Source organism: Macaca nemestrina, chromosome 7 (assembly GCF_043159975.1).
Source record: "Macaca nemestrina isolate mMacNem1 chromosome 7, mMacNem.hap1, whole genome shotgun sequence".
NCBI lineage: Eukaryota > Metazoa > Chordata > Mammalia > Primates > Cercopithecidae > Macaca > Macaca nemestrina.
Genome location: NC_092131.1, coordinates 85,831,154 through 85,971,240, shown reverse-complemented (window position 1 = coordinate 85,971,240; position 140,087 = coordinate 85,831,154). Strand labels below are relative to the sequence as shown.

Here is a 140,087-nt window from a genome sequence, read left to right as displayed (position 1 = left end):
GTCTTGTTGTAGAAAAATTCTTGATAAATTAATTGAATTAAATTTATGTACCATAAAATGTCATGAAGAGATGGAAGTGTCTTGGTCCTGTATCTTAGCATTTTCAAACCTCTCCATTGTTTTTTTTAATGTATAGATTTCACCTGTGTAAAAATGAAAAATAAGAAAACTGATTCTAATGCTCTTTATGAAAGGCAAGAAAAGCCTTCTTGGAGAGCAATAGTTATGGGAGAGTTCTGCCAGAATGTGTTCTCAGTATGACATGAGAACAATTTTATTCTAGGAACCAGAGGTGCTGAGGACTCAGCTTCTGACTTACCCTAGATCATAAACATCACTGGACTAATGACCAGTTGAGAATAATCTAAGCTCTTGCACTTTTATAACAGACCTGGTTATGTCCTAAAAAGTAAGAGCATTTATAAATAAAAAAGAAATTTTAACAGTTCAATAGAGCAATGGCACTTTCCAGGTCCTCCCTGAACAGGTGTCATCTATTTCCCCATCCCTTGGATCTCAGTTGGCCTTGTAACTTATGTGGATCCATAGAATGCGGCAGCAGTGACAGTTGTGCAAGTTCTGAGCCCTCACCTCAAGAGCCTTTGCACTCTGTCACCTGCTCTCTTGGACTTTGGCTTTTTTCCACGTGAATCAACCAAGGCTAACCTTCTGGAAGAAGAGAGACCACGCGAAACAGAACCATGAAATATCAGCCTGAGGCCCTGGATATGTGAGAAAGCTGAAGATCAGCAAAGCTGACCTAAAACTGAGTCACAGTTGACCTCAGATGCATGAGAATCTAGCCAAGGCTGAAAACATTCAGTTGAATCCCACCTCAATTTCTGACCCAGAGATAGCAACTAATGTACAATATCATGACTATTATGCAATCATTGGAAAGAATGTATTAGATAAATGTGTATTGGTCTGGAAGAGGTATCAACTAAGCATGCTTAATGATTATCCATCTTAAAAAAAAATACAGAAATAGGGTTGTAGAACAAGGTTCCTGGCCATACTGAGCTTACTTTTCTGTTGGTGAAATAAAACACTTAATGAAATGACAAGGAAATAATTCAACCAATAAGAAAACGCTTTACAACCAAGAGACTTATTAAATAAAATGGGTGCACCTTTTATGTTACCCATAAGTATAATAGTGCCCTAACACAGCAGACACATTTCTGTTGTCTGCAGTCATCCTTCAGAAAGTCTTCATGGGAGAACCTTTAAATGACCTCAGGGAGTGAGGGTTTATGTAAATAAAGAATTAAGTCAGTGTGGGTAGAGGTTCAGCACCAGGGAGAAGGAAGTTACATGAAGATTGTGGTGTGGGGCTCATATCTAGAAACAGAGTAGCCCCATGTCAGCCTATGAGGGAGGAGCCAGGCCCCGTCTCAAGGGTCTCTTCAGGAAGATCTCTGTGGGAAAGGAGCAGGCGTTCCACGTTGTTGGCAAAGCCTGTGCTTGGGCAATCCATCAACACAGTTAGTCCAGGGCCCACCGATGACCTCTGACCCTTCTCACATTTATTTTCTCTGCCTGGTACTTCCTCTAAGGAGCATCCTGCCACTCACCAGCCCCTACCAAACACGCGCGCACACACACACACACACACACACACACACTCACTCTATTTGCTCATAATCATTCATCAGGTTTTAACTTAGACAGCACTTCTTCTGGGAACTTTCTCTGCTGAGAGATCCTCTTATGTGACTCTTGACCTACCAAACCAGAAGCAGTGGTGCAATCAGCGATCATTATTCTCTTACTTATTATAGTATCTCCAGCACTTAGCACAGTATCTGCAGACAGTGGGCACGGACTGAATAAAATACTTTTTGAATCAATGGATTAAATAGCTAGTTTTCATTCACCCTGAGAAAATACCAAGCATTGGTCTTAAGAATATCACAGGCCTGAAGGTATAAAGGAGGAAGCAAGGAAACAAAATCAACAGACAGAGCCTTGGCAAAATCTGCTGTTTGCCTGTCCTCCCAGAAACTCCATTTCCCGTTCTGGGGAAGCAATGCCAAACAGCTCCAGGAACTCTGTATATGGTCTGTCAAGTATCCAAGACAGAAGGGAGACTTTCCAAGAGTGGAAGCCCAGCCTGCTTGCTCCAGTCTGGACTGTGCTGGTCTTTATTTTCCTAGTCAGGGATGGCCCCAACCAGGAACTGTGTCTCTTCTCAGGCTCTGAGGCCTTGGAAATGGAGGAATGTTGTATCTGCCAGTGGTTTAGGTCTACATTGTGAAGAATTAACTTTCCCAAACAGAGATCTGGCCTTCGCCCTCAGCTACTGGGTGGTGATTCGTAGGCTCCTGGAATGTCCTGTCAGATAGGAGTATCTATGTTTGTCTGGGGGCTTTGGCCACCAGTCAGTCTAACAACATGATATAGGATGGGGTTTTGGAACATGCCATGTGAGTTCTGACCTCTGGAGGAACCAGAGACCATTAACTAGAACCTCCAGGAGGGGCTGGAGGTTAAAGATCAGCCACGTGGGCAGCATGTGATAAAGCTCCAGAAAAAACTCTGAACACCAAAGGCTCAGTTGAGCTCCTATCCTCGGCAACACTCTGTGAGTTCTGTCACACAACATGGCTGGGAGGAGGAACACACCCAGGTCTCCCTGGGAGAGGACAACCAGAAGCTTCACGTTTAGAACCTCCCAGATTTCACCTAATGCTTCTCTCCCTTTGGTTGGTTCTGATTTGTATCCTTTTGCTCTAATAAACTATGATCATGATCACTTTCCTAAGTTTTGTGTGTTGTTTTATGGAACTATCGAGCCTAAGGGAGCATGGGAACTCCCAGATTTGTAGCCAGCTAGTCAGAAGTAAAGGCAGCCTAGGAACACAGAACTTGTGGCTGATGTTTGCAGTGAGGGCAGTCCTGTGGAGGACTGTGCCCTTAACCTGTGAAGTATGGCCACCTCCCGGCATTTGCCGTCAGAGCTCATGGCAGGGCCACGCAGCGAAGTGTGGGAAATTGAACCAATGAGGACTGACACAAGGGCTTCCTGACCATCCTCTAGGAAGTCTGTCAGGAGATGTCCTTGTTCACTTCCCTGTAGGTTCCAGCAAGGCTCAGAGGGTCATCAGTTCCACCAACAATATCTGTGCAGAAGAGGGTAGCTGTGATTTTACTTTAGTCTGAAAGAACATTTTGTTGATTAACACTTAAATATTACAAACAGCCTCTCAGTGTGAGAAGATTTATCTTATTCTCCTGTGTAATTAGAATGATTATTCAACAAATGGATGTTATGCAGTGAACTTCCAAAAAGAAGCCAAATTTATCAACCTCATCAACTCACACTTACAGCCCAGGGATCTATATTCCTGTGCTCTCAGAGCAGGCATGCAGCGTGGACTGATAGCCAAAGACCAGCAAAAAACCCAGAAGCCAGTCAAAAATGCAGGATCCTGGAAAGACCTGAAAACACACAAGAAAAAGCTGGGAAATAGGAATGGGGAGTGAACCTCTGCGATCTGGAGAGGAAACTACTGGTTATTTTAGGAAAAACATTCCCACAATGGGGCTCAGAGAAAAGAGAAAGTAACGGTATCCAGGCCTTATTCTCTCTTTTTTTTTTTTTTTTTTTCTTTTGAGACGGAGTCTCGCTCTGTCGCCCAGGCTGGAGTGCAGTGGCCAGATCTCAGCTCACTGCAAGCTCCGCCTCCCGGGTTTACGCCATTCTCCTGCCTCAGCCTCCCGAGTAGCTGGGACTACAGGCGCCCGCCACCTCGCCCGGCTAGTTTTTTGTATTTTTAGTAGAGACGGGGTTTCACCATGTTAGCCAGGATGGTCTCGATCTCCTGACCTTGTGATCCGCCCGTCTCGGCCTCCCAAAGTGCTGGGATTACAGGCTTGAGCCACCGCGCCCGGCCAAGGCCTTATTCTCAGAAGCATTCTTCTCCCTGAATCCAGTACCTGAGGTAACTGGGCAGCAGATAAAAATAGTATTTTCTCAAAACCAAGCAAAACATTAAAAAAAAAAAATAGCCTACTGTCTAAGCTTTGTCTCCAAGTGGAACTCGGGAACCAAGCCAACTTCTCCAGCTGTGCATCTTGGCTATGTGTCTCAAATGGAACATTTCTGACTTCATTCCCTCCTCCTCCCACGTCACTCGGTAAGGAGGGTGGGCCAGGACAGGCAGCTCAGACAGCTGTTCCTACAACTGGCCTTACTACAATCCTCCAGGCTTCATATACAGGCACCTCTGGACTCTGCCTGCCTGCACTAACCCATCCAGCCCAGTGCAACAGACCATTCTTTCAAGCTGTCTGTCTCCTCCTCACAATCATCCCAGGACTCCTCTTAAAACTATTTTTTCTGAGAACACATTGTGCTTTGCCACAGTGTTCCATTTATCTCTTGGTGGCCGTTCCATTTGCCTCAACAGCTCTCTATCCCATTTTTTAGTACGGAAATATTACCCCGAACGAGAAGGCAATCTCATTCACCTTGCCAGCTCTAAATCCTTATTGCAATCACGTTGCTTTAGATTGCATTTATGTGTGGATAGGTGTGGATGGGTTTTAGCACTGTGTTAGATGCCAAAGATACAATGCTAAGGAAAAAAAATACCTGACAACAGATTTTATTATATTCTAACGGGAAAGATAGGATAAACAGATACATAAACAGTATATATGCAGAGTAGGATGAGTATCATGAAAGCAATAAATAAGGGGCTGAAGGGTTCAATTTAAATGGGGTGGTCAGAAAATGCTTTTCTTTCTTCTGAGAGAAATGAGCGAGGGGCACAGGGAAGCCTGAATTGTTACACTAATGAATATCTCTGTGCTTGAAAACACAAAACAAGGGGAAATGAGGTTCCACTCAAGAGAGGTATATACACCTCAATTACATGACCTGGAAAACCTGATCCATACACACCTTGCTGACACTGCTCCATAGGGAATGTCATTAGGACTTGTGCACATCTACCACACCTCCATTTTCACTCTCTCTGAGATAAGAGGATGTGCATTTGCACTGTGTCTGCCTAGTGAAACTGTATTCTCTGCTGAATAAAGCACAGTTAGTTGATATTCATGAGCACCAAGCCTCTCCTTATAATGATACTTTAGAGAGCTGTGCTAACTGACCAGCATTCTGGATACTTACAAGCAGATGTCTGGTAGTAACAGAACCTTTCATGACCACCCAGCCTCTAAATTACTGTTCCGCTCAGCAGCTCATTATCACCTTCCTGGAGTTAGAGCTCCAACATAAGAATAAATATCTCCATCTAGAATTATCACTTTTAAAATCAAAACCTATATTCATCTTGAGAGTATAAATATCAAAATTCCGGGGCATTTTTTCTAACCTTTCTTGGGAGATTTTAGTAAAATTCCAGGACTGATTGCTGAAAGTACAATCTCGAAACAGAAACTAATATAGTGTCACATCATATGAAGTTAACCTTTTTTTCTTTTGCAACTCTATCAAACTTCAAGGAAATTCTTTGGAAATCTGTGCACCACTGCATTTAAAACAAAATAGATCTATCATTAAATGCCTAATAAAGGTTGATCTTACAGTGTTATTGAGGTGCCTTGCAGATCTGAGACAGGTGGATTATTCCAGAATGGGAAAGAAACACAGGATGAATAAGTCGCACTAATGGCAATAGCAACTTCTGGGAAACACCATTTTCCAGCAGCTGTTGCTTTCATCAACACATTCTCAGCAAAATTGCCACAGCCATTTCTGAGAGCTTAGAAGCACTGCTAGGAATCTCTAATAGGAGTATCTATGATGGGAATTCCTATTGACTAGAGCCGCCTTTGCAAATAGGAGATAATGTTGAGCTAAGGGAATCTTTCAACGATTCATTCAAAACATGTTTATCTACCATGTGATAAACATTATAGTCAGTGCCATAGTATAAACTTGAATAAGACATAATCCCTGCCCCCAGGGAACTTACATCCTTGTCCACATACCTAGCACAAAAGCACAGAATTATAATAAAAGTTGTCAAGAAGAAGAAAAGCATGGGGCATTATGCAAGCAAAGAAAAAGGGACTGCCTTATTCATTTAGAAGCACTGGCCCTCTCTAGAGATTGTTGGTCTTCCAGCACATCTAAATATTCTTCAATCAAAAAATTCCATGAAGCTAGAAGTACAAAATGCTGTGTTATCAGTTAAGCACCCCCCTCCCTTTTATTTTTGAGACAGAGTCTTGCTGTGTCACCCAGGCTGGAGTGGTGGCACGATCTCAGCTCACTGCACTGCAACCTCCACCTCCCAGGTTCAAGCAATTGTCCTGTCTTAGCCTCCCGAATAGCTGGGATTACAGGTATGCACCACCATACCCGGCTAATTTTTGTATTTTTGGTAGAGACCAGGTTTCACCTTGTTGGCCAGGCTGGTCTTGAGGCCTTGAACTCCTGACCTCAGGTGATCCACCTGCCTTGGCCTCCCAAAGTACTGGGATTATGGGATTACAGGTATAAGCCACTGTGCCCAGCCAGTTAAGCTTCTTAAAAAATGTCTTGAATTATAGCAAACACATGATGCCTATCTCCCCCCATATCTTTATACTGACAAAATTGGGTTTAAAATCAAGGCATGGTCACCAGAAATCAGGTCAGAGGGATCAAGAAAACATGGACAGGCCGGGAGCGGTGGCTCAAGCCTGTAATCCCAGCACTTTGGGAGGCCGAGACGGGCGGATCACGAGGTCAGGAGATCGAGACCATCCTGGCTAACACGGTGAAACCCCGTCTCTACTAAAAAAATACAAAAAACTAGCCGGGCGAGGTGGCGGGCGCCTGTAGTCCCAGCTACTCGGGAGGCTGAGGCAGGAGAATGGCGTAAACCCGGGAGGCGGAGCTTGCAGTGAGCCGAGATCGCGCCACTGCACTCCAGCCTGGGTGACAGAGCCAGACTCCGTCTCAAAAAAAAAAAAAAAAAAAAAAAAGAAAAAAAAAAAAAAAAGAAAACATGGACAGTGAAGTACTTTCACTTCCATACAGGTGATAAATATTTCCTAAAATACAGGTAGATGTGTCACACAAAATCTCCAGACTTTGAGTATCAAAGTCCCTCCTAATACCAGAAAGAAAGGTATTGAGATGATTTGTCATCTCAATCTCAGATAAACACATACTCAGAGGGCCTCAGGAACATATGTAAACTAAACAAAAACCATGAGAAATTGAGCAGGGGCCTGAGTTTGGGCTTCCTTCAGTGGGTACTGTATTAATTTCCCATAACAAAATACTATCGAATATTACACAGATGTTTCTTTTCTCACATTTTTGGAGGCAGGAAGTCCATGATCAAGGTGTCAGCAGGCATGGATTCTCCTGAGGCTTTTTTCCTTGGCTTGCAAATGGTCATTGTCTCTCTCTCTTTTCACTTCATCTTTTCTCTGTGCACAGGCATTCTTTGTATCTCTCCCTCTTCTTCTTTTTTTTTTTTTTTTTTTTGAGATAGAGTCTCACTCTGTCACTCAGGCTGGAGTGCAGTGGTGCCATCTCGGCTCACTGTAAGCTCTGCTTCCTGGGTTTATGCCATTCTCCTGCCTCAGCCTCCCAAGTAGCTGGGTCTGCAAGTGCCCGCCACCACGCCTGGCTAATTTTTTGTATTTTTAGTAGAGATGGGGTTTCACCGTGTTGGCCAGGATGGTCTCCATCTCCTGACCTCGTGATCCACCCACCTCAGCCTCCCAAAGTGCTGGGATTACAGGCGTGAGTCACTGCGCCCAGCCCCCTCCCACTTCTTATAATGACATAAATCCTACTGGATTAAGACCTTACCCTTATGACCTCATTTAACCTCTTTCAAAGCCATATCTCCAAATACAGTCACACTGGGGACTAGAGCTTCAGCATATGAATTTTAGGAGGACACAATTCAATCCGTAATAGATGGGGACAAGGCTATTCTCTTCCTAAAGTAAGCCTTCCCTTAGGGCCATTTACAGGGAGATAAACAAACCCCAATTTCTTCTGAGCAAAAGTTCAGAGACCCTGAAATAACTGTAGCTAATAAATGAGAAAGACAGAATATTTTCAAAATCTTCAAGTCTAATACCTAGAAGTGATAGAGGCTTATTCACATTTTTCTCCCATTTTCTTATTCTGTGTTTATTTAGCATTTCTGTTAATGACACCATTATTTTCAGAAATCAAAATGAAATCTTAATGTCATCACTTCCTTGCCTTCACTTCAATCATACTTTTCCATGTCTATGTAAGTATTCTTTTGACTATTTACATATTCATCAGAAACCAATTCAGCTCTTATTGCTTTTCATGAAGATCACTAAAGGAAGCCACCTATTATTCATGCTTCTAGTTTAGGTGCTCCTAATAGGGAAACTGTATAGCTTCAGTTGATCTATAACCCTTCACCCCCCATGTTTTGTAGTTGTTTGTATATACACTTTCACACATATAAGTGCTAATGTGTTCATTGCTATTATCAGTTGTTCAAAGCGGGTCCCTCACCCATGAACAGGTTAAAAGCCAGAGCTCTCATCTCTCCTACTATACTTGCTCCTTGTAAAAAAATATTTAATCTTTGTGATTAACAAAGATTCTTCCCCCTACTCAAATACTCCCAGTTACAAACATTTTAACTTGTTGTTTTAAATGGTTCCTGGTCAGCAATCCCTTCTGTAGACTCTTCCAAAAATTGCCATGGAATACCTCTTGTAATCAATCTCACACCCAAGAGAGGAGATTTTAGAAAGGCATGGACAACAGAATGCAGAGATCTATCTGTCTACCAGAGTCCACCATCTGGCCACCAATGACTCACATTACCCCCGCTTGCAGAAATACATTCACACACATCCCCAAAGGTCTCAAGAATCTTATCCCACAGAGCTTTAGCTCAAAGTCAAAATTTTATGATTTAAATCACATCTAAGTTCAAACACAGGTCCTGGGCATAATATGTGAAGTACAGCTCCTGGAGTATAACTTCTCTTCTTCTGTCAACCTGTAAAACTAAAGAGACAAGTGATCTGCCCCCAATACACCCATCATACAATGTTGAAACAGACATAACTGGAAGTCATGGGATAACAGTTATAGACATATTGGTTCAAAGGGAGGAGGGGAAGAAGATAACAAAGAGTCATTGGTCCATAGCAGTTCTAAAATCTAGCTGGGCAAATGTCGGGAGTTCAATGATTAGGTTTTAGAGCCTAAGATTAATCTCAGCTATCAGGGAAGCCCCCAATATTTCAACATAGGTTCTTTTCTATTTTCCCTGAGTGTTGGCCAGTCTGAGAAATAAAGACAAAGAGTACAAAAGAAAGAAATTTTACAGCTGGGTCTCCGGGGGTGACATTACATGTTGGCAGGTTCCATGATGCCCCCTGAGCTGCAAAACCAGCAAGTTTTTATTATGGATTTCAAAGGGGAGGCGTGTACGAGTAGAGTGTGGGTCACAGAGATCACATGCTTCAAGGGCAATAAAATATCACAAAGCAAATGGGCAGGCAAGGTCACAAGGCCAGGGCAAAATTAGAATTACTGATGAGGTTCCCTGTCCTGCTGTGCACATATTGTCATTGACAAGCATCTCAACAGGAACAACTGGGTTCAAGAGCAGAGAACCAGTCTAACTAGAATTTCACCAGGCTGGAATTTCCCAATCCTAACAAGCCTGGGGGCGCAGCAGAAGACCAGGGTGTATTTCATCCCTTATCTACAACTGCATAAGACAGACACTCCCAGAGCAACAATTTTAGAGACTTCCCCCTGGGAGTGCATTCTTTTCCCAGGGCTGTTCCTTGCTGAGAAAAAGAATTCAGCAATATTTCTCTTATTCACTTTTGCAAGAAGAGAAATATGACTCTGTTCCACCCGGTCCTGCAGGCAGTCAGACTTTATGGTTATTTCCCTTGTCCCTGAAAATCACTGTTATCCTCTTCCTTTTCTAGGTGCCCAGATTTCATATTGTTCAAACACACATGCTCTACACACAATTTGTGCAGATAACACAATCATCACAGGATCCTGAGGCGACATACATCCTCATCTTAGGAAGATGATGGGATTAAGAGATTAAAGTCAAGACAGGCATAGGAAATTATAAGAGTATTGATTGGGGAAGTGAAAAATGTCCATGAAATCTTCACAATTTATGTTCTTCTGCCATGGCTTCAGCTGGTCCCTCCATTCGGGTTCCCTGACCTCCTGCAACACTCAGCTCTACCCTCTTGGCTCTTAGCACCACCCTCTGTCATCCACCTTCTTTAATGTTTGCAGTTGAGTAGTTTTATCAGCCTGTTTCCTGCCAGTAGAAATGTCGGGTTCTGACAGCCTCCTTTATTTCATTTTGTACTTTTTCTATCCCTTTCAGTCCAAGCCAGTAGTGTTTCTGCTGAAATAATTTTCTCAAGATCTTTGTGCATCTACCATGGATTTCAACGATGTTCTGACCATCAAAAACAAAAACACACCCACAGATCTTTTCCAGACAACATATATTTTTGGCTCCTTCTCAGATGGCTGAGGGGCAATACTCTTAAGCTTTCTAGAGGTCCCACACTTTGATTGAGTGGATCCAAAAGGCACATTCTTAATCTCTTTAAGGAGTCCTTTGTGCAGTTAAATATTCTCACTTTTTTATCTTTGAGGTTTTTTAACTTTTATTTTGAGTTCAGGAGTACATGTGTAGGTTTGTAATGAAGGTAAACTTGTGTCATGGGGGTTTGTTGTTCAGATTATCTCATCACCCAGGTATTAAGCCTGGGTGTACCCATTAGTTATTTTTCCTAATCCTCACCCTCCTATCACCCTGCACTCTCAATTAGGCCCCAGTGTCTGTTGTTCCCCTCTATGTGTCCATGTGTTCTCATTTTGCTCCCACATAAAAGTGAGAAAATGCAGTATTTGGTTTTCTCTTCTGTGTTAATTTGCTGAAGATAATAGCCTTCAGCTCCATCCATGTCCCTGCAAAGGACATGATCTCATCATTTTTTATGGCCACATAGTATTTCATGGTTTATATCTATCACATTTTCTTTATCCAAACTGCCATTCCTGACCATTTAGGTTGATTCCATGTCTTTGCTATTGTGAATAGTGCTGCAATGAACATATGCACACATGTGTCTTTATGATAGAATGATTATTATTTTTTGGGTATATACCCAGTAATAGGATTGCTAAGTCAAATAGTAGTTCTGTTTTTAGGTCTTTGAGAAATTGCATGCTGTTTTTCCTAATGGTTGAACCAACTTACACTCCCACCAACAGGATATAAGTGTTCCTTTTTCTCCACAACCTCACCAGCACATTATTTTTTGACTTTTTAATAATAGCCATTCTGACTGGTGTGAGATGGTAGCTCGTTGAGGTTTTTATTTGCATTTCTCTAATAATCAGGAATGTTGAGCTTTTTTTCATATGCTTGGTGGCCATATGTGTGTCTTCTTTTGAAAAGTATCTGTTCGTGTCCTTTGCCCACTTTTTAATGGATTTTTTTTCTTGTAAATTTGCTTAAGTTCCTTATAAATGCTGGATATTAGACCTTTGTTGGATACATAGTTTGCAAATATTTTCTCCCATTCTGTGAGTTGTCTTTTTAGCCTGCTGATAGTTTCTTTTGCTGTGCAGAAGCTCTTTAGTTTAATTAGATCCCATTTGTCAAATTTTGCTTTTGTTGCAATTGCTTTTGATGTCTTTTGCCATAAAATCTTTGCCTGTTCCTATGTACAGAGTAGTATTGCCTAGGTTGTCTTCCAGGGGTTTTTTTTATAGTTTTGGGTCTTTAATCCATCTTGAGTTGATTTTTTTGTATATGATGTAAGGAAGGAGTCCAGTTTCAATCTTCTGCATATGGCTAGCCAGTTATCCCAGTACCATTTATTGAATACAGAGTCTTTTCCCCATTGCTTGTTTTTGCCAGCCTTGTTGAAGATCAGATAGTTGTAGGTGTGTAGCCTTATTTCTGGGCTCTCAATTCTGTTTCATTGGTCTATGTGTCTGTTTCCATACCAGTACCACACTGTTTTGGTTAGTGTAGCCCTGCAGTATAGTTTGAAGTTAGGTAGCATGATGCCGCCAGCTTTGTTCTATTTGCTGAGGATTGCCTTGGCTATTTTGATTCCATATCAGTTTTAAAATAGTATTTTTTTCTAGTTCTGTGAAGAGTATCATTGGTAGTTTGATAGGAATAGCATTGAATCTATAAATTGCTTTGGGTAGTATGGCCATTTTAACAATATTGATTCTTCCTGTCCGTGAGCATGGGATATTTTTCCATTTGTTTGTGTCATCTCTCATTTCTTTGAGCAGTGTTTTGCACTTTTGCTTGTAGAGATCTTTCACCTCCCTGGTTAGTTGTATTCCTAGGTATTTTATTCTTTTTGTGGCAATTGTGAATGGGATTGGGTTCCTGATTTGGCTCTTGGCTTGACTGTTATTGGTGTACAGGAATGGTAGTGATTTTTGTATGTTGATTTTGTATCCTGAGACTTTGCTGAAGTTGTTTATCAGTTGAAGGAGCTTTGGGGCCAAGTCTATGGGTTCTTCTAGATATAGAATCATGTCATCTGCAAAGAGGGATAATTTGACTTTCTCTCTGCCTATTTGGATGCCATTTATTACTTTCTCTTGCTTGATTGCTCTAGCTAGGATGTTCAATACTATGTTGAATAGGAGTAGTGAGGGAGGGCATCCTTGTCTTGTGCTGTTTTTCAAGGGGAATGCTTCCAGCTTTAGACCATTCAGCATGATGTGGGTTTGTCATAGATAGCTCTTATTATTTTGAGGTATGTTCCTTCAATACCTAGATTATTAAGAGTTTTTAAAATGATGAAGTGTTGAATTTTGTTGAAAGCCTTTTCTGCATCTGTTGAGATAGTCATGTGGTTTTCGTCTTTAGTTCTGGTTATGTAATGAATCACATTGATTGATTTGCATACACTGAACCAACCTTTCATCCAGGGGATAAACCTTGCTTGATTATGGTGGATAAGCATTTTGATGTGCTGCTGGATTTGGCTTGCCAGTATTTTGTTGAGGATTTTTGCATCAATATTTATCAAGGATATTGACCTGAAGTTTTCTTTTTTTGTTATGTCTCTGCCAGGTTTGGGTTACCAGGATGATGCTGGCCTCATAGAATGAGTCAGAGAGGAGTCCCTCCTCCTCAATTTTTTGGAATAGTTTCAGTAGGACTGATACCAGATCTTCTTCGTACATCTGGTAGAATTTGGTTTTGAATCCATCTGGTCCTGTGCTTTTTTCAGTTGGTAGGCAATTTATTACGGATTCAATTTCAGAGTTTGTTACTGGTCTGTTCTGAGATTTAATTTCTTTCTCACTTAGTCTTGGGAGGGTGACCAGGAATTTATTCATTTCTTCTATATTTTCTAGTTTATGTGCATAGTGTTGGTTCATAATATTCTCTGAAGGTTATTTATATTTCCTAGAAGAAATGGACAAATTCCTAGAAGCATATAATATGCCAAGACTAAATCGGGAGGAAATAGAAAATTGAAACAGAAAATATAAACAGACCAATAACAAGTAAGAGGATTTAATCAGCAATTTAAGAAACAAACAAAAGCCCAGGACCTGATGACTTTGCTGGCAAATTCTACCAAATATTTGAAGAAGAATTAATGCCAATCCTTGTCAAAGTCTTCCAAAAAATTTGAAGAGGAAGGATCACTTGCAAACTCATTTTATAGGAGCAGAAGTACTCTGACACTAAAGCCAGACAAGGACATCACAAGAAAAGAAAATTGCAGGCCAATAGTACTAATGAACAAAAATACTCAACAAAATACCAGTAAACTGAATTCAACAGCCCATTAAAAGGATCATAACACCATAATCAAATGGGATTTATTCCTGGAAAACAAGGATGGTTCAATGCATACCAATCAATAATGTGATATCCTACATTAATAGAATGAAGGATAAAAATCATATGACCATCTCAACAGATGCAGAAAAAGTATTTCACAAAATTTAACATCCTGGCCGGGTGCGGTAGCTCAAGCCTGTAATCCCAGCACTTTGGGATGTTGAGATGGGCGGATCATGAGGTCAGGAGATCGAGACCATCCTGGCTAACACGGTGAAACCCCGTCTCTACTAAAAAATACAAAAAACTAGCCAGGTGAGGTGGCGGGTGCCTGTAGTCCCAGCTACTTGGGAGCCTGAGGCAGGAGAATGGTGTAAACCCGGGAGGCAGAGCTTGCAGTGAGCTGAGATCCGGCCACTGCACTCCAGCCTGGGCAACAGAGCAAGACTCCACCTCAAAAAAAAAAAAATTTAACATCCTTTCAAGATAAAAACTCTCTACAAATTAGGTATAAAAGGAATGTACCTTAACATAATAAAGATCATATATGACAAGACCACAGTTAACATAACAATAAAATTGCAAAATACAAGATCAACATAAAAAACCAACAGTTGTATTTCTATACACTAACAATAAACAATCTGAAAAATAAATAAAGAAAACAAATCAATTTACCATAGTATCAAAAAAGTACACTGAAAACTGCAAAACATTGATGGATTAAATTTTAAAAGACACAAACAAATAGACACCCCATGTTCATGGATTGGGGGATTTAATAGATGTTAAAATGTCCATACTTCCCAAAGAATCCTAAATATTCAATGCAATTCCTATCAAAATCCCAATAGAAATTTACAGGAATAGAAAAGACAATTCTAAACTGCATATAAAACCACAAAATAGCATGAAAAGCCAATCAATCTTGAGAAAGAAAACAAAGCTGGGGATATCACACTTCTTAATTTCAACATATACTGCCAAGCTACAGTAATCAAAACAGTATAGTACTGGAACAAAGACCAATATATACACCATGGCACAGAATAGAGAGCCCACAAATGAATCCATGTATATGCAGTCAACTGATCTTTTACAAGGGTGCCAGGAATACATAATGGGGAAAGGACAGTCTCTTCAATAAAGGGTTTCTGGGAAGACTGGATATCCACATGCAGAAGGGTGAAATTGGACTCTTATCTCAATAATGTACAAAAATCTACTCAAAATGGATTAAAGATATAACATAAGACCTGAAACTGAAAAACTACTAGAAGAAAACATAGGGAAAAAGCTTCTTAACATTGGTCTGAACAATGATTTCATGGTTATGATACCAAAAGCACAGACACCAAATATAAAAATAAGTGAGACTACATCAAATTTAAAAGTTTCTGCACAGCATAGGGAAAAAAAAAACATGGTAAAAAGGCAGCCTATAGAATAGGACAAAATATTTGTAAACCCTGTCTCTGATAAAGTGTACAAAGTTTCTCTCCCACTTCAGTCTAGCGAGATAGAACATGTGCACAATTCAGACAAAGTAGATTTATTATTTACAGATAAGCAGCAAAAATAAGCAGAAGCCTAAGATTTGTTATCGGGGGAACCAGCCCCCAATATTTCAATTCAGGTTCTTTCTATTTTCCCTAAGTGTCAGCTGGCCTGAGAATTAAAGAGAAAGAGTACAAAGAGATAAATTTTACAGGTGGGCCTCCGGGGGTGTCATCACATATTGATAGAACCATCATGGTGACCCCGAGCCACAAAACCAGCAAGTTTTTATTAGGGATTTTAAAAGGGGAGGGGATGTACGAACAGGGAGTAGGTCACAAGGATCACATGCTTCAAAGGGCAGTAAAGATCACAAGGCAAAGGCAAAATTAGAATTACTGATGAGGGTCTACGTCCTGCTGTGCACGCATTGTCATGATAAACGTCTTAACAGGGAACAGCATTGGAGAGCAGACAACTGGTCTGACTAGAATTTACCAAGCTGGAATTTCCCAATCCTAGTAAGCCTGAGGGTACTGCAGGAGACCAAGGTGTATATGAGTCCTTATCTCAACTGCATAAGACAGACACTCCCAGAGCGGCCATCTATAGACCTACCCCCAGGAATGCATTCCTTCCCCAGGGTTGTTCCTTGCTGGGAAAAGAATTCAGTGATATTTCTCCTACTCGCACATCTGTCTATAGGCTATCTGCGAGAAGAAAAATACGGCTCTATTCTGCCCAACCCCGCAGGCAGTCAGACCTTATGGTTATCTTCCCTTGTTCCCTGAAAATCGCTGTTATTCTGTTCTTTTTCAGGGTGCACTGATTTCATATTGTTCAAATGCACATGTTTTACAATCCATTTGTACAATAGTGGCCCTGAGGTGACATACATTTTCAGCTTATGGAGATAACACGATTAAGAGATTAAAGACAAGCATAAGAAATTATAAGATTATTGATTGGGGAAGTGATAAATGTCCATGAAATCTTCACAATTTATACTCTTCTGCCTTGGCTCCAGCCAGTCTCTCCATTCGGGATCCCTGATTTCCCACAACAATTCACGGCAGGAGCCTAGGGCAGATGGAGTCTCACCTACATGTACTTGACTTCATATTTTAATGGAGTTATTTGTTAAGTTTCTTATAGATTTTGGATATTAGACCTTTGTCAGATGTATAGTTTGTGAATATTTTCTCCTATTCTGTAGGTTGTCTGTTTACTCCATTGGTAGTTTCTTTTGTTGTGCAGAAGTTCTTTAGTTTTATTAGATCCTGCTTGTCAATTTTTTTGTTGCAATTATTTTTGAGGAGTTAGTCACAAATTCTTCCACAAGGCTGAAGTCCAAAACGGTGTTTCCTAGGTTTTTGTCTATGAGTCTTATAGTTTGAGGTGTTACATTTAACTCTTTACTTCATCTTGAGTTAATTTTTGTACCTGAGAGAAGATAGGGGTCCAATTTCATTCTTTTGCATATGGCCAGCCAGCTATCTCAGCAGTATTTATCAAATAATGAGTCCTTTCTCCATTGCTTTTCATTGTAAACTTTGTCAAAGATAAGATGACTGTAGGTGTGTGGCTTTATTTCCAGGTTTTCTATTCTGTTCCATTTTTCTATGTGTCTGTTTTTATATCAGTACCTCATTGTTTTGATTACTGTAGCTTTATAGTATCCCTAATGAACATAGACTCAAAAATCCTCAGCAAAATATTAGCAAACTAAAACCAGCAGCTTATCAGAAAGGTAATCCACACAATCAATTAAGCTTCATTCCTGGGGTACAAGGTTGGTTCAACATGACATAAGCAGAATTAAAAACAAAATCCATATGATTACCTCAATAGGTGTTTAGAAAACTTTTGATAAAATTCAACATTCCTTTACATAAAAGCCCTCAAGAAACTAGGCATCAGAGAACATACCTCAAAATAATAAGTACCTTCTATGACAAACCCACAGCCAACATCATGCTGAACGGGCTAAATCTGAAATGATTCCCCTTGAGAATTGGAACAAGACAAGGATGCCCACTCTCATCATTCTTACTCAACATAGTACTGAATGTCTTTGCCAAAGCAATCAGGCAAGAGAAAGAAATAAAAGGCGTCCAAATAGGAAAAGAAGTCAAACTATCTATCTTCACTGACAATATAATTCTACCATAGAAAACCCCAAAGACATCACCAAAAGGCTCCTGGAACTGATAAATTACTTCAATAAAATTTAAGGATACAAAATCAATGTATAAAAATCTGTAGCATTTTATACAACAGTAACATTCTAGCTGACAGCCAAATCAAGAATGAATACATCTGATTTACAATAGCTGCAAAAATAAAAATAAAATACCTACAAATACATCTAACCAAGAAGGTGAAAGATCTCTACGGGGAGAACTGCAAAACACTGCTGAAAGAAATCACAGATGAAACAAACAAATAAAAAAAAAACATTTCATGTTCATGGATTGGAAGAATCAATATTGAAATAGCCATACTGCACAAAGCAATATACACATTCAATGCTACTCCTGTTAAGCTACAAACATCATTTTTCACAGAACTAGAAAAACTATTCTAAAATTCATATGGAACCAAAAAGGACCCAAATAGACAAAGCAATCCTAAGCAAAAAGAACAAAGCCAGAGGCATCACAGTTTTCCTTATTATGTGATGTACCAGTGTCAAGCCATCCAGTGGAGCAATGACTTACGTGATTTATCTGTATTCTGAAAAAGAAAACTCAAGGGAAGGATGCTATTCTGTGGCATTTTAGAAACGAGGCAAAGTCCTAAAGCTCACCATCTGAGCCTTGATGCCTAGAGACTCAGCTGTCCATTTCTGTGCTATCAGAGATTCCATGGTGAGAGCAGTAACAGAGACAACCCTACAAAAACATCCAGGGCTCAGCAAGAGTCAGTCCCCTGCTTCAGGAGCATAGGAGAGAACAACCCACAGGACAGGAAGAGGGGAGACATGAGGCACCGTGGGTGGAACCATAGAGTCTAGAGAGGGAATTAATATATGTTTCAGAAACAATCTTTCCACATTTGGTACCAAAGAAAGAGCTGTAGTTACAAGACCCCAGCCTCAAGAATATTTTCATCTCCAAATCTAGTGCCTAAGGCTGATAGGAAAGCTGATGGAGTTGTGTGTGTGTTGTTTCTGCCTGCTCAACATCCATTCTCCCATTTCTGGTGACAACACCTTGATTGATTTTCCCTGGATGAACCAAGGCTCCCCTCCTCTTACCTATGTGTGGGTGTGGAGGTGGCCTGCCCCACCCTTGGACACCCTGATCAATTGACATAGTTCATCTTCCTGACCACAGTAACTGGTCAAGGATGAGCACATGACCCACTTTCCAAAACTTTGTATGAAATTATTCTCAGAAATGATTTTGGGAAGGTGAGAGGCTGGGATGTAAAAAGTTGGGAGGTGATTCTAGGAAGCATAGGAAGAGAGACTTGAAGGGAAGTCAGCCAATAAAAGGGTCTTATCAAGCCAGCTGCCACTGTGGGCAAGTGGCGCTTAATCCTGCCACGGAAACTCAGGAACCAGTGTGAAACACCTGCCACGAGTTATCCCACCTGAGGGCACAAGGAGCTAAGGTATTGATATCCCAAATCCTGCATGCCTTTACTCGAGGGCAGCTCCTGGAGATAGGAGCATTAATTCCCAACACTTAGGTCTGCCAAGCAGGCTGTGGCAGTAAAAGAAAACCCATAGGCAAAGAAACTCAGGTGCTGGCAGGAGAAAGCTGGGCAACGTGCACTAAAGTCATAAGCACAAGGAGGTGTAGGTGGACACAACAATGTAACATAATAAAATTTTCTCTTAAGCTATTGGGAGTTGAATTTTCTATCACTTGCAATTAACAGAGATCTAATTAAACATACCAGTGAAGATAATATTGTGTAAAATAAACTAATCAAACAAAATATTTTTAAATTGCCTTTTTTTTAGCTTGTTGCATTTCAAAAAGTAAACAACTCCTCCAACTTTTCAGATTAGCCCGTTCAGCTCTTTTCTCCCACATAACCTGGTGTGGCAAGGAGGAGGAACAAATTTAATACCTTTATCTGTATGATTACACTGGACTTTCAGCTGTTGTCTCCCCTTTTAGACTCTTCTTGCTCAGAATTTCTCTGCTTAGTGCTGCTAGATTAATGTCCCTAAAGTGTCCCTCCAAATAACCTTCCATGCCCAAAATCCAGATTCCCCATGAGACTGCGTTTTTCCCAACTCCAAACTTTTGTTCCTGCTGTCTATTTCACGCAATATGTCCAGTCTCTATTTCTCCCTTTCAAAAATCTCTGCCATGGTGCTTTGGGGATAATCCCAGTTAAAACTCCTTCCTCTCTCCATTGGTTTGCTGGGCCAGCTGGTACCTGCTGGGGAGCTGAGTGTGCATATCTTTTCCCAGTTCTACCTTCAGTGATGTTATGTTAGCAGCATGAAAATGGCCATGCTGAAAATATACAATAGCTGCAAAAATAAAAATAAAATACCTACAAATACATCTAACCAAGGAGGTGAAAGATCTCTACGAGGAGAACTGCAAAACACTGCTGAAAGAAATCATAGATGAAACAAATAAAAAAAAATTTCATGTTCATGGATTTATACCAGGGAAATCAGCAGACATTATAAATCAGGACTTTAACCCCATGGAGAGCTGACTTGCCAGCACATCACTACCTCTCCCTCTGCATTGCACCTTTACTGCATCCCAGTTACGTTAGCTAACACTGTGTGCCTTGCATTGCACTTCTCCCTATACTTGTCTTATCTTCCCTTTGGCCTTCAAGCCCCCTGAGGACAAATACATCAGTCAACTGTTTCTTTGTTTGTTGTTTCTTTTTAATTTCTCTCATTACTTAGCACAGATCATGTATACCATGTGTGTTTAATATCAATAGAATATTTTGGAGCAAGAGGTTGTTTTACTTGGTTTTATGCTTTCACTGTTGTTGTAGAACAGCTGGGTTAGAAGACATTATTAAACACAAATACAACTGGTAAAATTTCCCAGCCGAAGAAATGCTTTAAAAAGATCTCCAATCACTGCAGGAGTTCAGAGAGGCAACAACTCCTCCAGCTTTTGTTCATCAAATAATTGGTTTAGTTCACTCCTTCCACATCACTTGGAGCAGTGGGGTGGGTGGGGAAAGCTTAATGACCAGGAAAATCTTTCATAAACTCATCATCAATGTTCTTTATAACCTAGTGTCACTTCAATAGTCCATGGTTTTCAAATAAATGTTCTACCTGCCCACAGACTGAACTTTTGGCCAAATAAATCCATAAATTTAAACATATTGACAATCAAAATGGTAAAAAGAGCTTTTATTTTTAACTAGTAAAAATGGTTTTAGAGGTTATCCGGAAGAATAAATGAGATATATAGTCAACAAAAATTTAAATACTTGCTATATCAGATATTAGAATGTGTTCTAAAGCTATGTTAATTAAAATAATGAGATACGAATACAGGGATAGGTAGGTAGAGCAATAGAAGCATTAAGTCTAAAATTATAAGAGACTCAAGTTATAAGTTATAAGAATTTGACATATGTTAAAGTTAGCATTTCAAGTCAGAACAGCATGTCAATAAATTGTTGGAAGACACCTGGATAACCATCTGGAAAACAATTAAATTAGATCCTTACCTCAACAAATAAATTCCAAAGGAAAACGACTTATAACACTTTTAATTAAAAAGCACTGGAAGAATATATAGATGACCATTTATATAACTTTGAAAAAGTAAAAGAATGTTATAAAAATCACAACAAAGGCAGAAACTATAAAAGATAAAATTGACAGACTTGACTAAATGCATCTTTAAGCATGTGAATAATAAAATACCATAAAAAATTAAAAGGCAAATGAAGTAGAAATTGTCTAAAATACATATCAAAGCAAAAACTGCATACTGGTATATAAACTGCACACTGGTATATAAAAATACTTCCAAATCAGCAAATACAAATTGCATACAAATAGAAAATGATAGAAGACGCTAACAGGCATTTCACAAAAGAAGACTATAAATGACTGATAAATCTTTAAAAATGTCTATTACTACATAATTAAAGTAATTGTGAAACCAATAAGGTGCGATTTTCTGCCTAATTCTAGGGATTTATGCTTAGGAAAGAATTTGTAATAAAGATCCACACATAGGATATTTATCAGAATGCAGTATATAACGCCACAAATCATAAATGAGTCAGGCACAGTGGATCATGCCTGTAATCCCAGCACTTTGGGAGGCCAAGGTGGGAGGATCACATGTGGACAGGAGTTCAATGACCTGTCATTATGACCCGCCTGGGCAACATAAAGAGACGCTGTCTCGAAAACTTTTAAAAAATAAATGACTTAGGCCAGGCGCAGTGGCTCACCTGTAATCCCAACACTCTGGGACACCGAGGAGGCTGGATCACCTGAGGTCAAGAGTTCGAGACCAGCCTGGCCAACATGGCAAAACGTTGTCTGTACTAAAAAATACAAAATTAGCTGGGCATGGTGTCATGTGCCTGTAAACCCAGCTATTTGGGAGGCTGAGGCTGGAGAATCACTTGAACCCAGGAGGCAGAGGTTGCAGTGAGCTGAGATCATGCCACTGCACTCCAGCCTGGGTGACAGAGCAAGACTCCATATCAAAAAATAAAAATAGAAAAATAAAAATTAAAACTAAACAGTTTAAATGTCCAACAATAGTGACTTGGTAAAATAAAATTTAGCACATACACATAATGTAATGCTATTGTCAAATGAAGTTATTTACGGATATTTGTTGACATGAAGAAATGTTTGTGAATCATAATATATTAGTCAGTTGGAAGACAGTTGCTGACATAAACTGATGTTTGGCTAAATTATAAGTACAGATGCATACATATAGAACTATGGGTATATATCAGGGTTAGTATACATATATACATGCTTCCTTGCTCTGCCAGCTGAAAAGCAATAACACTCCAGTAGAAACAAGCATGCCTAGGTCCCAGAACTTCCTTTGTAATGCCATTTTCCAATAAAATAAATCAGAGCTCTTTGGAGAAATGTCTGATTCTAAGGCTGGGACAGGGAATATACAACATAGGTCTGGAGAAAGTTACAGTGCCAGAAAGTAAGCAAGTGCTCAAAAACAAAGAAAAAAAAAACTCACAGTGATGGGAGTGTGTAAAAAAGATGTAAGAGCCAATTGGAAACATTCCCTTTGGCTAAAGCCAGAACAATTGGAGCAATAAAATAAAGTAGCATTGAGTAATAATCCAAGGTGTAATACAAATATTGTGTGTCAATACTGATATAAATAAATGATTCAATAAATAAATGGGGAGAATAGACAAATCTCCCATGCAGAAGAATTCCAAATAATTTATGTGGAGCATAAAGTGATAGAATGTAATTCTCTCCTCAAGTGTGGACCATACACAGTGATGTCCTTCCAAAGAGCACAGTATGCAAAGGGGTAAGAAAGAGCAACTTTACAGTGGTAAAATTTGGCAAACATGGCCTCAGTCAAGTGATCGAGGTTGACATCAACAGTAGTAAGTCATGTTGACAGTATGAACCTTGATATGGTGTGAAAAGAAATGGCATGCTACCTACGGCATCTTCATCCCAAAAATGTATAACCTCAGTGTAATCATGAGGACATCATCGGAAAAATCCTAATCAAGGGAAATTCTACAAAATACCTGAAAAGGATCTCTTTAAACAGTTAAGGTCATCAGAAACAAGGACTCTGAGAAGTTGTCGCAACCAAGAGGAGTCTAAGGAGACATGATTAAATGTAATGTGGTATTCTGGCTGGAATTCTGGAACAAAAAAAAATTGGGTAAAATTGAAGTAAATCTAACAAAGTATGAATTTTAGTTAATAACCATGTATCGATATTGGTTCATTAACTATGGAATATGTGTTGCTAGTTAGTAAGAAGACACACTGGATAGGGGTTTATGGGAACTCTGTGTACTCTCTTCACAACTTGTCCATAAATCCTAACTATTCCAAAATTAAATTTTTTCTTTTAAAACTAAGTTTCATATTATCAGGGGAAACCAGCCCCCAATATTTCATGTAGGTTCTTCTCTATTTCCCTAAGTGTCAGCTGGTCTGAGAAATAAAGGGAAAGAGTAAAAATGAGAGAACTTTTAAAGCTAGGTGTCCGGGGAGACATCACATGTCAGCAGGTTCCGTGATGCCCCCTGAGCAGTAAAACCAGCAAGTTTTTATTAGCAATTTTCAAAAGGGAGGGAGTACACGAATAGGGTGCGGGTCACAGAGATCACATGCTTCAAGGGCAACAAAAGATCACAAGGCAGAAGGTCAGGGTGAGACTAGAATCACTAATGAACTTCCATGTCCCGCTGTGCACGCATTGTCAGGGTTCAAGAGCAGAGAACCAGTCTGACTAGAATTTGCCAGGCTGGAATTTCCTAATCCTAGCAAGCCTGGGGGCGCTGTAGGAGACTAGGGTGTCTTTCATCCTTATCTACATCTGCATAAAGCCAGACACTCCCAGGGCAGTCATTTTAGAAGCCCTGCCCTGGGAATGCATTCTTTTCCCAGGGCTGTTAATTATTAATATTCCTTACTGGGGAAAGAATTCAGTGATATTTCTCTTACCCGTTTTTGCTAATAAGAGAAATATGGCTCTGTCCTGCCTGGCCCATAGGCAACCATACTTTAAGATTATCTCCCTTGTTCCCTGAAAATTACTGTTATCCTGTTCTTAAGGTGCCCGGATTTCATATTGTTCAAGCACGCATGCTCTACAAACAATTTGTGCAGTTAACACAATCATCACAGGGTCTGAGGTGACATACATTCTCCACTTATGAAGATGTCAGGATTAAGAGATTAAAGAAATCACAAGAGTATTGACTGGGGAAGTGATAAATGTCCATGAAATCTTCACAATTTATGTTCAGAGATAGCAGTAAAGACAGGCATAAGAAATTATAAAAGTATTAATTTGGGGAACTAATAAGTGTCCATGAAATCTTCACAATTTATGTTCTTATGCCACGGCTTCAGCCGATCCCTCCATTCAGGATCCCTGATTTCCCACAACACATATGACTTGATTTTTGTAGAGTGAGGATTACAATTTTATATATAGCTAAGTCATTATAGATATAGCTATAGACATAGATAGAGATATATAAAAAAGCTTTAAGCTGTGCTGTCTAATACACAGCCATTACCTAGATATAGCTATTGAACACTTGGATTGTGGCTAATACAAATTGAGATGTGCTGTAAGTGTGAAATGTACAACAGATTTCAAAGATGTAATATGAAGAAAAGAATATAAACAATATCATTAATGTTGTGTTTTGAGACAGGGTCTCACTCTGTTGTCCAGGCTGAAGTGAAGTAATACGATCACAGCTCACTGCAGCCTCAACCTCCCAGGCTCAAGCAATCCTTCCACCTCAGCCTCCCAAGTTGCTGGGACTAAAAGTGTGCACTGCCACACCTAATGTTTCCATTTTTATTTATTTTTTATTTCTAGGTTTACTCAAAAACAAGTTATTTACTCAATTTGTAAAATATTAATTCAGTTAGCTGGTGCCTAAAGACTGAAAAAAATTGTAATTTTCAAGGCATTTATACTTTGGGGAACAAAAAACATGAGACCTACTTGAAAAAAATAGAGGCTAATAAATAATTAAGGATAAGGCTCTAAAAAAAAAGAGTATTACAAACTATTTTTAAAAAGAAAATATTTGATAGCAAAATGTTTCTCTGACTTTGTAAATGCATAAGAAAGATCAACAGTTTTATCACTTGCAGACAAGGCAATTAATATCATAGAAAATGTGATGATAAACTTCTAAGAAACTGTTAATGTCTATTTAACAATAGAAGTTTTACCTATTACCATTTACTATTCACATGTCGACAGCAATCCCCTTCTCTCCCAACTAGGCCTTTCACAATTACGGACTAAAGACATAAAATATTATTGCTAGATACATTTTACAAAATAAAAATTAGTAAATGGAAAAAAGGCAAGTTAAAGTAGTTATATATATTGAAAAGTAGGTGAATGAATTGAATTACTTTCACTAAAGTGACTATACAATAGTTAATGAATTTCTTATTTATACAAGGGGAACACTGGATATAATATATCTCTGACATTACACAGTCATAGAAAAATGTTAACTTTAACCTCATAAAATTCTTTCCCCACATGTTTTACACTTTGGATTTTCTTTCAATGTTTATTTTGGATCCAGAGGGTACATGTTCAGGTTTGTTACATTGGTATATTGCATGGTGCTGAGGATTGGGTTATGAATAATCCCATCACCCAAGTAGTGAGCATAGTACCCAATGAGCAAATTGTCACCCCATGCCCCACCCCACCCTCTAGGAATCACCAATGTCTATTATTCCCATCTTTATGTCCATATGTATTCATTGTGTAGCTCTCACTTGTAGGTGAGATTGGTTTTCCATTCCAGCATTAATTCACTTAGGATAATAACATCCAGCTGCATCCATGTTACTGATTTGTTTCTTTTTAATGGATGTGTAGTGTTCCATGGTGTATATGTACCACTTTTTTCTATCCAGTGTACCATTGATGGGCTCCAAGGTTGATTCCATGTCTTAGCTATTGTAAGTAGTGCTGCAATAAACATATGAGTGCATGTCTCTTTTTGGTATAATGGTTTCCTTTCCTTGGCGTATGTACCTAGGAATGGGACTGTTGGGTCGAATGGTAGTTCTGTTATAAATTACCCAAGCAGAGGTCTCCAAACTGCTTTCCATAGTGGCTGAACTAACTTGCATTCCCACCAACAGTGTATAAGCATTCCATTTTCTATGCAACCTTACCAGCATTTGTTATTTTTTGACTTTTTAATAATAGTCATTCTGACTGGTGTGAGATGGTATCTCATTGTGGTTTTGATTTGCATTTCTCTTATGATTGGTGATGATGAGCATTTTTTCACATGTTTGTTGACTACTTGTATGTCTTCTTCTAAGAGGTGTCTGTTCATGTCTTTTGCCCATTTCTTAATTGGATTGCTTGAGTTTTGCTTGCTGATTTGTTTAAGTTTTTTTTTCCTATTTGGATGCCTTTTATTTCTTTCTCTGGCCTGATTGCTCTGGCTAAGACATTCAGTACTGAATGTTGAATAGGAGTGGCAAGAGTAGACATCCTTATTTTGTTCCAGTTCTCAAAGGCAATGGTTCAAGCTTTTAAACATTGAGTATATTGCTGGCTGTAGGTTTGTCATAGATGGCTCTTGTTATTTTGAGGAATGTGCCTTCAATGCTTAGTTTTTTGAGAATTTTTATCATGAAGCGATGCTGGGTTTTATCAAAAGCTTTTTCTGCATCAACTGAGATCATCATATGGTTCTTGTTTTTAATTCTGTTTATGCGGTGAGTCACATTTATTATTTATATATGTTGAACCAACCTTGCAGCCCATCAATAAAGCCTACTTGATCATGGTGAATTAACTTTTTTATGTCATGCTGGATTCAGTTTGCTATTAACAGTATTTTTTTTTAGATGGAATCTCACTCTGTTGGCCAGGCTAGAGTGCAGTGGTACAATCTCATCTCACTACAACCTCAACCTCCTGGGTTCAAGAGATTTTCCTGCCTTATGGAGTACAGTGATGCGATCTTGGCTCACTACAACCTCTGCCTCCTGGGTTCAAGCAATTCTTCCACCTCAGCCTCCCAAAGTGCTGGGATTACAGGTGTGAGCCACCGCACCTGGCCAGGGATTTGCTAGTATTTTATTCAGGATGTTTGTGTCTATTTTCATCAGGGATATTGGTCCGAAGTTTCCTTTTTTTGTTATGTATCTGCCAGATTTTGGTATTGAAATAATGCTACCTTCATAGAACGAGTTAAGGAGGAGCCCTTCCTCCTTGGTTTTTTGGAATAACTTCAGTAGGATTGGTACCAGTTCATTACATATCTGGTAGAATTCAGCTGTGAATCCATCTAATCAAGGGCTTTTTGTTGGTCATGGTGGGGTTTTTTTTACTAATTCAATTTTGGTACTTGTTATTGGTCTGTTCAGGCTTTCACTTTCTTCCTGGTTCAATCTTGGGAGTTTGTGTGTTTCCAGGAATTTATCAATTTCCTCTAAATTTTCTAATTTGTGGGCATAGAGGTGTTTGTAATAGTCTCTAAAGATCTTTTGTATTTCTGTGGGATCAGTTGTAATGTCATCTTTTTCATTTCTGATTGCACTTATTTGGATCTTCACCCTTTTTAAAATTTCTTAATCTACCTGGAAGTATATCAATCTTGTTCATTCTTTCAAAAAATCAACTCTCAGTTTCATTGATCTTTTATATAGATTGTCTCAATTGTTTTATGTTCTTCACTGATTTTATTTATTTCTATGCTTCTGCTAGCTTTACTGTTGGTTTGTTCTTATTTTTCCAGTTCCTCTAGGTGCAATGTTAGATTGTAAATTTGGGATATTTCTAACTTCTTGATGAAGACGTTTAGCACTAGAAACTTTCCTCTTAACACAGCTTTAGCCGCATCCCAAAGATTTTGGTAAGTTGTATCTCTTATTTTCACTAATTTCAAAGAGTTTTTAAAATTTCTGTCTTAATTTCATTTTTCACCCAAGAGTTGTTCAGGAAAAAGTTGTTTGATTTTCATGTTTATGTGTAGTTTTAAGAGATCTTCTTGGTATTGATTTTTATTTTTATTGCACTGTAATCTAAGAGTGTGCTTGGTATGATTTTGATTTTTTTGAAATTTATTGAGACTTGCTTTGCAACCAAGCACGTGGTCGATCTTAGAATATTTACCTGTGTGGATGAGAAGAATGTCTATTCTGCAGTTGTTAGGTGGAGCGTTCTGTAGATGTCTATTAGGTCCAGTTGGTTGAGTGTCATGTTTAAATCCAGAATTTCTTTATTAGTTTTCTGCCTTGATGATCCATCTAGAGGTGTAAGTAGGGTGTTAAAATACCCCACTATTAGTGTGTAACTGTCTAAATCTTTTCATAGATCAAGAAGAACTTGTTTTATGAATGTGGGTGCTCCAATGTTGAGTGCATATATATATATGTATATTTAGGATAGTTAAGTATTCTTGTTTAATTGAACCTTTTATCATTATGTAATGCCCTTGTCTTTCCTGATTGTTCTTGGTTTAAACTCTGTTTTATCTGATATAAGAATAGTGATTCCTGCTCTTTTCTGTTCTCCATTTGTGTGGTAGATTTTTCTCTATCCCTTTTCTTTGAGCATGTGAGTGTAGTTACACACGAGCTTGGTCTCTTGAAGACACCAGAAAATTGAGTATTGTGTTTTTATCTAGCTTGTCACTCTGTGTCTATTAAGTGGGGCATTTAGACCATTTTACATACTGAATTAGTATTGATATGTGAGATTTTAATCCTGTCACTGGGTTGATAATTGGTTGTTTTGTAAACCTGATTGTGTAATTCCTTTATATTGTCTGTGAGCTATGTTCTTGGTATGTTTTTGTCACAGCAGGTATTGATCTCTCATTTCCATGTTTAGCACTCTCTTAAGGACTTCTCATAAGGTTGGTCTGATGGTAACAAATTCCCTTAGAGTTTGCTTCTGTGATAAGGATTTTATTTCTCCTTCACTTATGAAGCTTAGTTTGGTGAGATTTGAAATTCTTGGTTGGAATTTATTTGCTTTGAGGATGCTGAAAACAGGCCACCAATTTCTTTTGGCTTGTAAACTTTCTGCTGAAATGTCTGCTGATAGGGTAGTGGGGTTCCTGTTATAAGTGATCTGACCTTTCTCTCTAGTTGTCTATAATATTTTTTCTTTTGCATTGACCTTGGTGAATCTGATGACTATGTGCCTTGGGGATGATCATCTTGTATAGTATTTTGCTGGGTTCTCTGTATTTCTTGAATTTGTATGTCAACCTCTCTAACAATATTGGGGAAATTTTCAAGGTTATGTCCTCAAATATGTTTTCCAAGTTGCTTACTCTCTCTCTCTTTCTCTCTCAGGAATGCCAATAAATTGTAGACTTGATCTCTTTACATAGCTCTCAGAGGTTTTGTTCTTTTTTTAACATTCTTTTTTCTTTTTTTTTTTCTGACTGAATTGATTTAAAGAACTGGTCTTCAAACTCTGAGATTCTCTACTCACTTTGGTCTATTCTGCTGTTAATGCTTCTGATTGTATTTGAAAATTCTTGTAGTAAATTTTTCAATTACAGGAGTTCAGTTTAGTTCTTTCTTAAAATGGCTATTTTGTCTTTCAGCTCTTAGATCATTTTACCAGATTCTTTGGGTTTCCTGGATTGCATTTCAAATTTTTCCTGGATTTCAATGAGCTTCTCACCATCCAGGTTCTAAATTCTACGCCTATCACTTCAGTCATTTCAGTCTGGTTAAGAACCAATGCTGGGTGGGGGCTAGTGTGCTCATTTGGAGGTAGGAGACACCCTGACTTTTTGAATTGCCAGAGTTCTTATGCTGATTCTTTCTCATCTGAGAGGGCTAGTGTTTCTTTAAGTTGAGTATAGTCTGTTGGCTTCATTTTTGGGTACTTTCAGAGGGCCAAGGCTCTGTACAGGATCTTCATTTGTAGCTGAATTCTTGTCTTAGGTTTCACAGGTACTGTACACTGGCAAAATATTTTGCCAGTTGTAATTTGAACTGCGACCCAGTAGATGGTGTTTAGGAGTGATGACCAACAGACAAGCTTTTATTTAGCCATGCAACTCTTTTGTATTTCACCTTGTTCTCAACAGTGAATGGGGTCAGGCAGAGAGACGACACCCTGAGCAGGTTCATTCGTGGGCCTTGGAGGAGCCCCCTCCAATCACTGAGGTCATGCCCAAGTTTCTTTTGTTAGGTGTTCTGGGCTGTGGGGTTCCCTCAGATAGAGGTCATGCTGGCAGAGTGGCCACTCCCTTCCCAGACCAGCCCTGTGGAGAGAGGCACACCCCACTTTCATGCTGGTCCATGAACCAGGGCATCTCAACCCTGTCAGTGTTTTGAGAGTGAGAACATTTCCCCCACTCAGGCACCACCAAGCCAGTGAGTCTTGCCTATCTAGGTACAGAGGGACCATGGAGGTCACATGGACAGCCATCAGGGTCTCCATATTTTGTAGAGACAGAATCTTACTATGGTACTCAGGCTGACTGTATATTGAAATGATAATATTTTAGGTATATTGGGTTAAGTGAAAATAATTTTATATATTTCTTTATGGTTTCTTTTAATGTAGTCACTAAACATTGTTAAATTTTATATGTGATTCATATTGTATTTCTACTGATAGCAGCTGTTTAAAAGGATAGAGATGAGAATGTTAACAATAGCTTTTCCTAGTAGTAACGTGTAATTTTTAGCTTTTCTTTTTTCTAATTTTTCTTGAATAAATATGTGTTCCTTGTGTAATTTAAAAAGTAATAAAAGTACAAATACACAACGAACTACTGCTGTGAAATGTCACACTAACAGAAGTACTAAGCAGCAATGTAAAGTCATACAGTCCTAATTATTTACTCATTTAAACACATATATATTAAGTGTCTCATGTAAAGCATTGGGATAGTTGCTAGGAAAGTAAACACAAAAAAAGATGAGCTATAATTATTTCCTTCATGGGGTTCACAGTCCATTTTGGAAGTTAGGCTCATGAATAGAATATTACATTACAATGTGGTCAGTGATACTATGGTGATTTGTATTAATTCTCCTCCCCTTCTGCTTTAAATGTTGCTATTTTTCTGGCTCTAACCTTAGTCGACTTCTCTGCCCACACCGTAATTGCAACTAACACCTATATACTAATGGCTATGCCTTTAACTTTGAATTTGCTCTACATCTCTACATCCAACTGTCTTTTGGTCAGATGGCCATTGGGCAACCTAAACTGTGTGCCTAAAATCCATCAACTGTGTGCCTCCCCTCCTCCAGACCCTTCTACCTCTGTAATTCTTCTCTTTGTTAATGATGCCACCATTTAACCAGTTGACTCATTACTTTGTAAAAAGGAAATTTAGTTACTTTACTTCACTTATCAAAATTCTTCAGGCTTGACAGTACACAAGCCCACATAGGATGTGCCCTTAGCTACCAATCCAAACTCATCTCCTGGAACACTTCTCATCAGCATTGACACTCTAGAAATACCAAACTATGAAACTCTGGAAATGTCACAGGTTATCACCTCTCTTCCTTTCATTCTTGCATGTGTCCTTCCCTGTGCTTGAAGTGTCCAACCTCATCACCAACTCCTCTTCATGGTTCCTAGATATTCCTCTCTGATACCTCCCTTGATCTTCCAGGCAAATTAGGCTGTCTCCTCTCTGGCTCCCATTGAACTTTGTACATACCTCCAGCACAGCAATTTTCCCATTATATTATAATACCAGCTTTCCGTATGATACTCTGTTCCCTAAGGACAGAGATTGTATCTCATTTACCTTGGTATCCTCAGCATCACGCGGAACGTGACAGACAGAAAACGTTCAAGTTTACTGAATATTTCCTATCTTTCTTTATCTTTTCCACTCTATTGTGGTCACTGTTACCCTAGAATAGTCTAGATGTTCCTTGAATACCAACCAGGCTTCACCTCTGGGTCTTTGTTCTTGAATGGCCTTACTCCAGATGGTTCCCTACAACAAACCAGTCAGTCACTGCTCAAATGTCACCTCATCAGACAGGTCTTTCCTTCAATCCTATATAATATAGTGCCTGGCAAGAAAAGGATGCCCTCTCTCACCACTCCTATTCAACACAGTATTGGAAGTTCTCAATCAGGCAAGAGAAAGAAATAAAGGGTATTCAAACAGGAAAAGAGTAAGTCAAATTGTCTCTGCTTGCAGAGGACATGACTGTATATTTAGGAAACCCCATCATCTCAGCTCAAAAACTCCTTAAGCTGATAAGCAACTTCAGCAAAGTCTCAGGATACAAATTCAATGTGCAAAAATCACAAGTATTCCTATACACCAATAATAGACAGAGAGCCAAATCATGAGTGAACTCCCATTCACAACTGCTAGAAAGAGAATAAAATACCTAGGAATACAACTTACAAGGGATGTGAAGTACCTCTTCAAGGTGAACTACAAACCACTGCTCAAGGAAATTAGAGAGGACACAAACAAATGGAAAAGCATTCCATGCTCATGGCTAGGAAGAATCAATATCATAAAAATGACCATACTGCCCAAAGTAATTTATAGATTCAATGCTATTCCCATCAAGCTACCATTGACTTTCTTCACAGAATTAGAAAAAACTATTTTAAATTTCATATGGAACCAAAAAAGAGCCCATATAGCCAAGACAATCCTAAGCAAAAAAACAAAGCTGGAGGAATCACGCTGCCTGACTTCAAACTACACTAAAAGGCCAAAATTACCAAAACAGCATGATACTGGTACAAAAACAGATATATCGACTACTGGCACAGAAGAGAGGCTTCAGAAATAACACTACACATCTACAACCATCTTTGACAAACCTGACAAAAACAAGCAATGAGGAAAGGATTCCCTATTTAATAAACGGTATTGGGAAAACTGGCTAGCCATATGCAGAAAACTGAAATGGGACTGCTTCCTTACAATTTACACAAAAATTAACTCAAGATGGATTAAAGACTTAAACGTACAACCTAAAACCGTAAAACCCTAGAAGAAAACCTGGGCAATACCATTCAGGACATAGGCATGGGCAAAGACTTCATGACTAAAACACCAAAAGCAATGGCAACAAAAACCAAAATTGACAAATGGGATCTAATTAAGCTAAAGAGCTTCTGCACAGCAAAAGAAACTATCATCAGAGTGAACAAGCAACCTACAGAATGGAGAAAATAATTGCAATCTATCTATCTATCTGACAAAGGGCTAATATCCAGAATCTACAAATAACTTAAACAAATTCACAAGAAAAAAACAAACAACCCCATCAAAAAGTGGATGAAGGATATGAATGGACACTTTTCAAAATAAGACATTTATGCAGCCAACAAACATATGAAAAAAAGCTCCTCATCACTGGTCGTTAGAGAAATGCAAATCAAAGCCACAAAGAGATATCATCTCCCACAAGTTAGGATGGCAATCATTAAAGAGTCAGGAAACAATATATGTTGGAGAGGATGTGGAGAAATAGGAACACTTTTACACTGTTGGTGGGAGTGTAAATTAGTTCAACCATTGTGGAAGACAGTGTGGTGATTCCTCAAGGATCTAGAACTAGAAATACCATTTGGCCGAGCAATTCCATTACTGGGTATACACCCAAAGGATTATAAATCATTCTACTATAAAGACACATGCACACGTATGTTTATTGTGGCACTATTCACAATAGCAAAGACTTGGAACCAACCCAAATGTACATCAATGATAGACTGGATAAAGGAAATTTAGCACATATACATCATGGAATACTGCACAGCCATAAAAAAGGATGAGTTCATATCCTTTGCAGGGACACGGATGAAGCTGGAAACCATCATTCTCAGCAAACTATCACAAAAACAGAAAACCAAACACTGCATATTCTCACTCATAAGTGGGAGTCGAACAAGGAGAACACATGGACACAGGGAGGGGAACATCCAGGCCACACACCAGGGCCTGTCCAGGGGTGGGTGGGCTAGGGGAGGGATAGCATTAGGAGAAATAACTAATGTAGGTGACGGGTTGATGGGTGCAGCAAACCACCATGGCACATCTATACCTATGTAACAAACCTGCATGTTCTGCACGTGTATCCAAGAACTTAAAGTATAATTTAAAAATAAATTAATTAAAATATATGTATATGTATATGTGTGTGTGTGTATGTGTCTGTGTGTGTGTATATATATGTGCGTGTGTGTGTGTATGTGTGTGTGTATATATATGTATATATATAGTGCCTGCCCAACCGATTCCTCTTACCTTTTACCCTGTCTTATTTTTTTCATGGCATCCACCATTAGCAAACAGTATGTTATACATTTGTCTGTGTGTTTCTTGTCTGTCTATCCACCAGAATATAAGCATCAACTGGGACCTAATTAAACTAAAAACTTCTGCACAGCAAAAGAAATAATCAGCAGAGTAAACAGACAACCCACAGAGTGGGAGAAAATATTTACAAACTATGCATCTGACAAAGGACTAATATCCAAAATCTACAGGGAACTCAAACAAATCAGCAAGAAAAAACAAATAATCCCAACCAAAAGTGGGCTAAGGACATGAATGGACAATTCTCAAAAGAAGATATACAAATGGCCAACGAACATATGAAAAAAATTGCTCAATGTAACTAATTATCAGAGAAATGCAAATCAAAACCACAATGTGTACCACCTTACTCCTCCTACAAAAATGGCCATTAAAAAAAAATCCAAAAATCAAAGATTTTGGCATGGATGTGGTGAAAGGGAACAATTTTACACTGTTGGTGGGAATGGAAACTACTATGGAAAACAGTGTGGATATTCCTCAAAGAACTAAAAGTAGATCTACCATTTGATCCAGCAAGGCCACTCCTCAGTATCTACCCAGAGGAAAAGCAGTCATTATACAAAAAATACACTTGCACACACATTTTTATAGCAGCACAATTCACAATTGTAAAAATATGGGACCAGCCTAAATGCCCATCAACCAGTGAATGGATAAAGAAAATGTATACACACATATATCATGGAATACTACTCAGCCATAAAAAAGAATGAAATAATGGCATTCACAGCAACCTGGATGAAGCTGGAGACCATTATTCTAAGTGAATTAACTCAGGAATGGAAAACCAAATATTGTATGTTCTCATCTATACAAGTGGGATTTAAGCTATGAGGACACAAAGGCATAAAAATAATATAATGGACTCTGGAGACTCGGGGGAGAACAGGTGCACCAAAATCTCAGAAATCACCCTAAAGAGTGTATCCATGTAACCAAAAAAGCCTCCTGTTCCCCAAAAACTATTGAACTAAAATAAAATAAAAGTCATTTTTTATAAAAGAATCTTAAGTATCAAAAAGCTCAGGACTTTGTCCGAATTATTCAACAAATGAATAAAGATCTGATACATGTATAAATAAGTAAATGATGTTATTTATCACCTAAATATGACACTGTCTCTCTAACTTTAATTTTCCTTCCATCTGCTTATTTTTCTTCCCAAGCCTTGAATATGGGACAAAAAAAGGGATTGAGACACAAACTCCAAGAATTGGCAAGTATAATGGGGCTGAATAATAATATAATAATTTGAAAAACAACAATAGTTCAGGTAACAATATATTAAATTTGTCTCAAGAATGTATTTTATTTTCTCATTCATTTATTCAACAAATATTTACATCACGCCTATTATGAGTTATTTTTGAAAATGCAATAACTGTCTCTTACATTTGTATCATTGTTTATAGTTTACAAGGTCCATTCTGATACTTATTTTAATGTATCCTCATAAACAATTCTTTGAGGTCTTATGAGGAATGAGTCTTAAGAGGAATGAGTTACCAGATTAAAGATCATTGGGTTGTAAAAATCTTGAGCTAGAAAGCATTCCGTCATTTTATTGTTGATACAACTATATACAGAAGCCCATTATCAATCTATTTATTTCACCACAGAGAGCTATAATACACACATTGACCATCAGTACCAGTACATTAATTCTCACTTCTGGGATTTCCAGCCTACTCTTAGCTTCAGTGTTAATGTGAATATTTCATGGTAGAATGCACAAACTTTGAGGAAGGTGCAATGCTTTCCCTGTTTCTTCTGCTTATGTTCAGGTTCTGCACATACTGTGGATTCTCCATAAATATTTATTGGCAAAGAGAACAGTTTTTAATGTAAGAATCTGTCTGTTCAGAAAATATCCAAGGCAACTGTGATAGCTGCTGGTTTCCAAAGATGGTCTTTCGATGAACTACGTCTCTCAGTATTCGGAATTTTGCATAATTCCTTCCCCTTGATCTGGACTGGCTCTGTGACTTGATTATAACCAATAGAACGTGGTGGTGGGTTAAGCAATATTCACTTCATAGGGGGCATTTCTGGTCACATGATAACTTAATGGTCCATGGTCAAATACCAGGACCCAGCAAAGAGCCAAGAACTGTTTCTCAAAAAAAAAAAAAAAAAGAAAAGAAAAGAAAAAGAAAAAGAAAAAAAATAGTTACCTGCAGAGTATGGCATGGCTTTGCTCCCAGATTCTAAAAGTCTGCTCTGGAATTTACCTAAGAGCCCTGCCAAAAGCTTGATAGGCACTTTAAGCACCACTGAATCAGATGTGTCATATGACCCAAGTGGCAGGGAAGCTTGCCACCCTCTCACAAAGGCTTGTCTTTCTCCAGGCCTTCTTCAAAACGGGAAGCCTTTCAGATTACTCACTCAGCAAATAGGTTTAGACCATATAAGATATGTTGCCTCTAAAATCCAATGAGGCACACCAGGAATCGGGACTCTTTCTTTATGGTAGGAGGGACCAGATGTAGCAATTGACCTTCACCTTGAAAGAGATATCTCAACTTTCCCCAGACCATGAAACCCCAAGAAATTTCCTGAAGGAAACTTCTAAATTTTTCTGGGATTCATTTCACAACCTCTTGCCTCTGTGTGTCTTACCAAGGTGTCTAAAGTAGTTGTGATTTCCTGGTCCACCAGTGTAGAGGATCCATGTGATGTGTTGTGAAATGAAGAGGCAATCAATTTCCTGTGGAATAGAATAGGCCAGGATTGGAGAGTTGATATAACCCTGAGGTGAAACAAAGAGGGTTCATTGCTAGCCCTTCCAGATGAAAGAAAAATGCTTCTGATAGTCTCTACTAACATGTATATAGAGGAAAAAATGACTTCCCATATCAGTATTCACATAATAGATGTCACATATATTGATTTACTATAGCAATGAAACCACATCTGGAACAGCAGCTGTGATTGTACTCACCACCTGATTAAGTTTACAATAATCCTTTGTCATTCTTCAAGATCCATCTGTCTTCTGCACAGGCCAAATAGTTGAGTTGAATGGAGGTGTGGTGAAAATCACCAGCCCTGCATCTTTTAAATCTTTTATAGAGGCACTAATCTCTACAAGTCTCTACAGAATGCAGTGCTGCTGTGAATTTGCCAGTTTGGAATACAAAGGCAGTTCTAATGCCTTCTGCTTATCCTCACTGCTCAGATCCGATAATCAATATGGTTATTCTGCCTTTCCTGAGTGTGCCTCCTTCAGTTAAGCATTCTAGAACTTGGGAAATAACCATGGGGTAAGTTCAGAGCTAACTGGATGCAATGTGAGATGGACCTGAGCCAAAAATACCATTAATCCTTAAGCTTCAATAAACCCCTACTCTGGTAAATAGGAATAGTGGCATATTTACCAGAATTTGCCAGTTTGGAATACAAAGGCAGTTCTAATGCCTTCTGCTTATCCTCACTGCTCAGATCCGATAATCAATATGGTTATTCTGCCTTTCCTGAGTGTGCCTCCTTCAGTTAAGCATTCTAGAACTTGGGAAATAACCATGGGGTAAGTTCAGAGCTAACTGGATGCAATGTGAGATGGACCTGAGCCAAAAATACCATTAATCCTTAAGCTTCAATAAACCCCTACTCTGGTAAATAGGAATAGTGGCATATTGTGTCTCCAAGGACTGGTATCTTTTCAGAGCCAATGTCCAGAAATCCCCCAAAAGTCTGGTTATTTACCCTTCCCAAATGCACTATGACCTTGGCAAATGGCTTTAGGTCTTTTCGGGGAAGGAAAGAAGGAAAAATTACAGTCTACACTTTTGGAATGTAAATATAAATTAGAAAAATCCTGCAGTCTTTTTGGCAGGCATGGTACCTCATCATTTTGTTCCTGCCCTGTCAAGGCCTGCCAGGAGTTGAGTCTAGCTATAGGGATACAAACAATGAAAGATGTTGGGGGTGAGTCTTGAGGGGTCTCAGCATTTTTCCACAGAGTAAGTCCTTACGGGCTTTTCAATCAAGGGAGTACTAAACTCCTCAGAGGGAAAGGCTGCTTCTGCTGGGAAAGGAGACAGGGCTTTCAAGTTTCTCAGCTTGCAAAGAATCTGCCCACATGTTGCCATCTCAATTTTCAGGGCCTCAACTATATCCCAATCAAAGCCATAATTTTAACTGTAAGACCGTGAATTGAACTGATGTTGTAATCTAAGCTAGCTACAGGATTAGTCTTTGGGCTTGGTTTTTTGAAATATCAGATCTTGCAGCTATGAGAGATAAGAGTTTCTTTCAGAGTAGTCACAAAGACTTTTCAGTTCCTTGCCTGCATCTTTAACTGAATATTCAATAACCTGAGTTTATTTCTTTTTCTCCATGTTCTCTGTGACACTTTGAAGCAACCTGCAAACTCCAGTCATTAAACTCCTTATTTCCACTACGTTGGTCTATGGCAGTGGCTACCTGGTAATCTAACACCTTGTCTTTTATAAGCACTTGATATCAGGGACTCCTGTGTCCCATTTACCATTGGCAGTATAGTCACTAATGCTTCATCAAATCAGAGAATCAATACCAAATTCCCATCCTTAAAATTCTATCTCTGGATTCACTTCCACGACCAATAGTTGTATCAGTTAAGAGTCAGCCAGGGAAGCAGAACCACTGTGAATGATATGGAATATAGGAATAGTGGATTCGTTGTGGAATCAGACCTTACAAATGTGGGAGAAGCTAGAGAAGGAAAGGTCTGGAGGAAGGAGTCAGAGGATCAGAAAAAGGGTCATTAACCTGTCTATCTTATGCAGTAGCACAGATGGACCAGACAGGTTGGGGCCTGACGGAAAATCTAAGAAGTTAAACACTTTCAACCACTAAAGTGGGACTGTGAAGGGGAGTTCATGCAGAAGTGTATGGAAAGTGGGTACCTCTCTGTAGCAACCACTTCTGTGGGTCCACAGCCAAGTAGTCGGCGATGGGTCTGCAGCCACTGTTGTTCAGCAGAGCCAAGAGTCAGAAAGATTCGCTGGATGCAGAGTGAAGGAAAGCAAGGACTATATGGGACCTACCAAGCATCTCTGCCTCTGTCCATCACTGTATCTGACTACAGTGACTTTCTAAGAGTAATGGTTATTGCTTCTGTGTTCTAAATCTTTTCCCATTTCATCTCTTAGCCAATGCTAATACAGAGCGATACATGAAAGGGGATTCTGAGAAATGCAGTTGTCTGCTTAAGCAACTTGGCTAGCATAATCCAGCACAACTTCTAAATCTCAGAAGATAGCAAATGTGGGCAGAAAGAAAAGTACAGATGCTCCAGGGGTTCACTGGTGATCTTTATGGCTGCAGCTGACCTAGGATTTGCGAGATGCTTGGAGAGGGACAGAGGGGCATACAGGAACTTTCCTCTCAAATATGAGGATATCAGTCTAGATCTACGAGGAGTCCTTTTGGAGATAAAAAGAACTATATAGGAGATGATGAACAAAAGGCCCAATTTCTATATTAGACTGTCTCCCTGAATGAGGGTAAATACCAAGAGGAGACTTAGCCAAGGGCTCAGGACCTCTGAATTCTAAAATATAGAGAACTTCATTCTGATCTGTTTTATACAAATGGCGCTGGTCTTTCAGACAGGACCTTGTCCGATGAAAGAAAGAGAGAAATGAATTAGAAGATTCATAACCCAGCTCAGTAAAGAGGCACACCTTTGCTCTTTGCTCACCATAATTCCCCTGCTCAAAGTCTCAGCTACCTGCCTCTGTGCAATAGCTACACAGTGCTCCTCAAGTATCTGCCTCCTGAACACAGAATTATAGCTAACAAGTATTTAAAATTTATGTATTTGGTGCACATCTTTCATTATGCACTTTTTGGCACCGACTCTGAATGAATGCCAATATAAAAATAAACAGTTTGAAATTATTTTAAGTGATTATCAGAAATAACAGCATAAATTCTATGATGTGGACTTCAGTCACAGTCCCTTCCGGGGACTCTTCCAGGCAGACCACAAGAGAAAAGCTATCTGCAAAAGGAACTCAAAGCTCCCAGAACCACTAGCATACTTGAGTCAGACACAGCTCCTTAAAGGACAAGTAATTTCCACAGGCCCTAGGGTAAACTAAATTAGTTTTAACATAATACTATTTAAACATGTAGAAATGCAATATGGTTTATAAATGCTATGTGCTTATTGCTCTTATACTAACAATTTAAAAATATAAATTAAACATTCACAAAGCTTCAAAACCTCTACACTTCAATAAATAATTTTAATTTAATGTAATAATAATATTTGACTAAAACTAAATCACCAGGTTTTTTTCTTTCCAACTTTTATATTAGGTTTAAGTGGTACATGTGCAGGTTTGTCGAATGGGTGAAGTATATGTCATGGGGGTTTGACAAGATACAGATTATTTCGTCACCCAGGTAATAAGCATAGCACCCAATAGGTAGTTTTTCAATCTTCACTCTCCTCCTACCTTCCACCCTCAACTGGGCCCTGGTGTTTATTGTTCCCTTCTTTGTGTCCATGTGTACTCAATGTTTAACTCCCACTTATAAGTGATAACATGGCATTTGGTTTTCCGTTCCAGCATTAATTCACTTAGGATAAGAACTTCCAGCTCCATCCATGTTGCTGCAAAGGATGTGACTTTTATGGCTGCATAGTATTTCATGGCATATATGTACCACATTTTCTTTATCCAGTTCATCATTTAAGTCACCAGTTTTGAGTTTAATAGATGAAAGATATGTATGTGGTGTTGGGTTTTGCTTATTAACTTGATTCTTCTCATTTTGTACATAATTTTCATCCTTGTTTTCCTTTGTTTGAAACAAATTCATATTGAATTGTTAATTAATTCACTTGACAGGCCAATCAGTTTACTACGCACCCATAGTACAATACTGAAAGAAATGTTTTTAACTTTTAATGAAGCATTCTTTACTACACAATTACTTCCATACCTATTGCTAATCAACTGTAGCTCCGTGATTTGTACAAAAGATGAGCTCTACACAGTACAGCCATGTGAATGGGGAATTTACCAATCATTCATTGAGTTCTCCATGCTTACTGCATCTAACTTGTTATGATTCCATTTTCCAATGACTGTTTTATATTCAAATTACCTGACATTATTAGACCTTCACTTAGTATTAAAGTAACTATTAGTATTAGCAAAGCAGGGCATCAAAATCTTGTGACAGTATTTGCTTACAATTGTTCAGATAAGCCTCAACATGAGTCAGTTGGGTTTTACGAGAGGTATGTACTCCTTATAATTTTGCATAATTTAAGGCTTATCTTTCCATAGGGAACTGGTTCACAGAGCCCAAATACCTACAACTTTGTAGCACATTTCTGTTTTGATGCCGCTCTTTATTTTCTTTGCATTATCCACAATATTTAGCAACTGCTCCTTTCTAAATTAGTGGTAAAACACATCAAGGGAGTAGTTTGGCTTTTTCTGTGGGAGTGAATTATAGCTAACATCTGCTTAAAAGTTATGTATCTGAATGCACATTTCCCAGCATGAGGTTTGGTACCAACTCCTAATGAATGCTAATATAAAAAGAAATAAAACAATTTGAAATTATTTAAGTGGTTATTAAACATAATAGCATAAAATAACCAGATCTCTTATAGAAATTCTCATAAAGCAACAGGTAGAACATACCATACTAACAATGGCGGGTTCTTTCCATTAAAGCTGAAGTAGCTCCACCATGTGGCAGGAGTAAAAACAATCTACCATTCCTTTAGCTTGTTCACCAACTGAAATTATGCAAATCTCATTTAAGTTTGGTGAGAATCACAAAATTACCTATTTTTCTCAGAATACACAGGCTATTCATTTTTATATCACAATACTTAAATTTCACATAATTTATGCTGTCAACTACATGTTTTAGACTACCATTCAATCGAAAACAGATTTTTAACTCCGTAAAATTACGAAGACCCATGAAAATTCTAGAGATGCACATACTCCGAGTGTAATAAATATCACAAATAACTTTCAAATCCAATTTTTAAATAATTCTTGTTACTATTATAATTTCCACACAGGTCTCAGAAGCATCTTACAAGTAACGATAACTTTTTGTCTCTATAAAAAGAATACTATTCAAAAAAAGACAAAAAGTTAATAAATGTGGAATACTAACTTTGTAACTGATATATAAAATACATGAGTTTTTTGATTCCTAAATTCTTCCAACAGAAGTTCACATAACATAAAATATTGGTATCTTTAAACCATAATTTATTACCTTGTTAATTTCAAAACAGCATACTAGTAACCTGATCTTTAACATTAGTTGTTACCAAATTATAGTTTTTTGTTTTAATTTCCTAGGAAAGTGTGTCATTTTTTGAGTATTGAATATCTCAGCTCATAGGAATACGGTGATTGTTTTCCTTCCACTCTTTTGTATTTTCCAAATTTTCAATGTAATAAACACATACTAATTTTATGATGAAATGAAATTTGTAAAAGAATAAACATTAACGTTAGAAGATAAGTAACAAAATTATCTATCTTGAGTACAATATACAATACAAGGAAATTAATATAAGATTTTACCCTGGTGGCGAGAAAATAGGTGAGATAGCTTTCCTATCACAACATAAAAGTATATGTTAGTAAATATTCATATTGGAAAGAAATGTATTCTATGACCTAGCAATTACTATGTCCCAGTCTTGGCATTACTCTTATTGTAAAAGAAAGCATGGACAAGCAGTAATTTGGGGACCATGAAAAGTTGGAAATAACATAATCATATAGTAAAAAGTGATATCACATATTATAATAAGTCTATATGCCATATATTAAAAATAATGACATGAATCTGTATATAATGTCAGGAGAAGATCGCCAAAATGCATTATTGATCGAAAACGCAAGTTGCAGAACAATATATAGAATATTATACTATTTATGTTGATTAAAAAACTTGTACAGTATAAATCCTGAATATTGCACAGCAAAAGGACTGTAAGTACATTGATGAATTCCCTGTTATTAGTATCTCTGGAAGAGGGAATTATATTGTGAGATGGGAGGATAGTCAGTGGAGATTTTGGTTTTAATTGCAATGCTTTTGTTTTTATAATAAGGATGTATTAGTATATTACTTGCATAATTAAACTTTAATTGTTTTTTAGATTTTCTTCTCCACCCTCATATATTTGCATGCACATACCTATGCAAATAACAAAGTCCACCTAATAAAGGGGATTTGTGACTGGCATTTTTCTAAGCACTTTGTCATGTGTCATACATTGTATCAAGCAAACTTATCATTAATCTTATGATGTTAATAATATTTTTCCCATTTCACAGATGATGAAACCAGGCCTCAGAGGAACTGGGTACATTGCCCAAATTCACCAAGCCTGTAAGGGTTACAATCAAACTTTGAATTCAGATATCTGGCTCAGAGTCCACAATCTTAACCAAAATAGTATTTTACAAATTCCCTTGTAGAAGTGTGTATATCCACATGCACGTGTGCACACACACATCCCTGCCATCCAGCCTCTTCTCCCCCTGACACTTGAGTACACAGGTCATTGGCATGTTCTCTCCATAACTTTCCACCATTGACAGAAAGGTGTTTGCTCAAAGGATGACTTGAGGTGAAAACCTGACAACGTTAGTTGTTTTGCAAAACTCTGAGCAGATATTTTATTTTGTATTTTGTTTTCCTAGCTACACCTCTCCTTTTAAAGGTTTGCAAGGTGGCATTAATATCTATTCCTTTCCTGACTACTCCATTTATTAGTTACATTGCGATTAGTGAATTCTACTTGGTCTTTCCCCAATCCATTAATATTTTTTGCCTTCACTTAAAAAAAAATAAAGAAACACTTGTTTTCCAAATGACTTTGGGGTGGTGGTAGGCTTTGCTGATGGCTAGAGGAATCTCCTCATGGCAGTATCTTGGTTGAGTAATCGGTCCTCGTCTATATGATCAAGAAGGTGAATGTTCCTTGTAAACCCAGAGGGGATCAGCCCATCAGAGGTAAGCTTCTGCTATCTAAATTGAGATAAGATTCAGGCTTAACCTCAAACGCCAATGTATTTGCTCTTCTAGTCTCTCCTTCTCCTCCTTATTATCATGACACTTTAAAAGTCAAATTACTGATAAGAAATTTGCTTGCTGAGAACATAGAAAGTTAAATGGCTCGAGAGAGGGGGTTGTACATTTTTCTTTAAATCTAAAAAAACACCATGAAGAATCCCAACCTCTCAATAAAAATTGCCCCTGTGTCAATTGGATTTTACCTGCATTCAGTTTTAACATCTCTCTCCTCTGTATAGTGCTGACACTGTCCTTCTGGGAATTATGACTTCCTTAGACACACAATGCTAGAATCAAGTTGGAACTTAGATTCTTTTTCTTGTAGAAGTGGGAGGCATTTTGTCTCTTCCCTTCATGCATTAATTTAATTAGAAAAACATTCACTGTCTCTCACTATCAGCCTACAGGTTCTATACCTTCTCAGTCCTGTGAGAGCCTTATCACTCTGAGATAAATGGTTCTCTTTGTTGTACCAAGGGGGTTCCTAAAGCATGGTAATGGGGAGGAGACACCTAGAGACCAAAGCAACTAATACAATCAATTCCAATCCAAGCCCCAAACCAAGTCTTTCCACCAGCTATTCCTTTCATATCTAAATGTTGTCCTCTTCCTCTGCAGCAGGATAAAAAATCAATTTCTAAGGGTAAAGGCAGTAAACAAAATTTCAGGAATATATAGTATATGTAAGTTTGAGTACATAAAGTTAAAAGATTCCTGAATATCTAAAAATGTTTGAATTTAAAAATCAATATCAAATTAGTAAAAAAAAATTACAAAGATACATGAGCTGTATCATAGTCAAATGTTAATATGCTTAATATATTAAAAGTGTATATAAAGGGATAAGGACAACACTAGCCTGATGGATATATAAGCAAAATTCAGATACAAAAATTATGTATAAATTACTAATGAATATTTGAAAAAAACACACTGAAAATTTTAAAATGCAATGAAGACAGCTATAATTCATATCAAGTTAACAACTATGTTTAAACAATCACAATCCAATGCTGATGAAATTGGGCACATTAAGAGCAATTACATTTATTACTGCTATGATTGCAAACTGACACAGTGTAACAGTAGATTATTTGGCATTAGGTATCAGAAGCTTTTAAAATAGTCATCCTCTTGACCCAAATATTGGAAATCTATCATTAAAGGGGTCTTCTGAGCAGGTTTTATATAAGCAAAATGTTCATTAAATATTTTTCATACTTTCATATAATTTGAAATAACCTAACTCTCCAACACTAGAGAAAAGGTTAAGCAAATTAAGCAATATCTACCCAGTAGAATACTATGCCACCATTAAAAAATTAGATTTTTAAGAGTTTTAAATTACATGGGGGAAAATATCTTCCTCTAATATAAGTGGAATAAAGTTAACAGAAAATTGAATGTACAATATGGCCTCAACAATGACAGAAAATATACTTAAGACCGAAGACTAAAAGGAAATATACCAAAATGATGTAGTTATTGTCTCTGGGTAGTGAGATTGTAGATTATTTCCTTCTTCCTCTTCTTTTTATAATTATATATAAACCACAATTTCTTCTTCAATGACAACATATTTCTATAATGAGAAAAAATGATCTAATAAAAGTGTCTTTTAAATACAAGGTTATGTGCCCTGAAAACACTCCTAGGTTCCCTTAAAGTCATTTGTCTAACATAAGTAAATTTGTCTAAATCTCTCTAGAACACACATTCATATGCTTTACCCCAGGAGCAAGGAGTTCCCAAAATCTACTCCCTGCTATGTAAAATAAAACTGCCTTTAATTTTTTTCTGAATTTGTTTCAGACTTCAAGTAGAGTTCTTTATTACTTCTGTTCAACAGCACAAACTACAAACATAATCTGTTTGGCGAACCATTTTTATTCAAAAGACAATAATACCTTGTTTCTAAATCCTTCCAGAGAACGTAGTGGAAGAAAATGCCTAACATCGGGGAACAGCAGGAGCAGCCTAAATTGACCACAGAATTGTATTTGGCCACTGTCCTCAAAAAATTCAAGTGGATTCAGTAATCCTGAATACCTATTTACACCAAACATTCCTACTATAATAGGTCATGAGGATTAAAATGAGGTGAGTTTAAAGGTGAGCATGACATGTAGCCATAGCAATTAATCTTAGGTTCCTTCTCCCTTAAAAATGACCAACAAAACAAAAGAAATTCTGTATCAATAATTTCAGAATAACATGGAATAATTGTAGATATTTCTATAAGATTTGCACCAGATCCACTAGGACAAATCTACCAGTAGCTAAACACTGTAGAGTCCCTAAAAATGGACAAAGAGAAGATGTGACAAAGATGCTCTTTAGGGGGATAAAGTCATCCTAAAAACTGAAGATATTTTCTGCTCTGCCAATCAAGGAATCACTGTTCTTTCCCCAGCAAGAAGGAGAGTGAAAAGAGGACCGAATTGGAGGGCCCAAATTTGCATTTTAATCATAACCCTTCATAGCTAATTATGAGATCTGAGCATTCTCTGGATCTCAGTTTGCCACACATAAAATGATGGGTGGACTGAAAGATTTCTAAGTTTTCCAGTTCTGACATTGCATGGGTCTAAAAGGAGCTCCATCTTGGTTGGCCCCTGGAGGCACCTGGAGACTTTGGTTTTAGGGAACTAACGAGTCTCAGTGCCGAATGAGGATATAGTTCCTCAGTGTAGACTTTTAGAAACTATGCAAGCACTTGGGTCTTCAAAAAAAATTAGTTGGTCCCTGGGCTGTCTCTTATAACTTTAATATTTACACTATGACAAAGTGAAAGTGCTTATTAGTGTTTGAGAAAAAGTAATACCTTTCTCTTTATTCATTCCAATGAGCTTATTTTACATGAGCAAGAAAGCACTGGAGAGATAGAGACCCATGGGATATTTGCCTAGCCTAAGTGAGTCTCAGATGGAAATAAATATGAAAAGTGTTAGCATGGGACCTGTGAGAAACTGATTCTTACATCTGGTCTCCAAAGGGTCAAGCCTCAAATAAGTGACCTTTGACATGCCCCGTCTCTAGTTCTGCCTGGAGCTGCCCACAGTTCCCAGTGGTGTCCAGTCAACTCATTCTCCTGATGCAGGATCATCAGAGAGAATCTGGAGTAATGGCAGCTGCGGGTAAGGGGCTGCCAAATAATAGTGGAACAAAGATCTCTTCCAAGTTTCTATTTCCTCCGAATAACTCAAACACCTCAAGAGTCCAGGTCCCCCTAAAGACTGCATTTTCTTAGCTGCATTCTCTCTAGTTGTGATGAGTGCCTCAAAAAGGAACACCTCTCCTTCTGAGTTTATGACAGTTTATGACCTGCCACTTCATTTCCAGCAGTGTGTCCCAGTTCCTCTTGCAATCCACACAGGACACTTTTTCTTTCAGCAGCCTGGTGTGAGGTCTTGCCTCTCAGGATTAGCTGTGATCTTACTGCTGGGGCGGGAGCACACTTAGCCACAGGGCCCAAAAGAACTACTGTCACTGAAAACAGTACCTTCCTGTATTTAGGGCTCTTCCTCTCTGCTGGTACACCCAGGGAAAAACCCGGCAGAGTCCACCCACAGTCTTTGAGGATTAATTCTGTAAGAACTTTTTACGCTGAAGGGAATCTTCCTCCAGGGGATGATTCTGCTCTGTGCTTCCGAGCTCTGATGGCAATCACATCAACATCGCCGGGGCCTGTGGCAGAAGAGGAACACCACCCACTGGAAACCAGGGGCAAGTTGCTCCTCTGTAGTTCTGGGAAATGGCCAGAGGCACAGTTCTGCTGTTCCAATTTGCGTTTTCTCTAACATCAAAAACAAAATGTGATTTGCATTTGAAATTTTACAGAATTCCTCATTTTAGGTCAAGACTGGCCTTACCCGTAGGTTAGTGACTTATGTGGTAGGATTTAAAACACACAAACACACACACACACACACACACACACACACACAAATATCATCCATAAAAAGAATTAGATTCCCACCAACCTGCTGTGGCATTCATCGGTGACCCTTTGAAGGTCAGCCATTGAAGGTGCAGGTTAAAATGCAAATTTGTTTCTTGGAGAGGTAGCAATAGAGCTATTATCAACTGTTAATGTTCCAGTATCGCTGGAATGTCAGAGTAAGAAGTTTGGGTTAAAAATTAACATATCAGTAAGTGAAGACTGGCTTTATAAATTACATATTTAATTTATAAAAATGGCAACATTAAAAGGTGGCACCAAAATGTAAATAGAATCAAGATCACTTTGGATAAATTAATGCATGACACATCCTTGATATGTTATTAATGGAAATGAGTTTGGGGGATATAATTTAGCCTTTGAGATTAGTGTCAACAGAGAATGGTATCTCCTCTGGTGCCCATGGCAGAAGCAGAACATTAGTACAATCCACCATAGATCAGGTTCACTTTGTAATTCAGTGTAAGTGGTTTATATGATAAAGAGGGCAGGAAGACCTGGTTTTGACTCTGTCTCTACTACTTACAAGATGCATGAAGCTGCTCAAGTCACTTAAGCAAGGTGAGCCTCGGGTTCTTCATCTACAAAAGTGGGATGTAGGAAAGAAGAGTAAATGTAAAATTCCTTTCAGTGGTTGTCTATTAAAGAATCTCTCCTTCCTGCCTCTATTCACATCCATCAGGGAGAGGAGTAGGCTGATGGTGCCAGCTAAGGACCTTGGCACTCCTAGACCTATTCCTGAACAATTAATAGCTCTGAATTTGGGACAGGAATGTTACTGTCATGGTTAATTCCTTCCTCATCTGTCTGCTGGTGCTTGTTCACAATGTCAAAGATATGGCAACTTCATGGGGAGGAAGGGCTAACATTTTGGTGTTTTTGCACTAGCCTGTATGTCTGTCTACTTTTCATATGGGAACCACTTTGTTGATTCAGACTGGAAGCTTCAAGAGGGAAGTTTCTTTCCATTTAATGCACTGGGAATGGTGCTCAACAGAGAACCACACTCAAATGGGGGCTAAATAATACGTCAGTATCACGGTTACAAAAGAAACACGTCCTTCTCTCACCGAATCACTAAATCCTATATTCTATAAAAACAAAATTGAACTGCAAACATTACCACCATGACGAGAGGATTTAGGCACACTGACCAACTGATTAAATTCTGCTTGTCATCCAGAGTGATCCTGGAGGCCTTCAGATCCTCCTTTTCCTGGAGGAAACCTCTCTGTGACTCTAGTCACATCTTTTTACACAGGGAAAATCAAATTAGGCTGCATATCTACAGTGGCTTCCAGAAGTAAACAGATTGCAGAAGGGCAGCCTGCTGCCTTAGGATTGCAGGGGATGAGGAAGGGGTGGGCCACCTGGAAGCGACCTCTACCTTCTCGGCACCTGGAGTTGATTTCCAGATGATCACATAGTTTAACCCTTTTCTTTTATAGACAAGGAAATTGAGGCCCAGAAAGGTTCACAGTCTTGCCCAAGACCTAAGATTAGAAGGCAGAGTTGGGATTGAAAATTGCTTATGCCAGACTCAGACTCAAAGCAGATGACTACATTTTCAAATTCAGTGAAAACTGGAAAACCCATATGGGCCTACCCAGCCTGGAAAATCCCCATGTATTACCAATACATACTAAACCAATCAAAGATTGACAAGTTTACTTGAAAACGAGTCAGAAGGCCTCTCTCACACACAAAAATCCAACCCTAATAGAACACTCATCGCCCATCAGACTGTCTTAACACATCTCCTTTTTCTCTCTTTTCAAACCCTTTGAGCCTGTGCCAGAAGTGACAGTGCCTGCCACCCTCTCTGCAGTCAGTTCTGACCAGTTATCTGGGGTTTACATCTGTCCTCCGGCCACTCGTCCGCTGCACTTCCTGTATCTGCTTGTTTCCCCCTGGCCCCAGCTTTACCTGAGGGGTGCTTGGCCTGTGCCTTGAGTTCCAGAGCCTATGTTTACTTCAAAAATATTAGTGTCAATTCCTTCAACTTGTTCCAAAGCCAACAGAGCCTCTCATCAGCAGGCAAGCCCTGCCACTTGTCATGTAACTGAGGCTGAGGAGCCTGCGAGTCCCAGCCAACCTCTTCTGAGGGGTGGAAGTCCCCAGCATCTCAGGGTCCCCTGAGAGTGCGGGGATTCCCACATCGGAGATTCCCGCATCGGCAAGTACCTGCTTCAGAGAAGCCCATGAGAAACTGGCCCAGAGCAAGCAGGGCCCGCCCTCCCATCGTGGGAAAGCGAAGGGCAGAAGGGGTCTGGCTGGAGGTCACTCCTGCCACTGGTCTTCCTCACTCGGGCCCAGCCTGTCAGAGGATAAAGCACAGTGGTGGGTCGGGGTATCTGGCTCTCCCCCACCCGCCTCCTCAGGGGTTCAGTAGTCCCTGGGAACAAGATTCAGTGAAGGAATTTCTGGGATGTTGGTCGGTTCTGGCCCTAAGGACACTGGGAGTGACAGTGGGCTGCTGAGGATGTGACAGTGACTGGGCTGTTCCCTTCACATGACCCTACCAGGGCAAGCCCTGGCCAAATCCCAGCACCTGCCGAAAGTTGAAGCTGACCACTGGAGTGATTAGATTCGTGACATGCGGTGAATCTATCGTGACCTGGGGAGTGGGGCTCCTGGGAAAGGACACAGCTAAGGAATCTCCTCCCTCCCAGCATTGCTTGACCCTTTCACAAAGACAGCGTTAGGTAGAGGAGAAAGGAGAATTGGCCTACTCCTTCCGTTTGGCTGTATATGGTTACAGAAATTGTCAGAACTTTACATCTAGATTCAAGTTCTATCTCTAGCACAATTAGCTCTAAAAGTTTGGGAACGTTACTTAACCTCCTGGGTCCTCTTTGTTCACAAAATGGGAACGTAATACATACCTTGGTTGGCTGTGAAAGTTATATGAGTCAGTGTTGCAGGGAAGTTGAAGGCATGCAGTAGATGCGCAAGGAAAATTAAATTCTGTTCCCCAGTTCATGGCTTGCAAATTGGGGGTTAAACTCATTTAAGCTCAGAGAAGACGTGATGGGGGATCAAGGGAGAAGTGGGAAGCTCATGGGCTGTGGTTCCCCCGATCCACAGTAGACTCCAAGTGACAACACCCTCACAATCCCATGAAACTGAGCAAAATTTCTCTTCTTTCTTATGACATTTCCAGAAATGAAGAGAGAGGGAAGGAAGACACAGAGTCTCTGATCTTTGGCTTCACTTTGGTTCCAAGACCTGGAGTGGATAGCGTATGGAGGGTTGCCTGCTTGTCCAGGCAATGTGAATAAGACCAAGGTAACCCAGCCCAACTCTAGGACACAGCTAAGCCAACAAGCAGCTGGATCTTGTGTCTCAGCATTCACAGAAATGTATAAATCATCTGATACCAATTGCTCCCTGGCAGCCTCTGTCTCCAGAATATAAATGCCCAACAACAGGACTGGCAAAGAAACCAAGCCCTGGGCAATGCCTGCTATGGAGCCTTATTTCTTGTGGTTTGCTAAGAAAAAAGTAGGCCCAGGGGAGAGGAGGGGGAGAACCAGGAGAGTCTAAAGTTCTTCTGACTGAAAGAAAAGACTACATAAGAGAGAAGGAAAGGAATGAGTTAAGTAATAGAAGGTTGTGAGTTTATTTATAATTCAACGAAACAAATTAGCTTCCTACACAAACATTCTGAGGATTAAGTGAACAATATAATACTTTTTTGAGCTCTTTCTGATCAAATGCTTTGCTGTTAAAGGTTATATTCCTGGGGAGTTGATACTGAAGCTTCTTGTTCCTTGTCAGTAAACACAAGGAGACGCCAACCCTCTGTAAATTTAAGTCACATAAAACCTTTCTCCAAACTGTCTGGTCTCTTAACAGCCCCTTTTCACTGAACTCTCTGGTTATGGAATGTAAGTAGCTTTATCACAGCAGCACAGACTTTTGAAAATTTGACATAATAGAATTTCTTCCTCACAAGGCATATCAAACACCATTGCAAACTAGTGGGATGTTTGCTTTTAACCAAGACTAAAGCTGATGGTCTTTTATTTGTTTGTTTGTATTTAGATTATTTCCCACATGACCAATAAAATGTTCTCTCTGACCATTATCCCTGCTGACTAGAAGTGCCAGGAACCTTCACTCACCCTCACCTCCAGAGGTAAGGGTGTGAACGGATTGTGAAAAAACACAGCAGAACATTGGGGGCAGCAGAGAGAAAGTGGGAGGACCCCATGGGCAGATAATCTAAAAGCAGCAAAGAATCAACAGGAAACTAACACAAGTGCCTGAAGATGGAGACAACAATTTTTAGTGATTTTGGCTTGTCTCTGTTCTATGAAGCTCCAACTCAGTGGCAACCTGATGTGAAAATTTGCGAGATATTTCTGGATTTATCTCTATAACTCCAGGTCTGGCATGGTATAGGTTTCTTGAATGAATAAATGAATGAACATGTCAATCAATGAATGAACAGTAATATTAAGGAGGGGGAGAAAACTATTACAGGTCAATGAATGGGGTCCTGGAAGATTCTCCTTGTCTCCCATTGTCTTCTGACTCAGGGAGACAACAGCTGGAGCACAGTCCCTAGACTTCGGGGACTTAGGAGGTCACACATCTTAAAGAGCATTTCACTATCCACAGCAATTCCTTGGGCAGTTTGAATTATAATATTTACTTCCATGATACACTCTCCAGCTGTTGTAACTGCTAGTGACCCTTCTCTGAACCCCTACTTCGTATATTAGACATTTTTTTACATGGAGAATTAATACAGCCTTGACTGCTATGCTTCTTTTTTACTTTCCTCTCTAATAAAAAGATCCTCAAGGGTCCAGACTGTCATACTCTTGTCTTTTGTGTTTGCTTCACTGCATATCCTAGAGCTGAGTACATATGGAAGAATGAATCAATCAATAAAATTAATGAACACATGCTGAGGTTTAAAGAGAAGAATATCAACCGCTTGGTTTGATTACAAAAAGCAACATCACTCTGTGTCTAGCTCCCAGCCCAGAGGTGCGGGCTCCATCCTCTCGTGTGAGGAGCCCACGGTGATGCACAGGCACCTGCACCCCGTGCCTAAACCCTGCAGCTGGCATGGGCCCTGTCTGCTCTTCATTCACCATTCTCACGAGTTGTAATGACAAGTTCAGCCCTCCATGTCACACTGTGTTTTCCATCCCGGGGAGTGTTTCACAGCTATCCCAAGCCCCACGCTGACGAATCAGGGCCGAAAACACACTCCGATGCCAGCACAGACCACGGAGCAAGGGTCAGGCAAGATCAGCCTCAGAAAAGTGAATCCTGAATTGCCATGGAAGTGGGCTTCCTCTTACAAGGACTTTGTGTGGAGATGCGCAGGTGAGCTGTTGGAAAAGACCCGTGGAATTCCCTTCCTCTGGGTGCCTTTTCCGTCCCAACCTCTGGGGATTCCTCAAGAATCGGGGAGGTTTCAGCACGCAGTGTGGGACTCTGTCTGCCCCAAGGTCGGAGGATTCACCTTGGCTTTTGGAAAGAACTGCCCAGTGTACCAGGTTTTTATTAGTTACTTTTAGAGTCGGGAATGCGGGCAGATTTATAAGAAAGTCGACAGAGCATGTCTCTCCACAGGGGAGAAAGCTCCCAAGCCCCAGAAGGCAATTTCACGGTAGCCCAGGTGGATGTCACGGGATGGAAACCAATCCTCAGTTGCCACGAGGAATCTGAGGAGATCCAGGATTACGGTTTTTATGTAACTGTCTTACTCCTGTTTCACAAGGGCCGAAACTTCAGCCCCGTTATGAAATCAACAAATGCAGAAAAGAGACAAGTGGCCACTAGATGGCAGCAGATGGTAAGAAACGTGAGTTGCAGGCGGGCTGGGCAGAATTAGGCTGGAAGCCCCTCCATTTTGCTTTACGTCTTTAATGAGATATGTGAAGAAAATTAGTCCCTTACATGCCAGACACAGATGCCACAGCATATGGAGACATGCCGCACAGCAATATTTCTCTGGTTATTAAACAGGAGGCACCTAACCAGTCATTCACTGCATCATCATGCAGAGTTATCCTTTAGGTCTCTGGATACTGTTGTTGACAAGGTAATAACAGAAGAAAGCAGTTGAGAAGACTAATGTCAGGACGTGGGCCTCTGGGCTCGTGGGACTTCGCCATGCCAGGGGACGGGGCGCATTGCCAGAAAATGAAGAGCAGCCCACTGGGGCCACTTCTCCCTGGCCAGGGGACATTGTGTGGCTCCTGCTGCCAGACTCAGTCCCAGCAGGAGTCTGCTGCTCTCTAGTCCCCTCCGGCAGTCCTTTGGGGCTCATTTATTCAGAAGCCCTATTACCACGAGACAATTCTGTGGTCTGACCTTTCCCCACAAACCCCAAATGGGAAAGGGAGCTCTGGGCATTTTAAAGAGCAAACCACATTGCTTCTCCGGCAAAACTGAAGAGATATAGCATAACTAGAGTGCATTCAGATGCACGTAGATAGGGAAACACGGTTTCCATGCTGCCCCAAACAAAAGGAGGGAGTCCAGTCCTGCTGACTGCGGGGAACAACCTCACTCGGAAGACACTTTTTCCTGGGAGAGTGTTCCCAGGTCCAGAGCAGGCAGGGATTGCTCTACTTTATGACTACATTCTACCCACTTCCCCAGTCCTCACACTTTTCTCCAACTCCACCACTCAGTCTGACTATTCCTTTATTTAATTATTCCACACTCCTAAACCCAGGGGCTTCATAAGGCCTTTGTGGTAGCCAAGGAACAGAGAACAGATTATGCAGTCCAGGCAACCGATCCCTGTCTCAGGCCCAACAATAAACTGTTCTCTTACTAACCTGAAAGCCCAGAACTCCCAGGACTTCTCAGAGTCACTCATGAAGCCCCTTAACAGTCCTGAAATGAAGGTAACTAATACAGCCATTTTTCATACAGAGAAACTGAGGTGCAAAACTGAGATCAGCTGCAGCTCTCCTGGTCCCCATTGCTTTCCCATAGATTCAACCCTCTGAAGCATCCTCCAGTGAAAATGTAGTAGCAAGATTCACCCTGCCAGGATTTCTCTCCCCTTCTTAGATAATTACTTCCTGTGCTAGAAATCCTCCCTTGTCTGTGTGACTTTAGACAACTCGCTTAACCTCTCTGTGCCTCACTTATCATCTGTAATTTGAGGGACTAGAACCGATTGATGACTAAGGCCCATTCCAGCTCTGCAGTCTTGTGGCTAATTTCCCAGTCCTCTGCCAGCCCTCAAAGAGAGTCGTATGGGACACTTTTTCCAACAATAGCCAAACTCAACAGAAGCAAGCAGAATTTCCTTCTGCAATTGAGAAGCAATGGGGTGGTGGCTGGAGTCTTGTTGATGTCTTTTGTCCTTGGAGCGAGGCAAAAAGGGAGGCTTCAGATGTTATTGGCACTAACATCAGGACCTGGAGGTGGCCACACTCTTGTGGAAGGACCATGCAGAGCTGTCCCTATGGGCAGTGTACTTGCATAGCCAAGACTGGGGGATGTTTTAATAACTACTTCTCAATAAGAAGACCTATTTTATTCTGCACAGGGGTGTGGAGCCAATCCAGGTCTCCCAGGAGGAATCTCCTCTCACCCATAATGGAGGATTGGTTCAGTTCAGCTGCTCTCACAAAGGGCTGAATACAGCGTGCAGCAGTACAGGCAGCTCCCCACAGCTCCATGTGAAAATGACTCACAGCAGTTATGAATATCAAACCTCCTTTGATGTGTTCCCAGACATGAAGAACAGCCACGGTGGGAGGAGGTGGACTCTGGTTGCTAGCTCTGTGGGGTGGTGCACAGAGGGCCTGGACACATCTGGTACCATCCTGAAGCTCCAGGAGAAATTCAGGCTGGGTAATTACCTAGGACTTCCTAGGATAACAGAGCTTCCTTTCATCTATCTCTCTCCCTCCCTCTCACTCTCTTTCTGTCTCCAGCTACAAGGGAATTAGATTCTCCAAGAAATTACAACCTGTTTTTGTACCTTCACTTTTCCCGAGGGATAACAATTCACATCCCTGAATAAAAGTTGTTTTATTGAGCACAAAATGAATGCAACCCCTCGCTCAGCATCTGTGCCAATTGCCTTAAAGCCATAGACCTGGCCTCCGTCAGCCAAGTGAAAGAATTTTCCTCTGTCGTGGCCATTTCCAGACTCTCAGCCTTTCAAGTAGCCGCATGGTACCTTGTCCTCCTAATAGGCTCTCAATGATGATTGAATACAAAGGCTCCAATTCTCTCTTCTGTTGGCAAGACCAGGTCGATCACAGTCATCCACAGCAGAAGACAGTGGTGCTGACAGTCAAATGAGCATCAGGGCACACAGCAGAAAGGGAGAGTCAGCCACTGTCCCTTCATGCCCATTTCAACAGAAAGCTTATTTATATGCAAGGGGTGTTCCCCTTCCAGACAGGGTTCAAGAGCACATTGGTCCCTGGCAACTTAAGCAAAGTCTTCATGGTTATAGAAGGGAGTGGCAAAGGACATGTAGGAAGAGAATCAGTTCTACCCCATGCCTGCACATTTCATTTTCTGAAATGAAGCTGATTTTATTTTGCAGTTAAGTTGGCCTTTGACTGAAAAGCTGTCATACACCCGCAGAGGTCTGCACATACCCACACATGGAAATAACATAAACAGCTACTCTTTACTGAGCAGTGACCACGTGTCAGGCACAATGCCTCGGGCTTCACATGCATCATCTCTAATCCTCATTGACATTCTTGGTGTAGGAGGGCAGCTATTGTTATTCCTGTTTTACAGATGAGGAGCCTAAGGTCAGAAAGGCTAGGAAACTTTCTTAAGATTGAACAACTACGATAGAAGAGCTAAAATTCTAGATGGTTGGATTCCAAAGCATCATCTCTTAACCACTGTACTATGGGGCAATATGCTTATTAGCAAGTGCTTACTCTGTTGGAGGCACTGGAGTTATGAAGTAGTGCAGGAAAGACACAGTTATTAACTTCACAAAGCTTCATTTTTACCACACACTCATGCACACAGAGCTACACACACATGCCAGAGTTACTGTAACTGTGGTGTCTTCCAAGAGCCCTGTCACTAAGGTATCTGGTATCCATCCTTCCTCGGTATACTACTCTCGGTCCCCCTGCACTTGAACCACAGTTTGAATTGTGCATAGGGTTAAGACTGAGGTCTTCTACAGAAAGGCTTAAGCTCCTTGAACTTTACAGACAATTATGTGAGCAATTCAACCTTTTATACATTATGCTGTAGTTACCCAGTTCCTGAGCTAGTCATCGGGTATTTTGTTTTGTTTTGTAATGTGGTCAGGAAGTTTCTCTGACTCATTTCTCTATCTTTTCAGAGGAACAGGGTAGGAGAGAAACAGGGGCAGGGACAGAGATTATTTCAAGCTTAATGAAGGTTCTGGAAGTCAAGTCATAGGTCAACTAGAAGAAATAAAGCAGCGGAAGATTTGGGGTGGGGCTGAAGCTCCATTGCTTCCATGACACCATAAGATAAGTGGTGATCTAGGTGATCTAGGTGTGCAAAGGTGAAACAAAACGAAAGACGCAAACATTGTTCTAGTTGCAGATTTTGCCAAGAGCAGATTGGTTGCCAAGGCTACTTCAGCCTTGACTCATATAGATCCATGATCTGGGAGACAAGACAGTGTCCTACTGTGCTGGACATCTTCCAGTGACATTGACCCAACTGGGGGAACTCCCTGAGGTTAAGAAAAACCTCCCTCCAAGGCTGAGTTAATGAACTACCTAGATGTAAGACAGGAGACTGAAACCATTTATGTCCCAGGAAAAATGCTGACTTACCTTCTTATGACCTAGACCTCTTTGCAAATCTAATGAGAAAAGTTTGTTATGTACAGATATTTGCCTCCAATTTTATTTCAGGAGATTTGTGCTCTTTCCTGGACTGCCCCTGAACCTGGAGGTAATAATTCTAGATCGAAGTCTCCCTAGAACCTTGAAAAGGGTGGACTGAGAAGACTGGATATCCAGCTCTAAGTAACCGGTCCTCCACTGCCACCACCATGCTTTCTAATCCCAGGGGAGCCTGGTCATCTTGCCAGACAATTGCTATTTCTCCTGACAAAATCTGAGTTAGTAAACTGACAGGGTCTTTGTTTCTGTTTCTCTCTATGCCTATCTCACATATGCCTATGCCTGTCATTAATGAATCTTAATCATCACTTTTATATCTCAACTCTGGCTCCCAGTTTCTGTTTTCCCACCCTTCCTCTGGGGGAGCCATCCCGGAACCCCCTCATTAATCCACAGACAGCCATCTCAGGACTTTATGCTAAGAATTCATTGTTCCCCACTTTCCTGCATTTGAACACTGGAGGGCAATGCTGGACCGGCCAAAGCACTCTAGGTGCTCCGCTCCATCTTTGTCTCAACCTTGCCTGTCATTTCAGGATGCAGCCTCTGGTTGGAAGCCAAAACCAAGGACCAGTAGAGCACCCATAGGCTAGCAGAACACTTAGGTCTATTACAGCAGCTCCTCCACATGGGATCATAGGAATAAAAGGTAGCTCATGGAAAAGCACATCTGGTTTCATGGGTGACACAATCCCCTGGGAAGGAAACTGAGAGGGATGCTTCCCTAACTGTGTCATTAACCAGAAACAATCTGTCTCTCTGACTAGGGGATGCAGATTCCTACCTGTCTTCACTCACTCAGATGTAAGCCCCTGGAGGGTAATGTGTAAGGTCTGCATTCCTGTAGCAAGCACAGTGCTTGGCAACAAATCTTTGCTGGATGAATAAATGGATGAATGCATGCGTGGAAACATATGTATAAAGTGGAACCGGTCATTTTCAGATTTGTTGTTGTTTTCTAGCTCTTATGACACCTAAAGTTTAAATCATTAATCAGTTGCTGAGCATTCTTAGTCTTAAAGTCAGCTAAGGATGGTCAGGTGGTTAATTAAACCAGTGGTTGTCATTGTACAATTGTTATTTCAAACACCAATTCAAGAGTTTCAGGTCTCTTATTTTTAGGAAGTCCTTCATTATGTCATCCATGTGTCCTCAGACCTCACCAGCCTGTGGATTACAAAATACAGACACTATTTCATTAATATTCAATTCACAAGAACCTGCAGGCTCATCATGCGGAATATTGAGCATCTGTGATGTCCCCAAGTGATCTGTGGGGATTTCATATGCCACAGTGGGTCCCCATGGGGATTGATAGTTCCACAGAGCCAGAGCTCTTCTTCAGGCCACTTTTCATCGTCTTGTGAGACGTTTCTCCAGGCTGCTCTCCACTCTACCTTCACCACAATGAATCCCATATCAGGTGGACACAGTCCCCTCTCTTAATCATTCAAAGCACTGCTAAATGTTTGAGGAAGAAAGAAGAGCACATTTTGAGACCCCAAAACCCAACCTGAGACTCTTTCTACCTCCAAGCAGGCTTATACATAGCAAAGACCAGCTCAAGGCACCCAGTAAAAATCTGCAGGCATCTCCGTATCTCCAAGTGCAGAGAGCAGAGGAGATCTTTTCTTCTCAGTCCAAAACTAGTTTTTTCCTGCCCTGGGATGATTGACGGTGAGAAAAACATTTCCTCCAGGGAAGCTCTCTACCTGCCCCTCCACCTTCTCAGATGGGGCCCGACCTTCATGACCCCGACAAAGCAAACCTGGTACTCGGCTGTCTTACTAGATCTTATAATACTATGTGTGTGACATCAACAAGTCTAACTAAATTCACACTTGGGAAAAATATGCCCCTCATTCTAACTAAAAAATACCATTTAATTTTTCTAACAGAACACTTATTATTTTGATGCACAACACCTGTTTTCAGTTTTATGATCACTTCATAATCTCCAATACAGTGAGTGAATATTTATTTGAAATGAGAATAACCTCATTCTCAACCTTACTTTAGTTTTCTCAACAAAAGAAGAGTGCTTAAAGTTCATCTAGGGTCTTTACCTACAGAAATTCAATGCTGTCAGCAATCTTCAAGGAGCCGCTGTGCCAAAGGAAAAAGAAAGAAAGAAAAAAGGAAATCCTGCTTTTGCAAGTTATCCCTATTACTAAAATTTCTAACAAATCTCTCCCTACAGTTCAAACATAGGTCCCCAGAGTACATGGTCCTCATCCTTCTCATAAAAATGCTGTTTAAAAAAAAGATGTCCTTTGACACCTTTTCTGAGAGCAGAGATTGAAAAAAAATCATTCTAAAATAACATTTTTCTATCACTGTCCAATGGGAGGTGAGTTGATCATAGGTTAGGCATGTTCTATTAGTATATCTTGCTCAGGATGACTTTGGTGTGAGTAAGGCATGGGTTTCTAGGGTAAAATCTCTGTTCTATACCTGCAAAAAACAATGTACAGAAATTTCCATAAGAGAGGAGATTGACAGTCAATACATAAGACTCCATAGGCAGGAAATCTCCAGGGTCAGCTCCCTGCATTCAAATACAGACCTACCATCAGGGCTCTGATTTCCAGGTCAAAGGCTTGGTGAGTGGATAATGCCTAAGGCCTGACGCCAGGCCTGATGTCCAGCTTTAACACTGATGACAGGCCACAGACCCTCCTGCCTTGGGATTCTGAAAAACCCAGAATCTTTCCGAGTTCCTACTGACACTCACTTTGGCCCAGGCAAGAAGTGTCTGAGACTGCTTCCCTTGAAACCATAGTCCTTTCTTATCATTCCAAAACCAAGCAGCCCTGGTTATGCTGCTGTGGCAGAGCAGGTAATCTTGGTGAGTCCTTCCAAACTGCACATACTGGGTTATCCCTGGGGAAATGATCACATTATGCTACTTTGTTGAACACCAAGGACTGCAATAAGGACTATGAATCCCAAATATTGCTAGTGTGGGAGCCAGATCTTTCAGGTCATTCACCAGAAATTATCCAACCAGGAAATTTTCTTTCAAGTTCTGTTCAAAGTCCAGCAGTTTGCATACAGGATTCAGATGAGACTTCTAAGAATCACCTGCATCTTGGATAGAGCACCCTGGCAGCCTCTTGAAAAATCAATTCCCTAAGAAATCTATCTTTTAGAAATGGACCTTCCCAAAGCCAGTGAGAGAATGGGAGGAGTATGTGTTTTCCAAAGGGAGACATATATAGACTTTCATGTCATTAATTTCTGAAGTCAGACCATGATAAATGTTGGTCAGAGTACAATGCACAGCTGCCCAAAGGAGGGGAAATTAGCTTGGTTCAGGAGGACTAGGAAAGGCTCCCTGTGAAAGTTTTAGTTAAAGCTACTTAAAGGATGAATGATTTTGACAAATGAGGGATTGGAGAAGGACATGGCGGGCAGAGGAAGTGCAGCTTGAGCAATGTCAAGGAGGGATATAGAACTGTGCTTGGGGAACAGTGATCACTAGGTGAGAGTCGAGTCTGCCTGAATTGAGGCAGTGGAGTGGTTAGAGGGGTGGGTTGTGGTTTGACTGAGAAAGCTGTTGTGAATCACACTAAGGAACTAGATTCTGTTATATGGGAAACGGGCAGAAATTGGAGGCACATAAGAGGAAGTGTGCTTCGAAGAGTGCTTGGAAAGATTACTGTGGGTGGGAAGATTGGTTCCGAGACCGGAAACAATGAGATCAGATGTAAAATTAATACGAGACTGAGGTGCACATTGAGAAGGATCAGAAGAACTTGGAAAGAGAAAACAGATTTAAGAAACACCTCAAAAATAGGTAAATGATAGTGGGAATGAAAGAAAAGGGAGAGATTGTCTCTTCCCGACATCCTGGCTATGTGCTGGAAGATTCCCTAGTCCCAGGCCCCAAGGTCTTACCATTAGAAATTAATCCTTACTCATTTGTCCATTAAGGCTTAAGGTGTCAATCCTTCCAGGAATGTTTTTATGTTTCTACTCCATAGGATTGATCCTTAATTCCAAAGGATTAATCTCCAGTGGCAGAATGCCAGGAACCAATAGAGGAGATTTGGGGGCAGTGGTCTTCTCGGGCCCCTCAAAAATCATTACATAGTTGACTGCCCACTCCTCTTATTTATAAAGCTGTTTGTGTGGATAAGCTCCCAACTACTTTGTCTGTGCCCATTTGATCACTGATTGAATACAAAATAAAAGCCAAACATCTATATTCTTTTTCTTCTCTGAATTATCTTTTCCCCTCTCTTCAGATACGGAACGAGGAAACCCAGATCCAGGGAAAATATTCTAAATCCTTGATCTCCCTATCCAGTTGACGCCCCAGCCCAGTAAAATGGCTTTGGGTACAACATTCCGCCAACAGCAGAGACAGCCTTCCCTGGGAGTCTTGAATAGGCCTGTCCAGGGCCACCATGCAGCACACATACATCTTCCCAACCAACTCCACTGTCACAAACACCATCCACACTGTCGTGGGCAAGCCTCTGGCCACCAATGCCACCCCACCTGCTCTGATGTGGGCACATCCTATAGCCATGCCACCAGCACTCCTCGTGCACATGTCTACAGTGTATCTGTGCAGTCACAGTTGCCACCAACTCAATTCTGTGTAACCCTAAGTCCAGGCATCTTGGGGTGAGTATCTTCTTATTCCTTTGTCCATTGTCCTGCTCTCCCTTTAAAATTGTTCATGAGAGTATTTTGCAGAAAGATATGTGATCTTGAAAGAGAGAGAAGGAAAGAGATGAGGTAGGAGAGTGGCAGGGGTGGGGGTAGAGACTTTGAGAAAAGCAAGAAAAGAGAAAGGATCCTTGACATCCATCAGTCCCAACTCCCAAAATAAGATTGGCCCTAAAGATAGCTTATTATTTATCCCAAATTAAAATTTTGTGGCTCTGCAATCATTGTGTACACAATGAAAAGAAAACCATCACACAAAAGATGCAGTTATCCTCACAGTGGGAACAATAGCAGCCAAGCTGATTCTGTTCCAAGAATAGAATGATAACAGTGCTAAGTCAGGAACTCCAAAACTTTGTCAACAAATAGAATAATTTCTTGATGGGAAAATGGCTATAAAAGAAGGTGGGCAGAAAAGCAACCTTCCGACTCGAACTGGGCGTGGGTTGCCAGGGAAAATTCCAGCCTGAGTTCCTCCATAGTGAGCTCACAACCAGCTGTGCTGACTGGGGAGAAGTCCTGCCTAACTATGCACAGACTCCAGAATGCCCTCACCTTACCCCTGCCCAGCAACATATACAGAATCTGACAGGCTGTACCTGCTTCTCTTGCCTAAAGTTAAGCATCATTACCAGATTTCCAGCTCCATGATGGCAGAAACTTTGGCTGGTTTTTGTTTCCATTGTATCCAGCATTCAGCAGAAGGTTTGTATATACTTGGCACTCAATAAACATTTGCTGAATGAATGGTTGATTGATTAATCAATTAATTGATTAATTTAAAATGAGCAAAATACTTCCTCCCTGTCTGGCTTCTGAAGAGTGGGTCTAAGTACTAGAAACTGCCAGATAGGCAACATAAGCCACAGTCCACTTAGAAAAATGACTGTTTCTACCTTTGCTCATCCTTCTGGGCACCTTAGATTCCTGAAATTCAGGAACAAGGACCCAAGAGATCATGACCCACCAAGTGTCTTTCAACAAAAGACTATTTTCCTGGCTGTTTCTTTTCAGAGAATAAGCCTCCTGGGGCTGATAAGGGAATGGCACCATATGCTGAAAACACAGGCCCTGAGTGGCGGAGGGCACCAGAGCCTCCTCTAAGGAGCCTGTTGGATTGCAGCCTTTAAACAAATCTGAGTATGTCTTTTGATAGCACTGGCATCAACCACCCCCAAGGACCTCTTTCCTTTATTGCTTCAGCAATGAAACAGCCACATGGCTGTTGTAGATAAGGTGGCCCAAGTGCATTGTGCATGCAAAGTAGGCTGCATGGTGCACAGCACTGAGAACCACAGACGCACCATGTACCGGCTTCTCTACATTGCGCTGCCCTTCCTCTGTAAGTGGCCCCCAGGTAAATGGGTACGATTTCCCACCACTTCTCATTTCTCATTTTCTATCATTTTTTTCTTTGCCAGATGGCTCCTGCAAGACTGAAATCAGACAGCCTTCCAACATGGCCACCATGATTGGGACAGATGTCAAGTTCCAATGCCAATATAATATTCCTGATGGGAATTATGGTTCTGTGTGCTGGCATCTGCAGAGAGCTAACCAAAGGCTTACCCATATCTGCCATCCCTTTCAAGGCACCCTGGAATCAGAGCATCGCTAGTTGTCTGTAGACAGAAAATTGTTCTCCAGAATCTTAATCCTTAAGCATGTGCAGCCAAGAGACAGAGCCATTTACTGCTGTGCACTGTGGGCTCCATGATGCATACTGGATATCACACTGAACAAACACTGTGAGCCTCAAGCAGCCTCAACACAGAAAATTCAAAGGATGCACCAACAACACACAGGGTGTTTAGTGTCATCTTAAACTTGCATCTTGAATGCATCATCGATTCATTCATTCAAAACTAAAAGTCCTTTATGGCTTACAAATTGATGTACTGAGTATTGTGAGGGATACAAACATATATAACAAACACTTCTCAAATAATAAAATGTATTCAGCAGGTAGGATCTCCTCACTTTTATCTTGCTAAACCATGAGAAATTAACATTAAATCCTGTTTAATTACTTGAATCTTCCAGCTGACAAATAAAAGCAGTCTTTGATACACAGAGGGACAAATGAATTGCACACACATACAAAATCAAGGCCAGCAATTAACATCTTAATGACATACCCTTAACTTACTAACATTTCTAAAAGCCTGAAAAAATATTAAATATCTACGTATACATGTATATGTACAGTAAATTTATACATAGATGATAGATGAATAGATACATAGACAGGCATGCTGTAAGAAGCATCATAAAAGGACTGCGCTCAAGTTCAGACTTTAAAGCCAGACTTCTTGAGTTTTGAATTCCAGACCTTCCATTTACTGACTCAATAGCTATATGACCTTGGGCAAGTTACTTTGTGCCTTGCTTTCCTTATCTATAAAATAATGATAACAATAACACCTACCTCAGGGGATTGTTGCAGAAATTAAGTGAACTATAGCACGTGTTACTGTATTCAGAGTGAGGCTTGGCATGTGAAAAGCACTCAGTGAGTATTAACTACTTTTGCCATTGAGTGTGATAATATCCTGATGATGATTACTAAATTTTCCCTCTGTTGGGCTGGGTTGAGCCTTTAGGAAGTTGTTGATAATAAATAAGTCAGTCTCTTGAACAATCAAACATTATTTTCTACATTAGTATCCTATCGAGTAAGAATTAAATATCAATGGAAATTCAGAGAAATACAATTCAAAAGGCCTTCAGGACCTTTTTCCTGGATGGCAATAAATTACTGAGGGCTTCCTATGTAGAAATAAAAAACAGAAGAAAGTAATTTCTGCTTGACTGTCATAAAATAAGCAAATATAGGCTTTGTGAGATGTTAAAATACAACAGTAGCCCCACTCATTAAATGAATAGAATAATGGAATAATTTATAAATTTAAAGCCAAAAGTAAAATTAAAGTCATTTATGAGCATATTTTTAAAGTACAGTATTTGTTCTATCAACATAAAAGGCACAGTAGATGACCTGAAAAAGTTCCCACCTCCAAGAAGATAACAAATTAAGTCACAGTATGCCTGACGTTGTGTCATCCTCAAAAACTGGGAAGTCAGGATCAGTCCAAGACGCCAGAAGTGAGGAGGCTCTACAAAGACACCTCCACTTTGGCCTCTGTTTATTCAAGGCCCCAGCCACGGAAACTCGATGGTATGAACTACTGAGCTGAGAACTGGGGGTAAGTGAGGACTGTCTTCTCTGTTTTTTTGTTTTGTTTTGTTTTTTGTTTTTTGTTTTTTGTTTTCTGAAAATGCAGGGTCTCCTGCTAATTCAGATTCTGTGTTTTATCCATCAGTGGGAACACAGATCCCTGCTGTCCTGCTAGCTATCTCATCTGCAGCCAACATATGGGTTTATCAGCACTGGTTACCCCGCCAAGAACAGCCCTTCAGGGACATGGGATAACACAAAACAGGAAATTTTTCTTCGAATAAAGAGTTGGGCAACGATCCTTTGTAAAATTTGGTTTTGGGGTCAGATTTCAAAGTCCTAACCCTCATGGGACAGGCAGAGACTCAGGGGTATTTGGTGAGTGACTGAGTCCCTTTTCCTCCTGAGCTCGCCCTTCCCCAGGGCGCCTCGGAGCCAGAATTGCTGAATGTTAACGTGGGAGACTCAGGTTTCCTACAGGACACTTACAACTCTTATAACCCTGCTGTATGCTCTGCCAGTAAGGAACTACTTAGCAATTCCTCCCAGAGCCAACACTCAAAGACTAATGCCACGTCACATGCAATAGGGAAATGCAGCTCTATCTGTCATCCATGTCTCTGATTCTGTCATTCATTACTCCATGCTAAAAGTCCCAGTGAGAGAAATCGTCTTTCTTCTTTTTCAAAACCAGCTACTATTGAAGGTAAAGAAAAGTTTAGGGGCAGAAGAACAAAGTCATTACAGAACTATGCATGGATTGGTGAGCACTGCCCGGGAGCAGGTTTTGTGGTAGTGATACATAAGAAGCAAAGCAAAAATTATGGTGGAGCTGATGGAATATTTGAGAGTCTCTGCCCCAACCATCTCACAATCGAACTAGGAGCCCTCTAATCTCCCCATGCAATCCTTGGAGGACAGTCGTAGAAGAAAAGGTGAGCAAGAAGGTTTAACTAGTTAACAGGTGTTCATCAAGTATCCATAAATCTCAGGGGACAGAAGTGGCATTTTTGTATTCAATCATGTATATTAGTATTTGCTATGTGCTCCATGCCACGCTGAGATCCAAGCCTTCTCGCATTGTGTAACTCATACCATAGTAGGGCTCACAGTGTAATAGAGGACCCAGATCAGATGCTTGTGGAAGCAAGAGAAATACTTGGTTGTAATGATTATGGGGGTGTTCCAGGAGGAAAGTACAGATTGAAATTAGAATATTTCAATTTCAAAATGAGTTAGGTGATGGGAGCCAAGAAGACATCCTAAAGGGATTAAATCCTGAGCTGAGAATAGATATGAAAAAGTTTGTTTATTTACATCTCAAGGTCCCAAGTCAGTAACAGAAGCAGAATTACAACTTGAGAAAGGCCCCACTTGCCTCTATGCTGTTTTGTTCAGCAGCTGCTTCCTTCGGTGGCACACAGCTGGGAAAGTGAGTCGCAGATGGACTATTGGCAGCCAAAATTTTTTTAGAGACAAATGACACTGTGATTTTCCTTGACACTCATTGAAATTCCTCACTAATTTCCAAAAATATCTTATGTTGTTTTAAAACAACCAGTGAGGCCCAGACATTTCAGTAGAACAAATCAGAGAAACAAAGTTAATTCCAGCCATCTGAGCATTCTGAGCCCAAATCAGCTAGACTAAGAAGAAGAATCATTTACTTACCGAAGGCAGTCCCAGGACACCCAGCAACTGAGGTCCTGACTCACAGCATTCTAACCAAGAGAAAACACAAACACAGCATCTTCTCTTTTCATTCACTTCTGTTCCTGTCCTTCAGTTGCTTGTCCAACCAGCTGGAGACACAGCAGAGAAACCAGAAAGCAAAGAAAGCAATTAGGAACAGGAGAACAGCTAATAAGCACCCTGCCTAAGCAGAGGTGAATCCTGGGCACCCATCAGGGAAAGACTTTGCTGTTACTAAGGCTTTAGGTGAGGAGTTTGGGGTTACGAGTAAGAGATAAAGCAAGGAAAGTGCCTTCCTTTGCCAAATTTATCTTTTTTTCACCCATAAAGCTCAAAGAATCTGGGGAAAGAATGGCTGTATTCTCAAATCAAATGAAAAATAGTTCTAAAACTTCCAATTAGTGACAAAATCAGAAGTTCTGGCACTTTCTCCCATTTATATTGAAGTAATACTATGGGTAAATGTTTTATATCAAAGACCCCAGAGAGACCATCAGAGAATGACACTAAGCTGGGCACGCATACTAGCTGGTATGGGGTTAATTTGATTTGACCTTGGCATCTTCTCTCTTCTTAAAGTCCTCCCATCCTTTCTTTATCCTGTATAGACAAAGAAAATTGGGATCTAACTTATATGTGTCTTCCATCCTTAGCTGCCAGAGACAGTCCTTTGCCAAAGGGCACAGTAGATTGATACTACTCATATGTTTCTTGACACGGCTTCATTCAGCTCATTCATTTATCTACCCAAGTCCTACGGCAGCCTAACATGGCTCAACAGACCACTGTTTCCCTCAGAGGAACGTTCTGTGCCAGGCTTGAAATAACAAGCTCTGTGTCTCTCCTGGTAACTATGGCTCAGGCAGGGAGCTATGACCAGGTCACTAACCCCACCATGGCAAAGAAGAAGAGACAAGGCAAAGAAGAAGAGACAAGGCAAAGAAGCCAACATCTAAATGAGTACCTGGCACAGGAATAAGTCCTTCACATGTGTTCTCTCATTTCAACCTCACAGCATCCCTGCAAGGTAACTATAATTACCCCATTTGCAAATAAGGAAATCAAGACTCAGAGTAGTAATTTGTCCCGCTACTGGTAAGTCACAAAGCAAGATTCAAAACCATGGGCTAGTAGACCTGCAAAGTCAGTGCTCCTTTTACATGTAGGTAATGTGGGCACTGATACCACCGAGGCAGTGAGCCACAAGCTATTACAAGCAGGTTCTATCCAAGTGGGAGGCACCTTGCTCTAGGTACCTAGCAAGTTCTATCCAAGTGGGAACCACCTGCTGCAGAGTGCCCCACTTCTCCTTGCACCTACAACAGTGGGTAAAAGACCTGGATTTCCCATATTTTATCCTGAGTTGCTGGCAAATTCTTTCCTAATCTCAGTCTTCCTTAGATAAGCAACCAACCCTCTTGGTTTCTTGAGAGTTGGGGCATCTAGAAATCCTGCTTGGACTAGCAAATATCTTTGAGTTCCTAATATCGACCAGCTCTGTGCTGGGCATTAGGAATGCAAATATAAATAAGGTACTGTTTATGTTCTAAGTACTCTTTTTTTTTTTTTTTTTTTTTTTTTTGAGACGGAGTCTCGCTCTGTCGACCAGGCTGGAGTGCAGTGGCCGCTCTGCCTGCACTCACTGCAAGCTCCGCCTCCCAGGTTTACGCCATTCTCCTGCCTCAGCCTCCCGAGTAGCTGGGACTACAGGCGCCCGCCACCTCGCCCGGTTAGTTTTTTGTATTTTTTTAGTAGAGATGGGGTTTCACCGTGTTAGCCAGGATGGTCTTGATCTCCTGACCTCGTGATCCACCCATCTCGGCCTCCCGAAGTGGTGGGATTACAGCCTTGAGCCACCGCGCCCGGCCCTAAGTACTCTTAAAGTTCAATGCAGAAAACAGGCAGATTATCAGAGAATAGAGGTGATAAGTGCCATGACCCAACATGGCAGGAGGTCCAGGGGAACACCTCCCTCAGGTAGAGTTAAAGAAGGGAGAAGGACGGTATGGCTTTTCCAGGAAGAAGGAGAAGCCAGTGTAAAAACTGAGCATCTGGAAGTCTATGACACATCTTTGAACCTGCAAGTATTTTTATGTGGCTAAAGTGTTGAACATAAGTGGGGGAGCGGCCAAATGTGAGACTGGAGAAGGTAACAGATCAGGAGGTCTTAGGGACCACACAGCAGAAAATTGGAGACAGAATGACCATATTTTACAGACTGGTTTGCGCCTTCGTGCCCTCATGCCTTTACTCAGACCATTCTCGCTCCTGGAAATGCACTCTGGAAGTGAAGGCTGACAACATCCTGCTGAACTTTCAGAGCTCAGTTCAGGGTTTTCCTTCGGAGTACCGGAAGCAGAAGCACTTCCTTCCACCACTCTGCTGGAACATGCTGTATCTACTTCTTTAATAGGACTTAACACTCCACTGTATTTGCACTTAACACTTGTCATTGTATGTCTGTCTTCCCAGAAAACTGAATTTTTTTAAAGCAGGAACCCATATTGTTTACCTTTATGTTTCCCTAATAGTCTCTGGCCTGCAATAGCCCATGTTTGTGGAATAAACAACTTACCTTGTGACCTTGCCAGCCCGTCACAGCTCTCTCTCAGGAAGTGAGTAACACCAAACCACCTATATAACGGACAAAACTTCTCCTGGGCAGAGAGCTGCTGATCTGGGCAGGGACCGCCAGGAGAGCACCGGCCTACTGCAGGGTCACCACCGCCCCCCACCCATGAAGCCATGCCAAAGACCTGTCTCCTCTTCTTCCTCACCATCTTCTGCGCAGGTAAGGACAGGCTGGGGCCTTTGGCTCTTAGGGATATGGGTTCCTGGGGCAATTTTCTGGGGGCCAAAAAGAGTGTATCATTGCAGAGCACTGCTGTAATACCCCATCCCCTTGGGGAAGAGCAAGTTCTTCACAGTCTTTCTGACTTAGGGCTTTTCATTTCAGGGGTCTCATTGGATATAATTTTGAAACCGGATACCAAAGCACTGACTGTCCTCATTGGGGAGGCTGCTACCTTCCGTTGCAGTGTAACAGGAGGCGACCTGAAGAACTATCAAATAAGCTGGTATAAGAAGAGTGAAGATAACTCTCTGATTTTGATCTCCAAACTAAGCAACAATTCTCATGACAATTTAGGGAATAATTTCAAGGTGAAAATCGATACTTTAAAAAGTCAATTTATGCTTGACATTCAAAAAGCAACAACACAAGATGTTGGGACTTACTACTGTGCGTCTGATATCCACAGTGCTGCGGCTCCGTTTCTGACCGCTTCAGAAACCCTAGGGCCAAACTGAGGTGGCAGATCCAATTCGAGACCACCCCGGGCTAAAATATGCACCACACCTGAGATGAAGCTGCCTGATCACTTCAACAGTAACATCTGATAAAAGAGGCCAGGAGTTGAAATGGGGGCAAGGGGCTTATCTTTGCAGTTGGCTTAGAGGGGCCTTCTTTATCAGTTGAAGAGGGCAGAAAAGACTGTGAGGATTATTGTGGAGAGATGTTGTGGGGGGAGGGGGGTTGCTGCACCTGTTTCTCACAGGCTCCTGAGGAAAGGTTGAAAATAACAGCTTTTAATACTGAATAGGCCCTCTCATTGTGAAGGCAGGCTGAGATAAACAGAACTTTTACTATCATGAGTGCTATAGCTCATTGCAGTCTTTATTGTGAAAGTGTTCATGTGCATAAGCCAGATAAAGCAAGGATGGTTTTCCATTACCATCCTAATCAAAATTTCCAAAGCTATTAGAGATAGCTTTAATTCTTACTCTGTGAAGAAGGATGAATAGAGTCATTTTCTGAAATGTTTCCACAACTATTTCAGGTATTGAGTGTTTTATATCTTCCCTCAGCTGCCGAAGAGTCCTGGGGACCGGTAGGGGTGAGCAGGAAGGGGAAATGCACAGGCTTCCTTCATGCCGGTTGCTGAGAGAGAGCTTAGAGACAAATACTTGTGGCAATGTGGAATTTCTGAGTTGAGCATGGGTCAACTAAATTAAAAAATTTATTTGATTCCCGAGTCCCAAGTTGAAATGGGTAAGCCAAGAAGGTATGAGACTGCAGGGAGCAAATACCTGGAGGAACCCACTGAGCAGACGAGTAGGCAGAGGGGCTTAAACATACAAACATTAAACCCTCATCCAGGTAGTGCCTTCATCCTGTTGGCTCTCTTTGTTCTGCTCAAATATCTGTCTGGAATCCTCTCTCTACCTAAGGTTAAAATTCAGGCATTAGGACACAGAGTAGACATAACCGTAAAAATTACAACTAAAAGTCAACCCTCCTGATACCTTCTATTCAACGTTTCTTCCAATGTGCTATCATCTTCATCACATGTTTTTTCTAGGGTACTTACTGTTCGTGGTATTGGGACGGGTCATGGGAATAGCAAAGTTCTAAGGCAAGTTCTAGTCAAAGTTCTATTCTCATCAATGTGTTTTCAATTTAGTTTTAAAAGACAGGGCATTCGAAAGTACAATTAAAGATTACAAAGAATACAAAAATATAAGACAGCACATATGATAATGAGGGTTAGTGATTTCATGTGCAGCGCTCTAGGAGTTTATGAAAGGACCAACCACTCTGAGAAAAGTTTCTTAGGTTTGAGACTGCAGTGAGTTATGATCACATCACTGCACCCGAGCCTGGATGAAAGAGTGAGATCCTGACTCAAAAAAAAAGAAAAGAAATATTTTTTAAAACTTTTTTTGCTTTTGTAAAAAAAAAAATTTATTTGTATATACTTAGTACAAGTGCAAATTTCTTACATGCATATGTTGCGCAGTGGTGAAGCTTGGGTTTTTAGTGTACCCATCACCAAAATAGTAACTATTGTACCCAGTAGGTAATTTTTCAACCCTCACTCCCCTCCCACCTTCCCATCTGTTGGAGTCTTCAGTGTCTGTTATTCTACTCTGCATGTCCATGTGTACACATCATTTAGCCCCCACTTATAAGTGAGAACACGCAGTATTTGACTTTCTGTTTCTAGGAAATTTTACTTAGGATAATGGCCTTCAGTTCCATCCATGTTGCTGCAAAAGATATTATTTCATTCCTTCTCATGGCTGTGTAGTATACATACCACATTAAGAAAATTGTCTTAGAATAGCTGAGGCTTAAAAGAGGCAGGACTTGGATAAGTGGGAAGGAAAAGGAAGGGTATTTCACGGTGAGTATACTTGTTATCTATTGTCACATACACATCACTTCAGAACTTAGAGGTTCAGAACGACATTTATTATCTCAGTTTCTGTGGGTCAAAAAATCCAAGTGTGGCTTAGCTGCATCCTCTGGCTCAAGGCCTCTTATCAGGCTGCCGTCAAAGTGTTACCTAGGGCTGTAGTCAGTTCAAGGCTCATCCGAAATAGGATCCACTTCGAGTTCACTCATGTGAATGTTGACAGGCTGATATGGTTTAGGCGTGTGTTCCCTCCAGATCTCATGTTTCAATGTAATTCCCAGTGTTGGAGGTGGGACCTAGTGGAAGGCACTGGTTCATGGGAGAAGATCCCTCATGAATGGTTTGGCTCCATCCCCTTGGTGATAAATGAGTTCTCACTCTATTAGTTCATGAGTGAGCTGATTGTTTAAAAGGAGCCTGGTACCTCCTCCTCTCTCTCTTGCTCTCTTTCTCACTGTGAGACATGTGCCCAGGCTCTCCTGCCCTGACTACAGAGAAATGGACATTATATGTGGTCAAGGCATCTCTAGAACAAAGGTTCTCAACTCTATCCACATATTTGAATCACCTGGGGATATCCTTTGACAATACTAGTGTCTGGGATACGTATCCAGAGATTTTGATTGAATTGGTGTGGGCTTGAAGCTCTGGCTTCCCAGATGACTCAACCTCCTTCCCCTCCTCTTGCTCTTCCCTCCCCCTGGGGTTGAAAGCCACTGCCTTAAGACCTTGCTATTCCAAGCGTAGTCTAGACAATCATAATCAGCATCACCTGGAAGGTTTTCAGAATGCAGGATCTCGTGCACCATCCCAGATCCACTGAACTAGAATCTGCATTTTAAACAAGACTCCCCAGGTAAATTATATCCTTATTAATGTTTGAGAAGCACTGGTCTAGGCATTCATCATTATTGAAAATGTTCATGGAGGTAAAAAAATAAATAAATCACTCTTTCGCAAATGTCACCCAAGAATCCATACTTGTAAAAAATCTCCGGAAGGGATACTGATGATACTGATGTGCCGCCAGAGTTCACTGATAGGCAGTCAGTCATCCCCAGTTCAGCTTACAGATTATTTGTGTTACTACTAAGATAATAAATATTCTTATTGGGGTGATAGTGAGTCCTTGTATACTTCTTAGAAGAAGGTAGTACATAAATTCTAGGTTTTATAATTTCTCATTCTCCACAAGCAAATAAGGAAATGAATTAATATTTACTGAGTCAATATACTTTTTACCACACCATGATGGATTATCCACGGAAACCCAGAATCTTGTGCCACATACCTTCTATTCAAGATCAAGCCAAAAAAAAGATCCACAAATTATTGGTGTCTGGTTAAGTCTGATCAGGAGCAAGAGGAACAGGAGACACAAGAATGTGTGCCTCCAGTGGTCCACTCCTGCAGGATGAATGAGGACATGAAGTACAGGCCCATGTTGGAGTGGGGTAACGTAGAACCTGAGGTAGGCCTGGGGTGAGCATGAAAAATAGCCTAGAGGCAAGGAGGAGGGAATCCTGGGAGAAAAGAGCTGGACTGCCCAACAATCTGAGGGTCTGGACACAATGAAAAAAGAAACCGGACAAAAATTAAAGTAAAAAACCTGGAAAATTTAAATAATTCCTGTGCTTACTAGCAGGTAATTAAGGAAGCATTTTACGTAACATCTGAAGCCTCAGATTTAAGTGGACACAGGGCCACTGTAGGCCCTAGCATAGTATAGGCATAGACCAAGTGTCTGCAGAAATCCTAAAGCCACATGAGTGAAATGAACACCCACTATTGTTTTTATATTGTTCTTGCTTTCTTGCTTTCTTGCTTTCTTTTGGAATGGAGTCTCATTCTGTCACCCAGGCCGGAGTGCAGTGGCATGATCTTGGCTTACCACAACCTCCTCCTTCCAAGTTCATGCAATTCTTCAGACTCAGCCTCCCAAGTAGCTGGGATTACAGGTGCCCACTACCATGCCTGGCTAACTTTTGTATTTTTAGTAGAGATGGGGTTTCACCATGCTGGCCAGGCTGGTCTCAAACTCCTGACCTCAGGCGAATCACCTGCCTTGGCCTCCCAAAGTGCTGGGATAAGAGGCGTGAGCCACCATGCCCGCCCTGTATTGTTAATTTTCTTCCCCCTCCAGTGGTAAAGACAATTGATAGTTGACTAAATTCATATTATTGTTGCCTCCACTGTTCTGCTTTCTGTAATTCTTATCCATCATGAGAAGGGCTGACTTGGAAGAGTTCAGAGCAGTGAAGAGAAATCCCAGAGAGTGTCTGTCAACCCTCAAAAAGACTTTGAATTTGACTGTCAGACATAGGAATAGGCTTGCCGCTCTCACCAGGCTCCCAAGAAGAGTCCTTGGGCAGGCTAGATGGCTGGAAAAAGAAAATTCCTCTCTGATGCCCAAAGGCAGCTAGAAGGCATCCTGGCTTCAGGAACAGTGCCATCTCCTGGCTGCCCTCACAAAGAGGTCATCCAACATTGTGAAACCATGGCTATGAGTGAAAGGCAAGAGAAAATAAGGGAATCTGAAACCATGTAAATATGCCACTTCCTCTACATTAGCGGAGGCCAGATATAGGCAATGAAGAGAATGTTACTTCTATCATATAACATGTTCTCGATTCGGAAGATGCCATAGCCTTGAGAAAGTCTTCATTACACCATCTTGAAAGCTCTCAGGACGATATAGGTAGGGTCCAAATAAGAAAATGGACTCAAGGAAATCCAAGTTGTGACCTTCACTCTGAAAATTAAGATTTTAAACAGAAAATAGGAATCGTTGAATTTGAAAGCCAGAAAGGATCTTAAAAGCCAAGTAGGAATCCCCTCATTCAGTTTAAATGTTCACTAAATATTGAGTGAATAAGATCATCCAGTCTCAATTCAAATATTTTCAATGACAATTCTTATTTCAAAAAATCTGTCCTAAACCAAATCAAAATCTGCCTCCCATAACTTCATATCTTTATATTTGTTGTGCCTTCCGGAGTAAGGCAGACTAAGTTCACTTTCGCATATTCAAATATTTAAAGATAGCTATCCTGTCCAACCATTCCTCATGACTGTCTAAGAAATTTTAAACTCCTTGAGAGAAGAATCCAAGTTCAATATATTTTCCTGTACCATATGAGTCTTAATAGAGTGACTAACCTGTAGTGGGTAGTCAATAAATGTGAGTTGAATACATGAATTAATATCTATGTGTCCACCTGACCAACAGTTCTACTCAGGTGTCTCAAAGGCACTTCAGCTCAACTCCAAGACCTAAATCAAGATCTTCCTTGTGAATATGGCCCTAGCCTAAGGTGCCCTATCTGAAGGAATAACACCATCATTTCAAACCCATCCACTGCTCTCCATCCACTGCCACCAGCCTGGTCAAAACCACGATTTTCTTCTTTGGATTGTTTCTATAGCCTGTTGAGTTAAGTTAGCTGGCCTCTGGTACTATTCAATATCTCCTCCCCACAGCAGCCAGAGTGATCTCTCCAAAATACAAATATGATCACGTCATACCCCTCATTAAATATCCTTCAGTAACTTCCCATTGCAGATAGGCAAAACACGAAAATCCCTAAAAGTCCTCTAAGACCTTGCACAGTCTGACTCCTTCTCACCTCCTCTGCCATATCTCACTCCTCTCTCCCTCATTTTCCAAACATGCCTTCTTCCAGCTATTAAATACTTGAATGTACCAGCTGCCTTCCCACCCCAGGGTTTTGCAGCACTTTCCCTCTCCTCGTCCCCTGTTTAACTCCTATTGAAAGGAGTTAAACAAAAAAGATCAAAGTCTACACATTCGTTTTTCAGAGGCATCTTGAGATCTCCTGACAAGTTCAGGTTGTTTATTCTTTAATGCTTTCATATATAAGTTTGTAATATTTTATTAATTTGATTATGCCTATTTTCTCATGAGTCTGTAAGCTCTGGAGATCAAGGACTATATCTGCATTTACTTATTCAACCTGACAAATCGCATAAGCATATCTGTATGAATAAATGAATGAATTTCCCATATTCTGGGACTTCCCAGAATTTGATCATCATCACATACTCTGGGCTGCAGTGGGGCCTCAAGCCTTGCCATATTCTCACTTTTTAAGGGTCTTGGAGACTCCACAGTCATCCTGAGCTGGAGTTCAAGGCTTCTTAGAAACCACTGATTTATACTCATTCTGTCTGGTATACTCAAGAGCCCATTCTTAGGCACACAGGACAACTGAACAGGATTAGAGGGTCCTCCATAGGTCTGAGTCAGCTTCCACATAGGGATCCTGAACAGATAAGTAAAACCTGCCCTGAGAGTCTAGCTAGACACGAAGAAATCAGAGGAGCCCAAAATGATTATTATTTTCTTAGTGACTACTGGCTAGGCTTATGATGAGCCCTCTTGGTGTTTTTCATTTTGTGTAGCTATTTTCAGTAGCTGTATCATTAAAATACACAAGTCTATAATTATGGGGATGCATATCGTCATCCCTCAAATATGTACTGAGCACATAGAATATTCCTGGTCCTGTGCCACACGCTCAGTTACAAAGGCGGCCAAAGCTCAATTCCTGTCCTCAAGGTGCTCTTCCTAGTGGAAGAAATAGACATGAAAATAGAAACTTACTAACAGAGAAAGGAGCAAACAGAACACAGAGAAGAAAGTGATGGCCTAGAGATGGGGAGCGCTTGTCACAGGAGGTGACATAGGCTCATAACAGAAAAAGCACTTGTTTCCCTGAGGTAAGGTGTGCTTGCAGGTTCCTTAAGATGACCCAGGAGAGAAGATGAGCATCCTCAACAGTTACACACAAACACACTCACGTTGGTCTCTGATGCTTGCAGTGAAAATAAACAACTGAAAATAGGCCCGGCGCGCTGGCTCATGCCTGTAATCCCAACACTTTTTGTTTGCTTGTTTGTTTTTAATCCCAACACTTTGAGAGGCCAACATGGGAGAATTGCTTGAGCCCAAGAGTTCAAGACCAGCCTGGGTGACAAAGCAAGACCTCGTCTCTATTAAAATAAAAAGAAAAAATAAAATATTGAAAAATAGCCAAAAATGTGCTGCAAACCACCTTGGCACGTTTATACCTATGTAACAAACCTGCACACTCTGCACATGTATCCTGGAATTTAAAGTAAAATAAAAAAATTTTAAATTAAAAAAATGAAAATAAATAAACTGAAAATGTATGGAAAAATACAAAACCCCAGACTAGACACAATCAGTTTCTTTTTGTGGGAAAGTGGATTTATATCAGAGCTTTCATAGGGGTTCTATAACCACAGAATGTGGTTAATTCCCTGCCAAGTAAAACTTAGATACTTGAAAAATGCTGCTATTGTACACACCGCAGAACAGAGCAGCCAAAATGGTAGTGGTATGGGTTGAAAAGATAAAGAATTAAGAAAAGCAAAGAGGAAGGGGAGAGTAAAAGGAGAATATTATTTCCTTGAATGATGATCACTCCTTTTATTAATAACTTTCTGTTCTTAAAGAGATTTCCCAAACCTCTGGGCTTTCCCAGAATTTGATACCACTGGTGCACTGACCTAGCCTCATCCTGCCAATGTGAGGAAGCCCAGGGAGACTAGTAAAATGCTTTATAGAGCAGCAACCACGCCAATGGGGCTGGCTGTGAACCTTCACCTTGGTGTGTTCTTTGATTTCATTTGGTGTGAAATATTGAGATTTCTCCTCAGATATCCCAGCGCCTTGTAGCTACACCGGATCTATAAATCTTTATCTGGGTTAGATTGAACCATTTTCATTTATGGAGTTGTTTTTAATCACAGCAAGAGTAAAACTTTTGCCCTGTACAAAAAAGTCACCTGTAAACTGAGCCATTCTGATTCAGCGTTCTGCTTCTCCTCTGAAATTGTGTCTCTTCTGAGAGCTCTGGAATAAAACAGCTGCCATAGTCATATCACCCTTCCATATTTTCCTCTTTGTATTAGTCAGCTCTGATGTGGTAACGAACAGTGCCAGGACCTCAGTGGCTTACAGCAATGAACATTTACTTTTTGTTCCCGCTTTTACTACCAGTTGGCTACTGAGTTCTACTCCCTGTGTCTTCCCATTCCAGAGCCCAAGATGAAAGATAAGCCACTATTTGGGGCATACTTTTTTTTTTTTTTTTCCTGACAGGATCTCGCTCTGTTGCCCAGAGGCTGCAGTACAGTGGTGCAATCTCAGCTCACTGCAGCTTCAACCTCCTGGACTCAAGAGATTCTCCCACCTCAGCCTCCCAAGTAGCTGGGACTACAGGTGTGCATGCCACCATGCCTGGCTAATTTTTGGTTTTTTTTGTTTTTTTGTAGAGATGGGGTTTTGCCATGTTGCCAGGGCTGGTCTCCAACTCCTGGGCTCAAGCAATCCACCTGCCTTAATGACCCAAAGTGCTGAGATTATAGGCATGAGCCACCATGCCCCTCCACACTGTTTTTATGACAGAAGAAAAAGAACAAGAGAAATGCAAGCAGAAACTCAAGATACTTCTTAAAACTTCTGCTCAGACACAGCAGACATCATGTCCACTCACATTCATTGGTCAAAGCCCTTCCATGGCCAAGCACAAAATCAACTAAGCAGGGACTCACACCTTTCCCACAGAAGGCACTGCAAGACACATAGCAATGGGTAGGAATCAATAACCTTTTTCATGGAAAGAAAGATCAAATACTTCAGAATAATAATTATAACCTACCATACCCTTTAACTCCACCCATGTAATTTGTCTTCATCCTGGGGAGTTTCTCCTGCTGTCAACTAAAAAGGAATTTAAAATGCTTTTTTTCTTCTTAGAATTCTTTGGGGGCAACATTTGCCCAATTATTCTTCAGAATGTCACCCTTCCCAACAATTTAACATCCCTCAACTGTTAAATTGTTAACAGTTGTTGCACAATTTAACAGAATTCCACCATCAGATAATTTTGGCAAATGCAACATATTAATATCCTCCTCTTAATATTTAAATTCTTATTACCATATTAAATGCTCTGAGAACCCCTGCTGTAAAGATACCTATTTAACGTGGGATTGGAATCACAGAATTCTTTTTGTAATGGCACAGCCATTAAGACTCGTGAAATTCTATAGGCAAATACTGTCCCAAAGGATTACGTGGGAATCAGTCAGACAGATTCCTGCTGTTTCCTCATTTCTGTGCATCCAGACTGAAGGGTACCTAATGATGCTGAGAGGAGCTACGCGTAAGGCCAATGGGTCTGTACAGGCCTCAAAAAGAAGGCTTGCATTTTTTGCTAAGACCAAACTCAATGTCAGAAACCTGAAAATGCTATTCAGATACTACTCTTTGTCTACCGAATTAAGTATAAACACTTCAGACTGGCTTTTGTTCCTTCCTTTCTGTCTGCAACAAATATATCTTGAGTCCTACTATGTGCCAAGTACTGTGCCAGGCATTGAGTACATGGTGTGAGCAAAACAGACATGCACCCTTCCCTGTGGACTTACCTGTATAAAATAAGAGGAGACAGACACAAGACAAGCACACAAGTAAATAGCCAGTGATCATACAACCTCCCAGTGGTTAGCTACACCATTGGCCACCCATTCCTCCTCAAAATGTTTTCCACACGTAGCTTCTGAGATGCCACTCTTGGCTGATTTTCCTCTTCATCACTGGCTTCTCCTTCTCAGTCCGCCTTGCTGGCTCTTCCTCCACTATATATCTTCTAAATACTAGAGCAGCCAGGGTCCTTGCCTGGCTCTATGTTCTCTTCTGTATCTCTCCCTAGATGATCTCATTCACCCTCGCAGCATTAATTTCACATATGACTCCCAAATTTATATCTCCAATGCAAAACTCTCCTCTGAGGATATAATCTTCCCCCAGTTGAACCACCTTAGCACTTATCACTCTTGAGTTATTTCATGTGTTTTCTCTTTTGCCATGATTGTTTGCATACTTCCTTCATCCTCTTCCTAATTTATAAACCCCTCAAGGCGGGGATCCTTGGTCTGTTTCATCTTCAGTTTCCATAGTACATTGCAGAGTAACTGTTTAATATATGATTATTGAATTTAATGTTTGAACTGAATTTCTGCTTTAGGGATCACTGAGACACAGATGTAATGAAAGGGAATATTTTATTTAAAGAATAATGTCTCATCCTTCTGTATTTCCAAATGAACAACTTCAAATGAGAGAACACAGCTACATACATTAGCATGAGGTGAATACTTAAGTTTAAAAATGCTAAATTGAGCCAGTATCATCCCTTGTGGTCACAGCAGCTGCTGCAAAGGTTTTATAAATTGCCTATGTTCCCGCACCCCATCTGGCGATGCTGGCGTGTTACAGCCATGGATGACTTACTCTTCACAATAGCCTTCACTTGGATCTATTCCCTACTTTAAAATAAAAAGACAAAAAGAAGGTGCCAGGGGCTTGCCTAAAGTGCTCCCACCCAACCAGAGTATAATTCAACCACATAATGCTGACTCCTCAGCATTTACAGGATTAGATTCAGGGTCAAAGAGGAGGTCAGAAGAGGAAGGCTCTCTGGACTGCAGAAAGGTGTTTCACCATCAGTTCTAATAATAGCATGTGGTGGCTGCACTTCTGGTCTTTCCTCTGCATTTTAATCCCATTATTTTCTAAGCCTCTCCCAAGGCCTCCTTTACCAGTCAAAATCAGCCAAGGTTTCACATGCCCTTAGAAGAAAAGAGGACTGATAGAACCTCAGTATCGACTAGAGAAAAGCCAAGAGCCTTTTCATGCTGGATGATCCACGTGAGTCTGGGTTCCTGATTGCCACACAGGGAGGCCCTGACTATAGTGTGGACATTGGTTCCTTTGCACAGCTCCCTCATGTGTGTATGCAGAAGCTGCTTTTTCTCATCTTGCTTGCCCTAAAACATTTTTTGACTTAGCCTCCATATACTTGAAACTTACAGTTCAACCTGTCAAAATCAGAGGGAAATTGACTGAATGGCATCTTTCACGAAAACAAACTTTTTCCAACTGCCATGGCATTTTAGACTGTATCTTACTTTTCTGCTAGTGTTGCTTCCCTATCACATTTCCCTGGATAAACATATAGTTTGTGCCATAATATTTTTTAACAAGGAGTCCTCTGGGCAGACGGTGGCATTAGGAATTTCTGCTTGGCATTTGGTATGCTGTCCAGCTGAGTCCCCAACCATGTTGTGAGTCAATGCAAACACAGCAGCTTTCAATAAAGGAAACAGTTATCTGAGCAGGCTGCAGCTGTGACTCTCAGCGCAGCCTCTGGGTCACCAGTCTGGGATGTGAGCTGGCACCTTGTTAAAAAAGGTATTCTGACAGAGAGACAGCTGTCAATTGACTCTTCCAAAAATCCTCTTTCCCTGGGTTCTTCCAGTCCATCTCCTTGGCATGTGCCATTCCCTATGCATCTTATGTTAGACTACATCTCTGGTTTCTCACCACAGCTTGGACACTGCTGATGGGCTAGATTGATACCGTATGCTTTGTCATGTACCGTGATCCCACTCACGATGTTATTTCAGTGGGATAGATGCTGAGACTGTTCACCATGCCAGAGGAATCTTGCTGCACATAGTATTTCCTTTGCCCTCCTTTGGTAACTTCCCAAGTTCCCACAGTCACTACTTGGTTATGCATGTGTGCTAACGCTCAGACTACTTTGCAATTAGAGCCCTGCCAATTGGATAGCTAGTATTTCTATTCAATAATCTTTTCATTCACTCATACTAAACATTCATTACATAGCTCAATGTTAAGAGCCCTTTAACTTGTCATATACATGATGAATATAACAGCACTCGCATTCTAAACCCGGCTTTAACACAGCGGTACAGTGGTGATTATAAAACAACCACTCTGCACTGTGGCATCTCTAGCCATGGTGAATGTTATAAAGAAAGTGTGTTTACTCTAGTCCTTGCCCCTATTCCAGTCCCCACACACCACCAAACTCAATATAAACCCCACATAACCAGCAAGAATATCTGAAGTATGCAGGTTATACTTCATACCTGCATACTTCAGATATTCAGACAATGGGACAGTAGTAGGTGCATAGTGGGTGAGGTTCCCGGGACATGACCAGGACACTGGTTTATAGTGGCCCAAGCTGCTGTAAGTCTAAGATCCCACTGAAATGCTGTTCTCACTTTCCCACTTAATGGTTTAGGAACTCTTTTCTAGCCCCCAAAGCTACACTTCAAGCCACTTTTTTTTTTTAAACCTACACAGTTGCCTTTCCAAAAGTATCCTGCAGTGATTCCATGTTGCTCTTCCATTGTTTCCTCAGTTAGCCCTGACTCCATGTTTTGGCAATCTTTCAGCCTCATTCCTTTTTCCTCCCAATCTGTAATAAAACTAAGCAAAAAGTAGTAGGTATATTAGCTCAAGAATTGGGATGTACCCGTGGAACTGCTGGGCGATGCAAGTTTTTGTCAATGGCTATGGGAGCCCCTGGCATGGAAGGCCAGACCCACCACCCCCTCCCAAGGGAAAGAGGACAAGTCCCCATCCATCTGTCTTCTCCCCTCCTCTGGCATCATAGAACTATCACAGTAGATAGGGTCATTTCGCTGTCTCCCACTGGAGGTGGAGTAGGGGAGGGTCTCACGCCCAGAGATGCTCCTACAACTTTCTCCCCTCCCTTGTATTGAAGGATGAAGGGTATTTATTTGTTTCCCCACAGGAGATGAAGCAGGGAGTTTTTCTAGGGTTCTGGAAGGGCCCACCCTTGTCACCACCCTGTGGTGCCCCAGGGGTAATCAGCCAATTGAAGGAATGTAAAATCTGTATAATAAAATCTTAATTCTACAGAAGTATGATTCCAGCTACAAAATTTGAGCTTTCTATAAACATTAAACACTCTACATTTCCGTAAGTCCCACCACCAAAGGAAAAGAAAACAGCATTTAATTCTCTCTAACACTGAGCTATCCCCTCAGCCTACTCCCAACCAAGAACCTTGAGCAAAATTCTTTTCTCCATTTCAGAGGAGGAAAGTGGGAAATGCTTTTTCTTGTATGCAGAGACTACTTCAAAGTGGGAGGGGCTCCTGTTTGGGCCCTTTTAAACTAATTTTCCATCTGCTCCCAATCCAGGTTTATCCAGTTGTACCTCTTTATTGGGATATTGTTGAATGGAAGTACATAATAACCATTGTTTTATTTTTCATAAATGGGCTTCTACCAACAAAAACATAGGATTAGTCTACTGTTAGCATGAAAACCTGTGTCATGGCTTTTCCAGGTTCTACCTGAGGACCAGCACACCCCCACAGTCTTCCAGCGAGCAGAACAAATCAAAGAGGATTTCCAGAGACAGCAATAACTTTACATTCCACCCACTGCTCTCCCTGGGGCAGCAAATCTTCACTGTGAAATCTGCAATTCCAGGAGAGCAGAAAGCAATCTATCTCCCTCCAAAAACAAGTGGCCATTTCAGGGAACTGGACATATTTTCACTCCTAATGGTAGGTCTCCTTGGATTACTATGGTCTGCCATGAGCCTGGGAATTGTAAGACAAAAACAAAGGAAAGAAGGAAGGAAGGAAGGAAGGAAGGAAGGAAGGAAGGAAGGAAGGAAGGAAGGAAGGAAGGAAGGAAGGAAGGGAGGGAGGGAGGGAGGGAGGGAGGGAGGGAGGGAGGGAGGGAGGGAGGGAGGGAGGAAAAAAGAATGCAAAGTTGAAATATAGCAAGAACCCATTACTCTGTGAGTCCATTGCACTGCAGGCTAGGTTCCATCTCACACACACACACACACACACACACACACACAGAGTGATGTCCCAGTGTAAAGAATCCCAGCTAGTGGGCTCCCCAGCTGAATTCTACCTCTCAGAAGGGAGCTGGATAGGACAAAATTTCTATCTGAAAAGTCAGGGCAGGATTAGGAGGCGGAACCAAAAACACAGATTTAGCCCATTTCATCTAGCACAGAAGGACCCAGAATGCCAGGTATGATATCACCTAGTGAATATTTACTAAGCACCCACTAAGTGCCCAACACTGTTGAAAGAGATCAAGGGAACAGGAAGATGGTTGGTGCTGACCTAAGGAGAACCGTGTGCTCTCTGGTTTATAAGAAGTGAGCAATCACCAGGCAGGAAAGCTGTTGGAGGTCTGCACTGGTCTTAGAGAAAGGACAAGGAGCAGAACCCGATGCTACAGCAGGCCCTATGGTCACAGGTGACACCTCTTCCTTGTCCCCTCAGTACAACAGTGTATAAGCCTTTACTGTCCTACAGCTCTTCTTTTTGTTACACAGTGACTTTCAACCCTGGTTGTACATCAGAATTATCTAAGGAAGTTTTTAAAATCCTGTTGCCCAGAACCCACCCCAGACTAATGAAATCAGTCTCTGTGGGGGTGGCACCTAGGCTTCAGTAGTTCCTAAAACTCCCCAGGTGGTCCCAGTGTGGGGCCAAGATTGAAAACCACTGCATGGAGGTAATTGTCCTAAATACCTCTCCAGCTTCCCTCTGCCTCTACATTCCTCTTATCTAAGCTCTTACATTGCCTTTTTATTTTTAGTTTGTTCTACTTCATCCTTTCAGTAGATAATTCTATAATACTCCATTAAACCTTTTTTCATGCTTTAACTTTGCTTTTTCTCATTTAATTTTCATTGCCCACTCTACTTACTCCTTCTTCCCATTGTGTTTGTTTTGTTTTGTGTTTTCTTTAATCCAGCATTAACATTTGCAGGGCACTTGATATGGACACAGTACTACAGCAGGCCCTTAACTGCTGCTACAAATTACATTTAATGCAGTAATATTTTTTGTTAGATCCTGTGCCATGGCTACAGGCTCTGGTCTGATGGAAGATTGGCATTTTGGCTTCCTCCTTGGAAGCAGCTGCATTGCTGTATAAATTTAAGATCCCAAATAAGCATATTACAATAAAAAATAAAAGAAGCATTCACAAATATGAGGGAAAGAAGCATTAACAGCCGTCTGAAGCTAAACATCAACATCACCCCTGCCAAGCTCTTGGCCTCATTGTAGGGGGAAGACGCTTCCATGTGCAGCAAAAAGAGAAAGAATCCAGACTGCACTTACAACTAATGAGGCTGTTCTCTGAGGACAGGGCATTTGCTGATTTAGACTCATTTCCTCAAGGTCCTCAAGTAAGCCCAAGAGTACATAGGCCAGTCGCTGAGACACTGAAGGTTGAGATGTGGAAGAAAGGGCCAAGAGACTGTCCCAGGAGCAGAATGCTTCAGTCCTCCAGGGAAGCTTTGGGGGAGATCTGCCCTCTTGTCCTCCTACAGCTCAATTGAGAGCAGCCCCGGAGCCTCAGAACCACAGGCCCTGTAGTTCCCTGGGTCTGGAAAGCCCCCGAGAGACCAAATCACTGTCCTCCCCACAGAGCCAGCCCAGCACTGAGAATACCATACAAGTGAGAGGACGCTTGCCAAATAGATGCATGAATGAATGAATGAATGACTCCTCTGATGAAATTGTCCCAGGGAGAGCTTGTGGGAATACTGAAAAGGAAGGTGGTCCCCACACTGGTACCCCAGTCCTTGATACTCTGATGTGGCTTTTCAATTTCTCTATCTTCCTTTTACCTTGATTTATTTATTCTGTATCAATCTATTTGTTTATTTGTTCATTTATTTTAGGAATCAAGCCAGACACCTTGTTGGAGCAACAAGAACTAGAGACATTTGTTCCTTTTAGAAGAAGCAAAATTTTCCAGTGCCGACTGACAGGGAAGGAGATGAATAATTACAATATATGCTGGTAAAGAGGACCTGAGACAGCTTCCTGATTTTCGTACATCAACAAGAAGACTTCTATGGCCCTGGTCTCCAGCACACCTTTCTTGGTAGAGTTGAGAATTCAACCAGCCAATTCTTCCTGGAGATTCTCAGAGCCACATTGAGAGAGCAGGGGACTAACAAGGACTGCCCTATCCATGGTGACTCTCCTTGGCCTCTAGGTAAGTCACACACTGAAGCCTGCCCCTCCCACCCTCCACCCTGGTCAGCTAATCTAGGTTAATGCAGGTCTAACTTAGATTACAAGGCATGCTCGTGTGCATAATTTTGTTACCACCAACAACCACATGGGACAACGTTAGCCCCATTTTATTGTCCAGGAAACTGAGGCCTGGTGTGGCAAGTGACTTGCAAGTAAGAGGAGGAGTGAGATGTAAACCCAGATTCCTGAATCTAAATTCAGTGGTCTGCACTGCAGCATAGCTGCCTCTTGAGAACTAGAGTGGGCAGTGTGGAAGTGGGAATCCTCAAGTTCCCAGGTCTCTTCCAGCCCAGTCTTCTATGTAAAATTTTTCTCTTCCAGGCTTGTCTGAGCAGAGGTAGGGTGACCCCGCCGCCTGTTCCTCAACAGTCTGTGCAAATTCAAAGAAATAGAGTGTGAATTCAAGGAACTCATTTGAAGAACAGGAAAAGCAACTCCCTCCTTGAGGTTATGGGGAAATGAAGGTTGAAACATGGATCAGAAGACTTGCTAAGGTCCCTTCCACCCTCAACTCTTCCATTCTGTTCCCAATGAGGCCCAAAACACGGCTTTCTCCATCACTCTTTAATCTGTTGGTTGATTTGCTTGGTGCTCCCAAGAAGCACCGTGGCCCTGAAAACAAAATATTAATTATATCCACTTTACAGCCATCCATCGCTAGCCATCTGACGCTGATAGAAAGGCAAGAAGCACTCGTGGCAGTCTGCATATCAGGGTCGGCAGTTCCTTTCTTAACCCTCCTCTGTCTGGCAAGCTAAGGGAGCAGACGCTCCTGTAATGACCTGGCCTGTCTTTAGAGCTGCAGTCCTAAGAGCTGCTGTTCTTCCTGTGGCTGTAGTCTTGGCACTGAGTTCCTTCCTGCTCTTCTTTTGCTCTTGTGTGTAGCGGACCACAACATGCTTTCAGATCAGACATCCTGTGGGCAGAAGAAATTATTTCACTTCAATAAGAATTTTTGAAGACCAGTATGGGTTCAACGGGTGCTTGGGGGATTACACCAGAGATAAGAACAGACTAAGTCACACGCATGAGGCAACATTTACAAATCAAACAACACAGTATGCAATAGCAGCTTCCGAGTTTCTGCAGAGGAGGGGCTAAGGACAGCAACCTGGTTGGAAGATGCCTCAGGAACTTGCCTTGAGGCTGTATTTTCATAGCACGTAAGATTGGGAAAGACATCAAAGAATGGGAAACCTTCCATTCTGGAGAGATGGAGATTATGAGGGAGAATGGATAAAGCCCCCAAAACCACTCTTGCCTCTCCTACTAACTGTTCAAGTCTCAGGTATCATTATTTGTATGACAAGGAGAAAATTAACATTGTTAAGCAATGAGCCAAGGGTTTACAAGCATAATTTCATTTATTTCTCACAGAAATCCTATGAGCTATCTTCTCCCATTTTACAGAGTATAAAAAAATTAGTTTTTCCTAGAAATCACATGAAGGGACAGACATCCCCTTGGCAGGACCAAGGAAGCTGTGGCCTAATTGCTGGCCTTGACATGAAGGAAGGACTGAGCACAAAGAACACAGCCTGCACAGGGCCGGAGGAGGGTTGGGTCCGAGGGCAGAGCCCTGGTGGATGTTTCTGCCTTCCACCTGGGCACCCCGAGACAGGCTGTGTTTTTGTTTAAGTTCCGTCTTTTCCTGCCACAGACCCAGGCCAAGCTGACTGCTCCTGACCTGGTGAAGCACTAGCCACACTCTGTCGCAAGCTCCCACCGCATCATCACCTGTCCTCTCCTGTACTGTCTTCTACCTCTGGCTTTGATTTATCATTCATACCAGCTCTCTCTCTTAGTCAGGCCTGGAGGAAGGTTGTTTTTGGCCATTAACAATAAATTCTTAAAATTCCCTCTAACCAGTGGAAGACACAAATCGCAGTCATAAACATAATACACATTCTTGGGACTTTTCAAAACGACTTCCTGAATAATTTGAGATAGTTCAACAATAATTATCTAGAAAGACAGGCTTACCTGAGCCCTGCTAACTGCTCTTTTGATATTAATACAGCTTTAAGCCCTCTCTACTTCTTTCTGCCTGAAGGCTTTTTTTAATACATGTCCTCATTTGTTACATAGAATGGTATTTCCCTAACCATGCCCCATACCTGTTTCAGGCAGGGTCCCAGCAGGAGACAGGGCACTCTCGGGGTGATTAGAGAGAGTTTAATGAAAGGGACTTTTACAAAGGTGTGGACAGGTATTATGGATTGAACTGTGTCCCCCAAAGAAAGATATGTTGAAGTCTTAACTCCCAGTACCTTAGAATGTGACCTTATTTGGAAATAGGGTCACTGCAGATGTAATTAGTTTCAATGAGTTCATACTGGAGTATGGTAGGCCCCTAATGCAATATGACTGGCATTCTATAATACAGCCAAGTGAAGACAAAGACACGTGGGGAGAGAAAACCATGAGACAGTGCAGGCAGAGACTGGAGTGATGCAGGTGCAAGCCAAGCCAAAGACCATCAGAGTTTCCAACAAACCACCAAAATCTAGTAAGAGGCTAGGAAGGATTCCCCTACAGGTTTCAGAGGGCGCATGGCCCTGCTGACACCTTGATTTCAAACTTCCAGCTTCCAGAACTGTGAGACAATACATTTATATTGTTTTAAACCACCTAGTTTGTGGTACTTTGTTAAAGCAGCTAGAGGAAATTAATACAGAAGGGTTATGAGAAACCAAAAAGAAGGTGGTGAAACACCCAAGGCTGGCAACAAAGAACCGCTGCCATGCCAGGCCTGAAGCGTGTAGGGGAGGAGCCTTTACTGAAACCTGCAGCTATGGAAGAGGAGCTATAGCTTCCAATGGAGGAAGGCACTCTCTCCTTCCCTCCAGTCTCCTGAAGGTGTCTCCATTGGCCAAAATAGGATGGAGAGCCAGTGGATGCCGCCAATTAAGGTCAGGCTCTTAGAGTACGAAGTAGAGTGGATGTGCAGGAGCAAACAGACTCAGTTGCAACTTCAATGCCACTTCCTCTTCAGGGAAGCCTTCCCTGACCTCCTGACCAAACCTGGCCTCTGTAACATGCTCTCATAATCCTTCTGCTTCTGCAGAATACTTATAGCTGCAATGGAGGAATAAACTATGCAAATCATTAAGTGATGACTGGCTCTCATGCTAGAACATAAGCTGCATGAGAAAAAAGACCGTGTCTTCCAATCATCAACGGCAGACCCTGAATCCTCAGGGTCTGGCATGCAGTAAGAATGACTAGGTTTCATAGGATGTGCCAAGAACTAGGCAGCCCGATAGAAAAAGGTCAAGTGTTTAAGTCCAAACAGATTGACCTCGGCAACTTTCAAAGAGCTATAGACAGCAGACAGCATTATGTTCTGCTGGGGGAGGGGGTGCTGATTATACCATTTATAACATCAAAGAATGTGCCCACCTTGAGTACTTGCTAACAGTCCTCCAAGAGCAGTAGGCAGGATGGGCAGTTGCGTAAAGTGAGGTGAGGCAGGGGTGGGTGGGGAGAGCAACTACTATGGGGTCAAGAAACTTGAGCTGCTCCTATCTGAATTTTTGTTCCCAGTCACACTGGGGAACTTAAGAAAGCTTAAGTGAGTCTTTCCTCCACTAATCTGTGAATGTAAGTCCTGCATCCACTTGCTAATATGGAATGCCACCTTCGCTCTTGCTTTTTTGCTTACCAAGTGACCCCCTTCCCAGCTTCTGCTGCACTCTCTAGTTCCCATTGTTAATTTACCTGTTTGATTTCAAAATTTCAAAGATGGACCTTTAAACTCAAAAGTGGAGGTCCCAAAAATCCTAACACTCCCCTCTTTTGAAGTCCACATAAATTTAGCCCGTTGTAAGTTGGGATGTAGTGGTGGTTTCTAAGTTTTTTACAATATTTTGCTTTGTGTAATTTAACACAAGTAAACTTAGAAGCCTTCAGAAAAGAAGATAGATGAGCTCAATAAAGATCAGGAAACTCTGGTTCACATTTGGAAGACAATGTTTCATTGGATCGCTCTTTAACACATGGGTAAATCACCGTTATCCAACTTTGCCTAGAGGGAGTTTGCAGTCAACACAACAATCATTACAATATCTTCAGTCTTTGTGCACATACTATCGATCTCCTCATTTGATGGTTCTTTTGATTACAGCTGTAAATGTCAATAATTCTTCTTGGTATTAATTATTAACATCACCACATAGTGTCTAACATGTACATCTAATCTGAAACTAGAACAACAATATCAAATTTAACATCTAGGGCAGGAAGCAGAAACCTTGTCATCAATTAAATAAGCTGCCTTAATCTCCTCTCAGTTGGCCTAACTTATCTGAACCACACTATTGGTCTTGAAGGTGGCACTGTCATCCCATTAACAGGCAGCAGGCCCTGCGAGCCTCCTGTGATCAGCTAGGCTTCTCTGGGGAATGAAACAGCTGCTGATAGGGACTGACTTCCTCAGTCACAAGTGTTTCACAAGTGTGTTGGTTCAGAGGAGGGACCAGGCAGAAGGTGGTTGACAGGCAGAGCTGCCCCTGAGTGAGCCATGCAGAGGATCTCCTCCCTCATCCATCTCTCCCTCTTCTGGGCAGGTAAGGCAGACTCCAGAACTTTGGCCAAGCAAGACTCAGCAGCAAAGAAGCATCAAGGCTCCCAGGACCTTGTACTCCTGGACCTCGCTCCTTACTCAATGGTCTCAGCCTCCAGCCCTCACTGAGCCTGTCTCTTGTGTCTTTTCTCTCAGGAGTCATGTCAGCTGTTGAGTTGGTGCCTGAACACCAAACAGTGATTGTGTCAGTGGGGGACCCTGCCACCCTCAAGTGCTCCATGAAAGGAGAAGCAATCAGTAACTACTATATCAACTGGTACAGGAAGACCCAAGGTAACACAATGACTTTCATATACCGAGAAAAGGGCATCTATGGCCCTGGTTTCAAGGACAATTTCCAAGGTGACATTGATACTGAAGAGAACCAGGCTGTACTTAAGATCCTTGCACCATCAGAGAGAGATGAAGGGTCTTACTACTGTGCCAGTGACATCCACCCTGCTGCAGCTCTACTTCTGAGCAGCTCAAAAACCATTGCCGGCCGGGCACGGTGGCTCATGCCTGTAATCCCAGCACTTTGGGAAGCTGAGGCAGGAGAATCACGAGGTCAGGAGATCGAGACCATCCTGGCTAACACGGTGAAACCCTGTCTCTGCTAAAAATACCAAAAAAAAAAAGAAAAAAAAATTGGCCAGGTGTGGTGGCGGATGCCTGTAGTCCCAGCCACTCAGGAGGTTGAGGCAAGAGAATGGCGTGAACCTGGACGGCGGAGCTTGCAGTGAGCCGAGATCATGCCACTGCACTCCAGCCTGGACGGAAAAAAAAAAAAAAAAAAAAAAAAAAGACATTGCCACCCATGTAGAGCAGCAGTTCCAACAAGATCATAATTTTCTCTTGAATAAATAATTTAGGAAATGGGGACCAGAGAAAGCCAGTGTTCCTACCTTTCTTTCAGGTTCAGCCACTCAGCTTGCACATGCCCTCCCATGGTGCTCAGACAGTCAGCCCCCAGTGCGACAGAAGAGAGGGGAGATGGAGCCAAAGGAATGAATCGTAGCATCTACTGTGACAGTTTTCTTGGGGGCTCATAAAAGGTTTGACCACAGAGCCACAGTGCTTAGAGTATAGCATAGATTAAGGAGGCACCTTATCATGTACAACCATGGGTGACATCCAGTTTTTCCACAGCCACATGCCTCTGAATTTACATGTTCTAGAGAAAAAGGACTGGCAATGAGGGGAGGCTCCTCTCCCTCCTTCAGATCAAATATGTACACTACCTGTCATTTTGCCCAACATGGAAGGAAAGGTTCCATCTGTAGCATGCTCTATTGTTTTGATGATTACTGACTGGATATTTTGTTTTGCTTTGTTTTGTTTTTTTCGTGAGACAGAGTCTTGCTCTGTCACCCAGGTTAGAGTGCAGTGGCATGATCATAGTTCACTGCAGCCTTGCACTCCTGGGCCCAAGCTGGATTATGGTGTTTTGCTCTCCCTTTCTTCTCTATCTCTTTACTTTCACATGTATTAGAAACAAAACATTGAAAAATTGCTTCCACTGGCTCTTCCTTATCCTTCTTTGGACAGCTCAATTCAACCTGCACTTTTATCTTGAACAATGTGTTTTTCCAGATTTAGATGACTGACAGGGCTGTCTACTCCAAGGCTGAACCTGTGGCAGAAATCAGCCTTCCTTCTGTTCTCATCTAGAAAATCTACCACTTACCTTATTAAATAGCCTCATAAGAACGTGTGGTGATAGGTATGGTCAGTGACTTGATTGCAGTGATGGTTTCACAGATGTACAGGCATAAATTCATCAGATTAGATACTCTAAATGTGTACAGTTTATTTCACATTAAGTATACTTCAGTACAGTTGTAAAAATATTTGTTTAAACCCAAAATGAATTCTTTAGGCTTCATTGGACCACTTCAGGCAATGTCTACAGAAAATGTTCTTCAACAAACCCCTCTAGTCAAATATCCTGTTTTCCACAGAAGGACAAAGAGGCTGACAGGGCTTGCCACACCTTACTTGGTTTCAGTCAGGGCTTTTCACTGTTTCACCAAGGGTCTTCCCAATCCTCTCTCCTCTCCTGATTCTGCCTGACCTTTCATATATATATATATATATATATGAATACATATATACATATAAATACATGTTTTACATATATGTTATAATATGTCATTGTTCCATGCATTTTAGTCATGACTGCCCCCATGAGCTCTTATCATTTATTTCCCCCAAACAGCTCGAAACCTTCAGAAAACCTCTCTTTTCTACTCTTCATCCCAAACTCACTCACTCTGACCTGATGCCTGATCCTAACATAGGCCTGGAACCTGCCTTCTACCTTTCTGTCCCACCCCATTGGGCAGCTTCTTTGGTTGAATGGTCTGCAAGCCCTGGATATTGGCTCTGCCCTTGGACAAAGTCAGGTTCCCAAATCGCCATCCAGATACAGCACTCTGAGCCCCATGATCTTGGAAGGGGTTTGGACCCAGCCTTCCCCAGATGTATTTACACAGAGGGCCTATCATGATTCGTCAAGCCCACTGCCCGCCACTCAAATCTAATTCTCCTTCTTTGAACGAGTGATAGTCAGGAAGGTGGAGTGCATCTCCAACATGGAGAGGATACAATTCTTCTCCCAGTTTGAAATCATGATTTGGAAAAAGAATGACATCTGGAAAGCTGGTTATGCAGATGTCAAAGTTGTGGAGCCATGGTTTTCTAATGCCTGCAAGATGGATTCCTAGTGACTCCCTGTAACAGAGACTGGGAAGAACGTCTCTAAGAAGGAGGGGAATAAATATCTGGACAAATCCATAGAGCTATATGTCTTCTGTATTAATAACTAATATCTGTTGAGTGCTTACTATGTGCCAGGCAGCATTCTAAGCACTTAATGTGTGTTATATGATTAATCTTCACAGCAATCCTAGTATTCATTTTCTATTCTTGTCCTTATTTTACAAATGAGTACCCTAAGGCACAGAAAACCTGAAATACTTGCCCAAAGTAGTTTAGCTAGTAAGGGAGGGTGACAGATTTCAGACTCTTGATGCTGCACCAGAGGACACAGCATGTAATTTAGGGAGACGGGGGACCCATAGAGAAGGCCACCTCCAGGATGTGTCAGAACCAAGGGACAACAGGGACTGTGCCCTCACCACCAAACCTGTTCAAACTGATACTCCGTGACCATCTGTCAAAAAACTAGGACAACAGAGCAATGGTCCCAAATGACCTCTCAAGTGTTTTCTAACTCTGAGATTTTGTGATCCTGACATAAACTTCACACTGTCTTCTAAAATCATCTGCATCTCTTCATCTATGAAATGGGGATAATAAGAGTTCTGTGTTATAAAATATATAATTATAGAAAGTAAATAAATTGCATTGCCTCTAGTAGCTATTTAATAAATGTTACTTATTATAAGAAAAAGCAAACTGCAAGGAAGAATAATTGAGAAGAAAGTGAACTAAATTACTGAGCACCAACAAAATGCAGCCACTTTACAGGTATGGACTCACTTATCCTATGACAACTCAGTGAGGTCTTTATCATCTTTTCTGTTTTGGAAGTGAGGATACTGTGCCTCAGAGAGGCTGGACAGCTTGCTTACAGAAGCAGAGCCAGGATCTGGATCTGACTTGAAGCCTGATTGTCCTGGCTGGGGTACTGGGCTGGGAGCTGCGGGATGTACTAAAGAAATACCTTACCTATAGCAACATCTCAAGTAAAGGATGGCTGGGAACAGGTAAGTGAAGTCTGGTCATCTTTGCTCACGCAAAGATTGCTCTTGACTCCTTGGCCAGTTTCCAGAAGAAGGAATAGGATGTGAGGTCTTCAACTCCTTCCCCCTGCCTCCTCTCCCCTTCTTTAAAACACCAATTGCAATTTCGACTTCCAGGCTGTTCTCCCGAGATGGCTCACTCCCCTGACTGAAGGAAGACAGCTATTCCTCAGCCCATTGCCAATCACTCCTGAGCACCACTCCTAGGTCGGCAGCTTTTCTCCCAGGGTACACCATGAGAAACATGAGAAACTGGCCCACATATTCCCTCCTTCTGATGCTTGTCAAAGATAGTCTCCTGTTGGACTCCCTTAGAGTCTCTAGGGGTGCTCATGGATTCACTGCCTTTTCCTCTCCTTCTCAGGGGCTTGCCTGGAGTGGAAACTATAGGGGTCCAGGGCCGGCATAATGAGAGCTAGAAAAATTCCCTGGGTTTCTGTCAGGTCCATAGAGTTGGTGACTTTACCACCCACATATATCTTTGCTGTCAAGCAAAGTGTGCAAGTTTGTCTCTTCCATTGTCACTGACTTACCACTTATACAGAGGCAGCAATGGGGCTTGAGATCTGACAGCCACAATTCTCTGCATTCAAAAGTGAACAAATGGGCACCAGAAAACACTGCAGTGGATTAAGATGCAGGAGCCACTGGGTAAAGAATAGAAATTAATTTCTAACCAAATGTCTCTGCTTTAGTTAGGGTCTTAGTCCACCGCAGTATCTTAAACAATACGTACTCAATGATAAATTTTCCGTGACAAGGTGAACAAACTCAGAATCAAGGCTCCTTTCCTACTCTTCAATTCAGCACATTACCCTAAAATATTCATTGAAATGATAGGATTATGCAGCTTTATTTTTTTGTTAGAGCTCTTTATTCATTCTTTCAGTAAATACCATCTCTCATATCTGCTTAGTTTTTTTCCACAGCATTTATCACTATTTGACGTGCTACATATTTTACTTGTTTATATTTTGTTGTCTGGCTCTCCACTGGAATACAAGGTCCTTGATGGCGGGGATGAGTTTTTGTCTGTTGTGTTCATTGCTTTAACTCCAGCACTTAGAATAACTTTGGCCCATAACAGACACTCAATAAATGTATTAAATGAATGAGTGAATGAAATACATATGAGTGAGTGCTATGTACCCTGCACTGAGCTGGATGCCAGGGACATAGTGGTGCACAAGGCTGGTGCGGACTCTGCTCTCATCTACCCACTAAAAAAATGCTATTGACTGTAACAAGATTTTCTGAAGAGTTGATTATAGAGAACTCTGGAACACAAAACAACTTACTCTTGGAGAGCAGATATCAAGGCTCCTAAGTACATTGGATGTTAGCAGGGGCAAAATGAAGAAAATAGTAGGCTTTCTCTTTTCTCCACCTTTTCTCTCTTTTGAGTCCCAAGGGCCCCGGCCCTGAGTCTGAGGCTGTCAAAGAAAAAGCCAAACACTTCTGTTTTATTTCACAAAGGAATTTTGCGAACCTTCTCTCCAAACAGACTTGCTGGGGCATGCTATTTCACAATGAAAAGCCACAATAACACAGCTTCCTAAACAAAAGAGTGATTCCTAACTCCCTCTCGCTTTATCACCACCACCACCAAATGATTTCGGTATTCTTCAAGAATACAGAATCCACTGGGTCTTTTTGGGCTTTTTAGCAATTTACACATGCACAAACGCATATGTTTATGAGTGGTAACAGCGTACGTTCGAGTACGTGAAACACTGCAGGGACTCTCCGAAGGCGTGCCCTGGATGCCCCAAGGCTCCGAGGCAGCAGTCAGCCAGTGGAACAGTGTGCCACCCAGCATGCTCAACTTGATAGGAAAAAGACCCAGTGACAGGGCACAGGAAGTCAAGCCAACATGCAATTGCTTGTATTAATTTAAATAAAGCCAGGTTCTCAAACTCCATGTTTAAATAAGAAATCTAACAGTCATAAGTTTTCTTTATACCTGCATGCATATGATAGAATAGGGAAAGTTTAAATTATCCTTCTGGCTTAAGGACAAAATTGCATGAGTATTTATAACTTTCAGAAAGAGAAATGTCAGTCTAAATATATTACTAGGGCAACAAATTATTAAGAAAAAAAAAACCCAAAGTACAAACTTTTGGAAATTAAAGTTGCTTTCATAGAATATAGCAGCATTCACTCAGTAACAATTCATTAAGTACCTCGTATGTGCCAGATGCTTTTCTAGACACAATGGAAGCACAGCTCTCAGAATCTCAGGAGCTTATATTTCAGTGGAAATAAACACAAAATAAAATAAGTAAAATATATGTCAGATGGAGATAATTGCCTTGGAGAGGAGTAAAACAGGCGGGGAGAGAGAGGGTTGTCAGCAGGCTTGGAGAAATTACAATTTTAAATCAGGTTGTCAAGAAGGGATACAATGAGAAGGTGACATTTCAGCAAAGGCCTGCGTGCAGGCAGGGAGCCCAATATTTGGCGTGTGGATGTTTGCTGGACTCCCTCTGTTAGAAATAACATTTTCGTGCACATTCTTAAGACGCATAATCGTACCAGCTTTTCTGTAGGTTGGGGAGATAAGGAATCATTTTTTCTTTCTTATCTTGCTAAGAGCTCTTTCACAAGTAGTTCACACTTTCATTTTTCAAAACCAAGCGATGAAATGCCATTAATTAGCACAAAGTGTGTTGGGGAGTGGACACGAGGGTTTGGCAAGGAAGCAGTCCTGAAAAGATCAAAACTTGCAATATGAACAGGAAGATGACAGCACCGATTATGACAAACGGAAAACGGGGCATGGCATTTTGAGCCCTTTGCCTTGAGTCTCTCCCTAGTCATGTGACCACATTCTGTGGACTGAAAAGTGTTTCTTCCCCAACCACAGAGGTAAGAATACAAAGTAGGTGATGCATTTCTCTCACTGGTCCCCAAATGACTCCACTCCAGCAGCCCCAGAAAAGAATCTGCAGCTTCATCTATACCTGCAGGTTGATGTGCCTCCCAAAAACTGTCTCACTCAATTGTGAAGCTGAAATCAATCCTGTGTTCACCTCAGTGGGGTTCTTGGTTTTTCTCTTCTGGCTTCTTCAAAAAGCCAATCATAGAGAAACCTGAGGACTGTGGAGCCACTATGGAGAAGGCTGGAGTGCCTTTACCATCCCTAGCTGAGCTTTAGGGATTCGCCCTCCAGGGCCTCTGGGTGTGCTGGGATCACATGGCCTAAGGTAGGCCCGAGAGTCAGTCTCCATCTTTACCTGCCACCTGACAGGAGTGAGAATTTTTACTTAGAGGCAGTGAAAAGGAAAGTCAGCAGCCCCAGGGACAGTACCAAGAAGACACCACCTGAGGGTGTGTTGTCATAAGCTCTGACACAGCCAAGGCCTCCTCGGGCATAAAGACCTCCCTGTGTTTGCATAACACCTGTGTTATAATCGTGAGTGATCAATAAAGGAGTAACTGCCTCAGTCTTCTAAAGAAATGAAGAAGCGTTTTATGCACCAAGTTCATAAATAAGCACACAAAAAAACACAAAGGCCTGTGTAGCTGCCTCTGTACGTTGAAATTAGAGAACTGGTACAAGAACAATAACCCATCTCTGTAGTAAGAATCAATGTAAAATCTTTGAGTTCATAGCTAGCCCATTTCTCAGCATCAAAACCATCATCATGCTTTCTGTATGGAGGATATCCACCCCCACATATGCACACTCAGAGTGTCAGAGCAATGAGAAACCAATTATCATCAGGCTCCACCTCTTCGGTTGAAGACGTAGAAACCGATGAATGAAGAAATTAAGTGACTTTTCCACATCACACAATATAGTGCAGACAGGTAAAGTGATATACTATATTTCTATCCCTTTCCTCCAATGTCCTAGAAGTCAAGCGCTAAGAAAAGACAGAAAGGGTAAACCACGTGATCATGCCAAAGTGAAAGAAAAATGGCAGTGGCGTGTTCTCCACTTTCCAGACAACTACCTCCTGTCATCTTCCCCTGTCATTGCGATCCGTGAAAATTTTCTCATTGTTTTAACAGAAGGTCTCATGGCACAATTTAAACAGGCGTTTTTCCTCTCTTAAATAGGTGGCAATGCAGTCCAGGTAGGCAAAGTGATATACAAAAATAAATAGCCTTAATCATTCATAAAAATATTAATGTGTGTCAAATTTAAAAACAATAAACTGCAAATTGCCCCTAACTTTGGCAAGGTCCTTTCACCTATCTTAAAATGAACAAGTTTACAAATTTGAGCTATTAAGTTTTTGTTGTTTTTTTTCTCCTTGAGACAGAGTATCGCTCTTGTTGCCCAGGCTGGAGTGCAATGGCACAATCTCAGCTCACTGCAACCTCCGCCTCCCTGGTTCAAGTGATTCTCCTGCCTCAGCCTCCCGAGTATTTATAACTTTCAGAAAAAGAAATGTCAGTCTAAATATATTACTAGGGCAACAAATTATTAAGAAAAAAAAAACCCAAAGTACAAACTTTTGGAAATTAAAGCTGGGATTACAGGCGTGCACCACCAGCTATTTTTTTTCATTTTTAGTAAAGATGAGGTTTCACCATGTTGGCCAGGCTCGTCTCAAACTCCTGACCTCAGGTAATCCACCCACCTTGGCTTTCCAAAGTGCTACGATTACAGGTGTGAGCCACTGTGCCCGGCCACATGTGAGGTTTTTATAAGTAAGTTCTTTTAGTAGTGAAAAAAGTATAGCCTCTGGAATCAGAAAAAAATTAGAATCACAACCCCTCACTTACTAGTTCTGTGACCTTGAAAAATGTTGCTTTAACTTTTCTAAACCTCTATTCCCTCATCCATAAAATAAGGGTAATAATTTCATAGAGTTATTATAAGGATCAAATTAAATAATTGCTAGTAAGTATCTGAGTGACTACAAAGTGGAGGTGCTCAATAATGCTAACTCCATTCCTTTCAGTACCCGATGGTCTGTAGTAGAGTGGTTTCACCCTCTTCTCCAGACAGAAGGAGACAGAAAAGCCAGAATGGGAGAGAACATGGCCAATGACCACTAGTGTTTTTCCAAACCAAGAAATCTAAAGTGCCTATCAGCACATTTTTCATCAAAATACCTCATCAGGAATGTTCTTCCCACACGACCTCTCTAAATCCTTTCCCTGCACTAATGATAGTGAAGGTCCCAATGGCAAGATCATCACTGGGACGGTCTAGCTCCCCAACAAGAGACAGTGTCCTCATTGCCCTTCATTTGCAGAGATCAAAGTGACGCATGTCAGTGTCAGCTTCACCAATAGTAACAGGGAGAGTATTTTTTTTTTTTTTTGAGACAGGGTCTCACTCTGTTGCCCAGGTCGGAGTGCAGACGCATGACCATGGCTCATTGCAGCCTCAACCTCCCGGGCTGAACTGATCCTCTCCCCTCAGCCTCCTGAGTAGCTGGGACTACAGGCGTGCAGCACCGTTCCTGGCTCATTTTTTAATTTTTTGTAGAGACGAGATCTTCCTATATTACTCAGGCTGGTCTTAAATTCTTGAGCTCAAGAGATCCTCCTGCCTCAGCCTCCTGAAGTGCTAGGATTATAGGCGTGAGCCTTCACGCCCTGCATGAATGAATTTTTTACATCAAACCTTCTCCAACACACTTAGTCCCGATGTCTGAGACAAGAGCTGCACAAAGGAGTCTCAATCTTCAGAAAGTGCAGCCTTACCAAGCTTTACGGATGCTCTCCCACAGGGCCTCCCTAGTCTTTAGGACACGTTTCATTCATGCATCCGTTTAGGAATAGAGATCTTATACCATCCTTACAAAGGAACCTATAATATTAGTTACTGACCTGTGATGAGTCAACTGTCCATCCTTATTCTGCCCATGCTGTCTACATGGAGTTAGTTTTCACTGTAGTACTTGGCCAAGAAAAACCAAGTTTTTCTAAATGAATTCCAGGGATAAATAGTCTCATTCCAGTTCTTTGGCTTCTTCCACTAAAGAATTATAGGGACCTGATCTAGGGAAACTGGGAGGAAAAGTCAGGGAATGAGAGCCACTGTTTGCCAGAAATGCATGTTCTGATGGGGAAAGATAGTTCAAGATATCTGCACCAAATCACTCACTGGGAAGAAGCTGTCTGAGATCTGAGGAAATTTCCACCTGCTAAAAAGAGCTAGCAGTCTGCTGGAAAGAAAAAAAAATTCATTTGGGTGTCAGAACTCTTACTCTTCACTTTGTGTGTGACTGTAGACAAGTCAGTTAACCTCTTTGCACCTCAGATTCTCATCTGTTTAGTAAAGAGTTCACGTTAGATGATCTCTAAGTTTCCTTTAGCACTAACAAGCTATAGGTCTCTGCCTGGCAAGAAAGAGAAGGAAGCCTCCATGGGACATAGGAGATCAAATATGAAAGATTCCCGAGATATAGGAGTACAGATTCCTGCCTAGCTAATTCCTGTATGTGACACAGTAAGGATAAAATCGAAAAAAGGAACTAAATGAAATACACTCATGATTAACCAAAGGGGACTGAAAGTCATGGCTAACCTCACACCTACCTTGCATCACCTCCAGCTCACCTCCCTTGAGACACTCCTCCTCCTCTTTAATGCCTCATCATGATTCCCAAAAACTGTGATCACTCAAGGTTGAAGCTTTTAATCTCCCATGTATAAAAGGATATGCAAATAGAGTTCAGTTTCCTGTTGAGTCTCTGCCAAGGTCTTAGCCTGGCAGTTCTGGGAAAAGAGCCAAAGACCTCATATTTCTTGGCTGTTAACATTCTGCCATCTGTGCTCAGGTCAGCAGCCTGGGCTTCAGGCTGTGGTTTGTCTTTAGTCTTACATTTTCCCAAGTTTTCTGAAGGAACCCTTTAGAATGTTCCTGCAAGAAAGTAAGATACAAGTGGCTCCCAAGAAACCAGACAGAGGATTTTCTGGTTGTATTTGGAGGCAGTAAGAAAAAGACCAGGAAGTCTATACTTGTATAGTATATAGCCACAGAATCCAATCTTGCAAGCTACTTGAAATACTGATATTAATTAAGTCTTAGGCAGGGCTTTCAATAAGTCATCTGTGTCTCCAATATGGGAGTCCCACATCATGCATATGCAGAGTGGAAAACAACAAGTTCCTCGGGTACAGTACAGCATTCAAAAATTAAAGACCTGAAAAACACAAGACATCTCAGTGTGCTCCCGGGCTGGAGGCTCTGCTAAACAACAGAAGCAGAGACCGGACTAATTGTCCCCTGTATCTCTTTGACTGAACTCACACAAAATAGAATCTACCATTTTTACTCAGTGCAGGGTACCCAGACCCAAGTTTACTACAATGTTGTTACCAATATTCTGATTGAAAATTATATATTCCAAGCTATGTTAAATTTGACCTTTTATTAAACATGGAATTTCTACTTTTTCTGTAAGTGCCTTGTCTTACTTGTATTTCCCATCTAAAGCTAACTCCCCAAAGGGCTTTCCTATATGTTCTCACTTCCATTACAAAGTCAATGTACAAGTTAATTTTTTTAATTTCTTTAGAAACCTTTATAAAGAGATTTCCTCCTTCATTTCTCGGTTATCCCAGGCAACTGTCAGGAGCAAAGAGCTCAAGCCTGCACTGCCTTGGAACAGGACATCAGTAAAAGATACTCTCAATCTACTCAGAAGGCTGAGGTGGGAGGATTGCTTGAGCCAGGGGTTCAAGACCAGCCTGGACAACTAAGTAAGGCCCAGTGTCAAAAAAAAAAATGTTATTGTTCCATACCCAATCATTCACTTGGTGTTTTCTGCATCATTTATTTATGAATATCTCAGTCTGTTCTTAATCCTTGAGCCTCTATTTTTTAAAATCATACTTTCTTTAATATCTACTCAGAGTGTTGCTTCTCTTCAAATTTCCCACCTCTTAGTTCTCCTCCCACTTTCTCCCACCCTGAGCATTATACCTCCAACAATGATCATTCTAAGACCATTTACATCTCAATAGGGAAGTGATATAAAACAGGTCTCCTTACTCTGTTTTGGAGGGTTTTTTGGTTGTTGTTGATTGCTTCTCTGTCCCACCCCAAACTCATGTGTGTCTGAAATTTAGCACCACCTTGCGCCGTTTGTGAGCATTTTCCTCAGAGGCTTGTCCCAGAGCAGCATTTTCAGACTGAGCCTGAACTTCACTGATGTTAACGACCCTTTAAAGTGCCTGGCTCCGAAAGACTCAGGAGTTCCTGCGTAAATCCAGGTCCAGCTACTTCATCACTGTGACTTGTTTTTGGAAAGGTTGAGCTATCAACATATTGCTCCTGTAAAGGCTCAGAACTGAATCTTAGATTCTCCAGGATATATGGGTCCTCTGTGGCTCCTGGGCAGCAGTTCTGTGGACTGTAAATGAGAGATGTCCAGATCATACACCTTCAATGGAAAAAAAAGCACTGTCACCTTAGACGACTCCATCTCTGTGGTCTACTTTTGTCTTCCTAATACCATACATCATTCTCCAATGCATTTATGGCAAGCCTCATCTACTCAGAAATAACCAAGAACCAACCAACACACTCTTGTGTTAGTGTGGAGGCCCAAGGTGACGTAAGTGAATGTGGTTCCAGACGAAAACCTTCCCCTCTCCAACATAAAGATGCCAAAGACTATGTATAAAGCAAGTCCTAAATCACTCCATAGTTCCATTTGAATATATTTCCCCAGTTCTTATGCATTGCTTCTGCATACACAGAATTCAGTGATAAAAATTGAGACTCTGTCCTAGATATAGTAATTAATTCAGATATCAATGCCAATTGACTGTGTAGAGGGGAGACAATTTTGTACCAAGATTTACTAACCTCTATTTTAATGAGAAAACCAATGGAAAAGCTTTCTTCCTACTATGACTCTCTCTGGATAAATTGCTTGCCAGGAAGTGTTAGGATATTTCTGCCATGACTCTTTGGCTTCCACACCCAAAGACATTTGGTCTCCATCACATGTGCAGGAAGGATCTCCTTGTTCAGCAGTATTTACACCATCACCCTGACACCAGTAGTCAGATATAACTATACAACTTGGGGCCTGAGTGCTGGGAAACTGCCCATACCCACTGCTGACTTGGTCTTCTCACCAGCTGCTTGATCCAACAGATGTATCTTCCTTATGAGGCACCAGAGACCCAGAACGTCCACATCCTGTGGTCCCCTGTGCCCTTAACACCCCACATTTGAGTTCCTTTCCAATTCAGAGAACAAAACATGCAGGCTTTGAGCCAATTTACAACAGATGTGGGTCACAACCACCAACTACCCAGGAAGCCTCCACCAGAGCAGGGCATGAGAACCGGCTTCTTAGATATTCCCATACATGATCCCATCAATCATTTAACAACTGTTCAAAGAGAAAGACTAGGAGACTTTCTCCAGAGCATCCCCAGGGATTTAATTCACTATGCTAGAAATTAAGAGATTACTACTAAGATATAAGAAGGCTAAGACAGAGTTAAGGGAATTATTGGAAAGTTGGCATTACAAATTTACATGTACACTGGGAAAATCTGCAGCACTACCCATAGCTTTGACATAATGCCTTCCTATACCCTGTCCTTGCGCAACTCTGACTCCCACATCATGGTCATACTCTGGATAGGCCCCTCTCTGCATGTAGAACAATATGAATGGGGATTCTGCTTATCAGGATATCATCACTAGTCTGTGCCAGTCCTTGCAAGAACGTCCTTGTGCTGCGACTATTTGTACGAGACGGTACCCTGGCCACCTCTAAGTGTGCAGACTTTTTAAACATTTTTCCCCCAAGAAAGTGGTCCCTGATGGCACTGCCTACTGAGTAAAGCTAAGAAAGATAGGAAGAAAGAGGACGAAGTGCAAGGAGAGAAACGTTAGTGCGAGGAGAAAAATAATGATGTGGATGTAGAATATTTATAATGTGAATTCATATTAACCTGACTTCCTCAGAAAATGTCAACGTTAGTATTAGGATGTGTATTTCCTTCAGAGCTCTGAAAGAAAATATGAGAATTCAAGGGGTGCTACTGCAGAATCCACACACACACACACAAAAGTGCTTCACTGTGGCTGGAATGATGCAGAGTCTTGGCAATAGCTCAGGAAGCTGCCAGCTGTCCTCCTATTGTAAACAGTGAAGTAGGTCATCTGTGGCTCCCCATCCTCATCTGTCTAGGCCGTTTTCTTGGACCCTCCTCCACATCCCATTCCTCATATGTTTTCATTCTATTTCCATCAAACTGCAATCTCAAGAAATGGCCTGAAATCACTTCATACTAATGTCTGAGGAATGAAAACAGAGGAAGGCTTTAGCTTTTCTGAGATTGGCAGGGAGGGTCGCAAGTGAGCATTGTGTTTTCCTAGACATAATAGCCATAAGCTAAACAATGCAGCAACCACAGCAGAACTTTCCAAGTCTGAGGAACACTGCCCAAAATGAAAGACAGAGGTTTGTGCTCTCTTCGTATGGAGGTTCAGTGTGGATCATACACAGAGAGTCTGGAGCCTCCCACAGTGGGCACTTCTTTTCCCTTGTCCAGGAAGAAGTCCAGCTGGAGCAGACAACCAGAGAGAACATTAGCCTGACCATGGGGAAAGGCACTGCAGCAGAATTAGGACCAATGGAGGAAAAAAAGATGTCTGGAAAGATACTTCATTTCAATAGCAGTAATAGCTTTATAAGAGTTGATAGCCATTCAGCAGTGAAACAAGCATCCTTGTCAGTGGATGAGTTCGGTGAATGACTACACTGGGAAGGTTGTCTACATTGGTTGGGAGCTAAATTCAATGAGCTCTTTCCCTCCTAGGATTCATTATATACTGTATGTATATGATTACATACACAGAGTATATGTAATATATGTATAATATGTATATTACATATACTCTGTATATGTAGATTACATACACATATATGTAATATATGTATAATATGTATATTACATGTACTCTGTATATGTAGATTACATACACATATATTACACGTACTCCGTACATGTAATCATACACCTTATACACATTTGTATCCATTATATAATCAATTTTCCATGTTATTGGTATTTTTCCTAATCAATATTTTTAATAAGCTACGTTAGTACTGTGTCTAGAGGTATATTATAGTTTACTCAATCAGTTCTCTTCATGGTTGAGCATTTAGGCAGCCTCTACATTTTTCCTACTATGAAAATTATTGTGATGAACACACCTGTACTTACAACTTTTTCACTATTTAAAATCATCATATATGTATATGATTATTTGGACCCTCTTCCACATCCCATTCCTCATATGCTGTCATTCTATTTCCATCAAAATGCGAACTCAAGAAATAACCTGAAATCAATTCATACTAATGTTTAAGTAATGAAAACGGAGGGAGGCTTTAGCTTTTCTGAGATTGGCGGGGAGGGTCACAGGTGAGCATTGTATTTTAATAGAGATAATAGCCTAAGCTAAACACTGCAGCAACCACAGCAGATATTCAAATGGTATATATAAAAATACACAATTATATTTGTATAAATATATATATAAACATATAATAAAGTAAGCTTCTATTTTCTTAATTAGAAGATTCAAATTAAGAATTTTGTCCAACTTGAATATATAAAACTTTAGGGTTATAGAGAAATTAGCCAATTCTACTTTAGAGTTTTAATGTATTAAGACAGTTAAACATGCATATTTTAAAATCACATATTATGTAAGATAATGTATCAATTTTGAATACTGCCTTTTCCTTTTCATAATTCATAAAATAACTTTAAATTCTTCTTAAGCATTTCAAATCAATGTATTTGTCACCACTAGAGCCACTTTTTTATCCTCAAATATTTTTCCAGAGTATATGAAACTCACTTTGCTAAATTGAAAATTTAGAAGCACATTAGATTTAGAAACATAATTCTAAATTGTTTGAACAATAGCACATTATTAATACCTACTTTTGAGACATAATACATACTCACATAACATTAGAATCATTGTTTTGCCATTTATCCTATAAGTGAATATTCATGATCTCCACAACAAAACATTTCCTTTGATAGATTTGTTTAAACAATATCAAACACTTGCAATCTTGAAGGCACTGGGAGACCCAAAAAATAGTTACTATGTTTCTGTTAAACTACTTAGTCGTCTTTTTAACTAATTGTATCAGCTCACTGCCATAAGCATCCATGAGCTAGCATTGATTGAGATCATTCCAATGTGTCCTCACTGAACTGTACCTAACTGTTCAAAGTAAAATAATTAAGTGAAAGCATTGTAATATTGTTTTTCATAATTATTGTAAGGAATCAAATATAAGGGATTTCTTCTTCTCTGAGGATCATGAACCTTACTCCATGTTCAAATAGATATAGTATTTTCTCACAGTAAATTCCCCAAAGTGGAAATAGTTGTTCAAAAGAATATAAATATTTTTACTCTTTTGACATTAACTAATTGGCTTCCAATAAAAATCAAACAATTTATATTGTTACCAACATCTTGCCCACATTGGGAGTGTCACCATTTTGAGCACAAGCTGTAATTAAATATCTAACCAAAAAATTGTTTGTTAATACTTTACATTTTTATTACTAGAGAGTTAAAACATTTTTCAAGTCTGATAATCAATGATTAACTTTCTTCATTTGTCCTTCACCCATTCGTTTTTTAGGTTGATAGTGTTTTACTCATTTATTTGTGTGATTATAATAATTTTGTGCCTGAGTTTCACAGCATTTAACCACAATAACAGCATTGGTGAAAGGAGTTTCAGAGGTATTGTGGATGGCAGAGGGTGGTGATGGCAAAGTGCCAAGGAAAGGGAAAAAGGAAGAAGAGGGTTTTTATACTGATGTGTTTCACTGTGCCTTCGTACCACAGAGGTTGGAGTGCATTAAGCCTTTGTTCAAAAACACCCAGCTGTGATCCGCTATGTAGGTCTCAGCATTGGAAGAGTCCTCTGAGTGTCATGGGAAAATAATATATGAGTTTTATTGCGCCTGTGTCCCAACTATTTTCTATTTATTCCACATTGGTCTACTGCAATAGTTTCAGAACATAAACAAGTATCACCAAAAACATCAGTGATAAATAATTCCAACCACTCATTTCAATATTTACTAAATATACCCATGGCACTGAAAAGAGAATATAATGGAAGAGTAAAGGAGTTGGGACTAATCGTGACTGAGTACCTGAATAGTAGGCTACACACTAGGTATATGATGAACCAAGAAGTTGAACCCAAATCTAACTAACTTACATAATCCCTTCCTTCAAAGAACTTAGTGTCCAGTACAAGGCAAGTGTTCAAGAAAGAGCTTGTTGTGAATTGAATCCATTTCATTGGAATACAGCATCCTTGCAGAGTTCCAACTTTTTAAAATAATGTGTTTCTAAAGACCATTGTCTTTTTTTTTTTTTTTTTTTTTTTTTTTTTTTTTTTTTTTTGAGACGGAGTCTTGGTCTGTCGCCCGGGCTGGAGTGCAGACCATTGTCTTTAGAAAGACCAGTGATCAAAGACCTTAGACCACTGGTCTAAGGACCATCTGGAAGCAGATCCCCAAGGTGAAATTCTGACATTGAATGCCCGATTCCTAACAGGTCATGTGCCTTGTTCTGATGAGAAAACTGTCGAATGAGGGAGTTGCAGTGGCATGAAGGTTGTTAGTAGGTAGCATGGGCCAAATGGCCCAGTGATGTGGTGAAAAGTGCACTCCTCCAAATAAGACCCTAGTTACTAGAAAGTCACAAGTAGGTAAACAGATGCTGGTAGGGACAGTTTTTGTTGGATAAAGTCAGCAAAGAAAAGCTTTTAGAGGAGACGAATCCTGAGCTGGTGCCTACAGATAGTGACAGCCCTAGTGCAACTGGGAATATTACGGAGAGTGAAAGAATCTCCCTCTCTAACTAATGCCACCAAGAAGTCCCTTCACCCCAGAGCAAAGACATAACCTATCTCCACCCAAGTGAGCTATGTATTTTTAAAATATATCCCCTCTGAACTAAACCACTTTTCTGTTCACTTCAGATCAACCAGTGTTAATACCATAGATCTGAGAGCCTAGAAGTCCTGAGTTTTTCTTCACTCTTCTCGACCCCATGTGAGTTTGATTCAAGAACATGAGGATTAGTCCCTTCTCTTGGAATTACAATCACCAATTAGCACACCATGTCCAATTGCTCCTTTTAAGTCTAGGAGAGCACAAACAATGCACAGGTGAAGAAAACTATGCCTAGGCCTCCTCCCTAGGTTGTCCAAAGTAACTGAATTTATGACTTCAAGGACAGAATACATCAACCCAATCAAAATAAAATCAAAGAAGCCCATTTTCAGGGACTAGAAACAATTCACAGAAATAACACCTTGAATGAAATTCTCATTTTTAGTGCAGAAATGGAACATAACATCCTTAGATTACTTGCTTTCTAAAAGTGAATACTCTTTAGGTATTACTTTTTCAACATTGATGAGTTTACAACATTTATTTTTGCATAGCAGACAGAACTGTGTAGGCATTCACAGTTACAGAAAGAAGAAATTGACTAGCTTCCTGCTTCACACAAAGAAATCATGCAAAAAAAAAACATTTCAAGCCAAAAGAAAAAAAAAGTTTTAAAACATTTTAAAGTCTCAGATTACTTGCTGGCTATAATGGGAATGTGTAACTTTGTGAAGATATCTGTGGCCATCTTATCCTAATGATCACTCATCTTTATCAAGCCATTATATTCGTCTTGACATGATGCAATATACAGGGCATAACATCACCTACACGGTATTTCTGACATAAATAAATAAATAAACTAAAACTAATCAAACTTTAGTTCTAACAGGAGACAGGAAGTTAGAAAAGCAAATTAAAGGATTCCACAAAGAAACATCTAGACAAATCCAGCAGGTGAGACATTCCACTGAACAGGTTCAGTCTCACTGATAATCAATGTCATGAAAAAGGGGGAAAAAAGTGCAGTAGAGGGGAAGCAGTGGAAGGAGAACTATTAAAGATTAAAGAGATGTAAAAGATTTAACAACAATGGAATGCATAGTCTTTGAATGGATCCTTGTTTAAAAAAAAAAAAAATCTGTAACAGAGGCCAGGCACGGTGGCTCACGCTTATAATTCCAGCACTTTGGGAGGCAGAGGCTGGAGGACCACTTGAGCCCAGGAGTTTGAGACCCTGTGCCTGTAAAAAAGAAAGAGGAAGGAAGGAAGGAAGGAAGGAAGGAAGGAAGGAAGGAAGGAAGGAAGGAAGGAAGGAAGGAAGGAAGGAAGGAAGGAAGGAAGGAAGGAAGGAAGGAAGGAAGGAAGGAAAGAAGGAAGGGAAGGAGAAAGAAAGAAAGAGAAAGAGAGAGAAAGAAAGAAAGAAAGAAAGAAAAGAAAGAAAGAAAGAAAGAAAGAAAGAAAGAAAGAAAGAAAGAAAGAGAAAGAAAGAAAGAAAGAAAGAAAGAAAGAAAGAAAGAAAGAAAGAAAGAAAGAAAGAAAGAAAGAAAGAAAGAAAGAATCTATAAAAGACATTTGGAGCATTTGGAGGAAAATTAGGAAAACTCGACTATGGGTTGGCTATTAAATTATTTTCGGGAATTTCTGTTAACTTTGTCAGGTGGGAAATGGTATTGTGGTTGTGTAGAAAAATATTCCTTTTCGTAATATACACTGAAGTGAATTGTCATTTTATCTGTAATTTTTTTAAATACTCAAGCAAAATAAATAGAAAATATGACAAATGTTAACAATTGTTAAATCTAGGTGATCATTCTATAGATACTTATTTTGTTAATCTCTTCTTTTTGGATTGTTTCAAAAATTTTATAATAAAATCCTTTTTTAAAGTTTTCATTTTGTGACTGGCATGTTAGCTCACCCCTGTAATCCTAGCACTTTGGGGAGCCAGGGCAGGTAGATTGCTTGAGCCCAAGAGTTCTAAACCAGCCTGGGCAACATAGCAAAACCCTGTCTCTACAAAAGAATGCAAAAAATTTCCCAAGCAAAGTGGTGCATGCCTGCAGTCCCAGATACTAGAGAGGCTGAGGTGGGAGGATCACTTGAACCTGGGAGGTCAAGGCTACAGTGAGCCATGAGCATGCCTCTGCACTCCAGCCTAGATGACAGAGTGAGAATCTGTCTCAAAAAAATAAACAATAAAGTTTTCATTTTTAAATGGCCAACAAGTCTACAGCAAATTTAAACAATGAAAATTTGAAATACAATATCTTCCTTAAAAATTAGCATATTTTCTTAAGGAATACTACTCTGCTCAAAGAATTCCCTAGATCTGTAAGCATTCGGACAAATTAAAATCTTGTGTTTATATAACATATTTCTAAGACAACAATGAATTCTGTCACTAACTATATGAGTAAAATGAACAAGAAAACCATTAATAATGATGTTGCACATTTTAGATTCTTATTATTCTTTTTCAAGACACAGGCATAACTGAGATATCTTAAAATCACTGACTTTCAAGATTTGACATAATGGTAATAGCTCAAGATCAAGTCTTCCCTTTGTGTTAGAAGTGGGGGTGGGACAGTTCCAGACTTCCACAGTTGTACCAATGAACCCCAATCAGACGATTTTCAAGCTACTTCTCCTTCAGTGGGTGGGCATCAGAGAGAAGCTAAGAGATGGTTTTGACAAAACCCAAAATGTGTCCAGACCCCTCAAATAAGGTAGCCTGACCAGGTTTAATCCATTCTTAGGGCTTAATATGGATCTCAGTTCAAAATCCTGGTCTCTTTTAATTCTTGTCCAGTTGCTAAGTGTATTGTTTGTTTGACCCATTAACTCTGCAAGTCATGTTGGTCCATTCTTCTTCTTTACGGTTTTGCAAAAAACCTCAGGTTACAGTTTCAAGTATCTGTCACTTAAACAAGTAAGCACTTATTATTTTTAATGGGAGGGCTAATATATTGCCACAAAAATATAGTATGGGTACTGAAGAAAATATACACAGACTCTCAGGTCATCACTGAGCCTTCCCACCATCATCATAGATCCAGCATCTGACTTCCAGAGTACCACCAAGAAGAAATCAGAGGCAGATGACATACAGATCCATGGTCCTTGACTCTAGAGAGTCCAACCAAAATGTGTGGATCCATTTAATCATTTCTACAGAAATGAAAGGCTACTGCTCCAAATGACTTCTAACCACTCACTCATCCATCACTCAAAGCATATGATACAATTGATCTACTGGTCATTAGCAAAGTAGGTAGAGAGTAGTGAAGTAGTGGAGAGAGCTTGGTATTTACTGCTGCTGTTGCAGCTTTGGTAGCACAAACAACACGGAATTAGGACAGGGATTTTCAAAGTATTACCCACAGACCTCTGGGCACCTCAAGATCTTTTCAGGGAGCCCATGAGGTCAGAATTATTTTCACAATAACAGCAAAACATTATTTGCCTTTTTCATTGTGTTGATATTTACACTAATGGTGGAAAAGCAATGGTGGATAAAACTGCTGGTGCCTTAGCATGAATCAAGGCAGGGGCATCAAATTTGTATTAATAATCATTATATTCTTCACTGCCACAAATTTTCAGGGGGAAAAAGTTAGTTTCACTTAAAAATGATACTGACTGTGTCACCTTGCTAGGGCTGCCATAACGAAATACCACAGACTAGGCGACTTAAACAACAGAAATTTATTTTCTCACAGTTCTACAGGATAGAAGTCCAAGATCAAAGTGCTGGCAGAGTTGGTTTCTTCTAAGGCCTCTCTGCTCCATCTCCAAGCAGATGGCAGGCTTCTCGTTGTGCCCTGAAGAAAGGGTGGTCTTTCCTCTTTGTGTGGGGCACGCTGGTGTCTCTTCTCATGGTGTGTCCAAATTTCCTCCTCTTTTTTTTTTTTGAGACGGAGTCTGGCTCTGTCGCCCAGGCTGGAGTGCAGTGGCCGGATCTCAGCTCACTGCAAGCTCTGCCTCCCGGGTTTACACCATTCTCCTGCCTCAGCCTCCCGAGTAGCTCGGACTACAGGCGCCCACCACCTCGCCCAGCTAGTTTTTTGTATTTTTTAGTAGAGACAGGGTTTCACCATGTTAGCCAGGATGGTCTCGATTTCCTGACCTCGTGATCCGCCCGTCTGGACCTCCCAAAGTGCTGGGATTACAGGCTTGAGCCACCGTGCCCTGCCATTTCCTCCTCTTATATAAGGACATCAGTCAGACTGAGTTAGGGCCAAACTTAATGGCCTCATTTTAACTTAAAACCTCTCAAAAGGCCCTTTCTGCAAATATAGCCACATTCTGAGGTTATGGGATTCAGGGCTTAAACATGAATTTAGGGGGCAAACGATTGAGCCCATAATACTTACAAAGCAGTAATAATTATTAATTGTATTAAATCTCAACTTTTGAGTACATTTTTTTTAGTATTCTGTGCGACAAAATGGTAAGTACACATAAAGCACTTCTGTTACATTCCAAATTATGATCGTTATCTAAGATCACACTTGTGTGGTTGTTTGAGTTGCAAGTTGAACTAGCTACTTTTTCCAAAAAACACACATTTTTGTTTGAAAGAACAATTGACAGGCAACTATGGTTATTCAGACTTATAGATTTGCCAGCCATTTTCTTAAAAACAGATGAACAGAGCCTGTCATATTAAAATAAACAACTGCTAGTTGTTGCTAATTATTAAATTTTTTTTTTTTTTTTTTTTTTTTTTTGGACAGAGTCTCACTCTGTCGCCTAGGCTGGAGTGCAGTGGTGTGATCTCAGATCACTGCAACCTCCACTTCCTGGGTTCAAGTGATTCTACTGCCTCAGCCTCTCAAGTCGCTGGGATTATAGCCACGCGCCACCACACCCAGTTAATTTTTGTGTTTTTAGTAGAGACGAGGTTTCACCATGTTGGTCAGGCTGGTCTCGAATGCCTGACCTCAAGTGATCTGCCTATCTCAGCTTCCCAAAGTGCTGGGATTACAGGTGTGTGCCACCGTGCCCAACCTGTTAATTATAAAATCTAAACTTCCAGGAAAAATTAGAGTTTTAGGAAATTTATGTTTGCCACTGTGAAGTAGATTGCTCACCAATATTTAAAAATTTTTCCTGATTTAAAGAGACTAGTGATTATGTTAACTACTGTAATACTTTGGCATTGAATAATAAAATGTGTGCTAACAGGTGGAAGCTGCTTAACAGTGAACCAATTTTCTCAAGTGACCAATGGATGCGTTAAGAAGCATGCATGGGTGAACATTCTATCCACATTTCAGGATAAACCAATGTTTTAATGTAACAGAATATGATAAGTTCACTAACACGGTGTCAGATTTCACATCATAACTAACCTTCAAAGAAACTACCTTTTGTCATGTTATGGTGCAATATAAAGAATACTGTAGCCACAATATTTTGAACAGGCTGTTAAAATACTCCTTTGTTTTCACACTACATATCTATGTAAGGCCAGATTTCTCTCATATATTTCAACCAAACCAACATATTGCAATAGGTAGAGTGCATAAGCAGACATGAGAATCCAACTGTCTTCTGATACGCCAGCTCTTCTCTGATAGATATCTGAAGACTATGATCACTGTGATACCTCCCTTCCTTTGGTCTACAGTCTCCCATATGTTTTAGCTATTCTTCCCAGGACATGGTTTGAAGTCTCTTAAACAACCTAGTATCCCTTTTAAAACACATTGTAGTTTGTCTACAACTCTCAAACCATATGTGTTAATACCAGGAGCAGCGGGTAGAGATAAATAACACTAGCTCAAAGTTCACAGTCCCAAATATTCTAAGCCTGGAGGATGCCCCTGTTCAATCTCTATTTCATTTCTTGGCTTAATATCCCACAAATTTGCTCCCAAGCATGAGATCACAATCCAGCCAGGACTGAACAGTACCACAGTCAACCCAGCCTCCAACACTGTCCCTTTCCTCTGAAAATGAGAGTGCCTGGCAAAAAGAACATGACACAGCTCCTTCCATGAAGAGTTGAACCTCAGGATTCATCCACCGTGTGCCTGCTCTTCCCCTTTCCTGCAGAAGAGCATCTCACATCATGATAAAAAACTACACAGAGAAAGAAAGGGCCAGGTTGCCCAGACTACCCTATGGCCACCCCAGGGAAAGGTATCAACGGAGAGGCTGAAACATTCTCAAACCGTAAATGCCAGAATGAAAGACCAAAGAAGACATTTGCCTAGTGTACCAAAAAGATCACTGCACTGGGATATAGATACCCAATTTCTTGTATGTTCTTTTGAAGTTGGGTGACTTGGTCAAGTTGCGAAACCTCTCTGGATCTTTCTAGACTCTCTCATCTGAAAACTTAGGAGAGTAAATATATGATCTTTGAAACGTCTCCCAGCTATGGCATTCGAGGATTCCTCTCCAGAGGTGCAATTGATCTTTGATTACCCATGTTAGTGGAAGAGAACATGACTTGAATACTCCAAATATGTAGACAATGTGAAACTCATTTCTATACAGCTTTAGAATATATTATATGGTATGGAGTAAATCACAACAAATTAAACTTACCCACCATGTTTAACTCAGGCTAATATTAAAAATCAATGTGTTTTAAGTAGTGGTCCCATGTACCACTAAACAAATGTTAAGGCAGTATTCCATAAGGCAGCCTGGTGCCAGGCAGTGAGCCAGAGCCTGGGAGTTGGGAAGATCTGGCCATGGCTCTGTCACTTACTAGCTTATCTTCCCTGAATCTGAAATACCTCATCCTTAAAATGGATTCAGAAGGCACTTTCTGAGCACTCACTGGGTCAGGCTCTGTACTGGTACATGGTATACAGGTATGAACAAAACAGATCACTTCCCTCAAGGGTCTCGACCTAATGAAGAAGAGGGAAAAAGGGTTTTGAGTGCAAAAATAAAGATAAGTACTGGATGCCATGAAAATTCTGAAAAGGGTGAGCACTTAACCCAGATCAGTTTGGGGTAGTCATTTAGGAATTCCCAGGGAAGCAAACAACTAAGCTAAGACCCTGAAAATGCAGAGGATTTAAAGAGAGGGGCTAGGGATCAACTGGGGGATAGAAGAAGGAAAGGGCATCTTAAGCAAAGAAATATGAAAAAGCACAGAGCATTCAGGAAGTAAGTAGTTCAATGCAACTGCATTTAAGGGAGCAAGTAAGCTAAGGTCTTGTGTTTTATACTGTTTTGTCCTGAGGATAATAGGAAGCCACCAAAAATTTTATGTATACCATTCCATAATTGCTGGAGACATAGTTAAAAGCATATGAGGGTGGAATCCTCCCAAGATCCACCATCTGTATTAATCAACTATTTTTGTTATAATTGTGATCTATAACAAACAACCCCAAAATTTCAATTGCTTACAGTAACAAACATGTATCACTTTTGCTCACTGGTCTGCAGGCCACCTGGACTTGGCTTCAAGATGTGAGTTGGATTTAGATCTGTTCTATGTGTCTTCATTTTAGAGGTCAGGGTGAAGTAGCAACGACTCCCTGGAGAACACTCCTTACATCTCAAAGGATAGAGGCTAAAGAGTGCTGGTGGAGGCCAGGCACAGTGGCTCATGCCTGTAATCCCAGTACTTTGGGAGGCCGAGGTGGGCAGATCACAAAGTCAAGAGTTCAAGACCAGCCTGACCAACATTGTGAAACCCTGTCTCTACTAAAAATACAAAAATTAGCCGGGCGTGGTGGCACACACCTGTAATCCCAGCTGCTTAGGAGGCTGAGGCAGGAGAATCACTTGAATCCGGGACACAAAGGTTGCAGTGAGACGAGATCACACCAGTACATTCCAGCATGGGCAACAGAGCAAGACTCCATCTCAAAAAAAAAAAAAAAAAAAAAAAGAGTGCTGGTGGAAACCCATGATGTGACATGTCCGAAGACTCAGCTTAGAACTGGCACACCAGTTTAGAACTGATACACTGAGCCAGCTTGGCCTGACCTAACTGTCAGGACCCTTTGATCTTGCTGGAGCTTGACTTGGAGAAAACATCTGGTTCCGGGGATTCTCAGGGACCATATAGTGTGAAACCAAGGGGAAGTTTTTGTAAAACTCTGTAGCTCTGTGACTGGGTGGATACGCACAGTGCTACAAAACCTACAGAGACCTGTACAAAAACTTCAGGGGCAAAAGTGCCACTCATATTCTATGAATCAAAGCATAATGAAGCCCCAATGTCAATAGAGCCTGTAGTAGGAAGCCCTGCAAAGTCACATGGCAAAGAACCTGGAGGTACACTTCTATTACAGGGAGGAAGTGAAGAGTTGGGAAGCCACATTCTCATCAGGATTCCCAACGTTTGTTTCCTCTAACTAATTCTATTTATACCAGTTTCTGATGGTGTGAAAGTCACCAGCTTCTTGGGAAAGTCACCAGCACTAGAAGGAGCTCAATGAGTCTCATATGGGTGAGTCAGAAGCTTACTGCATCAATCAGCTACCTCTTGCCATTTCAAAGACTAGTACCTAAGGCCAGCTACACTCAAGAGTCCAAGTGACAGTTCTTTATTCTTACCTGGTTCTCCCCATGAGGCCTTTTGCTCTATGCCATCCTATTGCATTGTCTGTTACTGAGGCCATAACATTCTTATTTTTCTCTTTTCCTATTTGCTTTTTTTTAATCAGCAAAAGAATGCTAGATTTTATATATAGAAATAACGTTCCTTGGAGTTTATGGGGCAGGTATGCAGCTGTATGTAGGGTGGAAAGTCATCACAAAGGTCGTAGGCAAAGTAGTCATAATTAAACCAAACCATGCATTTGGATAAGACCTTCAGGGAAAGTGTGAAGATTAACCTTTTTAAATTCCTGCTCCCTGTTGCTAGATAGTAACAATAACAAAATTCATACTCTTCTTTCATGGTTAACATTTAATAAGCTCACTTTCGACGAGCCTATCATACTACTTTGTTTTGACAGCACTAGAACAGAGATCAAAGGCAAGCAAGACCACTGTCTTGTAAGCCCTGAGGAGAGTTTTTGAGAAGGCAATGACTGGGTCAAAACTCAGAGGTCAAACAAGATTAAAACTGAAAATCATCCATTGAATTTGGCCAGAGCTGCTGCCTCTGATTGCACAGGTTGTGCCTTCACAAGGGCACCTGGCAGAGAGGAGAAGTGGGGCTAAAATTCAAGGCATGCTCTGCCACCAGCCAAGGCCCTGATGTGGGGCTGCAACTTCTGGACAGGGAAGGCGTTTCATAAACCACACAAAAGTGCAATCTGTTTGCCAAGCTTGAACCCAAGGGGCTATCTCTGCATTCACCCAGCACAGCCACCTTTTCTAAATCACACAAAGCACCATGTGGGCTACTGGCCTGAATTTAGTAACTGGGAGGAGGTTAATGGAGAGGACAAAATTTTAAATTTACATGAAAACCCTTTGTAAACTGTATATATACTATTCAAGTGGAAAGCAGGGTAGGAAGAGGTGATTCACAAGCTTAGCAAGGGACAGGAGAAATTACAGTGACCACAAGCATTTTCTGCCTAACCCACAGCATGTGAATCTACATGAGATGTCTAAGTACCCGACAAACTCCTCAGTGGGAAACCATCTGAGGGCAGACTGGCCAAAAAGCACAGATGGGAGTGGATGTGATGATTTCTAAAAGTCCATTCTAGTCACAAACCCCAAGGCAAATTTAGCCAGTGGGGCAGAAGAGCCCCAGACAGAAGCACCTGAGTCAGCTTGGCCTGACCTAACTGTCAGGACCCTTTGATCTTGCTGGAGCTTGACTTGGAGAAAACATCTGGTTCTGGGGATTCTCAGGGGCCGTATAGTGTGAAACCGAGGGGAAGTTTTTGTAAAGCTCTGTAGCACTGTGACTGGGTGGATACGCACAGTGCTACAAAACCTACAGAGACCTGTACAAAAACTGCAGGGGCAAAAATGCCATTTCCCTGGGATATCCTCAGCCTGGGTCCCACACCTCAAGAGATAAAAACAGCAAGCAGCTTCCCTCCTTGCTTTGGAGTCTGGAAAGGATAGCAGGAAGCTGACTGGACCGGGGAGATGACCACGGCTGCTGACCTCTCACTCACTGCTGTTCTCCCTTAGGTAAAACTGGCATTTCTACATTTTCTTACAGCACATTTGGGGAATACAAAAAGGTATTTCCTACAAACTATTCTTGTCTTGCTTTCATGTTGATTCTATTGCAAAAGAGAGTTATATGAGCCACCTCACACGGAATTTCTAAATTCAAACCCCTAGAGAGATTTACCCAAGTGCTTTGCTTTGTGGTTTGGGAAGATGGATTTGAAGAGAGATTGATTTGTTTGTAGGCAATTACCAGCCACAGTTGCTCATTCTAAAGCTGACTGCCCTGTAAATCACCCAGTGCTTCATGCCACCCTGTCTCCTCTTGCTGTGCCACATATTATCTGCCTTTAAAGCAGCACTGGTGGCTACAAACACCTTAACCCTGCAGTAGTCATGGAGCCAAGACCCACCCTTTTGACGGTGCCAGCTTTTCAACACAGAGGGCTGAGTGTGGGTCTAGGAAGTGAGAGCAAGGTAAAACAATAGAAAGCAACAGTTCAGAGCACTGCATCAAGTGTATTGTGCCGGAAAGGTCCGCCATAGGAAATATGCTCCTCCATACTCCTCAGACAACAGCCTTCCCAAAGCAAACCTGTCCCTACCTGCAGATGATTACATCATCTATGAACAGCTGGATAAGCAACAAGTGCCATCTTTCATGGAACTGAGCCTTAAAGATCCTCCAGTCCTAAAGCTAATGGGAAGAAGGTAGGTGGGAGCAGCGCTGAGGTTTTTGTAACGTCCTCAAGTGCTGTGACACTGATAAACTCATCTTTGGAAAAGGAACCCGTGTGACTGTGGAACCAAGTAAGTAACTCATTTATTTATCTGAAATTTAAGGTTAAGGCATCCTCCATCTAAGGAGGCAGCAATAATCCTGAAATGGGAAATGGGTGAAATAGCTAGTGTTGAGGAGGACTCCTGGGAAGAGGTGAAATATGGTTAATCCTTTCCATAGGAGGGGAGCAGAAGGTATCTGTGAAAAAAGACTTTGGGGCATATGAAAGGACCCATACAGCTCAGAGGAAACAGAGAACTCTGCCCAGTTCATCGAATTCGGGTCAGGCTGTAGAAACCGCAGAGTCATTGGCCCAGCTCCCCTGAGCAGAGTCAGAATGGACATGGAATGAGGCTGACCTGAGTCCAGATGGTTTTCCCAAGGTGATTCCAAACGTTCTGACTTCCCTTACACCAAATACATCCTCCTGGGAGAGCTCAGAACTGAATCCATCTCCTGGGCATGGAGGGTGAGGCGAGAGCAAGTAGTCCCTGGTGTTGTGATATTTCTCTTTAGAAGAGAATAACCTGTTCCAGACATTTGTTTCTAATTGTTTGAGGTGCAAATGAAAACTAGGTTACTAGTGAGAAATATGGGACATTCTAGTTCCCACTGAGACCACATTCCAACCAGGACAAAGTGAATGTGTAATGCTTCCAACTAAGAAACGCTTTGAAGTCTCCAGCACACAGCCAGGAGAGTTCCCTACCACTCACCAGCGTTCAACGTTTTTGCGAAGAGTGTATGGTACCACTCACTTATTAACAGTTATGCAGGAATCGATGCTAAGGTTGTTGAAGGATCATGCTCAACACAGAGGGCATCTTTGATGTCCTTTCAATGACATTTGCATTCAACAGTGTCTTGCTAAAAAATAAAATAAAATAAGACAGTGGTCTCCACCTGGCAGCAGCTTCCAGTTAGATAGTGCATATTAATCTTAAGTAAGAAAATGTAATAAACCAATACAAAAACCCATTTCAAAGGTCCTAGGGAAGTCTAGCAATAGGGGTCAGTGGTCCCAAATCAGCCCAACCAGCTGCTAGAAAAGAAACAGCATGCCCTGCCCTGGCTGGGACTTTGGCACTCGGCTTAGGTTTTTCTAGGTAAAAGAAGGCTCTAGAGAGATAGGGTGGTGATGGTGGGCTCTTCTCAGAGACCAACTGGGGACAAGGCAGTTCCAGGCATATGCAGTGAAGGAGGCTGAGGAAGGGGAAGGACAGGCATGGGCATCCCCAGACCTCACACACTACAGGGAGAAAAGGGGCAGGGGCCCTGCCATCAAAGAGAAAGACACCCAAAGCTGTGCTAGCGGAGTCAGTGCAGAGACCTTCAGACTTTTCTAAAAATCAAAATCTTAGTAAGATTTTGAAATTTTAACTAATTTGGGCCTTTGCCTTTAGACCTCATTATCCTTAAAATTTTCACTAAAATACGTCTATCCACACTTCCAACAAAGCTAAAGACTGATTATCTTAATTTCCCTTTGTTTGCCAAGTTTTTCCTAATGAATTAAGCTCCTCTGTTTACCCATTTACTTGGTCCATATTTCCCTAACTGTGGAGTGCATAGCACATGGTTTCAGATGGAGAGACATTCTTTTTACTTGCATGGATCTATCTTTTAATGGCTATCAGAATAGTACAACTAGGTTATCAAACCCATGTGATTTCAAGTTTCCTTTTAATTATATTTTAAGTTAAAAAATGAGTAAATTTGTTTAAATTTTTAAGCAAATTATGACAGATGCATGTGATGAAAAAAGGGGGGGAGATGTGCTTAAACGAAGTTTGGGTAATGCTGAACTTCATATTGGTGCACTTCATCAGCCTTTGAAGTGAAAAAATAAGGGGTATCCAGAGGGGGCACGACCTAGAATATCTTTGAATGGCGCCTGCTATTTTTAAGCAGCCAATATTGGATTAAAGAGACAGCACTGCAAAGCCCAGGCCCTTTATCTTCTCAGAGGCCTTTTGGTGCTTTTTTTTCCTTGGGAGCTTCTTTCAAGTTCTTATTTATGGAGCTCCTGGGTAGCACAAAACTAACAGAATGAGTCTATACAAACCCACAGCTGTAGACCTCACACTTTAGTCATCTGGATAGAGTAAACCTGGAGAGGCTACTTAGCTTCATAAAACAGAACAGAGAACGGGACAAAACAGCATGGGATAAAGTAATATAAATGTGTACTTCTACGGTAACAACAGGAGCAGCGGGTAAAAGGGGCATGGTCGTTGGGAATATCTGCATGGAAGTGGGCCATGTGAGGGACTTTGAATGCAATCTATTATTTTATGTCATAATTATGTAACTACCACTCTTTGAGTGCCTACCATTTATTAGGCCACAGCACTAAGTCCTTTAATGAATGTGATTTCACTCAGTTCTCACAACGATCATGTGGAATTGAGGTACCATGACTTGCCTTTAATGGATCAGGAAACTGAATCTCAAAGGGGTTCCTCAAGATCACACAGCTTAGTAAAGTCATCATTTGAAGCACCTGCTTGATGCCAGAATCCGTGCTCTTAAGAACTCTGCTTTTCCATCAGGACTACAGCTAGACTAGGGCATGTGTGGAGGTTTCTTCTGCCTGGCCCAGCCTCTGTCTCAGGCCTCTAATGAGCTCCTTTTCAAGCTGAATCAGAAACAACAGTTATGCCACTTCCCTTCCAGTGCCATCCCCATCACTTCTCTCACCAAGGAAGAACTTCTGAACCCTTGCCAAAACCAGTTACCCAAAGCAGCATTCCCCTTCCCCAGGAGGAGCTAGGTGAGGCCCATCTCTCACATTACACCCCTGGAGACCCAGGGTCCCTAAATACAGAAGGTCCAGACGATGATCAGAGCATCACCCTTTCCCTCAAGAAAAGGAGTTCACATAATTCTGGCCTCATCAAGATGTCTCCCAGATTCCAAGAGATGACCTTCCCATTCCTCCAGACCCACTAGCCCTTGTTCTGGCATCTGACATTCCCTGTCACTCCCAGTGAGCATCTCCCAGATCAGAGCCTTTGCACCTGCAAGTCCTTCCACCTGGAGCCATTTTCTTCCAGGGACTCACACAGTTTTCTCCCTCCCCTCCTCCAGGTCTCCACTCAAATGTCATTTCCTGTGAATCCTTTCCCTACCACCTCATGTCACTCTGAAGACCCCTTTCCCTGCTTTATTTAGAGCCCTCATGTCTACTTGAAACTTTGTATGCTCATTTGCTGTCTGTTTCCCTTGCTCTGTGAGAGAAAGGACTTCGAGCTCTTTCTTACTACATCTACGAATACACTGAAAGCACTAAATAAACATTTGTTGAATGAGTGAATGAATAAAGAAAGGAATGAATGAATCAGAGAAAAAGTCAGCTGTGGTGTAAAGCAAAAGAAAAGAAAAATGAAAGGAAACTGATAACCTACAGAGCCAAGCCTGAGTCCTGGCTCTGCAAGCCATCACAGGTCACTGCCACTACGTGCCAGGCACTATTCTGGGTGCCAGGGAATCCACATGAACAAAGCAAGCATGAATTTCTGCCATATTGGAGTTTATTTTCTAATGGCAAAAGACAGATGGTAAACTAAATAAATAAATAAAATATACAGTATGTTAGGGTGGTAATAAGCCCTGAGAAGAAAAATAAAGCCGGGAAGGAGAATAAAGAGGACTAGTGAGAGGGACAGCGTGCAGTTTTAAACAGAAGAGTCACAGAAGGTCTCACTGGAAAGGGGACAGTTGAGCGGAGACCCGAGGAAGTGGTAAAGTGAGCCATGCAGACCTCTGGAGGAAGAGCACTTCCAGGCAGAGGGGACACAGTGCTGCCTGGGATGTGTGGCTGGAGGAGGGGAGGGAGTGACGGGGAGAGAATGTGAAAATGAAGTCAGATTGGTGATGGGTTGGGGATAGGGTGGCTTGTAGGCCACTGTAAGGACTTCTGCTTTTGAATTCTAAAGGGAAGATTGGAGAGTGGAAGGGAAGTCACATGTAACCTAGAGAAAAGATCTAGAGAGACAGAAATGTGAATACCAGTCCTTACCAATGGCCCTAAGAAGTGGGCACCCTCTTCATATCACATAACACCAAAAAAATAGCTTCTGTTCTTTTTCAGCAACCTGTCCCACAACCCTTCCTGCTTGGGAGCTCTGTTCTTAGTGCAATTACATTCCCCAAGCTTCAAGTAAAATGTATCTTCTCTGAGTTTATCCCTCATAAACATTCTAATAATTACACCGAGGCTCTCTGCTTCGCAGATGCTGTATCTAATCTTATAACCTATAATACAGAAGATGTTATCCTCACTTCATAGAGAAGCCAGATAAAGCTCAGTGAGTTTAAGGAACTTGGCCAAGATTACACACTTGGAAAGGGACAGAGTCAAAACTAGGTTTGGGATCTTCTGACATCTTTCTACTTCACAACAACTAGGAACCACCCTTTATGTTAGTGATCCTCCAGCTATGATCTACAGTCTTTTAAGGACGGTAAACTGATCTGAAAAATTCATATTCCCTCCTTGGTTTTTATGGGTGATATACAGGCAATCTCATAGATTCTGATGTTCACATATGACAGAAATTAATTTGACTGTCACTTCTAAGTGTGAGTGTGTCATTGAAGCTTGCTAAAATTTGGTATGCATGAATGTGTTATTAAAATGGATGGAAAAACTTAATTCTATGTTGTACTAAGCAGTCTGGCTGCTGCACAATACTTGGCAATGATGCAAAACTCTCAGATATGAAATAAATTTCCCCTAAAAGGTTGGAATGCATGGTATATATAACCTGCTAGGTCCCTGCCCCACCTAAGTGTAGCCCAAAGGTGGAGAACCACTACTCTATGACCAATATTCCACCCTTCTTTCCTCCTGATCAAACCAAAAAACATCTTTCCAGTCTATATTCATTCTCTCTTATTTGAGCACAAATTCTGTCAGATTGTAATATGGGCAAAACTTGGATTTCTATTTGACACTAGAGTCGCCTCTTGTTCCATCCTGAAGGACAACCTGTAAGGCTGAGAAGAAGAGGCTAGGCCAGATAGGATAGAAAATAGCTTGCGATGAATATCACATGACTTGGCAACTGGGGCTAGGGCTCCCGTAAAGGGAAAAGCAAGTAGTTTTTGGATTAGGTATGTCAGCTGTGCCAGACCACTGATCTTTGGCAAAGGAACCTATCTGGAGGTAGAAAGACGTAAGTAACCTACTTTTCCTTCTTATGACCACTATGTTTGGCAATTATATTTTAAAAATATTTATCTAAGTCACCAGGTTGGGAAGCAGTGCTCCAGTAGGTAATATATCATGGGATGGCTTGAGGAACAGGAACTGAGTTTCCGATAAAATTCAGGATGGCATCTGTGCTTCAGTGAGCCGTCTTGATCCATTGTCCTTCCTAGAGAGTTTCTATTCCCTCTACCTGACTCTAGAAAGCCTCCTCAACATCCATGCATCCACCATGTACAGATCTAGGCCACCACTGTGATCAGATCCACATGACAGCACTTCTCGGTGGTAGACACAAGGTGAAATGAGGGGCACGCTGAACCAGTAAATCAGAGACCAAATTCCAATCCATCCAATGCATTAACTGACAGTGCATTACCTGACAAACTCTGTGATTTACTGCACTGAACTATAGTTTCCTTATAGTTAGATGAAGGATTTCCAAGTTGTCTTCCAGCCCTTGCGCACTATGATCCCGATTATCCCCAGACCAATTCTTATGAACAATTGGGAGGAAAAGCAAGGAAACCCAGTGGTGTGACTGTCCTACCCAGTAGGAATTCTGTGACTTAATGGGAAACAAAAAGCACTGGAAAGGGAGTGAAAACTCTCCCTATGCATCCCTTAATTAGCCCTTGTGTGATCACAGAGGTTTGGAAAAATGATGCCTTGAGGCTCCTTTCAGTCCTATCATCTATTACTCTGATTCAGGGGCTGGAAACTGGAAACTGAGTGAAGCTCGCCCAACTCAGCCACTCGCTTAACCACCTTTACAGTGACTTTGTCTGTAAGATGGATCTAAAAATATCACCTCATAGGGTTTATTTCAGTAACTTTGTTGAAGTAGTATAAACACCAGCTGTTTAAGTAGCAAAGTATTTGTACAAGTGATAGTCATCTGTGATTATTATAATCCTTTGGATAAACCCCAAGTCTTTTGCATCAACGGCTCTTGCACCAACCATTGTGCCTTTCCACCTCTCACTGAGGCACAATCCTGTTGTGATTGATTTAGTTGAGGCTTATAGTTATGGTTCCGCCTACAATGGCCATTTGGCAATTCTCAGCAAAATATGTGAAAATGTTATCCTGAAGCAAGATCTGGGAGTAAGAGATGGCAGGTTGAGGAGATAATAGCAGAAAATCTAAGGAATTGCCTAAGTGTCAAAACTCAGAAGATAGCAGACATCAAAAACGCTGCCAAAATATAATGCTCAGATCTCAGAAACCCTTGCAGAGCTCTGTCTCCAGCTACACCCTTTCTGCTCCACCCACCCACTTCCAAACAGATGAATTAGACTGACAGGGAGCAAATAGGTAGCAAGGTTTTTTGTAATGATGCCTGCAGTAGTGCTTTCACAGCACAACTCTTCTTTGGAAAGGGAACTCAACTCATCGTGGAACCAGGTAAGTTATGCATTTTACTACAGCTTAGTGTGTATATTCCTTTAGAGTTGTTGTAGCATAGTACTGAATGAGTGGGGCTTCCTGGGAAGCGAAGAGTTCTAAATTAGAAACCCATTGTTTGTTGCAAACGGTAGGGGTAAAATTTGGGAGCAAATGCATTAGATTTCTCTCAAGACAATATTCTGTATATGCTTGGAAATTCCATTCTGAGGCTTGGTATTGATAAGTTTTTTACAACTACTGAAAAAAAAGCCCTAGGTCAGGCTTCTAGTTTTGGGCTCCCTGGAACCAGGAAAAAGGCAAGCTGTGGTTGAGGAGGGTCTCTCCAGTATTTATGAGGGATAAAAGTCATGGTCACAGTGTAGGAAGAGGTAAGGTTAGAAAGAAAAAATGTATTATGAAAGAAGGAGTTTTAAAAAGAGAATCTCTCTCTCTCTCTCTCTCTCTCTCTCTCTCTCTCTGATGATAAGAAGCCAACCTTGCCCTTGTCACTTTTTTCTGAGAATTTGCATTAAACCAACATAACTGGCTCAGATTAAATGGTTCTCAGGGTCCCATCCTGGCCTGGGTCTGCTGAGAGCCATTATCTGCGCACCTCTCCTGTTAGCCCTGAAACTGGGGACTCTGCACAATGGCTCAGGATCCTGCATCCAATGTAGAAACACAGCTACCAACTCCAGGACAATAGAGAAGTCGTGGTCCCCTACTGGAGCCATTGTCTACTGGTAGCCTGTTCCAGTGTTTGGAAATCCAGGGACTATATTCTGGTAGTTTGGGTAGCTGCCAATAGTCAATCACTGAGACCAGTTCAGAGAATAGCCTTCAGACACCTTCCAAAATGCCAAGTCCATTGGGAGAGCCATTACCTCTTGCATGATTAGGTATTGATTTTGTTTATTCAAAGGAAATAAATAAGTAGGAAATGGTACATGAATGTGGCTAGGCTATCTGACAAAAAGTCCAAAAAGTGACTGGTACTATCAACATGGTCTCTGCCTCTCAGAGAATGCTGTAAACTTATAGGGGTTCTCCACTGCCTGTTGCTTCCAGGGAAATAGTAGAAATTGCCAAGTTTTCTTATCTTTGAGGGGAGAGAGACTAGAGCACTGAAAAGGAGAGAAACAGAATCATGTTGTAGCTGATTTCAGTCTGATTGATGGTTAGCAAATTGCATCTGAGCAAAAAATATTGTGTTTCATTTTCCCCTAAAATCATTTCCACTTGAAATTTGGAATTATCTGTAGTGTTTGAATCAAATCTTTGAGGTTGTGCCTTTGGGAGTCTTAGGGAAGAAGGAAATTAATGAAACTGATGCTTAGCCCCTCTGCCAGGATGCTGACCATGCTCCCCAATGACACTCCATTAGCTTCTCTGGTTTTCTTCTCCTGCAGTGATGAAATGTAATATGACGATGTGAAGCTCAGGTAGGGGATGTGAAAATTTTCAAATCAAGCCCCAAGTCCTTAAAGTTTTGACAGTGAATAATGGTCCTACACAACTGTCATTCTCTTTTGCCAGGCTCTAACCCAAAGAGCTTGATTTTTAGTCATGAGGCAGAGTAATTCACATGGTCTTTAAGTTACATTTCACATGATGACTGTATGCTCCTGAAGCTTATATCTGTATCCAGATTCAGGAGAAATTATAAAACAAAAATAAGCAATGCAAAACAAGCACTGGCTTCTCACACAGTACCAGTGGGCTCCCCCAGCAGTGACCAATTTCTTGTTCAACCCTCAGGTCCTTAGAAAGCCTTTAACCAAGCTCAGGGAATTAGAAAGCAGGTTCGTTATTATTGTGAGACTCAGTCTGAGTGATGGGGGAAATTAGGTTTCTAATCAAAATTCTGTATTTGTGACCCAAGAGAATGGAACCAGAGTATAACAATGGAACCTGTTTCTATAACTCTCCTCTCCTCAACCTAACATTTGTTGTAAGAAAGGTCAAGTTGAGTGCTCCATCCCTACCCTCAAGCTATTATGTTCTTCTTGGATGCCCCTCTCAATAAACTGGGAGTCAAATTTTCCATCATGAAGGCAGCTATTGCTCACCTGCCACCTTCTTCTCTTGCTCTGTCTCAGCCCTGCCCTGGTATCTCTTGGATGGGGATTTCACCCTCACGTATCTATCCAGTAGTTCAACTATTATTAGCTTCAAAGGGAACTGAGACTCTGTGTACTCAGCCCTGTGGTCTCATCAAAAGCAGCTTCGTAGTTCACTGAGCTGTGGGGTCTCTAGGCTGAGACCTGAAGCTGGGGGGCAGGGCACAGATGTTACAGCCCAGGCCCCAGGGCCAGCTCTAGGCTAGTTACCTGTGAGGCACTGTCATAATGTGCTCCTGGGACACCCGACAGATGTTTTTTGGAACTGGCACCAAACTCTTCGTGGAGCCCCGTGAGTTGATCTTTTTCCTATATTTCTAGGGATAATTTGAATCCTGGCACTGGGGCTGTAATCCAGTTTGCATTATAAATTATAACTAGTAAATGAAATTATAATAAGGAGACAGAGTATTACAGATGTGAAGTAAGCCAGAGTGAACACACTAGACTGAGTCACTTAAGTAACTCTGTAACTCCTTTTATTTTATGTATATAGTATATATTAAAACAACACCTCCCATTTACTTCTGAAATCTTCAGAGCAGCTCAAAAAAACACAAAGAAATCTAGAAGAACTACACTAAGAGTTGGAGCATTCAGGTGCAGGGGAGACAGTGGGAGGGATACTTGGGCCGCAATTCCTCAGGAAGCTGCTTCATCTCTGCATATCCCTTTGGCTAAACTAACTAGTATGCACGCCTCCTTGCAAACTGAAAACAAATGTCCTCCAGATTGGAAGATTCTGGAGAAAGGTAGTTAGCATGGTCAGAGTAATTAGGTAGAATAAACTTTTATTTCAGGGTTTAAGTTAAATCCCATATTGGCAGAAAGTCTGGAAATTCTGAGCGACATTTATTCCAGATGTTGCCATTCTTAGGGGATCAGTAGGACTCTCTATGTGAATCTAAAACATAGGTGACTTCTAAGTTTATAAATTAAGAAAGACTGTTCAGGAATGGTATACACTTTTTTGGTATTGTTTACCAGCACATAACTTAGCAATATATTGGTGTTCATAAAAAGAGAAAGTCTGACAATAAAGCAATTTTCCAAAGAAATAGCACTTGAAGCACATGTTGCAATGTAATTATATTTGTGGACCAAGGAAAAAAGACTAAAAGTTCTTCAAAGATAAACAATTAAATCTTTAATCTAAATTTTGGACTACAGTTTCATATAGCTTCACGTTTGGGTTTAAGTCAAACACAAAATAGACTAGGATGCATATGGCAACTATATTGAGTGCATTCCAGTTTTTAAAAAGGTTTAATTACCAAGATGCCATAGAATGGATTCAATAAGACAGTTTTCTTTCAAACAATCTCTTTGAAAATATAAACATTAATGTAGAAAGAGAGATTCAGAAAAATGTTTTATCAAGTCAATGCATTATGCTCTATCTGAAATGCTGACTAATAGATTCAGAGCACAATATCATAAGTGCATGACCTTCAGACATGTCTTTTCAATTATATCGTATTATTCAAATTACTCAAACCCAGTCTCCCCAACCAAAGTGACGATTCGACAACTGCCTGATGAATTTAGATTTTAAAATTCTAGGAAGCCTTTATTATCCAACTAAATCAGACTAAGATTAAGGGATACTCTTAAATAAAAAACGAAATAGGGTGTTTATTTTATGGACAAGTTTCTTTTGTAACTTGTAACTCCCTTGAAAGTCAGCCAGAGTATGTCTCAAACCAAAGTCAAAACAGTGAGCAAGAAGTGTCGCACTTATGAAGGGAGGTGAGTGAGCAATGCATGTGGTTTCCAACCGTTAATGCTACCGTTACCAGTTTCTGTTATCAGTGGCTTCAGCTATGCAAGGAAACCAAACAGGAAGTTTTCTCAAGCAGGTTGAAAGCAGGTTCCAAGAAAGCCCTTTAAAAAATTTCTAATCCTCTCAATTGTCTAGAACCAAAGCCAAAAACATAAGGAACCAGATTCTTAGAAATGAGTTTCCTGCCCTGAGTGACTGAAACAGAATCAGTCTTTTAGCTGAGCTTCCCAGCAGAGGAAATGGGGAGAATGATGAGGTAGTGATGAGGGGGTTTCTCTGAATAGTTGATTTTCTAGGAAAACCTTGATCAACTTTGGTCCATTTACAAAGCCATGATCAGCAGGAACTTCCTGACTAGCAATCGCTCCCTCTCAACCAGATAAAACCAGTTGATACGGCAGTAGCTCTACTGCCATGAACCTCATAGCTGAAACCTAAATTCAGATTCAGGATAAAGCATTAGAAAAATTATTTATTTTCATACAAAAAATTAGCCTGTGGTGGTGTGCACCTGGGGTCCCAGCTACACGGGAAACTGAGGCTGGAGGAGAGTATGAGCCAGGAGGTGGAGGTTGCAATGAGATGATATTGGGCCACTTCACTCCAGCCTGGGTGACAGAGAAAGACCCTGTCTCAAAAAAAAAGGAAAAGAAAAATTACTTATTTTCCATTTACACATTCATTACCAACTTTTTGTTCAGCAATACCTAATGTCTTGACTATAGACCATAGTAGATAAAAATACACTAGAATTCAACATATTTTTCATTTGATATCAAGAAGCCAAATTCACCTAAGTTTCAAATACTAAGGGCCAAATTTACAGGAGCAATTAATATTGAAAGTCAGCATTAAATTTAGAGTTGAAAATATATCTAGATCATCATTTACAGGTTAGTTGTCTCTCTTCGTTTCAGGTATTAGCAGGGCTCTTTCTTTAACAGTTATTTGAAGATAGCCTAAGAATCTAAGTCTCCATGGACATAACATTTATCACAATTCAAAAACTTCAGTGAGGCACTGTGTGAAAGAATCATCACTACCTCTCTCAAAGTTTCAAGACTTGTGGTCTTAAGGAAAGAAAGGGATGCATTTACAGGGTGGTAGTCCAAAGTGAGGCACAAAAGAAGAGAAGGCCAGGAGGGAACCCAATCCTGGGACCAACATTTCACGGTTCTTCTTAGATTAAAGCAAGAATGAACGGGCTTAAATTGGTTTTATTTCTTTAAGGACTTCCTGAAAATGGTCATTGCTATCCTCTGACTAAAGACTCAAAGGAAACTGTACAGTAGTCAGTCCCCTATAGAAGAACGAGTATTCATCTAGAGGCAGAAACATGTACCACCTACCTTCAGCAGATCCCTTTCCAGCAGATCTGGAAAGGATGGCACCCTTCCATGACCCCAACACTGCCATCCTCAGAGCCTCTGAGCTAGTTTTGCAGTCCTTCTCAGACTCTTGATTCTTTAAGTGACAGAATGCAGAGCATGAGCACCTGCCCTGATCTACCATCCAAGTACCCATGCATTTACAAAAAACCAACTGGTGCAGACAGATATTCAGCCTGACCTAGATTGTCCAGAGGATTGATTAATAAAACACAGAAAATCGGCCAGATGCGGTAGTTCCGCCTGTAATCCCAGCACTTTGGGAGGCCGAGGCGGGCAGACCACCTGAGGTCTGCAGTTCAAGATCAACCTGACCAATATGGAGAAACCCCGTCTCTACTAAAAATGCAAAAAATTAGCTGAGCATACTGGTGCATGCCTGTAATCCCAGCTACTCGGGAGGCTGAGGCAGGAGAATCGCTTGAACCCGGGAGGTGGAGGTTGCGGTGAGCGGAGATCACCCCATTGCACTCCAGCCTGGGCAACAAGAGTAAAACTCCATCTCAAAAAAAAAAAAAAGAAAAAGAAAAAGAAAAAATCCACAGATAATTGAAACCCAGATGATCCAGAAACTTCTTTGTAGTTGTTATTTTCCATCTGTGCTTCCAGCCCTATCTCCTAGCAGCTCCTAACTAGAAGTCAAACTCACTGCCTTTCATTTCTGCTCCCCTTGCCTGTCCTTTAACAGAGGTGCTAAGGCCCAGGTCACTAACAGGATGCATGGAGGTCTGAATTGTAGTGTTTGGCTCCAGGGTAATCGAGGTAATCACCACTGTTTAACCCCCACAAAGTTGTGAATAATCATCTCACGTAACAAGTTGATTATATTTACAGAAAGACAACCTCATACCAAACCATCCGTTTTCGTCATGAAAAATGGAACAAATGTTGCTTGTCTGGTGAAGGACTTCTACCCCAAGGATATAAGAATAAATCTCGAGTCATCCAAGAAGATAACAGAGTTTGATCCTGCTATTGTCGTCTCTCCCAGTGGGAAGTACAATGCTGTCAAGCTTGGTCAATATGCAGATTCAAATTCAGTGACATGTTCAGTTCAACACAACAAGGAAGTTGTGTACTCCACTGACTTTGAAGTGAAGACAAATTCTACAGGTAGGCCATTTCTGGCTTCAAGGGGCTGGAGATTATGGGGAACAAGAATTGGGTGAAAGGGAAGTTAGAGATGTAACTGTGGACAAATCATTCTCAATATAGCATCATGCTGGAAATAAGACTTAGGCCCAACTGTAGCCTGCCATTGGCAGGGGAGGGAAATGCTTGGCATCCCTAAGATGAAATCTAAAATAAAGCCCATCTTATTTCATTCTCATCTCTCCTCTTTACCAACCACTGTCCCCTTCATACTAGACTCTGGGATTGAAAGTCCACGTGCAGTCTAATCCAGTGCTAAATTCCAACAAAGGGCAATGTGGCCTATCATGGGGCTAAGATCCTAGTTCTTCCCACATATTGGTGTGCCTGGATGTTGACTTCATGGTACAATGAAAAAGGCTGGAATGGGAAGCATGTTGTATAATTAGCTATGTGACCTTAACCAAGTCACATCCTCTGGTCCTCAGTTCACTCACCCAAAGTCTCCTCCAGTTTTAAAACCCTACAATCCTGTGAGCCTCTTCATTCCCAATGTAACCCTGACCACTGCTGTTTGTTCCAGATCACCTAAAACCAACGCAAACTGAAAACACAAAGCAACCTTCAAAGAGCTGCCATGAACCCAAAGGTTAGTTCAAATCAAATGGCCAACTTCAGAATCAAGGGTTAAAGCAAACTCTGTAGTTGTACACTGGGGCCAAAAAGTATCAGATTTCAAAAGAAAACACAAATGATGCTGAGCCCAGTTGGCTCTGTGGAGCCTCTGACTCTCCCAGCAGAGCTTGCCTGGCTCGGTGTCAGCAGCAGCCTAAGGTCTCTGAGGGCTGTCTGGCACCACGCTGGGCTTGCAGGCCAGAAAGAATTAGGCAGACTTGGGGTCGGCTGATATCAGTGTTACAGGCCCAATTTCTGGAAGGGAATTTAATCTCTCCCTGAAGCCACCTTCTTCACTCTTGTTCAACCATAGTTCATGCCGAGAAGGTGAACATGATGTCTCTCACAGTGCTGGGACTACGAATGCTGTTTGCAAAGAGTGTTGCCATCAATTTTCTCTTGACTGCCAAGTTACTTTTCTTGTAAGGTAAGAATTAGCCGCTTCTTATTCCTATCTCTACCCACACTGTCCTGCACATGGGGAAAGGGGATTTAGAAATGGTAAGAAACTAAGAAGCATTGGAAAAGGAAAATAGAGACATATTTAGAATTAATAAGGTAGGCTATCTCCGCTACTCAGCAAAACAGCACCCCATCTCCTGTTATCCTTTCATTTTAAGTCAGACTGAAACCCATTAGGTAGTATAATGTACTATTTTTCTAATACACCAGACAATAACCCTCACTTTCACCCCAGGGAGAAAACAGAAGATAAATAAAGAGAATTCATCTTCTTTAACTGCTATTTTGTTCATTGACCAAGAGGCCATGGATTATTTGCAAGGCCATAAGTAAAGCTTTGCCTGAAGAATATCCAGTGGAAGCAGAGCCTATCTTTGTCCTGATAAAGGGAATGCCAGCTCACACTCCTTAATCATAGGACCAGCCTGTCTATGGGTGGATCAGCCTGTCTTTGGGATGAACCTACACACAGCATTAGTAGTGAACAGCTCAATATTACCTACTCAGGATGCATACACAGTTAGGTCTGAGATGTTAATTATTTGCCTGTTACTTGCATTCCTTTCTCAGATAGTCTCGTACACGAAATTGAAACCAGGGCCTGGGTTTGCATGTGAGGCTCCTCCCCGTCACTCCTTCTGCAATACTCACAAATGCTCATCAACCCCAGCTCCTGTTCTAAGAACAACCCTAGACTTAGAGTACTTGACTGACCTGACCCAGACAGTAAACATATCCAGTCATCTCCAAATGGGTGTCCAGCTCACCTGTTATTTTACTAACAGTCCCAGGGACACAGGCAGTGTGGCTGGATAAAAAGAGGGCTATGCTAAGAGTCAGAAGATCTGAGCTTTATCTTGATTTTGACATTAACTTACATGTTACCTTAGCCAAGTTGCTTCATCTCTCTGGGCCTGGGTTTTTGCATCTGTAAAACAAATAAGTTAAAAAATAATAATAACCAAAGGAGAACAAAAGAGTTTCATGACTTATGCCAACACTGATAGCCGAACCAGCTAAGCTATTGCCATGTGTAGATGGAAAATGAGCCACAATAGATTAGTGATGTCTGCAATGGCATAGCATAGCAAGTACTGGCCACCCCCAGACTACATGACCCCTATGATTCCTTCTAGCACTGGCAGTCTATTCTATAACAACTTTCTTCACTTGCAGGCTGACTGGCATGAGGAAGCTATACTCCTGAAGAAATCAAAGGCTTACAAAAATGCATCTCCTTGGCTTCTGACTTCTTGATGATTCAAGTGGACCTGTCATAGCCTTGTTAAAATGGCTGCTAGCCCAACCAATTTTTCTTCGAAGACAACAAACCCAGCTCATCCTCCAGCTTGGTGGGAAGACAAAAGTCCTGGGGAAGGGGGGTTTATGTCCTAACTGCTTTATATGCTGTTTTGATACAGGGATAGAAGGATACAAAAAGATATAGGACACTTTTTTTACTCCTACAACTGATACACTTTGAAAATGATGTTTTGTTCTTTTTGACTTTCTTTACCTTTTGAAGTAGAAAGTGAGAACCAAAAGGTTCACAGCTTCATTCCTCATGAGGAAAATAGGCCCTGGGAGAAGAAGAGCAGGTGCCCTTTTATCTAAACATGGAAGACTCTGCTCAACTGAGCACTGGATTTGCTACAAACCAGCATCATCTTCTTCCTCCTGCCCTCACAGCTTGTCCCATTCTCTATGTTCACTTCAGGAGCCACACTAGAGATTCTGCATGGTGTGGAGGGGGGCAAAGTTTTAGCACTTTCTGCATCTCCTAGTACTTTACAAATGAGATTACATTTGAATTCGCTAATACTTTATGAGCAGGCAATGGGGTTTCCAAAATCTCATCTAAATACTCTCCAGACTATTAGCAAAAATCAGAGTAAAATACAGAGGAAAGGCACTGCTTTCTGTTAATTCATTTAACATGCATAAATTAGCTCGCTCTGAGTTCCAGGCACTGTACTGAGAGTACAAAGAAGACATAAGTCTGCTTTCAAGCAACTCCCTGTGAAAGTGTTTTTGAAGGGAGGAACAGAAATGAGACCCCTATCTTTCTCTACAAAAACAACATTTTTACTGTCTTTTGCCTGCCAATCTGTGTTTGAAACCATTGCACACTGATTCTCTGGCCTGGTACCTTGGTATTGATGGTTTTCTGCCTTTCTTCTCAGCCCCTGTCTCTGTTGCATTTATTAAACTGCATTGTGTGCATCTTGCCTCTGGCTTTACTCTTTGCAAATCACCACAGGGGGAAAGGCAGCTCTGTGAGCTCACTATTAGTCAGCCAAAAGCCAAACTGAACTTACGCATCACACCACAGTTTCCTGAGCCCCAAGCCTACAGAGGCCCTGCCTTGGAGACCCAGCCTCGGGTTTCCTGCTGCGTCTGCTGATGCCGCTGTTACAGCAAGAACAACAGCAGCACCTGCAGTGTGGCCAATGACCTCTGCTACTCCCACGTCAGGAAGGCCACAGCTTTGTCCAGGAGCAGGGCTCAGGGCCCTGGCAACCCATTATTGTGGTTCCTCAGCACCTATGTGGAGTGTCAAGCGAGGGTTTATGAGGTAACAAGTGAAAGAGTGACTGTCGCCAACAACTCCCCTTGCCATGACCGACTGCAAACTCCCCCATCATGTGTACCACACCTTGCATGTGTAAAGAACGCTGATTTCCAAAACATTCACAAGTTACCTTGTGTAATATTAGGGTGTTTCTTCTGAAGTTATTAGGAAAAAAAAGATCATATTCTCATTTTTCAGATTAAAAAAATGCCCTCTCCTCAAAAAAGTATGTACCTTGTCCAGAGTCATTCAGTGAGGCAGGGATATTGCTGGGAGTAGAACCAAGGTCTCAAGATTTTCAGTACGAAGTTCCTGCTATAAGAACACATTGCATCCCCAAATGAGGACAAGATGTCAATGTGAGTATCAGCTAGAATGAACTTCAGGATTGTCCCATATTTAACATATAAATGAGCCACCCTCTAGCCCACTATGCCAGAAAAACAAAACAAAACAAAACAAAACAAAACCTGGCATATCACAGGACCATGAATTTCTCAAACCAAAAGGAGCCTCCAGAGAAGATTTAAGGCAAGAGCCAGGAGGAATTATGGCTGCCTTCTGATCTGGGGCCATGATATATGAACTGTGAGATGGACATGTGACATACTCAGTAGGCATTAGAACAGAAGCCCCAGAAAGCCAAGCCACATGCCCAAGGCCTTTGGCTCCCTCATCCCCTGTTCTTTCCATTGCTCCATATAGTGGCTACTCTTGTCCAGTGTTTCTGAAGAGTACATAAACTGCTGCCCAAACCACTCACTGATAGAGCCACCTAGGGTGCAGCTGCAGGAGAGAGCCCTGGAAGTGTAACGCTGCATTTCTGGGCCCATCATTAGCCAGATATACGACTTTGAGAATGTCCACCATGTCTCTGGACTGCAGTGTAGTTTCTATAAAATAATGTGCAAAGCCTCTTCCATTTCTAAGAGTACATCTAATACCTCTAATAATTCTATTAAGGCAGATAATTCAAGAAAAGAGGAAGGAGGGACTGATTCCCAGGGACTGAGGGTATGTATCTGTTTCAACACCGCATAGTCAGTTTGCCCCAGAGGAAATTTTCTCTGCTGGAGACACCACTGAGCTCCAAACTCAGGGACTTGGCAGCTGGAATTCTGGAAGTCACAACTTTCCAGGAGAGCCTCAGTGCTCTTCAGTGGAAAAAAAAAGAAAATGTTCTCCAAATAAAATAAGTAAAATAGAGGTGTCAAAGAACATCAAAGAAGGTGGCTGGATATAAAAAGATGCAAAAAAAAAAAAAAAAAAAAAAAGGAAATTGGTGAAAAGTCTTTTAAGTAAATAACTTTGTGTCTAACTTAATTTTTTTTTTTTGAGACAGAATCTCATAATCTGTCACCCACGTTGGAATGCAGTGGCACCACCTCAGCTCACTGCAACCTCTGCCTCCCAGGTTCAAGCGATTATTGTGCCTCAGCCTCCCGAGTACCTGGGACTACAGGCGCAAGCCACCATGCCTGGCTAATTCTTGTATTTTTAGTAGAGACCGGGCTTCGCCATGTTGGCCAAGCTGGTCTTGAACTCCTGGCCTCAATTGATCAGCCTGCCTCAGCCTCCCAAAGTGTTGGGATTATAGGCATGAGCCACCACATCTGGCCCTAATTTAATTCTGAAATGAAAACAGACCTATTCATAATAATGGATAAATGATGGTGGTGACTAAAATAAAGACACTGCTGGCGGCCTCACCTTGATGGGCCCTTCACCTGCACCTGAACCTGCATTCTGAAACCCTCACAGGAAATGCAGCACAGGCTTGTCAAGCCCCATTCTGTATCAGGGCTGACCAGGGCACTGGGGACACAAAGACAATGCTCCCTAAACATGCAGTTCTCCCTTGCCTACCAGGAGTCATTCAGGTGGCAAGGGCCCACTGAGTCAGAAGTGGGGAGATGTTCTGCTTCTCTGAAGCCAGGGTGCTCCCCTGGATCTGACCAGGCCATTTATTTCTCAGAAGACACTTTAGGTCACTTCTAAAGGCCAGGCTGGAACACAAAATGGCTAAGAGAAGGATGCCAAGTCCCAGACATGACCCACCCTGAGAGGTAGCTCTGCTGAGCCATGCCCCAGGAGTTTGTGTTAAGACTTCCTGGGCACCTGCATCATCGTGCTCATGGCACAGTAGTAAGTGGCACTGTCTTCAGTACTCACTGGAGAGATTACCAAGTGAAAGGCTTTCTGGGTCAGAAGGTGCTTCACAGAAAACCGTCCTTTAGCAAAATATGAACCGCGAGATCTGCTTTTATCCCCATAGAAGACAAACTGAAAATTATAATCTGGCCTTATGCGGTACCAGAATAAACCTGGATCTGAATATGTACTGTTGTAAGTGCAGAGCAGTACCACCTCACTGCCACTCGCCACCATCTGGTCCGGGGAACTCTGAGTTACTTTGTCACACAGCATGCCCCTGTCTGTGAAAAAGACAAATGAGGAAATAGTGAATTCTGCACCCCCTAGATACTGAGTACAGGCCATGCCTAGCCCAGAAGAACTCAATGAGCAGAGGCAAGAGAAGGACACAAAAATAAAGAGAAAGGCAGAAAATAACCAAAAACCAAGAGTGCAAGAGAAAAAGCCTTCAAGAGTCAGAGAAGGAGAAATGGGGTTATGGAACAAGTGGAATGTAAACAAATGAATCTACTTACAGAAAAACAAAAAGCTAAAGCCCACAGTAAGAATCATCTTTTCTTCATACCAGGGCAGAGGATATACAACAAAACAGGGTTCCTAAGATCTCAGAGACTATCTGACGGTTCTAACAAAAGAAGACGGGAGGAAGAGGAGACTGGCAGCCCTGATGGTCATGTGACTGATTCAGCCGTGACTCCTAGAGACAAATGGGCTCAGCCGAGGAAACTGCTATTGCTGCTATGATTTTGGCCCCAGTCCATCTTGAACTAATATATATGGCAACGAAAATTGATTACTTTAAAAAAAAAGAAAAGAAAAGAAACAGAAAGGAAGGGAGGGAGAGAGGAAGTGAGGGAGGAAAGAAAACAGCAAGTCTAATGATGGCGTTCTTGGATATCCAACTGCTGCAAAAGTAGTTCACTCTCCATTTCTGTATCCTCTGGTCACAGACTGGTGTACTAGTCCATTAATCACATGTCGTACTTTGAGCGACACTGTCTTATAGCATCTAGCACAGCTCCACACACTTTGTTCTATTCAATAAATGGAATAAATGAAAGAGTACCTTGGACAACTCCCTTACTTCTCTGTGTGAAGAGGGAAGAAAGGGATTGGACAAGATCCTTTCTAAAATCTGTAATAGACCTGAATTCCAGAAATCTTTGATTTCAGATGCTTGAGGGAGTGTCCTGATCCTAAGTGCTTCTTGCACCTCACCAGCTTGACTTTCT

General features: G+C 41.1%; 1 long non-coding RNA gene and 2 gene segments (V, D, J or C); 2 read left to right on the top strand and 1 right to left on the bottom strand.

Annotated features, from left to right (window-relative positions):
• The first annotated feature begins 70,451 nt into the window (after positions 1-70,451).
• LOC105499648 (T cell receptor delta variable 2-like) lies at positions 70,452-73,307 on the top strand. The segment is given in 2 exon segments: positions 70,452-70,546; positions 70,712-73,307. Coding segments are annotated over 2 exon segments (399 nt in total).
• A 14,177-nt stretch (positions 73,308-87,484) lies between these two features.
• LOC105499649 (uncharacterized) lies at positions 87,485-102,151 on the bottom strand. The gene is made up of 2 exons (XR_011626021.1): positions 101,774-102,151; positions 87,485-87,851 (listed from the first exon to the last, which is right to left on the bottom strand). It is a non-coding gene; the product is annotated as an uncharacterized lncRNA (long non-coding RNA).
• Positions 91,350-136,352, top strand: LOC105499650 (T cell receptor delta constant-like). The segment is given in 7 exon segments: positions 91,350-91,503; positions 91,656-91,950; positions 119,967-120,037; positions 132,735-133,013; positions 133,576-133,641; positions 133,981-134,094; positions 135,306-136,352. Coding segments are annotated over 6 exon segments (870 nt in total).
• Positions 136,353-140,087: the final 3,735 nt, after the last annotated feature.